The sequence below is a fragment of the Typopeltis vanoorti genome, chromosome 17 (genome assembly GCF_054136105.1).
Source record: "Typopeltis vanoorti isolate ZY-2024b chromosome 17, IOZ_Tvanoo_1.0, whole genome shotgun sequence".
In the NCBI taxonomy this organism is placed as follows: domain Eukaryota; kingdom Metazoa; phylum Arthropoda; class Arachnida; order Uropygi; family Thelyphonidae; genus Typopeltis; species Typopeltis vanoorti.
This window is the reverse complement of record NC_143565.1, coordinates 93,370,126-93,493,311: the sequence shown is the minus strand read 5'-3', so window position 1 is coordinate 93,493,311 and position 123,186 is coordinate 93,370,126. Positions and strand designations below refer to the sequence as shown.

At 35.8% G+C, this 123,186-nt stretch overlaps 1 protein-coding gene across 1 annotated transcript; it reads right to left on the bottom strand.

Annotated features, from left to right (window-relative positions):
• Positions 1 to 4,293: 4,293 nt before the first annotated feature.
• LOC150097646 (IDLSRF-like peptide) lies at positions 4,294 to 113,995 on the bottom strand. Its single transcript, XM_090407423.1, has 4 exons — positions 113,872 to 113,995; positions 13,139 to 13,279; positions 8,558 to 8,710; positions 4,294 to 4,638 (listed from the first exon to the last, which is right to left on the bottom strand). Exons 1-4 carry the CDS (start codon positions 113,993 to 113,995, stop codon positions 4,445 to 4,447), a joined length of 612 nt encoding a protein of 203 aa, XP_090263549.1. The 3' UTR covers positions 4,294 to 4,444.
• Between the last annotated feature and the right edge of the window lie 9,191 nt (positions 113,996 to 123,186).

Sequence of the window (123,186 nt, the reverse complement as noted above, 5' to 3'; positions counted from 1 at the left end):
TGGCGCGAATTTTGTATGTCAGGCCAACCTTAGGAACCTACTGCATATATATCAGAAAAAATTAGCTAATGCCTCTTATTCCCATACAGGGAATAGGGAAGGCCGTTTTAGCCCTATATAACTTTCGGAGACTGGGCAGTTCAATCGCCACTGGTAGCCCATCAGAGATAGGAGGCCGAAGTCAACCACTAATTTAAGTGGCATGCAGTGAAGAGATGGCTAACAAATGCTGCCATCTCGTAGTCTCTAACCTTAACACAATATTTTTAATGTCCAAAAAGTGTGGATTCTACGATTAATTCTTGAGTTTACATAACGAAAAACCCGAGTTTCATGGAGAAAAAACCGCTTGCTTAGAAAAAGCTCTTCTAATCGACACTCTTTCTTTGGGCAGCCTAGTGCTGAAAAGTGCAAACACCAATTCCACCGAGCTACACGGGCTTTATATATAAACACACGATACACCTAAAGCATATGCAATTCAAGTGATATCAGCAGTTATTTCAATGAAATATTTCAAATTTCGGAAATGTCGAAAATGTGCATTTTGGCGAAATCACAACCTCATTAAAGACAATTCCTGTATTTCCAACCACGCTTTTTAATATTATTAAAAACAATTCATTAAGGTGAAACTTCGCACCATACACCATTTTGGAGTATGGAGCAAAGACGAGTTGCCGCGAGTTATCAACAATTTTATCAATTCTTAATAAACATGACGAAGTGTAACTTCTTGAAGTTTGTTATCAAGTCAAAAATATTCCTGGAATATATTTAGAATATACGGTTATTTTTATTCTTCGAGAAAAACCGGGTTGTTCATACTACATACATGGAAATCGCCTGGAGAATACGCGCAATTAACAGACAAAACTTCTATTATGGTGGAGGATTGAGTAGTGGAGGAATAAATAGCATAGATGGTATGTTTTGTAGCATGGACATTCATGTAATAATAATAATAATAATAATAATAATAATAATATAATGTAACGCAGGAGCTATAAGTCGCCTGATAAGCCTTCTAAAGTAAATTACAATTCAGTCGAAAAAAAAGTTAGTTTCCTAATAAATAACATTCTAAGAATTTTTGTTTGTTTGTTTTTTCAAAGTAACTCCTAACCCCCCCCCCCCCTCTCTCTCTCTCCCTGCAATTTTCTTCAGGCTTAAATCTGAAAAGGTGGCAACTCAATTTGCCTCACTCTTAAGGACGTTATATTACTTATTTTTAAAATTATAACAATCTTTTCTATTACTAGTGTAAATGTCATTGATGAGAAGGAAAAAATGAAGACGAAACATATTGCTAGTAACTGATTTATTGGTTTTGTTAGAGTTCCATACATATACATACATGCATACATACATACATATATATATATATATATATATATATATGTATATAGACAAATTTTATTACAGAGTAGAACTGTAGCTGAACATAAACTTGATTCATGTGAACGCATAGTTTCTTTAGCCTAACTTAGACTATCAAATAGTTATTGCAAAGTCACCAAGACCATGTTTAACAATGACGCTCATTTGGATGCCTTACAAAATTTTGCTAAGCGATTTATGACCACACATGTAAATATACAATGCTACATTCTCTGCAGATAAAACATGCTATTTATCTGATATGTATTTAAAAAAAAGCCAGAGAGAATTCATTTAGAGGTCATTATACTGCTTTTAAAAAATTAATACTGCTTTTTTATTTTAAATAGGTTCTTTTCACTAACCTTTGATAAAAAGTGTTAAATGAAGTATTAATCTACAATGCAAAAAAAAAAAAGAAGGGGAGGAAGAGAAGGAGAATAGGAGACAAGGTTGCATAACGTACAAGTTGTGCGTTATTTTTTATGCCAAATATCAAAGATACTAATGAGAGATTAAAACAGTACTTCTATGCCAAGATTTAGTTTCTATTATAGCTCTAAATGATTAAAATATATATGATAATCAAAGAGACCTTCAGATATTTTTTACTATCATTTCATACGACTTTCTCCCCTGCATTTTCACCACAATAAATAATAATAATAATAATAATAATAATAATAATAATAATAATAATAATAATAATAATAATAATAATAATAATAAACATCCATTTGAAGAAGTAACAAAGTTAAATATTCATTTTTTTAGAAATGTTTAAATATATTTTATCGTACTGGTTAAATAGTTACATATCCTATTTAACTACGTTACGATTTCAATAAGTAATTTTATATATATTTTTATTTTATTATGAATATCTAATTTTATATATGCATAATACGTAAACATCGTATCTGTGCACTATTCTAAATAAATTTTGATTTTGTTCCAGTCGGAATCTGTACTTTTATTTATTTTTTAACACATAATATTTAGGCTATTAAATGCTACTTTGACTCTCCAATTACAAGTTTATGATTTCCGCTCGTATTCTCACAATTTTAACATTTACTACAAAATGTGTATAGTTATCGCTGTTCAGTTTATGGCAAACATTTCTGTTTAATGGTGTATTTTCGAACAGGAAAGCACGTATCAGTTTTTTAGCATCAGTCGGTTTTACTTTTACGAGCTCCAAGTGGAGATGCATATCTTCTAAATATAAATATAGATTTGAAGATATAGACGGAGAATCCAGAACTGTTGTCAATAATCAGAAAGCTAGTCATAAAGGTGTATTTATTATACACGAAATATTTATTGCCAAATTTCTCGGGACAGTAAATGGAGACGGTATAATTTCAGTTGATCACCTATGTTCAAAAGTTAAACGTTTGTTAATGACACAGTTTGTAGGGATAATCACCATTTGTTTCAAATTAATTTTAAGCAAAACGTTTTGTAGATGGTATATTTATATTGCTCATCAAGTAAGTCATTGTTTATAATAAGCTTCCTAAAAACAGGAAGCTTATTTAAATATATCACTTGCGTAAATAACAATTCAATGATTATATCACATCAGTTCCATGTTTTTGTAATGAGAACGAATATTAAAAAAAAAATAATAAAATAAAAATAAAAACCTGTTTAACTCTCATTCGCGCTCCATCATTCCGAAGAAATTCCAAATCAGATCACAAATCGTAAAAATAATTTTTATAATTCCAAAGAAAATACAATTAAAATTAATAAATGCAAAATAATTAACTTAAAATATTATAACTTTATGAATAATGTTTATTATAAATAATTCAACTAATTTACCACAGAAAACAAGTATCATAAAAACATAAATATATCATTATGAAACAAACATGTCAATTTACTCTGGAAGCTATTTTTGGTTGGCGTCTGACGTCACTGTATTCTTTTAATATGTCATTACGTAAATGATATGTTATTTCGTGAGTCGAATCAAATATTTCTAGCCGAAATAAATGGTCAACTAGTGTGTGTGTGTGTGATTTCAGAAATCGTTGCTAAGTTCTATATACTACTACAGCGTGTAAAGATTATACTGCTTTTAAGAACTAACCTTGAGAGATCTACAGGAAAACAATAATATTATAATGCACTACTATAACTAACTGACGTATATTTATGCAAACTGACGCTTCAAATCGAACATTCACATCTGTTGCAAAACGAACAAAAAGGAGAACTCGAGGAAAAATAGATTATATACACTTTGTCGCCGGCAACCAGCCAAAAAAACTACGACAGCACATTTCACTACATACATTTCTCTAAATGAGATAAATTCATTTTCTGTCTCCCTTGACAGTTTGCCAAAATAGTTCTCTCTTTTTTTTTTTTTTTTTTACCTATCTACACCACATGTCTCTACACAATAGGCGAAAATGCCGCTTTTGATTTTGTTTTTTTTTCTCTGGACTCAAGACATGTGCTAAGTTTGAATGTGATCAGGTGCTGTGAACATAATATCCCTATTCTATGGATGGCAAGTGAGTTGTAGAAGACAAAGATGTAGCCTTCTACATAATTTTCTCATTAGATATTGCTTTTCTCTTTCAAACATTTAGGGTTTCATTAGGAAATGAATACAGAGGACGTTAATCATTTTTGTTAAATATATATACATTGGCGAACTAGTTTGTGTGATGAACTATAGGGGGCATGCGACTTTCAGGTTTTTGATTTTCGGATAATCTCAAATATTATTTTATTTTTCAATAATTAAATAAATATGTTATATAAAGTATATTATACAACAATGCTAGATAAGCAAATTATATAAATTTTTAAACTGTTTAACACCAATAAAAAAAAAATTGAAATTACTTTTCTTTTTAAATTAAAAAAAAAAAATCTTTCGTAACAAAACGTAATAAATCAATACAGTAAGAAGCCAGTAATTTTCCCGAATGCATCATGCCCTATCGTTCTTAACAAGTACAAAAAGCCAGTAGTAGGTGTTTAGCAGGAAACTTATAAAAACAGCTGATATCTTAAAACTTCAGGTGAAGGAAGGAGATTAATCCATAAATCCGGTGGTTACCAATTTGTCCAAGAAGAATTTGACGTCTGCAAGCTCCGAATCCCGAATCCCGAGAGCTTTAAGATGAGCCAAGTCACCCGTCTCCACAGCCGTAAAAACATTTCGTAAGTGCTCAAGGTCGTTACGTATCAAATGAAGAGCTTTACCAAAGTCATCTAAAGTCTCGCTCTCTGAAAGAAATAAGAATAAGGGTGAGATTAGATTTAATGGGAATGGATGAGAGAGAGAGAGAGAGAGAGAGAGAGATTTGAAACAACCATTATTATTATTATTATTATTATTATTATTATTATTATTATTATTAAACACAATTCATTAATAGACATAAACATTTACGACTATTCTATAGTGTTTATGACAACAGGATATATGCATATTTGGGCCATTTCAGTACGTTGTCAAAGGTATTAAAACACTCCAGAAATATCTCATATAATGTAACAGGATGGAGTTCTAGGATGATGTATATATAAGGAGACCAGTAAGCGTGTTTAGATTGAAATAAACTGGCAGAACAGAGTTTAGCGACTTCGAACACGACAAGAAGTGTTTATACAGTATATTCATTAACAGTTGCTGTTGGTGTTAAAACTGAAAACAAATCTCAGTATATTCTATTTTCATCGGATTGGAGAATCTTGATCTGGCAGTTACCGGCAAACGCTAAGAACAAGACTTTATTGTCTCAAACTGTAAAGTGTGTGGAGTTTTTTTTTTTTTTTTTCATGGTGTAGGATAAGTCCACTAGCTTTTATCGATACTAACATTAACGAAAAGATCTCTCTTCATATTATCAAGTGTCTAATCAGCTCAGAATCCTGATTAGACACTTGGGAAATAAAGTGCAATTTGTAAGGGAAGAATCATCACCAGTGCTTCTTCCCATTATCGCTGGCAGATGAGATTATGTTGCGGTATGTTGCCAAACACTCAAGAAAAATCTCATAGAATGCAACACATTCATGCAAATTATGCAGGCTGGAGTTCTAGAAAGTATACAGGGTGGTTCAAAATTCCACGTACAAACTTTTGAGGGGAGGTAGAGAAGATCAAAATCAACCATATTCACACATAGGAAAGCATGACCACGCCACCGGAAGGAATTAATATATATATCGAAAAATATCTTTAAAATCTGTTTAAGTCAGACGTATCGAATAAAAGTTAGACTTCAGTTTTTTTTAAAAAAATCGTTATCGAAGAAAAGGTCAGTTTATATCAATAATTAATATTTTAATGTAAAATTAAAAATGTTATCTGAATTATTCAGTAATAATAATGAATCAATGAAATAAAACATGTTGCAAAATATAACATTATTTTCACATTTTGTTTTTACTATTTTTTGGCTCCTATGAATCCAATTAGCTTTTTTTTTTTTAATGCGAATCGCGAAGTAAAAATTGGTTGCCTTGGTATATTTTTTGTTTTTCACCCCCCCCCCCCCCATACACACAGGCAAAATCTTCCTTGAGAACACATGCAATTTATTTACAGACAAAAATACTGTTGTTGGTGATGTACGGTAGATGGCGTTGATGGTAATAGTACTGTTGTTGTTGTTGTTGGAAAATTAAGTAGTAGGGAAGACGGCTAAATGTATGTAACGGAGTAGAGTGTGCTCCCGCGATAAGTTTATTCCGATCTTTTAACCAGACTAGACGAAAAAGTTCGTGAGAAAAAAGACCAAGTTTGCAGAAGAAAAAAATCATCATCAGGACAATGCAACTGCCCACAAAGGTGTTTTGGCAATGGGAAAATTAAGGGATTTGCACTATGAAATGTTGGAACATAAACTTATTTCCCAGATTTGGCTCCCTCTGTCTTCTATCTCTTCTCAAAACTACAACTCTTCACTTGGAGGCAGGGGCGCGCCAGTAGTGTCCAGCGCCTGTGTTCAAAACTTAAGTTGGCGCCCCTATCTCCCCCTCCAATAAAAAATCACTTTAAAAAAACATTTTTTTAAAAAGTATTTCTCCTGTTTGGCGCCTTTACTCTCCTGACGCCTGTATGCGTCGCACACATTGCACATATGGCCGGCGCGCCCCTGCTTGGAAGTGTTACGTCGTAATAATAATAGTAAGAATAATAATGATAATAAAATTCAATATTGGGCTATATTTCTGCATCGACACCGATAATTATACAAAGAAATTGCTGTGTTTATATTTAATAAAATAATAATGAGGCAGTTGAAAGCGTAACTATCACTAGTTGTACTTATGCTGTTGCTTAGTTTTTTGCTGCCATTTTTTGTTGCTTGTTGTGTTCAACTTGCCCTTTATTTCTCCATGCGCTGTTAGTTTAAAACCTATTTGAAAGAAGCAAAAAGAAATGTTCTTCTTCAAAACATACAAGCATCATACATAGATAATAAGAGACAGATTTTTCTCTTTACTAGATACTGCGGTAACGGCTTACTATGTTGTTTGTTTGTTTAAGAGGCTCCACATCGCAAGCGCCAAACGCGGTGCAGCGATTGGCGTATACGTAGTGCGTATTATATAGGATAGCTAGTTTAGTTCTGATGAATTTTGGCAAGTATATTTTGATATAATTAAAATACTTATTTTAATTGTATTATTATGCTATTGAAGATTAAAAAAATCTTAATTTCATATAAAGCATTTCATATAAAGTATTAAACATTAGTATCACATTAGTTTCGTACATAGTTCGTCTGCCTGGAATCACTGTGAAATGTCTGCTTTTATTATTATTTTTTTTTTTTATTCTTTAGACTGCGCTTTGGTTTTCAGATATTTTTATAAATAGATACTTAATGTTGCTTTTATTATTCATTTTAGTATACTTTAAAAATTACTGATATCATTTATTTATTGTAGCAGGTAATTTTTATCATATTTCACTATTCAAATTTCATTAACTGATTTTTGTGAGGCTGTATTTTGTATCAAAACCCAATCGAACGAACATTTAGGGCTAGGTTTTGATTTTCAATGTCAATATGAAAAGATATCTCGCTCCCACAGATTAATATCGATTAGGAGAAAAAAATATTGTAGTCGTAGTTAGATCTGTTGACAGTTTGGGATGTATTCAAGAATCATTACGTATCACAGCAAGATAGATAAAGGATATTAAAAAGGAGAGTGCGCGCGCAAAAATATATGATTAAAACACTTATTTTTACTTGTGGAACTTTTTTATAGTGGAGAACTTAAAGATAGAAACGTTTTGCCGCTCTTATCCCCCATAAGGTAAGGTAAGACCATAAAGTGAGGAAAATATAGTCCTGCTTTAGATGTATACTGCTTATTTGTTAGTTTTATAGCCCAAATAAAACAAATAAACCTTGATTTTTTTTTAATCAAAATTAACACCATTAATGGAGCTAATGGTGTTAGTTCCGATATTATTTAAGTATTTTAAGACTACTAATTAAATTTATTTTCTCTAAGTGATTTGAATAGCATTAAACCATACTCTACCAAAAGAGTCTTGTTATTCTGTTGTCGCATGGAAGAGAGAAATGACTCCTTGTAGACATCTCCCAATTATTTCTAAGTGTTAAGAGTTAAACCAGTTCTTAATTAGATGAAAGATGTTACGAAAAACTTTTGAGTACTTAACACTAATGAAAGTATTTTTTCTCCTCTCTCCTTTACTCGAAGAGAGAAAAACTTTTTCCTGATTATTGGCAAGCTTGAAACATTCTCATCGAAAACGAATTGTTTTTTTTCCTCCATTTTTTTAGTGTTCAAGGAAAAGCAATCTATTTCAGTAATGAATCCGTCGATGCCACTACTTGCTGCAGTTGGAATGCCTGCTGGTTAATATTTGCATTAACTGATTAAAGAATGTTTTGGTGACAAGAATGGCCTCCGATTTTTTTTTTTTTTTTTTTTTTTTTTTTTGAAATTTGATCCGATGTTTGCTTTGACTTGTAAAAAGACACTGTGGAAAACAAAATTTCTAAAATTTCGAATTGCTCACGTGATCTGAATTGTGTATTTTCTGGTACTGGAATTGGAAAATTCTTTAACTTGGGAAATGATATTTAGATAAAGAAAAATAAAGAATAAATAAATGCAACAGATAGACAAAAAAAAAAAAAATAGCAGTTACCTGATAAAGCCACAGCTACTTTCTGGACACCTCCTAGAGGAGCCAAAGCATCTCTTGCCTTGGTACCAAACAGTTTTTCCAGGAAGTTTGGACCATGATTAGCTAGCAAAGTTCGCAGGAAATTGGCGGTTTCTTCTACGGGTGGGCGTTTTGCTACAAAAAATATAACAGATTTAAGAGAGAGGGAGTGTTAACTATCTAGCAATGCATAATTTCATTTGTTTCTTAGCAATATAAAATAACGACTGAAAAAAAAATATTATACTTAACTCCTTAGTCATATGTACAGGAAAACGTCTTAACTGTACAGGGATTCATAAAAAAAAGTGAGTAAAGTGAGCACGTGCTTGCTTCATTCATAGAAGCGTTTCATATCTCTTCTGCGTGTCCACTATATATGAGGGTGGTCTGAAACGTTCTCGACCATAGATGGCAATACTATCGGCACGATTTTATTTCTAAATTGGTATATCTGTCATAAGCATCCATGCGAAATTGCAAGTCATTCTATCAGTAGTTTGTTCTATACAGCTGTCTGAACAAAAGTGTTGTCTGTATCCCTTGAAATGGATAAAATTGAGTATTGTGCAGTTATAAAATTCTTTGTAAAAGAATGTTTAACGACAAAAGAAATTCATTTGAAGTTCATAAAAGTTTATGGGCACTCTTCTCCTTCGTTTTCGACAATTAAGAAATGGGCTGCCGAGTTTAAATGTGGCCATACCAGCCTTGAAGATGATTCACGTGAAGGACGTCCAAAAAGTGTAAACACCAGAAATCATTGAACAAGTGCACGATATGGTGTTGGTCAAAAACGCACTCGCATGAAAATCTCTGAACTAACTTGGAGCGTTTTAACAAGAATAAAACTCATTTTGTGCTTTGATTTATTACTATGGATGAGACTTGGACTCACCATTAAACACCAGAATCCAAACAGCAGTCAAAACAGAGGACAGAAGCCGGTTGTTCAGGGCCAAAAAAGACAAAGTCGGTTCCTTCAGCAGGAAAGAGTCATGGCATCGGTGTTTTGGGATGCTAAAGGCATTTTGTTTATTAATTATCTTGAAAATGGTAAAACAATAACCAGTGAATATTATTCCGATCTTCTAACCAGATTAGACGAAAAAATTTCAGAAAAGACCCGGTTTGCATAAGAAAAATATCATCTTTCATCAGTACAATGCACCTGCCCCCAAAAGTGTTTTGACAATGGGAAAATTAAGGGATCTGCACTATGAATTGTTGGAACATCCACCCTATTCCCCAGATTTGGCTCCCTTTGACTTCTGTCTCTTCTGAAAACTAAAACTCTTCCTCGCTGGTCAGCGTTTTTCTTCGAATCAAGAGGTGATTGCAGCTGTAGAGGGGTATTTTGCAGATCTTACTGAGAACCATTACGGGGACGGGATGATGGTGCTGGAGCATCGCCGAAATAAATGTATTAGTCTTAAGGGAGATTATGTTGAAAAATAAAAATAATTTGGAAATTATAAATTCGTTTTTTCATTGTTCGGCCGAGAACTTTTCAGACCACTCTCGTATTTTGCGGCCTTTTGGCCGAGTGGATAGCGTCTCCACTCTAGAAAGGCGCTGTTTACTCGGACGGCTTGTAGAGTGGACGCTGTATCCAACTACAAGTGGATTCGACTCCTACCCTGAATGGATGTTTATGAAAACTTCTAGGTGATAGATACTTTTAATCGATCGGCATTTAAACCGCCATCATTCTTAATGGAGACCTCAACAAACATGGAGATATATACTCGTATATATATCCTCCCTGAAAATGTTCAAGTTTCAGGGAGAAAAACCCTGTTACCTCCGTATGAGATCGGCTAACTCACCTTCAATTGAAAAAGCTCATTATAAACATTTCTCCCTTCACTACACGAACCTAACTGGTCTTTTCCAATATCGAAGGGCGCAATGTCCCTTCGTTCTTTCAACCGTGATATAGGTGAAATGATTAATATACACATACCGGTCACTGAATTATAAACTTTTATACAATACGTAAACATCACTTTCGCAACGTATATGCAAAATACTTGGTCACTTGCGTCACCACGCGTTCTAGGCGACTATTGAAGAATACTGTTGGTCAGTATTCTACAAAGGATCTTTCGTAGTTTCTTAAAGGGCTTATTGTGGGGGCCAGTCTGGCTGGAGCCACGATTTTCAAAACAGCAGAGTTGACTAATTTTTTAAAAGCGAAATATCCCGAATGTTTAATCAGTGGAAAAATAACTCACATTGCTTGTAAAAGAAGCGTGATTGTGGTCCTAAGACAGTCTGTTAGGAACGAGATCGCCGTTGTCTGAGAAGCTTGTACGGATGTATGAATGAATGCTGTTTCAGACCCGTATCTCACCCAGCTATGCGCAGTGAATTGAAGAGGATCGGTACTGGCAATCGCATGTCTTTACGAAAACCGCTGTATTAAATGAAAGTTTCTAATTCAGTGGTCGGTAGGCGTACAAACTCAGCAACATAGTAAGAAGACCTGTAATTCTATTCTAGCTGGTTTAATCGTTCCCTTCTCAAATGTTTACGCGATATCAGTAGTTCAACTAAGCTTTCAAATAATGCAGTCAAAGTTTAGATTGTAATCATTCAAAAAAAGAAAAATCAAAAAAGAAACATGGAAGACTGAATAATAATAATAATAATAATAATAATAATAATAATAATAATAATAATAAGTAATAATAACAATAATAAATCACTGTCAGAACTCTACCACTCTTGATGGAAATTGTCACTCACAGACACACATGTTTCATATTTAAATAGACATCGTAAATATATTCCTAAAACAGTGTGCTCTACACACTTAACATGATTATCTATATTCCTATTTTTTTTTTTTTTATGATTACTGAACGTTCTCCAGTAGATAGAGAACATTCCACGAATGTAGAACAAAATAGATGAGCTCAGATCGAGGCTTACGTAATGCATTGCATTATGAGAAAAATCTATATGACATAAGACTGGCCAGCTTTCCTTGGAACGGATGAATGATTGCTATCGAGGTATGTTGCTGCCACATAGGTGCAATAGCTGAATAAGAAATGCTTTCTTTCTTTATTTTTTTTTTAGAATAGATACTGTTAAAAGTTCCCAAAGTTTTGAAAGAAAAAATGCATGTGAAAGTGAGTAATGGACATCTTGAAAAAAAAATACAGTATAAAGAACATCTTTTAAAAAGGCTGTGGGGCGCCATCTATAGTGCTTTTATTAAGATAAAGTAACAAATAATTGAATATGATAATTAATCAAATAATTTAATTCGAAAGTGGCAAGTTTCTATTATCGTTTCACATAAGATTGAATTCATTATTGGAATTTTAAAGTACGAAAACATCTGAATTAAATTTTCCGGTGTTACAATTTAGCGTCAGTTTTTGAATCACTGCTGAAAGATTAACTGAATAATGGCAAAAGTGAAATAGTCCAATGATATGTTTGATATAATGAAACTAAAATTCATTATATACAGGGTGTTCGGGATAAATTTGACAGTTTCGTAAGGAAAAAGAAAATCTTCTTTGTATCTATTAAATTTAATGAATTGACAAAAAAACATTACAGGCAGAGTTAATTACAATACTATCAACAAGATTTACTCAAAATAACCACCATTAGCATCGATCACAGCTTCAATTCTGCTTCGGAACCTCGAACAAGCTGATGCTACAGTCTCCCTGGGAAGGGCCGCAAAAACTGTTTTAATTTTAATTTTATCCATTAACTGGGCTTTTGTATTACTGGAAGTGCGATTGGTGTCTTTTTCAACTGCGCCCCATACAAAATAATCCATGGGGTTAAGGTCTGGGGAGTTTGGAGGCCAAACATTTGGACTGGTGAAGTCGTAGAAATTTTCAGACAACCATTTTTGACTTTTCCCAGAGGTGTGGCAAGGGGCCGAATCCTGCTGCCATACATACGGCCTACCATTGGCTACCCTTGTTATCCAGGGCTTGACTACAGTTAGCAACTCCACGAACAAAGCCCGAATTCCAATGCCAGGGTTCTTCAACACCTGTTCCTGCAGATTTGCGAGAAATTCTGCTGTACGAACGCAATCAGATCGTCTGCTAGGGATCTTTCTTCTTGCTACATCCTCGTAGTCACCATTGCAAGTCTCTAGTTCATGCCTGATTGTTTTTACTGTATTCAGGGAGCATTGGGCAGCAGTCGTAATATCCTTATTTTGATGGCGGGCACGAATCATCATGATACAAGTTATTCTCTTCCATGATTCAGGTGGGTTCCAGCTATCCATCCTTTCTGACATCTTGTATATGAATGAAGAAGGGTCCAAACTTTTAAATGAAGAGAAGTGTGTGTTAATACATGTAACTTACGGAAAAATATAATTAATTATAAATATGTCAAATTTATCCCGAACACCCTGTATATATCGATGAATATATCAATATTCATCTTTTAACCTAGTATAAAACAATAACGAATCGATTGTTAATTATATCAAGTTGAAAATTTTTTAATTTCTGAGAACAAAGTGTGCTATAGAATCGAGAGTTGTTTGTTTGTTGTAGACAACATACTCACCTGCAGTACAGAGACGGGGATCTTCGTCATAACCATCTTTACAGTCTTCAGCACCATCACAGAGGTACTGGATGGAGATACATGTGGTAGAATCTCCAGGACAACGGAATGGTTGCGTTGGGTGGCATCTGTCAGCATCCACTAGAGTAAAAAAAAAAAAAAAAAATCAGTGAGAATGTTAATAGGCATCTAATCAGTTTAAGAAGTTTGAACTGAAGGAAAAAAAAATCAGCTAACGCCTATTTGTTCCCATATAGGGAGCAGGCGGGGCCATTTACCCTATCTAACTTGAAGGAAGAAATGATAAAGAGAAGTCGGAATTCCTTTTTAAGAAGGTATATGAATTTAGAATGTGCTAAATCGACTTGAAACAAGCACTCAACACTACTGTATACAAGCCAAATAGTATTATTTAGCTTTTCAACTGAAAGTAAGTTACCAGACTCATACGTAGGTGGAGGATTTGGATTTTCCCTCCCGGAAATGGTTTTTCGAGGAAAATCGGTCAGAAGAACACATGTAATTTATTTAGGAAGTACATTACGACCAATAGTATTATATTGGTGTTATAAGATAGTGCCCTATCAACCCGCATGGGCCTCACGGCTGTTGTGTCATCATATTATAAATAAATAACCGCATATCCTCTTTCTCAATAAACATCTTTAACCTCTGATAAACATCTGATAACCTAATAATAAGTAGCACGTTTATCTGATGATCGTCCGTGAATATATTATTTAAATTTATATTTTCATGGTAATCGTGTATTCAGTGGAGTCCAAAGATTCATCGCCAGGAGGTCCATTTTTATCTCAATATCTCTCATTCGTCTCTTTCAAATCTTTCACCGTCAGTGTCCGTGCATCACTTCCTCAGCCAATATATGGCTCTCATTTCATCAACCGATATGTCTCCATTACTCTTTCTCGCCTATTTTGAAACCACAGCAGTCCACACTTCCTTTAATCTACCATCGTTCAACATTCTCTACTCCCAATATCATCTTAGTTATGAACTTTTTGCGCTCATTCTATTATTTCAATATCTCCCTAAAACTCAGGCTACCAGACCTGCATACAACGATGCAGATATAATTGGATCAAGACCTTGTAAAGAACAAAACACAAAAATCCTTAATCCACTACCTATCTTTTATTAGATCAAAACCAAAACGTCAACCTCCTATTCAATATCACACATATTATATAGGATATGATTGTATTACACATAAATAAAATATATTTACCTTAAATAAGTAATTTTTATTTATTTTTATATAAAACTATTGCAGAATCATTTCATTATGATTATGGACATTATAATTAATATAGAATGAGACATTTAATTAATACACTGTTAAACATATATATGTATTTTTATTCTATTAAATCAACATTTGTATAGCTTTATATCAAAGGCCGATTAGTCCTATGGAAATGACGTTTGCATCCATAGTGCTAGGCTTCCCGAAGAAAGACTGTTCGACAACTAGAGGAACTTTTTCTTAGCTTTTCTTTTTTCGATCGGCTCCCGAGTTAGTCGATCTGTGGGATTGGTAAGCACGTTTTTTGTCCCCAAAACTCGGTTTCTCATGAACTCAAGAAAATTGACCTCAGGACTCACGCTCTTCAATGTATAATATATAAAGAGTTAGGGTTGAGACCACGAGATGGCGGCAGTTGTCTGCCGTACTCTCCTCCCCAAGTGCTAATTAAAGGAATGAATAGTCTTGTGTCAGCTATTCTGGGATTTGCTAAGGGGTGGTGGCTAGCTGCTAACTAGTCTTCGAAAATTAATTAAGGCTAAATTGGCTTTGCCCACACTCTTTGGGGAATAAAAGGCGTTAACGGAATCGGATTTACTAGATTTAGATCGATATGGATTAATGATTCTTGTACTTTTCAAGCCAGGTTTCAAGACGTATGCAAATTAGACAATGTGTATGTTTGTTGCGAGCGTATGCGTGTGTGTGTGTGTAGGAGGAGGGCTATCACGAGGAGAAGGCACAGACTCCTGAAGTATCCTGGCTCATTTCCTTGAACTGATATCCACATGTTAGTGTGGAAGTAGCTCTTGCAGTATGGTTAATATCATGCCTTTTATTTTTAAGCTTTAGCCAGAGGAAACTCCATCACCTAGTAACTGGAGTCCCTCATCTAGTAACTCCATCAACGGCCTTTCCTGCTTTTGACAGGCATTCTATAACTCGATAAAACTTATGAAGATCTTTTAGGACAAAGTATTGAGATTTTGTTGCATTCTTCTGGTTTTTGGTGTTTTCATAAGTGCTTCAGCGTTTCTTTATTTTTCAAGTATCATAACTTTATGCATGGAGAAAGTTTATCAGTCCTACTTTCTGTCACGGAGCTTACGACATTTGCATGTTGTAATTAGGTGTTTGTTATCGCATGATGTGCAGATTTCTGATTTCGCGAACTGCTTGTTGTAATCACCCGGTACTCTATCTACACTTACCTTATATCGAATTTTGCGAAGCTTCTGTGAACAGGGAGGTGTAAGAAGAGATAGTCATTTATTTCTTGGCCTAATAAATCATATTTTCAGTCTTTGGTTATACCGTTTATTTTCTATAAACCAAATGGAGTTTATTAACCCCAAATAAAATTTTTTTAGTTACTGTCTTTCTTAGCGAGTATTTTATCTTAAATATAAACGATACCACATAAAGAGCATTTCTATAAAGAATAAAGCAGCGGTAATATCTGAGAATTGTGAATTTATTTTATTTTATTTTATTTTTTCCAAAATGCACTTCGATCAGTTGCTAAAAACTTGAGCTACATCATCGTAACAAAATCAGAAGAACGACACTGCTTGGTTTAGAAAGATCTGAATTCGAATAGAAAAACAAGCAGTTGCTAAAAACTTTATTCGAACTAGAAGAAAAAAAATCTAGCAAAAAGTTAAACTGACACAATTTTTAAATAATATTTCACTATGACCAAAAGATGGCGCCATAGTGAAACATTACTGTATGTTTCACTTCAAGCTACTTAAAATTCATAGGAAATATGCATGAGTAGTTCTTTTTGTGCTCGTAAATCTTGGAATAACGGAAGTACAGTTAAGCGTCGCACCGTTCTTTACATGAAAATATACCACCCCTTTCCCCTTCCTAACAAATCGTTCTTAAATAATGAACTCATACGTATTTGATTTCCATGAAACTGAACTCATTTGCATTACAATTTTTCGATAACTACGGGCAATGGGAGATTTGTGAGCGTCTCCAAATTTCACATAAATCACGTAAATAGCCATTTCAAGCAATTGTGAAACGTTTTTGTTTAAATAGATGTAATTACTATATGAATGAATTTTAATAAGTACAAAACTATATTTTTATCAATATTTAAGCTCTCAAATTTTATTGAACCTCAAATTTGCAAGTTAAATCCACTGCCACTCCCTTATTGAGTGAACAGTATTGTATAGTGTAAAATGGTGGGCGGTAGATGGCGTTGATGGAGATGATTCGTAGTAGTGGTTCGGTGTAGTGGTTGAGACAGTTGTAGGTGTCCTCCCGCGATGAGTCTTCGGACTCCTTGGAGGTGTCAGGAATAATAATAATAATAATAATAATAATAATAATAATAATAATAATAATAATAATAATAATAATAATAATAATAATAAACTGCTATGACGTAGTTTAGGCTACGTGCTCTCTTCTGACGCTGTTAAACTGGGATTTTCCAGACAATCGTATTACCTTTAAGCCTAAACTATAGAGAGTACTTAGTGAGCAATATTTTCTGAGAGCAATATTTTGGGAAAGACTGAAGGAACTAAAGTCGTTTGCCAGCACATCAGCGAAATGAGAACCTTGAAGTGTACCGCTTCGAGAGAGAGAGAGAGAGAAAGAAAAGTAGCATTGTTTACACAAAAGTTCGTCTCAAATGGCACATGCGTTTGCTTCTTTCTGTTTTTATGAAAGAATCTCACACTAAACACAGTTTTCAATTTTATTATTGCTTAGGTTTTCTTTGCATGGTATTTTGGTATTATTTGCTATGACGTAGTTCATATGACGTAAGTCCATTGCTTTGATTTTTAATTCTTTTTTTTTTCCATCATCATCATTTTCGTAAAGTAAAAAAACTTTTTCTTTAAAAAGTTATTTTTTATTAAATAAAAAAAAAATTACTTTGTCCCGTCTGCCCGTTGGCAAAATCGCCAAGGTCGAGTGGAAAAACGTATTTGTCGACTCGTGGAGAATGGCATTAACTTCACAAAATACTCAAATTCATATTTCTACTAAGGTGTATTTGTAACTAAACCCAAAATAAGTTCAAAGATGGTTTTGTGTTGTGGTATGGAAAATGGGCATCCAGGAGAAAAACCAGTTCATACCTACAGATGAGCCCGATCGATTGACTCGATTCTAACGGTGCTGTCTTATAGTGTTTTTATTCTTTTTAATGTCCTTTTTTTATTTTTAGTTCGTTTAAATTCATAGTTTGCGCAATTCATCTTTTTAATATTGAATTTTTTGTTATTCGTTCAAGTCTTCAACACTTATCAAGTCTTTTACCATCTTTACCTTCAAAAAATTATTCACACAGGTATTTCAAATTAATATCCTTTAATTTAAAATTTCATTTCATTTAATCTTTTTTAGACTAGTTGTTATAAAAGAGACTGCTCCATGGCCAAAACAGTTTAGCTTTGGTTATCTAACTGGAATAGTGTGTAGTTAGTTACCAGTTACCACGGGGGAGGGGGACAGGAATTAAAGTCGTTAAAGACGACTTTATGCAATACAAACTTGGTGAGTTATGGGTGATTCTTTTTTTTTTTTTTTTTTAAATATGCTTCTGGACCATTTCGAATTGTAAACCATGAGATTTATATTACTATTTAATAAATTTTAAATATTAATTTTGTTTTTTAGATAATTTCCAAGGAAGTGATACGGTTTTCTGATATTAACAGTGGAATATTCAACTGTTGTAGTTGCCAAAATTGCTAATTTTTTTGTTAATAATTACAATTTATTTTTTATTTGATAATGCTGGGTTTTATATAAACCTAGGTGATTACCTAATGTAATTGCTGGTAAACAGCTATTTACTGTCCAGCTTCAAACTTATCTAACCAACTTTTAATCCCCTTTCATCCCATCTGCATCCGTTTCATCGACTTCGGAATGTTTTCTTCCAAAGACTACAACTTCCAGCTTCGCAAGAAAAACATGAACAGTGTTTTTTCTCTTTAACAACTTGGAGGCATAGATATAATGCTAGCTTAATTATCGAACTAAAAAAACTGTGAAAGTAATAAGCATTTAATAGAATAAAACATCATTAAAAAGAGATGCAAACGGATTAGATGGCTGTTTGCTTAGCAATAAGGCCGCTAAGTCTATGAAGTATCTGTTAAGTACATCTAGTATAGGGACGGTTTGTCTGTTTTAAAGTAGACAATTAGACTTCGAGATGAATTCCCCTCAGCTGATTCTTAGAAATATTTATATATTTCTAGCGTCTTAGATTTATTTTCCTATTTTTATTTTAATTCTTTTTTTTAAAAAAAAATTAATCTTGCCTTAGTTTTCTTCCGCTGGGGGAAAGGGGGGGGGGTGCAGTGAGATAATGAAAAACATCCTAAATTCCTGATCATAATAACGGTATTTGGTAATAAACTAAACAACCATCAGTAGGTGTGCCCCGGATGTAAGCTTGCAGTAATGGAGTCACTGAGTCACGTGATTCTTCACGAATCAGATCACGCAGCTCTTAATAATATTCACTTTATAACTTCATTTAAATATTTCACATACTGTGGCTGACTGTTGCATAAAAATCATGACCTACTTGGACTGTTCTAAGCTTGAATTAATATTCAGTTTAAAAATTAAAAAAAAAAAAATCAACGAAATGTTTCGACAATATCGTGATAAACGATGGTTTTCATGGGCATTGTTTTGCCGTTTGAAAATTTACAATCCTTGCTCGCGTTTATTATTCATGAATTTTCGATGCATTTTTCTGTATTTTTAAACCATATTTATGGTGGCTTGCGCAGCCAGAAAGAATTATATTTGGCTGGCTATTGCAACGCGACCTTTACAGAGAACCTTATAGAGACACGACGTCAAGAGAGTCTCGCATTTTCCAGACTCCCCAAAGAGGATGGAGGAGTCGGGAAACTGTGATATGCTGTAACAGCAAAATGAAAAGCTTTTTGTAGAAATTGAATTTTTCATAATAGAGATGCACCATCTTAATATAATCTACAAATCTTAAAAAATATTAAAAAGAAATTACACAAGAATTACAGGTACAAAATAAATTTACTGGTCATTTTAAAGGGGAATGATATTATTCATTGTGTGCATTTTCAGGCAGCCCTGGTCTAAATTTTTTTGTGACATCAAAAGACAATTTAGGGTAAGAAGACTGAAACAATGATCTTTCAAAAAGCTTTGAAAAGTCGTTGTTTTGCCTGTGATCAAAATGTGAAAACTATTTTCCACTACGCATCATAAAAGCTTGTTCACTCCCGGACCAATAGGTAGAGAAATGATGGATTGTAAGTTCTGTATAACATTGTGTTATTCTACATGCGATTGTTAATAAATACTTACGATAATTGATGACTTATTCCCAAGGGAGTAAGTAGACCTCTTTTACTTCTTACTTACTTTTGGAAATCGATAGGCAGACGCTCTTCACCCTCTATCTTCACCGATAGTTGAGTTCATGGCTTCTGTAGATTTCAAAGACTTCGGGCTGAGAATACGACAAATAAGTGCAACGTCTCGTGTTCCTAAACCTTAGCGGGTATTATTGTTTGAAAGAGAAATGTCTGAAGAGTAGATTTTTCTGAAAAATTGTTCTAGTAACTGGGTTTTGCGGCAGCTTTTCAGAGTCGAGTGGTTAAAAACTCCACTAACCGGAAGACAAAAAAAAAAAAAAAAAAAAAAAAAAAAAAAAAAAAAAAAACGATTTCAACGTCAATTATTGAAAACAAAAAAACTTGGAAAACGCTCCTCTTTTTTGGCGACTAGTATTGAACCTGTGAGAGGCTTTCTTCTGATCGTCTAGAACTGGGCTGTCCAAAGCACTGGATGCGGCCCGCGGTGCGATTTTGTGAAGCTCGCCTGTGGGTTTTGATTTTCAAGAGCAAAAAAATAAAATAGCAACTCGAATCGAATGCGTATTTGATGTTTTAATTCTTTCACTAATCGATAATCTCCATATGAGTAATTTTATTTGGTGTTTTTACATCACGAACATACCCACGTGTTTTTCAAATAGAAGATGTGTCAAAGAAGCGTTCTTACACTGTTTGGTTGCAACGCGCGTGCTCCAGGTATTCACGGGGAACGTGAGCGCGCGATTAGTGTTCAATTAGTGTTGTTCGTTTGTTCAGATATCGAGGTTGTGTCGCTGCTGCTCACTGAATTACTAGATACGCAATGGATGCGGCCCTCGGATTACCTAAGCTTGGACAGCCCTGGTCTAGAACGTTCCACACACACACACACACACACACACACACACGTGTGTGTGTGTGTGTGTAAAGCGAATTATATCGCTTTACCTTTTATAAGCTATATAAAACAATAAACAAATAATCGATAATCTCGATTATTTATTTATCGATTAGTTCGTTTTCTTTTTCTTTGTTTTCTTTATTCTTCATATGTTTGTTTGTTTGTTTGTTTGAGATGGATGTGTCATTATAAGTACGTTTCGATCTGTCTGTAGCACATTTTCTTTACACTACTTCTAAACTTCTATATTCAGAAACTTCTTTTTCTAAAATATTATAAACATTAAAAAAATGTCACTTGTTTCTCGTCTCTGATAAGCCATTGTTTTTCTTTTGAATTATATTAAAACTGTTTGTTCGATTGTATTTCTGAAAGCTTTTAAAATAAAATCTCATCTGTTATCATCTTGATATGCACAGTTTAAATTACTAACAACTTCACGATTACGTTCTACAATAATCGATTAGTGTTTATGCATTATGTATGGTTCGTTGATCTCTTTGGACAGCGTACAATTCTGGTTATTCCTAACAAGGAATCCATCTTGAAATACAGGGATCTGAATTCCATCATGTAAGGGAGAAAGCCGCTATAGAAAATGAATTCATCTCACACAAAGACGAACTGGAAATCAGATTTTCTCCTACAAACAAACGAAAAAATGGACAAACACAAAAGGGGGCTAATAAAAATCGAAATAAAATTCCTTAGCTCATTCAGTGCTAATGAACTATGGGTTTGCAACATTACATCAATTATATATTTATAAAACTCTACAAAAACCGTACTTTAGTATAGTTTTTGTGCACATAAAATTTTTAACAGGATTCCACCGAGTTATTAACACCGCAAACAAAACTTCCCATTGCGTTTTCTAACGTTGAATCATTTGTAAGGCAACTTTGAGTCGCTAATGGTCTTCGCAGTCATTTAGCATTCAAGGAGACGGAGGTGTGTGTGTGTGCCTGACTTAATTCCTTTCCTTTTCCTCGGGGGGGGGATAAAGAGGGAGGAAATCTTAATGGCTGCTGTGAAGTAAATACTTTTGTGTCATTTGTCTTGCTTAATCTTTGCTTGTGACCAGATGTTGTGACTTAAATGTTAATGAGCAAGGGTTTTCCCCGGTCGCCCTTACTAAGAAGTTCCTATAGATTTGTGGACATGGTTATACATATTATGTTTCGAGCCACGCTCCTTAAGAAGATCAAGATCTTGAGCCTGGAAGGAATTCTAATAGACTTTTAATGTAAATTGTGAAAAACTGGAATATTGCCCTTTTAATTTTATTTCTTTTCTTTTCTTTTTCTTTTTTCAGAAAACAAAATGGTAATAATTCCGATATAATACAAGACTATGGTTATTATTCTGAGGGTTACACAATGTAAGTGAAATAATAATAATAATAATAATAATAATAATAATAATAATAATAATAATAATAATAATAATAAATATAGAATATAGAATAGAAATAATAGAATAATAATAAAAAAATAGAATAATATACCGAATTGAGCAAACGGTCGATTATTATAGAACTGCTCTATGTATGGAACGAGACACACTTTTATCCAATAATGTGTTTTTAATTTATTTATTCGGTAGCAGAAAGTTTTACACATTACTGAATGGACATTTGATTAGAGGTACCGCAATCAATTCAGAATTACACTTGGAGACATTGCAAAATAATAATAATAATAATAATAATAATAATAATAATAATAATAATAATAATAATAATAATAATAACGCATCCGTAGATTTCGTCCCAACAGAAACGAAAAAGGTCCTCTTTCATAAACGATCTCAAGCTAGTTTAGCGATCTGCTCCGTCCCTCTCATAAGATGGATGCATTCCGAGTAGCGGAAACAAGCTGTTCGTATAGAGCTCTGATCGGAGTAAAAAACTCTCACTCAGCGATGCAAAAGTGTCTAGAGAGCAATGGAAGCTACAGAGAAGGATCTGTGGTTTTTCCCTTAGACGCCATTGTTAAAAATTTTTTTTTCTAAAAAAAAATGTATTTATATTAAAGGAGACGAACGCAAAAGCACCCCTTCATGAAGATTATTTTTTGCCAGATTGTAATCAGGGATGAAGTAAAATCCCAGTTTCCGAAAAGAATGATAACCTTCCCACCTCAGTGTGGAACCAGCTAACTCCGTTTCATCTGGAAAAGTTCTTATAGAAAATCTTTTCTTTATGTCTCTAGCTCAGCTGGTAACGACTCACATTTTCCCAACCAAAGATCGTCGTTACCACCTGAGCTAAAGGATGCTTGGGTGTTAATGTATCTTTCAGAATCATGCGACTTTGTTACAATATTATCAAACATCCTAAATTAATGGTAAATACTATTGCAGCCATTTAAACAGCAAGCGAAATAGGCAATAACCCAAGTTCAACTAGTAAAGAGAACAGAGAAATTGCATTCTACTGAACCTGAAGTTGGATATCAATAATATTTCCCAATACCGGAGTAGGTATTGGGAAACAAACAGCAATTCCCATCATTGACGACCCTTTTCATTTTCAGAGAACTTTACGGTTGGTTCTTGAAATTGATTGTGTGTGCTTCCCTCAACCTACCGGTTGGTGGGTTAGTAATGCTACTTTACTAGGGAATTATTATAGATCAAGGTGGTTTCCCGTTGCCTTCCTTGTCCAGTACTATCCTATGTCTGTTCGTAGGATCGGTTTGTTTGTTGTAAGGGTCGAAAAACCCGAGTTTCTGGAAGGAAAAAACCCTCAAAGACTGGCTAACTCACCTTTGATCGAAAATCCTTGATTAAGGTTTTTGGCCTCATAGACATCGGAGATTGATTAGTTTAGTAAAAAAAAAAAAAAAATGTTTTTCTTTTTGTTGTTGTTGTCAGTTGAAAATATATAATAAAATGGACTTTAATGAAAAGGTCATTATAATCAAACTATTTCAATGTTGTATCTTGTAAGACGATGGCATATATTTGTTTCACTCATATTGACAACAATTTTATTTCAGATGCGTGCAAAAAGTGCGGTTTCGAGTGGAATATTTTGTTTTCTGTGTGCTTCATATTATTAAAGATTTAAAATAACTTTCCTTATAATTTTTTAAATCTTTTTTTTTTTAGATTTATGATGTACTCTTAATATTTGTTATCGCGGTAGATAATTGTATACATGTTCGTAGATGAGTTCAAATGTTCCTTAGAGATGACGTCTTCTAGGAATATTCCACTTTCGCCTCGCAAACAGAAAACACGTATGGTAATAATGATCTGAAAGTGTCATAAAAAACATACATTTCGTGACTTGGTCTGCCCACGCGAACACGTCATGGCTTTAGCATATGCATTTGTGTGAGTCCATGGTTTTTGAGACTTGAGAAGAGCAACACACAATTTATTGATATAATAAAGGCATTCTTCAACGTCTACTAAATCCAGCCATTCGCTACTGTATATTCCTAGCCTGATAACTTAGTAATCAGTTCAGTGAACAACACTGAACACTGTTGCATAGCAACGACATTTGTTAGCAAAACAGTTGTATGCTTTCCTTTGCAAGCCAACTTGTCGTCGAATTTGTATAACTTTCACATAGTAATCCTAAACAAGAAATGTTTAAAACCCATTAACACATTAGTAGCTTAAAGATGAAGCAGAGAATGAATTTATTGAGAAAATAAACATTATCGAATTTAGACCGCCGAAACTCGACAATTTTTGAATAAACATCACAATGAACAATTTTTATCAAAATAAATTCATTCCGAAGGACACACTTGTTATGTACCATTATAAGATCATTGTAAACACGCTTTAAACAAATATTTAGATACCGAAAGCTAAGTTATGATTACTTATAACCTATCAGAATTGGATTATTACAAATCGCTCAATTTAGTGCTATTCAGTTGTGTCAAGAACTCCTTAGAAAGGTAAAGAAAATTTCTTTATGTTCGGCATTCTTATTTGCAGTCCAGAAAAGGAAGGGGGAAAATAAAGTGAGATGGTTTGTTCAATTCGATCTTAGCAATGGCTTCCTGTAGCTTCTGTGAAAAAAAAAAAAAAAAAAAAAATTCTGTGAAAAAAATTACAATTCTAATTAGGTAATAAATTAAGAACGAAAATGCAATATTCATGTCATTATCATAGAACCATTATTGTGTTCCTTGTGAATTGCAACGTGCGTTTGTTTTTGTTTTTCAGGAAGTTAAAAGTAATTTATCCATACCCTATAATACAAACATCTCATTAGCAACAAAATTTTGTTTTGTTTCTGTCTTGTTTGTTCAGTAATCACAGATATCCACGGTGCATATTTTTAAATCTTAATATAATGATTTGAATTTTGCTTATAAATATGAAGCACAAATTTCTTTTAAAAAATTTCTTAAAATTTCTTTTAAAATATTTTTTAAAAAAGATTTTAATGTAAATGACGCAGATAATGAAAAATTATTCGAATTTTAGCTGCTTGTGGATATTTGAAAATATAGTCTATTTCTGTTCACGTGATTTTTTTTAACTTAAGTTTTTGTGAATCTGCCAGCAGAAATTAACATCCTCCTCCTTTTTATTTTATTATTTTCCCCAACATTATTCTTTTATTTATGGCGAATTAATTCAGTCCACGTTCTGCTTAGCCAAAAAGCAGTTATCTAAACAAAATAACTTTGTGCTTTAATCACAAAATTTAGTTCCATATTACCTGAAAGGATTAGAGCGTGCCTGACAATTGGTAAAGTTAGCGTGACTGCAAAGAACCTATAGCAGCAGTGCTTCTTGATAATATTTGTGGCTGCAAGATGGCTTTGAGTAAAGTTGTTTATCATTTCCTTTTTCAGATTTTAATGAACTTTACAATGGTCATGTAAATGCCATTTATTTATTCTTAGATGAATATAGTTTTTATGTTTGTAGAAACGCATATTATTTTCTTGTTCCAGAAGATTTTGCTTTTCTACCTCCAACAACAACAACAAGGTTAATTTTAAACTCCATAGCTTTATAATAAACAACAGACAGGAAAGAAATACAATTCTTTTGATAACGCTATTGTTGACTGCCACCTAGCGAACAAAATGAACCACTAGCAATATTGAAAACTAATGAAAATTAACCGCTACCTGATGGACAAAATGCGCAACTAGTAATATTGAAAACTATTCATATAATGTACATATAATGGTGTGTATATACAGGGGCCATAATTAAACTTCCCCTATTCAGAGCTAATGTTATTTGACCAGAATATCACTAAATTTGGTAGAAAGACTAATCAAGACATGGGAAGAACAATTACGTGAAAAAGAAGGGAAAAAATCGAAAAGTCGCGGATAGGAGGAATATGCTCTGTACAATGTAAAAAAAAAAAAAAACGTTAAAATGGACAGACAAAGGAATAACAAAGATAAATTGAAATGAAATACTGTATTACTTATTACCTTTATATGTTGCAATCATAGCACAGCAATAAAACGTTTAATATCAATGTAATTTAGCGCAGGAATTATTATAGTATTATAGCTAATGGAGCATGAGTGTTGTCATAAACCTGTTGCATAACTCGAGCACATTGATTCAGCCATGCGAAAGAGGAACTGGTTCAATGTGGACATCGTTCTCGTGGACCAGAAATTTCATCCTGTACACACCATTTTCAACAGCCGAACGTAAATCTGAAAGAATGTTCATCACAGTCCATGATACGTTGTCCTTTACGATGCTTAGTTCGAGACACAGTTACGGTAGTCGTTAGCCCACAACCAAAAATCGGACGGAGTAATATCAGGGGAGCGAGGTGGCCATGCAACTGGAAAGAAGCAACGAATCATTCTTTCTTCTGCGAAGTTGATGCTGTAGAAGCTGCTGTACTGGTCGTACAATGTGGGAAGGTGCGGCATCTTGCATAAAAATGATCTCGTCCAGACATCGTCGTTGCTGAAGTTGAAGAATGAGAAACTGTTCAGCATATCGCAATATTTCCGTGCGGTATTAAACAAGTTACTAGCCTTGTGAAGCCACACTAAACGGTAATTTTCGGTGAAAGTAATGGGAATTCTTGGAGTCCGCATTCAACATGTCGGCAGACGAATGGAGGTTTTTACGTATTATCCTTTGACTCCCTGCGCGTCCATCTCAATATGGTATCACATTGTTGACTTGGGATGGCTCAATTCCTCAACAATTTGCCGAACAGATAGACTTGCAATATGGCCTTCTATTACAATGCCTCGTTCAAACTCCGTCAGTTCTCTTCTCGCAGCCATTTTACCCGGACACAGTTGCACTGACTTGGGATCATCATATTTCTCCAATTTACGCCCACCACAAACACGTGATTCGTAACATGGCATGATGCACATGGGGGGGGGGGGGTTCGTTGATTTCTTTTCAAGCAGTGTATAATAATGAAAACTTTGCTGGTATATGTGTATATAGATATATAGACACATTATATATATATATTTAGACACATTCAAATGAATAAAACTAGAATAGGGTAAACCCGAAACAACTTCTAGCTATTTATTAACAACACTACTCATTTCGGCCTAATAACTTGGAACTTTCTCAGTTGGGAATAAAATATCAAGGGATAAATTTACAGACAATAAGATATATTAGCAGGGCTACATCAAATATGTTATTATGTAGAATTTCGATTATTCAAATTAGTTGTCAGCAAGTCCATTGTTTTTCAATCTAGTGTACTCGATAATGCTATTTGGTGGAACATGGTTAGAAGACATGCAGGTAGATTAATGTTCAGGTTTATATTCAAGTATGGGAGCTCTAATAACATTCTCCGTGAACTCCTATATTTTTTCTCGGTCCCTCTTATAATAACGGAGTAAGATTTCCTAATCTTTAAGTAGAATGTGATGTCATTCTTCTGAAGCATCGTATGGATTAGCTGAAGATAACAGACGATGGCAGAGCTACCGCCGTAGATCTCTTCTCTGGTATTATTTATCTTTATTGTATTCTAATATTGTGTTGTTAAATAGATTTCTCTGTCTGTCTGTAATATGTATTTTGCAATTGCATAGGTTTAACGGATCGAAGTAATGATTGCATTCTGATGAAAGGAGTAAGAATTTTGACTAATTGTACAGGGAGGACTAATATAATGAAGAGAAATAAAATTTTAACTTCTCATTACCAGGAATGCGTCGCGTTCATTGACTGTCCAACGTCAATGTCCAATGGGACTGTACTATTCAACGTACAGTCCACAAACTGTACGTTGAATAGTCATTCTTGGATCAATGAAGGTCTTCCAATTTGTTCGAAAGAACGTCGCAAACTGGAGAGATATTTATTGAGAATTAAAATCTGCAATATTGCAGAGTAACATCTCTGCTTGTTTCTAGTTCCTTTTCAAATTATTCCTGGTTAGTTGATCTTTGGGACATGTAAATATGATTTTTTTCTTCCGAAGAATCTCAGTTTTTTAATCCTGTAACTCAGAAAATTCAACTGTAAAACACATACAATATATGAATGTAATAATACCAGTGAGGAGTAAGCACACGATATAGTTTTTTCTGCGTCTCACTATTTATTCTTCTAGCACGTGGCAAAATGCACTCAACGACTATGATGGAGAAAGGCATAGTTCACTATGCCTTTCTCCATCCCGAGAGCCTGTGTATCTCATTAAAAGTGGCGCTTGCACTTTACAGCGCTTGACCGCACTATGAAAGGCGTTCGAATCTGTTTGCCGACTAGAGGAACTTTTTCTAAGCCTTTTCTCGACTGGTTCCAGAGTTAGTCGATCTCTGGCACGGACTAGCGGGTTTTTCCTCCCGAAAACTCGGGTTTTTTGTCCCGTAAACTGAAGAAAATCGGCCATCGAACTCACACTATTTTCAGACATTAAAAATATTGTGTTAGGGTTAGGGACAACCAGATGGCGACACTTACTAGCCGCCTTCTTCACTGCGTGCCGATTAATTAGTGATAGCCTTGGGCCAGCTATCTCTGATTGGCTACTAGTGGAGATTGAACTGCCCACTCAGTCTCCAAAAGTTAGATAGGGATAAAAAACGGCCTCGCCTACTCCTATACGGGAACAAAAAGGCGTTAGCTGATAGCTGAAACAAACTCCAAAATTCCTAGAAGATCGTAGCATTCAAAATTTATGTATGAATTGTTACTAAATAATTCCCAATGGGCAATGAATATCCATGGATAACTTAAGAAATTTATAAAGAACAGAAGCAATGAGAAGCAACTGAAATTAATATTTATTATATTTTATCATTTTCCCTTCTTTATATCTTTGGTTAAATCTCCCTAAGTGACTTGGAACCATCGGATCAAAAAACAGCACACAAGCGGTAACATCGTATAATATTTTCATAATTCGATTAAATCTTGCGCCAGCCCTAATATTCCCTTAACTTTGTATTTCTTATTTATAACTCCATGTGGTTATAAGTACTAGTAGAAAATTACTGTACTGTCTTCTTGTCGTAATCAATATCTACGGCTCACTCATTTTTACACTCCAATAGCGAAAACATGTATTCGTATAATGTCCTTTGGACTCTCACCAGGGCTGTTGTTGGTCCCTCAAGTCATTTCGCGGTTGTTAAAACCACCCATTAGACTCATCTGTCCCGTAATATAGTGTATCCTGTGTCACGAAGAAGTCTTTTAGCAGGAAAAAATATATTATACTAAAAAAAAATACTGATTGCTTTGGAACCAGCAAAATTGTCTTGTTTCCACAAACGTAGCATAGACAGAAAAAGAAAATAACACTTTTCTTATTCTTTAGAAGAAGAAAAGTGTTATTTTCTTATTATTTTTTTATTCTTTAGAATAAGAAAAGTGTTTTTATTAGCATTAATGGTACGGGAAATATCTTAGAAATAATTCTAAATGAAAATATTCACTTGCAGAGATATCAATGAATAATACTGGGACTTTGAAGAGATATTGTTTTCAAAACAAATATCAAATAAACAAATGAAGTGCATCCTAGTTACAAGATATCATATATATATATATATACAGGGTGGTCTGAGAGTATCTGATACCCCTGGGCAAAAAATATTTAGGCGCCCATATACATTGTCTCGATATATATATTTTGTCATACTCACACAAGCACACGTACAAGTCTGGCGCCCCGAAGTCTTAACGCCCTTAAGCGATTGTCTAGGTTTGCCTAATGATAAAACCACCCCTGTATATATATTCATTTACTATCATGATAAGAGTAAAATAAATTCGATTAGTTGAAAGGTTTGTTTTAAAATGAATTTTTAGATCTTATAAAAGTTTCAGTCTTACTGCCCACGGGGGTTATGATTTTTTTTCTTCTTTTTTTTGTGACATTTGGCAAAAAAATGAGAATAACCTTCAAATTTCCTTTACTGGAACATCTATCTAGCAAATATAAAAAAGAGATTTCAAAATATTTTTAATATGAATACTACCTGCGAACGCATGTACCCTGTACTAGATTAGTATTAGTACCGTTACTGCGCTAAGGGTTACACAATTTGGAAACGTTGCCCTACAAATCGAACATGTAACATTTTATTCAAGCCATTTAAGGTATCTAATAAGCGAGAAAAGTGATCAATCACCTCAAGATACGAACATTCACAACCTTTTGGTTGCCAAGCGTAGACTCTTCACTGGGTCGCGTAGGCTGGCTATTAAACATGAATTTAATAAATATATTATGACCTTCATTTATCCTGGGTGAGTATCTAATCTTCTAGTATCGTATCTGTTATCTTGAATGATAGCTCATTTATCCTCGAATGGTAGCTGATTCTAATAGTCGAAAGTTTCTTAATGGAATTAGTCTACGGGATGTGAAAACTGGATACTTTTAAAAAAGTATTATAAGATTTCCAGATTTACTGTCTCATATCATTGGATAAGTCTACTGACTAATTTCAGACTTGAGGATTTTATGAAAAGGTCAATATAGCAGTGCATCAAGAGAAGAGTTTCAAAGTATTGACCGTTGATATTTTAAGCGATCGGTGGTAGAAGAGTGCACTTCAGGATTTAATACCAATCTTACTCGACTATTCCAGAGTAACCTTTTCCTCCTTAAAATTATAATAAAGAAATAAATTTAACCAATTTTTAAAGATATTTCTCTGGAGGAAAAATACAGACCTCTGTGCTTTGATGTTTAGTTTAGAAGTGGGTATTTTCTGATTGCCTAACGCTTCCGCCCGGGCACCATTTTCCACTTTATGAGAAAGAAAAGTGCCCTTCTTTCTCATCATTCTCCATTACCACCAATGATTGTAGCCTGTTTGTAAAGGCTTTAATACAAAGACGCTATGTTTAGTACTGCAGAAAATTACTATTAAGGATCTCTGTAGCACATTCAGTAGCGAAGACGTTCTTTGCTTGGAAATGATTTAGATTCAAATCCCATCTAGTATATGACATTAAAAAACGCTCAGAGAACGCACGATTAAAAGATATAATATATGTTAATTGTGTGTGTGTGTGTGTGTGTGTGTGTGTGTGTGTGTGTGTGTGTGTGTGTGTGTGTGTGTGTGTGTGTGTGTGTGTGTGTGTGTGTGTGTGTGTGTGTGTGTGTGTGTGTGTGTGTGTGTGTGTGTGTGTGTGTGTGTGTGAGAGAGAGAGAGAGAGAAATGTTTCTGCACTGTCGTAACATAGGTTTGGAAGAAACCAATTAACAGATGTCCCAATGAATTAAAAGAAGATGAGTTCTCTACGGTCAAGCACCGTAGAGAAGAAGTTCTCTACGGCGCTTGACCGCACGATGAAAGGCGTTCGAATCTAGTCGCCGACTAGAGGAACATTTGCTAAGCCTTTCCTCGACCCGATCCCGAGTTAGTCGATCTCTGGCAGCGGCAAGCAGATTTCGTACTGAAAAACCCGGAAACTCGGGTTTTTCGTACTGTCACCTCAAGAAAATCGGCCGTCGAACCCACACTGTTTTCAGACATTAAAAATATTGTGTTAGGGTTAAGGACCGCGAGATTGCCGCACTTGCTAGACATCTTCACCGCGTACCGATTAATTAGTGATAGCCTTGGACCAGTTATCTCTGATTGGTACCAGTGGAGATTGAACTGTCCACTCACTCTCCAAAAGTTAGACAAGGTTAAAACGTCCTCGAGGTATAATATCTACACCTATAGGGAAACACAAAGGCGTTAGCTAATGATATTATATCTCGCTATGGACAAATCACAATTTATTTTTACTATTTTTGTTGATTATTACAAAATATTTTTTTTGTTTCAATTTCATTATGAATGTGATTAGTAAGGAGCCTTTGGCAGTTATAAACTATTCTAAAAACATAATTGAAATAAAAGCGTTTTGAACTAAATGATTCAATCTTATTATCTTCCTTGCTATCTGAAGTATTTGTTAACATTCATTATACCAAGGTCACAAATGCAATTAGAGGAATTGATCAACCGACTGTGGAATTTAAATGATGGTATAACAACAGAGACGCCTTAGGTTATTTATCATTCTTGAAGTAAAATCGACCTTAGATAAATAATTTCAATTAAGTAGTGCACTCTAATATTCAATCATCATCCATTAAATTGTCAAGTTTCATTTAGACGTAATGAGTAATCACTGGACGAATATCAAATAAATTGAATTCTCCAGAGGTTTACAGTTAGAGTTGAAATTATTCCGATTCAAATTTCCATTCTTTTGTCGTCGTCTTCTGTTCAGAAATCATGGGATATTTAGTGTACACAACTGATTTATCTGCTTAAAAGGACTATTCTTACATATAATGACGAAAAATACACAATCCTTCCCAAAGTCATGGGAATCGGACAGATGTAAACGAAACCTATCTTCATTGACAGAAACTAATATGTTACCTGCGTTATTAATGTTGTGATCACACATATTGGACTGGAAGACTAAAAAGTCAGATCTATAAAATTTTCGGAATTTAGGGTACGTATAATTTTCAAAAACATCGACATAAGAGTTACCAGTCTTGATTACGTGCGTTATGGCCAGTGGATCTAATCAATACCACGAAAAGCAACAGCACATCTTTACATATCGCCTCGAAACTTCAGCGCTGTAACAAATACACTCAGGTTTATATCATTCTCCAGGTATGATCGATACTCATATGGGACTGTCACACTGCAAGACTGTTGCAGCATAACTCGTAGCTCCAAAAGATCGAGTTCCATTACTCCATGATCCAGCCTCTGTGGGCATTGAACCTGTGCCAGTCAACGATGTGCATTTAATCGTTGTTTATTAATAAATGTTGGTAAGTTGCAACTCTTTTAGTGAAAATTCAGCTTATGATATTGCTCGGGAATGTTGCTTTTCCTCCTCTCCAAACACAGATTCTCTAGTATTTGACAGATGACGTAAACACCCTTTTAAAAAAAGCATCGGTTTCTGTCAATCAGTATTTTAAGTCGCATCTTCGGATCAATGTCAGATTCCACTTTTTTTAACACTTGGTCAACTATGAACTTGGGAATATTGAGCAACAGCAGAGACATTTTCTGTCTACTTGTGACATTTCACACTGTCTTTGTTATGCGTCAAAGATCGATAAAATTTTCAAATATCCGCTGATCTTCTTTGGTACGCTACAAAATCTTTGTGGTGCATAATCATATCGTTTTTCTACAATTGGAGTGTCGACTGGAATTCCATTCATATTTGAGAAAACTGAAGTTTCAAGAATGCTGTAGACATGAGATAGAAATAGAAACGCACCAAAGTCGTGTGTAGAGAAACATCCAAGCATCAGTGAGATGCTTTTCTTTATTGAACTGCAATTTTGTTAACCCCTTTACGATATGATCCCTTAACCTGATATTGATCTTGGCTTAAAAATTGTCCTAGATCTGTCTCTATGGCAACAAATTCCATGATTTTTTATGGAAACAAGAAACAGCGTCGCTCTCTATATATAATTCATACAGATACGTTTTACAACCTAACGTCAAGAATAACAATAATGAAAAATAACAGTGTCAAGATTTCATTCTATGGCAACAAAATCCATAGTTCTTATTGAAACATACAGCAGTGTCACCATCTATATATAATGAATATAGAAGTTTTTCTGCCTGATTTGGTGAATAATAAGCATGAAAATAAAGTCTCAAAAGACAGTGCTATTTTTTTTTAGTCTCGTGTAGTCAACGGCACCTGCGCCCCCAACCAAAAGATTCACAGTCGCAATCTGAAGAAATGGAGAGGTTCAAAGGCTCTTGAGATTTATTACTGTTCTTCCATTCCGTTATCCGTCAGCGCTAGTGTCACCTGTGGCTCTTCTTTATTACATCTCTCGTCTTTAGAGGACATAAGAACCCCTGCTGGTCAAGAAACGCACTGAACTTGATAATCATTGCAGAACGGTGGTGTACTCGAACGAAGAGAGATTACCGCAGACAATGACAAAGATGTGAAAAACAGCAAAGCTGACAGAAAGAAAGAGAAGAGATGGGACGAAGACGCGCTTTACAGTACAATGGATAGGATAAAACTGTCGGAAAGTAATACGACGGAAACAGCGGTAGAATATTGTCGTGTCACCGTAAATAGAGGGTAAAGAATGTTCAATATTTCATAATAGTGCAAAAATGATACTACCGACAGGAATTTCGCGTTTATGCGATTTCATAAGAATGCTTAGATAAACAAAAGAAAGACAAACAAAGAAAACAAAAGACATGATAAGATATCCTCTCAGAGATTTATCATCATTTAGTGAAGAAATAGGGAGATGATTATGAACAAGGTAGTTTCCCGTTGCCTTCTTTGCCATAGTACGTTTTATGACTGTAGCTGTGTGTGTGTGTGTGTGTTCACGGGACCGGTTTTGTATTCACCTTTTGTGGAGACCAGATAAAGGTTCCTCACGTCACTGACAGGAATTGAACCCAGGTCTTTCCGACCAAAGGGCTTCGTCTGTACTGACTGAGCTGCGGAGGCTCCAGAATTATCATAAAGGACCAAAATAAAGTTAACAAAACTACATACCAAGCATCTGCAGCTCAATCGATAAACGGGTATGCTTTGGGTTGGAAGGACATTGGTTCAAATCTTTCCTTGGATGCAAATAACCTTATATTGAACCTTAGTGAATGCAATTTATCATATATATTATATTATGATCGACTAACTTATCATATTATGATGTGTTAGTCGATAATATAAGGTGTTAGGAGTTATATCCTGGAAAATTGGGTTTGTCATTCCGCAAGATAGACAAACTGCCACAGAATGGAAGATAAGATATAATGTATTGCATACAGTAAAAATGTACGCCAGAGAAGTGAAGAAACAAGAATAGGTAAAGAAGCAAAAACTACACAGATAGCCTGTGTAACTCAATGGAAGTGACATGTGCGTCTCCAACGCTAGGCTGCTCGAGAGAGAACTTTCTAAATTCGATTCTAGACACCGACTAGAGACATTTTCTAAGCCTTTCTTTGGCGGGTTCCCAAGTTAGTCGATCTCTGGCACGAGCAAGCAAGCTTTTCTTTTAAAACTGGGGTTTTTCATCCAGGAAACTCAAGATATCTACCGTAAAACCCACACGTTTTCAGACAATAACATATCATGTTAGGATAGGGAAAGACGAGAAGGCGACACTTGTCAGCCGCCACTCTTCACCGGATGCTTAGTATAATTAGTGATAGTCTTGGACCTGCTATTTCTGATTGGCTACTGGTGAAGATTGAACCGCCCACTTGGTCTCCAAATGTTAGGGCTAAAACTGCCTCGCCTACTCTCAATAAGAGAATAAAAGGCATTACGAGATTTTTTTTATTGAAAATGACACAGGGAGAGGTTGTACCAAAAAGTTCCATGGAAGCAAGGGAATTGTAGAATAATGCTTAGTATACGAAATTCTATAACGAAAAGATGATGTGTGTGTGTGTGTGCATGTGCGCGCATGCGCGCTCGCGTTCTAAGACACTTTCTGTAAAAGTTATTGTCCATTCGATTTAATTTTTTTACCCATTTTTGTTTATATTTATTCATGAATAATTTATTGATTTTATATTCAGAGATTGTAAAATTTCTTCATTTTCCCACTACTTTTGTGTGGAATTCCATTTTTGCAGTTTGAATTAGTGTTTTGTTATCTTACACGGTCCAGTTTCACTTCCTTAAAAATAAAAGGGATTTAGATAAGGTCATTATATAGTCTGATTTTATTATGTTTTGGTAGCAGGAATGACTTAAATATATTATTTATTATGCCATTTACTTTAACAAAATTTGATATTTTAATGTCCATATATTTTTCATTCTACGTATCTGAAAGTATTTACAGCAAACCAAAAATAAATAAATAAAATCAGCTGACGCCTTTTTATTCCTGTATAGACTTATTCCTTTTGAAGACTGAGTGTACAGTTCAATCTCCACTGGTACCCAATCAGAGTTAGCTGGCCCAAGGCTATCACTAATTAAATGTCACACAGTGAAGAGAGACGGCTCAACAAGTGCCGGTTCTACTAACGCTAACACAATATTATTATTATTATTATTATTATTATTATTTCGGGCGACTCCAGGAGTCCTTAGACTCATCGAGGGATATATTTAATGTCTGAAATAATGTGGGTTCTACGGTCGTTTTTCTTGAGTTTACCGGACGAAAAACCCGAGTTTCCGGGAGAAAAAACCCGCTTGCCAGTGTCAGAGATCGACTAACTCGGGAACCAGTCGAAAAAAGGCTTAGAAAAATTTCCTCTAGTCGCCGACTACATTCGACAGCAAGTCTTCTTTCTTGTGGTCAAGCGCTTTGGTGTGCAAATGCCACATCCACTGAGCTGCATAGGCCTGAAAGTATTTACTTGGTCTAATATTTTATTATCTATCAATATTTTACTTCTTGCTGGGTGTTTTCTCCTTTGAAATCCATTATTTATATTTTTGTTTACATTTTAGATATTCTCATATAATACTATTTTGAGAATCCATTTAACAATTTTATTGATCTTTGTAAATCGTCTGATGCAGCCAATAAAATTTAGTCATTTACAAATAATATCTATTTCTCTATTCAATATAAAGCAGATATTTGCATCATTTATGATTTGCGATTTAATCGGCTCATAATGCTTATACTACTTATTTATTTTTAATAGTTATGAAATGTATTGTATATGGGTCATCACTTGAAGCGACACCTAGCGTCACTCAACTGTGATAAATCATTAACAAGATTTTATGTTTTGCTAATACATTCGTGGTTTCTTGTAGTTCATTTCCACACATCTTATTTAGATTGGCCCGCCATCTAGTGAGAAGTTCTGTTTCGGTTTTTTTTTTTTAAATAATAATAACAATAAATGTTGAAATTCGAAGTATGGTTTAAGTGAATGAAATGAAATGAAAAAGACAGAAAAATCATTTGAAATACTGTGATAATCAAAAATAAAGTTCTGTTAAAATATTCATCATTAAAATTAGCTGCAGTTTATTAATTCAAGCATACTTCTTTCGTTTTGATGATGATGGTGACGAGACCCACTTTTGACTCTCTAAATGCCTGCAATTAGTATATAACCAATGAATACACAAAATTAAATTGGGAACTTTAAAACTAACGAGAAACTCTCTTGTGTAATGAACGTAAGCAATTTTTTCCCCTTATGTTCTACATTATTTATCATCTACTCTTCTGCCCCTTTTTCTTTTTCTGGTATTTTTGTTTTTCTATTTTTCTGCTTCATAAGACTTAATTAAAATTTCAAGTGTAGAATTACATCCATTATTTATAGCCTTTAGTTTTCCACGAAGAAAGCAGTTTTATTATGGAAATTAGTTCGAGGCTTTGGTTAACAACAGGAACATTCAAAGGGACGGGATAGGAACTAGAAAAAAGAGAGAGAGAGATAGATAGATTAAGTTGTAGAATAAACATTGCAGGATTGTTATGTACGCAACTTATCCAATTTTTTATTTTTATGATTCTCCTTTACAGTCCCTCTATATGAATGCCTATTATACCCAACTTCCAAGATGGCTAGCATCTAATGAACTAATTACATTCATCGTTCATCTTGCCATCGTAAACCACGATTTTAATGGAAGATACATGACAGAAGTTTGCATCGTTCCAAACGATACCATCTGTACTTGGGTGTCATAATAAGAATAAATGTAGTTCGGAACAATTTATAACTCTCCTAGGCAGTCACTTAAACAAATATCAGCTAGTAATTTATGGGTTCTTATTTTGCTTTTCCATTCTTCGAATGTAATAATAGTCTAGGAGAAATTTCTCATCATATTTCCAGCTGGCTATTGGATTTCGTATAAATTACTTTGTCCCATTTGTTTTCGTTTTCTCAGTTTTGGAATCATTCTCAGTCCAATACATTTCTAAATTTGCTTTTTAAATATGAAAACATAAGGAATGAATATAATTCATCTATGTGTATTGTGCTGGCCAGCAATAATGAAACGTAAATTGAGTGAAGAAGAATCGACTCATCATTGCAATGCTATAAATGCTAGTTCTACATATTTTTGTTTAGCCCATCGGACATTTTAATGCAGTTCAATTTAATATTGAAGAGAATACTTTACTCATACGTAAAAAAAATGCATATTTAATATGTCAAAGAAATGCATCCACAGGAAATATCAGCACATTTTTTTTGTTTTCTCAGAAATCGGTAAAGCGCCACCTACCGACAGAATGTTGAATTTTAAGTCACCAGTGTAGATGGAACGTTTCTTTGTTGCCCATATAATATTTATTTATAGTTAGTTTGATACTGTTTATAAGACATGTTCCAACATGTCAAATGATTTCATACAAACACACACACAAAAAATGTTCTTTGTAAAGAAAGGATAAATCTACTACAATTTAAGAGGGGAAAATCACTTCACTTGACTGACCACTAGATGTCGCTCGTCCATTTTCTCCCCTTCTGGAACTGGAAAGCACTCTCTCTCTCTCTCTCTCTCTCTGGGGAATTACGTAAAATGGATGATGCAAGTAAAGTACAGCCGAGGCACAATCTTTTGCTATTAGTGTCATGTCTTGGCTTAACACGAAACACCTCTGCAACGCAAACACCAATCTTAACTTTGTCCCCAGAGGTATTTTCATCTAGCGCGAACCACAAATGTAGACTTAAGTCGTGACAATTTCGATTATTAGTTACTATCGGTCTTGCTTTGGGATATTTTAATTCGCGTTTGCGTTTTTCTTTCTTTTTTATATTTCTTCTACGTAATTTAAAACTCCAAAGAAATGAATTTATTTCTTTATTCATTTATTTTGTATGCTCATTGCATACAACATAAATGTATAATAATCATAATAAAAACCGATACTTGATGCAATTCTAAGCGTTAGGCAATCACAAAACAAATTTTAATTTGTAAACAGTTCCAGGTGCCGAAGTAAACAGAAATGTAATTTTTATCATCTGTATACTAAATGAAATTAACTTGCGAGTAGACGAACAAAAATTTTCTCATTGGTGAGCTTCATTTTGTAATCGACAGAATATTGATATGCATTAAAAAGTAATAGGTGGCAGCACAGTTCCCCTGGTGTTGTGACCTAAAAATTCATTCGGTGAATGGAAAACATCGCTACTCTAAAAGAGGCTTCTAGAATGATGAGAAACAACAGCTGCACGTAGCTATTGATCAAATGGAGTTTAATATTTTACCAAAGTGCGAAGTTCTTTAAATTTCGACCTGGCAAATAACAGCTTTATCTTAATGGAGTAAAACAGGCAATCGGGGATCATTTGTGATACACGAAAACTTTTTTGTTGTTTAATATTTTGTTGTAAATCCTTAATTCCTTACTGAATTTGATTGCGTTTTATTAGCAGTTGCTTCTGTGTGATAGTTACTCGTGAAATGCGCTCAGCCTTTACTACTAATAAATAATTTGGTAGAAGGAAATTTCCTGTTGAAGTTTATCGATTAATCGAAGAGGAAAATAAAATATCAGCATACGGTAAACATATGAATTATACATGGATCAAAAGTTTCCTTTTGTTAAGGAAAACTGATGGTTTGTTTAAGGTGTGATAGAACACATAGCAGATAAAATCGTAGAACGAGTAACACAGTTTAGTTATTTTGGTTGTATAATGGTATATCAAAAAGATAAAGATATAGATTAAAAAAAAAACAGAAAATCTATTAAACAATTAAAAGGACACCCAAAAAAAATAACACGAGAAATCCATCTTAAACTTTATAAAGTAATGTTCACTCCCACTGTGTTATGTGGTTTTGAAATATAGGCTGCCAAAAATAAAGATCGAGGTAGAATACAGGCAGCAACAGCAATGAGATTTTAAAGAAGAATTAAAGGTACACAAAATTAGACCAAAATTAGTACACAAAAAGAGAATACGTAGAACATTTACGAAGGCTTTTCAGCTCATGGTGAGATTGATGCTCTTACACGGAAGTGACAGGGCTTTTTCTACTTAGAAACTGATTTTTCATTAAAAACAGAAAACTGGTCAGAAGAACACTCGCAATTAGCAGACGCCTCATAACCTTAGTTGTTTCAGATGCAATTGAAAAAAACAAATCAAAACTATTATTTTGCTGTCTCATCCTTAGCAATAAAAAAAGAATAAACAGCCATCTAGCAAATATCTTCTAGATAGCCTGCTATTCAAGTGTCAGATCCACATTCTGATACTTTAATAAAAAAGTGCATTGGGCTGACACTGATCATTCATAAGAAGAATCAAATATGTCCCCTTCTGCAACAGATGGATAGTTCTCATATCTGTCAAGTCTTCATCCGAAACTACTGCATGCAAACTTGACACATTCCACTTAATATCAGATGTCGACATGCCTATCAAGTAATAAAATTTTATAATAATATGCATTTAAGATTCTTTTTTTTTTTGTATCACTGAACTTTTTTAATAAATTTTATGACACCTACAGTTATTCAACAAATGACCAATTAAATATTCTATGGCGAAATCATTTATTTATTGGTTCATTTGGAGTCAATGGAGGCAATTTTGGATGTGATAGCCTTCTTTAGTAGTTGCTAGGTCAATGTAGCGGTTTGTCTATTTTGTAAGATAAAAAACCCGAGTTTTACAGAGGCAAAATCCAGTTACCTTGAGTCATCTTGAGCTGAAAAAATACAGCTTCTTCGCATTCTAAATTGATTGAAACCAAGATTTTTTCGCCGACTGGCAATGTGTGTACATACTCACAACTAAAGAGATCAATGAGATTCTTGTGAACTAAATATATTGAAATAAGAATTAGAATAAAATAAATTATTTATAATAATAAATAATGTCTTTATTGGTCACCTGATTTTAATACGCATTTGATTTGTGTAAAGTCATTTGAGGCGGACTGATCATCTGTGGCTGTTTGTGATGAAGGTGGAGTCTAGCATTCCGAAAAAAATGTGGATGACCCTGAATGATGCTCTATTAAAAAAATAAAAAATAAAAAAAAAATCAGCTAACGCCTTTTTTTTTTTTTTTTTTTTTTTTTTTTTTTTTTTATTCCCGTATACGGGAGTAGGCGAGGCCATTTAGCCCTATCTAACTTTTGGAGACTGAGTGGGCAGTTCAATCTCCACTGGTACCCAATCAGAGACAGATGGCCCAAGGCTATCACTAATTAAGCGGTACGCAGTGAAGAGAGACGGCTCAAATGTGCCGCCATCTCGTGGTCCCTAACCCTAACACAATATATTTTTTAATGTCTGAAAAAATAATGTGGGTTCTACGGTCGGTTTTCTTGAGTTTACAGGACGAAAAACCCGAGTTTTCGGGAGGAAAAACCCGCTAGCCCGTGCCAGAAATCGACTAACTCGGGAACCGGTCGAAAAAAGGCTTAGAAAAATTTCCTCTAGTCGCCGACTAGACTCGAAACAAAGCCTTCCTTCGTGCGGCCAAGCGCGGTGGTGTGCAAACGCCACATCCACTGAGCTCTATTATGGAAAACAAATTTACGAAACATTCGAAGTGGCTGCAGTTATACCGCATCGTTATCCAAATTAGTGATACATCGAAGAAGAATGGTAGTTATCGGTGTGGATAACTCCGTTTCTTTTCCGACAAGTGGGTTCCAATCCCCCCCCCCCCCAGCAGACAAGGATGTTTGTGAATCTTTTACATGGGAGATGAATTTTATTGCCTGATGCGATACTGTTATCCCGATTACTGGAAGCTTGCTTGAAAGCAAAAAGTTCTCTGATTGGTCAGGGCTATCGTATCTAACCCATAACTCTACGAAGAATCAGCCAACCAATATGTATATACCCCAGTAAGGAGATTCATAGTTTTAAAAAGGTTCTAATGTATAATGCTGGATGGCAATGCTTTATCTAAAGCAGACTGTTTTAGCTTTCCAAATTCGATGTTCTGAAAATAACAATGTTGAAGATGATAAAGCTGTAGATGAAGAATCCAATCCAATTTTTGAAACAATCAATCGCGCTGCACAATTTTTTTTTAATCGCGCGGAATTTCAAATAATCTAGCTAACTTACTGAAGCAGATCATCCCAGTAACTGTTTGAAAGAGATCATGGAGTTGAGTTGTTTTTGTCAGTTCAGTTCTCATGTTTGGAGAACTTCGTGATTCCTATGGAGCAGGGGCGTTTAATATTCAATCATAATCGAATAAATCAGGATCAAAAGTTTCAGCAAAATAAATTTCAGGAAGTTCCCTGGCTATCAGAATGTTCTGATGTAAGTTCAATAGAACAATTTGTAGTCAAATCTGAAGTAAGAATAATGACAACATTTTGAAGCTGGAACATTTACAGGTTTCAACTTCTTGCTATCATGAAGTGGTATCGAAAGTATTCCAAGAAGGATTATTATTATTAACACGAATCTGCACAAAAACATTCAGAGGCTCACAGCATTGGTTTCCATGGCAGGATCTCAATATGTAAGCCATACATTACTCGAACCAACATCCAGTGTCGTCTTTAGCGGTGTAAAGAGCGTGGACAGTAGGACGTAGAAGCTTGGAAAGCTGTAGTACTGAGTGACGAATCACCCACACCATCTACCGAACAGATGGATGGATGTGGATGTGGTGGATTCCCGTTGAACGTCGTCTGCCAGAGTGTGTAACCCCAACTAAGAAATTCAGAGATGGCTGTGTGATGGTACAGTTCTGTTTTCCCTAGTTTGGCTTCAGACGTCTGTTTGTAGTGTTACGAATATTGAACCAGATAGGTATCTGAACATTCTGGAGAATACAATGCTTCCTACTTTGGGGCGTTTCTAGAATTGGCTATTATCTCTTTCAGAAGGACAATGTAAAGTGTCACCAGGCTGCTGCTGTAACTGCGTGGTTTGTGGAAGTGAACGTCACCATACTTGACTGGCCTGAACAGAGCCCTGATCTCAACCCTGTTGAGCATCTGTAGAATGAATTGGAGCGTCAGATGAGGTCAAAGGAACGCCGCTCCTATAACAGTCCAAGACCTCATCACATGCACAGGAAGAATGGTCCAAAATGCCCATTGATCGCTATCACTTGTGGAAAGAATTCCCCTTAGGACTGATACTCTCCCTGCAGCAAAAAGAGTCCAACATCTTATTAAGGTGAATATCATGGCTGTTTGTTCCTCACACTATAGTGTCGGTTGACTTCTTTCCAAGCAGTATATTAATCCATTGTTCTTATCTGCTATCATTCTACAAATCCAATTCAGGACTAAATCTGCTGTCTGTTGTGTAGATAAGTACTGAAATATTCAAAACTTCTCTTGATAGGGTTTTTATTTATTTATTTGTTTCTCTTTAAGTTTCGATACTGGTATCTCTCTTCTACTGTGTTTACTTCTTGTCTATTCTCTTATATTCTAAAAATAGGGTTCTATTATGCCCACAGTACTTTCACATGCCTTCTTTGTGTGTGTGTGTGTGTGTGTGTGTGTGTGTGTGTGTGTGTGTGTGTGTGTGTGTGTGTGTGTGTGTGTGTGTGTGTGTGTGTGTGTGTGTGTGTGTGTGTGTGTGTGTGTGTGTGGTGCGTCGAAAATAATGAATCGGTTTAAAAGCTGACGGAGCAAGAAATAGAACATGCAAGACCCAAGCCGAGTGCTGATGGGGCGGAGTTTTTGTGCCATTAAGCTAGAAATGAATGACCCAGAGTGGTGTAGATGTTGAGGTGTTGCTAAGCTACCGTAAATAGTTATGGGCTGAACATGTCTTCCATGACAGACAGCATGATTTATGATTACTACGGCAAATGTTATACTTTTCATTGCTATTTTGGTCTGACACTCTTTCCTAGTAACGTATGCGATTTTAATCCTTTACACAGCATGATGTCTAATAAACGAGAAACTAGAAACACATAATGAACTTCTTTATGAAACGTGGTTTATTACAAATCTCACAGCAACGTGTTTTTGGAGCTGTTTTCCCACGTATCTTTTTGAGAATAGAATTAGTGTCGTTTAATATGACAATTGGCTTTAGAAAAAAAAAATACATCTGCATTATTAAAAGTCCTTATTGTTCCAAAATTAATTTTATATTTTGTTGATTTTTTTTAAACAGTACGTGAATTAAATAAGTAATCATTAGTTGGAGTTTATTATTAGGTCGACGCAGCCTTTTATGGTAATATTTAGTCTAGTCTGCTTGTCATTACGTCGAGCCTGTATGACGTTAATAAGCATACTGTTTGTATGTAAAAGTGACTTGTCAACCTCGCTATTCGATATTCAACCAATAGTGCACTTAATATGCAATAGGTGTCACTAACTGTCTTGGTGTAGTCAGTAGCTCTAACTTCGAAAAGCCAATCAGGAGTTTTCAATTTCTTTAATGACGTCACTGTGCTGTTTCGGCATATTTTATAAAAAATATGCACTTTTCTTTCTTTTTTTTTTGCTGTACGTTATAGACTTATGATCAAGTTAAGGTAAACAAAAGTCTATTTTACTGAATGTTCAACTTACCGACATGTTTGTTTCACGACTTTCAAGTTAAACATTTTTGTTTTATTATTATTTTTATTTTTAAGGCGTAATAATGTCGTCACTACAGGGTTATTGCTAATTTTTTAAAAATTATTATTTTTAAAAAATTAACCGGCAGGTTATCAAACTGATCGGAACAGGCAAACCAGCGCGCGCGCACACACACACACATACACAATGTAATATACATTGTGTATGCGTGTGTGCTGAATTATCCAGGAACTGAATTATCTCCTGATAGGGTTGTTATTGGAAGAAAAACACGCACAAAAACACTTTAACAGACACACTTCCCTAGTCTCATAGCCTCAGATGTTTCCGTTGGAATTTAAGCGAAACCAAATAAAGTTCATGTTTATTATTATTATTATTGTTGTTGTTGTTGACTGGCTCACCAAAAACTCCATCCACCTAAATTCAGATAAGACAAAATTAATTATATTCAGAAATCCACTGACTCAACCAGTCGATAATATATATATAACCATCCAATATAAAAAAAAAAAAAACACAAAATTGTAAAACCATTACATTCACTCAGGTTGAAACAATACGATACCTTGGAATTTACTTCGATGCAGATATGAACTGGAATAGCCACATAAACCATCTACACAACAAACTCCGAACAATAAGTGGCAAACTATACAGGTTAAAAGACATAGTTCCCATACGCCTAAAAATACTAATATACAAAGCACTATGCCAAAATATACTAAGATACGCTATACCAACGTATGCTTTCTGTGCACCCTACAAATTAAATAGATTAATGTCGCTACAGTACAAAATGATAAAACTGATCTTTTGGGAACAAAGAGAAAATAGCGACCTTATATACATTGCAATGTCAGAACACAAAATACTGACAGCAAAACATTTATGTCACTATGCAGCTTTGCTAAAACATTATTTCGATGCCAACTACAGGACAGTCAGAAATACATACCGTATAACAAGACCTCAGACTACTAATTATATCACATATAAATACAATAATCACTACGGAAAGGCCACGCGAAACTTCTACATCCCAGACATGATAAACAAATTACCTTTTGAATACAGAAACCTTACAAACTACAATAGCCTGAAAAAAGCTCTAAGGACATACTATGAACAAGAAACACGCATCCAAAATGCCATGCAAACACTTAATGAAACACAATATGTTCGTTCAGGCTTCCAGTTCAGCGACGCATCAATACATTCCAAGTTATTTTGTGTGTGTGTGTGTGTGTGTGTGTGTGTGTGTGTGTGTGTGTGTGTGTGTGTGTGTGTGTGTGTGTGTGTGTGTGTGTGTGTGTGTGTGTGTGTGTGTGTGAATTTCTCAATCATAGATTTCGTAGCTTCCCAACACAGCAAATAAATAAATAAATAAATAATAACTAACGGGTGTCATCCTCAGATAAACTTACATATAAGCTTCGAGGATGAAAGCAGAGAAATTAGTTCTCATCCAAGATGTATCACATGTAAACCAAAGTATGTAATGTATGTATTATATGTAATACAAATGTATGTAATGAAAGTATCATATGTAAACAAATGTGAGTAATGTATGTAATAACTGTAACAAAAGTATGCAATATAGAGTGACTATCTCCATTGATATTGTATATGCAGAGTATAAAATTGCAAAGAAACATCTGTAATAATCATTATTATGAATATTATAATAATATATGTTGTAAACAGTTCTTGTTATTATTATTATTTTAAAAAAAACTTTATGTACGAGAAAGTATTTGTTATGCATAATTGTGTTCATATAATGTATGTAATTTATCTGAGAAATAATAAAAAAAAAATCATTACTGATGCAGTTAATTTTCTCTTCGCTATCACAAAAACAGTGATTCTTTGAAGACTATTATTTTTTTCAAGCTACTGATTGAAACTTCATTCTTATTTACCACTTTTGCTTGTCTCGTTTTAAATATAATCATCATTATAATAATAATTGTAAACATCGTATTGTCTAATTAGTGCTAGAGTAGAATCGCTCAGACAGATCACAGAGCGCTCCCACGAAAAAATAAATAAAAAGAAGACACTAAAATTTATACAAAAATGTAGGATTTGCATATATCAGATAAAGATTTGTAAAAGATAATCAAATAACGTGATTTAGAAACCAATGAATGCTTTGGGAATAGAAATAAAAAGCTACAGTAATACCAACAGTAGTCTTGTGCACAACCTCAGCGACTTCAACAAATACAGGGTGTTCGGGATAAATTTGACAGTTTCGTAAGGAAAAAGAAAATCTTCTTTGTATCTATTAAATTTAATGAATTGACAAAAAAACATTACAGGCAGAGTTAATTACAATACTATCAACAAGATTTACTCAAAATAACCACCATTAGCATCGATCACAGCTTCAATTCTGCTTCGGAACCTCGAACAAGCTGATGCTACAGTCTCCCTGGGAAGGGCCGCAAAAACTGTTTTAATTTTATCCATTAACTGGGCTTTTGTATTACTGGAAGTGCGATTGGTGTCTTTTTCAACTGCGCCCCATACAAAATAATCCATGGGGTTAAGGTCTGGGGAGTTTGGAGGCCAAACATTTGGACTGGTGAAGTCGTAGAAATTTTCAGACAACCATTTTTGACTTTTCCCAGAGGTGTGGCAAGGGGCCGAATCCTGCTGCCATACATACGGCCTACCATTGGCTACCCTTGTTATCCAGGGCTTGACTACAGTTAGCAACTCCACGAACAAAGCCCGAATTCCAATGCCAGGGTTCTTCAACACCTGTTCCTGCAGATTTGCGAGGAATTCTGCTGTACGAACGCAATCAGATCGTCTGCTAGGGATCTTTCTTCTTGCTACATCCTCGTAGTCACCATTGCAAGTCTCTAGTTCATGCCTGATTGTTTTTACTGTATTCAGGGAGCATTGGGCAGCAGTCGTAATATCCTTATTTTGATGGCGGGCACGAATCATCATGATACAAGTTATTCTCTTCCATGATTCAGGTGGGTTCCAGCTATCCATCCTTTCTGACATCTTGTATATGAATGAAGAAGGGTCCAAACTTTTAAATGAAGAGAAGTGTGTGTTAATACATGTAACTTACGGAAAAATATAATTAATTATAAATATATCAAATTTATCCCGAACACCCTGTACATGCATGCATAATTTAGGCCTAGAATTAGCTTTCAAAAGGACACAATACATTGACTTCACAATTTTAGCTACTTCTGCAGTAAATTCAGAACACCACCACCTACTCTGTTCTTAGGTTCTTGGGTAGGACTTAAATTGAAGAAAAAATACCGATCAAACAGGTGAAATTTGAATTTTGTCTGTAAAACCTTTTCGTTATATTTATCATGGTGATAATCATCATCATCAAACGAAGAAGAAGAAGAAGAAGAAGATGATGATGATGAAAGTTTCGTCTAACTAATATAATTACCGTTTAGAAATCAATGTAAACTGTGAATCATCACAAGAGAGTCAAATTACAAACAAAAAACTTAAATTATAGAAACACTAAACTAAATAATTGTCACCATCCCACCACAAGGAAAACTGTGTTATTGGGATGGTGACTCGATTTTTATAATGATATCCACTCTGTAATTGTGTTCATTCATGATACTACGATTACCTTTATTATTTACACCACCTGTCCAAAAAGAAACCGAACTTTTCGAAAAGAAAAGAAACTAGTGGCTCCACCTGTTGTCTAGTGTTATGTCAACTGTTTATGACATTTGTTTATGTCATTAGAAGCCGAGTTATAGTGCAAAGAGTGACAGTGTATTTTGACGAACGGTCGGAAAATGAGTTTCAAACAGAGAGCTGTGATTGACTTTTGTTATAAATGTTTTACCGAAACGCATCAAACCGCATACTGTGATGAATGCTTATCCCGTACTGAAGTTTACGAGTGGTTTAAGCGATTTCAAAGTGGTCCTGAGACGCTTGAGAACGACGAAAAGCCGGGCCATCCAAAAACTGGACTGACCGAAGTTAACATCCAAAAAGTGCGATTTCGATCACGGACGATTTCGAGTTTTCATCAAAGAAAACTCGAAATCGTCCGTGAGATTGATTGAAGACGAATTGAGGATTCCAAAATCAACTGCGCACAACATTTTGACCGAGAGTTTGGGCCTTCGTAAATTGAATTCGCGATTTGTTCCCCACAAGTTGACCGACGACCAAAAACTGTATCGAATTGAACACTGCAAGGACCTCATTAAAACGCTCGTAAGGACTCCAACTCTTCTTTGCAACGATCGTTGCTGGTGACGAAACGTGGTGTTTTGAGTATGAGCCCGAAACAAAGTGCCAGAGTGCTGAGTGGAGACCACCAGAAGAGGGGCATCCGAATAAAAGTCGCTTGGAGAAGTCAAAAGTAAAGACAATGCTGATTTGTTTCTACGATTCCAAGGGCGTTATCCAAAAAGAATTCGTTCCGCGTGGCTAAACGGTCAATGGTGAGTTTTATCTCGAAGTTTTGAAGCGATTGATAGCGAGAATTTCGCGTAAAGCATGGATATCGTGACGACCGACCGTTCGTCAAAACACACTGTCACTCTTGGCACTATAACTCGACTTCTAATGAAACAAATGTCATAAACAGTTGACACAACACTAATGAAGGTTGCCGCTTTCGACAACAAAAAGATACAGCAGGTGGCGCCACTAGTTTCTTCTATTTCCGAAAAATTCGGTTTCTTTTTTTGACAGAGGGTGTAGAACGCACATCCCTTCTTTGTGTTGTTACTGCCCACATTTCTTTTCACTTCTCATACTTAGGGCTAACTTTATGCGTAACACCTGGTATCCCCCTCATTCAAACAGTTATCTCCTATCCCAGAGGTGCAATACACAAGGCAATTGCCAATTTAAAATTCGCCTCTGCTTTCAGGAGTCCGATGAGTTGCTTCCTTTGTGTGTTAACCACAGCGCCATTTTTAACTCTTTTTTTTTGTGCCTTACTGTGATAGCTTTATAATTGTACCGGTGAGTACTCGATTAAAGCTTCCCCACTGGGCTTTGGTGATTGACAAAGAAACTGGATTTATAGACAAGATATCAAGCCGTCTTTCCAATGAAATTTCCAACTTCGTAGACCGGAAAATTGTAAGCACTCTGCTTTTAATTGGATGAGAGTGCGCAGACGTGATTCTTCGAACATCTAGAATTCTTCCGATAGATAAAGAGAAAGTGGAATATCCGTATACTACAATTAGACACGCATTTTTAATATAATTTCATTGAACACGATATTCTCTTAAATTTTCCAGAAAACTCTAAGCGTGTTGAATTGCCGAGTTAAAAAAAAAAACATTCAAATAAACCAGTAGATATAAGTACATTTTTAAAAATATTCCATTCTGTTCTCCATAATAGATGTTTGTTAAGTATTGATTTATGATCAAGAACGGAAAATGTTAGACATGGTCAACAGAGGGCGCCAATAGAATTTTCCCAGACGTCCCAAACAAAGGTGTGCAAATTCTGTTATTTAGCATCTTTCATTTAGAAAATTGACTTTTGCTAGTGTTCTAAGCGTAAATTCTTCATACAATACGATGATTGCCTTTGTTAGAATAAAGTCAGATGAATAGATTCCGCACTTTGAATCTATACTTGTTGAATATAACTGCAAAGTTTTCTTCCAAAATATTCCGTGAAAAACATTTCTTTCTTCTAAAAGAGAATTGAGCATCTGAGGACTTTTTAGGCGTCTATTTCTGTATATGCGCTTTAGCTTCGATGCTCCAGGGAATTTTATACTGCTAGGAAAGATTTCAAAGTCGAAAAAGAACTCCTGCATTTCCAGATCCATCTCCTTAATGTTTTTTAACCCTAGAGGCAGCCAGGACACTACTTTTTCTTACATTTCAAGCTTTTTTTCTGAAACTTTCTTAGTTGTCTGATTATAACGTCAAAAAAAAATAGGGGAATAACTGCAAAACTGTTTTATTAAAGTAAGTAATAAATTTTAAAAGCCAATTTATTACTGTATTTTTTTTTTGTCTAAACTTCATTCGCGTCCTGAATTTAGACTTCATTAAATTGAGTCTAATTAAAAGATTAAAAGAAGTCTAGGAGGAAATAGATCGGTCCAATATAAACACGATTTAATTTTATAAAACCTCGAAATATTTTTCTATAGAAAATAAAATCCATTACAGCGGAACACAGGAAAGCACTCGTGTTTAACATCCTTTGAAAATATAGAACTTCGAGTTAATTCCAGCGATACAGTGTTAGTTTAGACGGCCAATTTGCTTACCACTAACATAAGCATTTTATCGCTGTTCCGAGCACTTCAAAGAGCTTAGGTGAAGAACATCGGGAATTGATGAGGTGGTTATTTAGAAAACTGCATATGAAACAGCGTCTAATAAAGAAATAGGCCTACGGCAATGTTTGTACTTTCAGCGAAAGACTTTAAGCTTTGACTAAAGACTTCATCTTAATTTTCATTGCTTGTAAACTAGAGAAATTGCTGGTTCGGATGAATAATTTTAACCTTATCTCGTTTCCTTTTGCTCTTACCTTCTTATAAATGCATCATTTCGAAGAGAATGTAAAAAAAAATCGTTATAAGTGTATAAATTTAAAGAACGTTATTTCTTTTATTATTAAAAGTTTAATTAATTTAACACTTAAAATTCCGAGGTCTTTATGTTGAATTACTCTGTCAAATATTTAAACCGAAATAACAGGACCGAATTCGACTCCTAAAGATTCTTGTAATAAAAGTATTCATGACTCGCATGGATTAGGTCAATGCACCTTATCACTTAATACTTCATCGAGCAAAGTTTCTGCATATTTTCTGCATATTTTATTTTATTTAAAAATAAAATAAAATATTTTTTCGTACCCAAATTTCATTACTATGGCTTCTGTCGGTTAAAAAATAATTAAAAAAAATAGTTATATATTTATTTTTAGGTTTAACTAAATCAACATTTTACATTTATTTATAATGTAAAGTGTTGATTTAGTTAAACCTACAAACACATTAATGTTCGCATAATTATATTTTTAAAACAAAAAATCCCTGGAAATCATAAGAATACAAAAATGCTATCCTTACGAATTCGTGACCAGCAAGTGAACCAGACATTCTCCAGTCAATTTTATGGGAAAAACATTTAAAAATTCTTTATTGCGTATCAATACATCAATGCCTTCTAAACGTAAAAAAGGATTTGCTGTGATAGTCTTACCAACATTTTGTTTTTATTTTATCTTCTTTAAGGCTCTTTGAACAGCTAAATGTGAAAACCAGTATAAATAACTCCGGGTCTTATTTTTAATGGCCCGCACCACAGTATTGTGCTTGCTTGGCACGATCCTTATAGTGTGTTCAATCTTACTGTCAAAGATGTGCTACCAAAGAGCTCGTTATTCAAGAATCGCTACTGATAAATGTCAAGAATGAAGTTAGACGGAGAAGTCTTAAAGGAGGGTACTTTATCAGTATGCGGGTGAAAAAAAACAAACTTGATCCATGCAGACAAAGAACACGAAACACACACACATACGAGAGAGAGAGAGAGAGAGAGAGAGAGAGAGAGAGAGAGAGAGAGAGAGAGAGAGATGGGAGCACGAATCCCACAAGTCTCGCAATGAGCAGAAAAGAAAGAAAAAATAAATCTTGTGTGCTGTTAATGTTCTTCCTGCGTGCCTTTTTATGGTTGTTATAGAAGCAACGGCCGTGCAAAACACAAGGTCTTAGTGTCCCCGGATATTTCCAAGATAAACGACTTTAACACTTAGTCTTGCAAGACCTTTCATAATCTAACTCTGAATGACCATTTCGAAGAACTATTATGTCATCGAAATGGTGTTAGCACGCAAACATTCTGCCATTTCAGAAATTTTTATTTACTTTTTTTATCGCATTTCTGTCTGAAAATTCGATGAGACAAGATCAGGGACGTTGGAGAATTTAGACGTAAAAGGTTCTCATAGGAGCAGTTTTTATTTAATAAATAGGCATAAAACCATCACAAATATTACTAAGAATATTTGAAAGAACAAAATTGACTCTCTCGATGATACATCTTGTTCATCTCCTGAACACGTGTCCGGATTTCCATTGCTACGCTATTTTTTTTATTCATACTTGAACTGGTAGAGTATAATAATACGTTGTTTCTAAGTGGTTCATTGTGTTTGAATTGCATTGCATTTTTTTCCTTTTTTATGCAGCGGAGAGGGTGCAAAGAAGGGTGTTCAAAATGATATCTGGACTCTGGAATATAGATTATATATATAAGGATAAGGAAAGATTGAGAACGTTTGGCTATTCTTATCCCCGCATTAATCCGATGTTCGCAGTGCGAAAATTGAGATGTTAATGATTAATTAATCACGAGTCATTGTAATTGAATAACATAAATTGAGATGTTAATGATTAATTAATCACGAGTCATTGTAATTGAATAACATAAATAATTAAAAGGTGTTTAAATTCTTTTTTAATTTTATAAAAAAATTTTAAATAATTTTAAAATTAAAAGAAAAATTATAACTAAATAAAAGTTACATTATTATTTATAAAAGAATTTTAAATAAATCAAAGAAATATCTAACTGTGATATTCTAATATAGTTTTATTTTCCCCCTTGTATTGGACTCTATATAGCTAGACATGTGCTTCTTCAAAATATTTTTATGGCGTCCTCTGGTGCATCTTATCGGGAATTAAAAATGCGTTTCCATGGTTTCAAAATTCATCTCGTCTAGAATTTCTACAGTACCTTTCTCTCTTTTCAAGAATTTTAGAAATACGGTTATTTAAAAAATATCAGAGAATTTTTTGAGTATCCTGTATATATATGTGTGTGTGTGTGTGCTTTGACAACCCCCCCCCCTAGAACAATGCAGGGATAACGCTGAAATAATCTGGGAAAAAACTAACACCGTAAAAAAGATTAGATCTGATACATAAAGATACACAGGACTTAAGAGGGTTAGGGAGATGAATGCATAAATGGAAGTGAATAAACAATTCTAAGATATCTGTGGACCTTACCTTGGAAATGGAAATAAAACGCCTGAAAGAACAAAATCTCTTGAACTTTGTTGAATGTTTATTCTCTTTCTTTATCGGTTTATTCGAGATCTACTTAATCCCACGACTTCGGAGAAATCTTTTGCATTACCCTCTTAGACGACAATGCTTTTTTTTTAGATAAAAGACAATGCGATTGTGTTTGTCGTATAGGTTTGCTTTGATCAACACATTTATGCAGCATGAATGCATAAACAACTTAGGCTAGTATGGAAGGGAAAAAAAGAGAAAGTACTTTGAATGTCTTCTTTGGTATAAGAAAATTGTCTTATCTCTTAGAGTAACAGTCATTTATTTGGACAAGTAAAGTACGTAGGACTTCGAGACAAATGGTACGACGTGTCTACCAGTAGAACGATGTAAGAGGAAAAAATTGAAAAAAAAAAAGCATTTAAATAATTGAAAGAGACTCCTGGACAAAAATCTGGAAAGTTCTGATAAACATCTAGAACAAAAATAATATTAAAGCCACCGATATAAGGTGCATGCTACATTAATATATCGTTTGTTTTCATAACACAAACATGTTGCAATTAACAATGGGCAGCTGGTTCTACGTGCATTTTGTAAAATGCAGAAGTATCTGTTAGATTTATTTTGTTTTTCGTTCTCTATGCATATTACATAATCCGCGAGGTTAGCCTAGTGGTTATGCGCTTCGCAACCATAGGCCTGGGGAAGGAGTGTCCTATATTCGATTCCCGTCGATGAACTAAACAAACAAAAAAAAAAACGAATGATTTCGTTCTAATGCAATCAAAATAATATTTGTGTTTATCTTTTCACTTGTGTTTAAAACATTTCCATCCGCTGTTATGTTAGCATGATGAGAGCTTACATTTTGAACACAAAAGAGATCTTACGTTCTCACAAACTCACAAACACTTGTAAGTGTTGGGGGAACGAATTCGTTGCATGAAAGCCTACCATTTGCGTGCATCTATCGCAGGGAATTATATAAAGTTAGTGAGAGATGCTGGCGATGTGTGCCGTCTTAACTCCATCATTAGCAGACCACTTCGGAGTGTTACACTAAACGCGTGGGTTGTTAGCAGAAAGTACCGCTTTGCGTGTAGTCCTTCCATGAACTACCAAACCAACACATCTACAAATAAAAGAAAGAAAAAAAAAACACTGGTGATATTTTTCTCTTGCACGTTTTCTGGACAGTGGGGCACCTTGGCTCAACAATCACACTGCGAATCACCAAATCACCTTCCTCTGAAAGCATGGAATATTTTCTTTCCAAAACTTTAATGGTGTTCGTGCCCTTTTCTGTCGAAGGAGGCAGATGCTGGTCCGTGCAATGAAATTAATAGAACTCATTCTCGACCATGTTACGATGGAAACGGAAGGTATTGATTGTTGGAGACGAGATCGTAGAGGTTGGACGCGTGGGTCGATGCTGATCACGGAAGAAAAGGCCTAAAATGAGAGAGAGAGAGAGAGAGAGAGAGAGAAGGATGACGTGGGGGTAGAAACCAACACACACACTGATCAAATCCCTACCCCTTCCCTCCAAACTGAGCCGATATCGTGTTAATCCCCCTTTTTAAAAACAAAAAAAATAGTTACACACTCGGTAACTCTCCTTTAGAGATCAAACATGCCAATTAAAACAAAAAAAAAATCAGACCTCTTCCCACCTGTGATGAACTGGTGCGAAGAAATCTGAAAGTGTAAGGCAAATGGATCAAACTCTATGCTTTTACATTGTAGGCGATTCTATCATTTAATATGCAGCAGGATTGTTATTGAGGGGGGGGGGATATTAAATATTACGACGAGGGTTTAGTTGCCACTTATTATATCTATAGAATTGCTTATATTCTCTGACTAGTTTTATTTACTTTGTGGAAGTAAAATCCCAGATTCTGATACAATACTCCTCCTAACTTTAAGACCCAAAACCTTGTCTTTAGACAACGAATAATACGAATTGGCTGATCCTATTTCGAAATTACCCACTTGCGTTGACGAATGAAATAACTGGACATTCGCGAAGTATAAACGTATTGAAAGAACAAAAATAATAATAATAATAATAATAATCTGTAGTATTTAGAGCCACCTACAACCCAGTATTTGTAGATGGCTCTAAATAGGTGCCTCTAACCATGATTTCGGGATGAGTTGGTTAGCCTTATATCTAAATATATATTCTTGCATGCAAATTTGCGGGCCAAAAACCGAATTTCTGGAAGGAAACACTTTCACCTCAGTATGAGATGTTTCATTTCCTTACAATAGCTATCAAAAAGTTCATAGACTAATCGAAAGAAGAAACAAATGATAGCTCTACTTTCTGAAACTTGCAGGGAATACGTTTTTTCTAAGATTAATCTTCGACCATGATATTAATAACGAAAACCTTTCAATTAGATCTAAGAGTAACTGATTTTTCCAACTGAAATGAACAAATCCAGTACCATCCCATTATCTTGACAGTAAAATCATTTATATCGCTGAATATTATAATATTAATAAACGGACCAATAAGAAGAAATGTCATAATTACCTAAGTTGTTATAAAAAGTTAGGTTTTCAGTTTTTAATTAATTAATCTTTGATTTTCTTTCTTCTTTATAGAGTTTAGAACACCGAAAGGAATTCACATTAATGTAACGTAATTTTTTTCGATCTAAACCACACAGTGAGACATAAAAAAAAATTGTACACTTGTAGTAACATGGGAGAGCCAAGAATCTTTTTGGTTTGTTTTTATTAATATTAAAAGTTTTTTATATTTTTATTTATTTTTTAATATAATTCATAAACTTTGCCTTTGTAACTAATACAAAACATTTAAACCCTTTTAATTCCTATAATAAGATGAGTTATATTGATACACCTTACAATAAAATTCATTTTATAAAATTATATTTTATGATCTAAGTTTATGATCAGAGTTGGATTCATTCAATCCAATACCCCTTGGAGGGTAATGAATGGCAATGCTATAGCCAATGAAGTTCTACCTGAGGCTCGGCTATTGCTGTTACCCTCCTGTCATGATCAGAGCTTTAATTGCTCAATAACACCTTATTCCTACACTGTCCTCTACAGATAACGGGGAAGATGAAAAGCATTTTTGCTTCGCCCCTTTAAGCCAGTCCTTATAAGGACTATGATCAGAGTTGGATCTGGCACCAAGGCCTCCTCTATAAACTTATCATCGCTAACTTTCCACTAAACATGATACACCTGATCAAATCATACCTCTCCAACAGGAGGATGCAAGTCAAAATCAATGAAACAGTCTCAACCCAACGAAAAATCCTCGCTAGAGTTCCTCAAGAATCACTGCTAGCCCCGATCCTGTTTAACATTTATATGGCAGACATCCCTCAAAATCCTCTTACATCCACCATCGGCCTTTATGCAGACAACACGGCTATTCTAGCCAGATCTCGCCAACCACATCTCGTTACCAAAAAACTACAAGACACCATCTTGAATCTAGAAAGATGGTTTACAGACTGGCGACTACAATTAAACCCCAGAAAAGCACAACGATACTCTTCACAAGAGACGAGCATCCCCAAAGGAGACATCACCCTGTTCAACTCTAAAATTCCCTGGAAAATTGAAGCAAAATACCTCGGAATACTTCTCGATAAGCGATTATCCTTCAAGCCACATAAACAGCACATGCACCAAAGCTTCAAAAGTTATCGCCCAGCTATACTCCTTGATCAACAGACACAGCAAACTAAGCTCAAGAAATAAAATACTACTGTACAAGACAGTGATCCGTCCCACAGTCATATACGCCTCCCCAGCCTGGAGCCATAACTGCAAGACAAACATCCTCAAGCTACAAAGACTACAGAACAAATGCCTGCGAATGATTCTGGACGCCCCGTGGTTCATAAGGAACGCCCAGATCCACCGGGACATAAATATCCCCTACATCTCTCCATTACTACGCTCCCTAGCAGAAAAATTCTTTATGAAGACATCTACGCATCCAAACCAACTAATACAGCAAGCCGGAAACTATGACGGTAATGACCACTAGAAACATAAAAGACCGAAAGCCATCCTAACACTCAACGACGTATAACCACCTCTACCCACTCATGGCGAGCTAAAATAGCTCACAAATCTCTCCCATCACTGCTCCCGAAACAGACAACAGGGAATATGAAAAAGCGTCAAGCTTCACCTTCTACGCCATATATGTCCTGCGTCCTATGATCTAAGTTGCTCTTTATACGATTGGGTGGAATCGACCGTGATATGCGGTGATCAATACCCTTGGAGAGTAATGGATGGCAATGCTGTAGCCAATGAAGTTCTAACTGAGGCTCGGCTATTGCTGTTACCCTCCTGCCATGATCAGAGCTTTAATAGCTCAATAACACCTTATCCCTACACTGTCCTCTACAGATAACGGGGAAGATGAAAAGCATTCTTGCTTCGCCCCTTTAAGCCAGTCCTTTTAAGGACTTAAGGCTCTTTATAAGCCAGTTCTTATAAGGACTATATAAGGATGCTGTTTATATGAATAAATATATCTCTTGAAATTCTATGATTTAACGTAGGTTAGGTTAATTCTAATGTATGTTGTTCATATAATATAATATAATACATTGCTTATAGTAATATATAACATAACGCTTATTCTGATGTATTATATATACATCCGTTTACTACTAATAATTAAACTGAATACTTCGAGGGCCAGATTCGGCTGGCGCAGAGTCTTTTTTTTTTTTCTTTGTAAACTAAGGTGAGTTTTTATTAATATACAGGGTGTTTCTATAAGAATGTCCCGATTTGAAAATTGTATATCTCTGCAATCACGAACCACAAATGAATGCGACTTCTAGAATCTCTTCATACTTGGTAATTTATTTTATAACTGTACCAGATTTTCATTATTAAATCTAATTATTTGAAATCGGGTCATTTGTTTTGAAACATCCTGTATATTATATATCATTTAGAAACTCCGCTCTATAGATCAGATATTAAACTTTTTCAAGTCACTTCAGCCCACCAATACGTATGGTGGAGTTGTCACATAGGATGATGAAATTCATTTGCTACCTAAGGACAAATCACGAACATCCATGCCCGTGGAGGGATTCCAACCCGCAGTCCATTGGTTGGAGAGTCGATAGGGTAACTACCCAGCCAATCAGGCTGGCAAATTCTGAATTAAGATCGAATGGTTTGGTCAATAGATATGTTATTTATTTGCATATTAATTTTAAAACTTTATATTTAAATTCATTGTAAACTTTTCAAACCGTGCTCGTGTATTTTTAAGTCTTTAGGGAGTTTCTCTCTCTCTCTCTCTCTCTCTCTCTCTCTCTCAATTGTTTCGGTTTATTAGTCTACATAAGTTAGATAACTTGAAGTACCACAAGGAAACACCTTTTTACTTGGAACATCTCCAGTGGAATGAAGAACCTTCAGTAATCATTATTGAATCTCACTTTAAATCCAGAAGGGTGGTCGCTGGATTAAAACTCGTCTTCCAATAACGTTGTTAGCCTCAGCTGCGAAGAATGATCATGTAGTTTACTTAGCAGTGAACTCTATCTCTCCCTTAGCGATGATCTTGGACAATTGAATGGCTCACTGAATTTACTACGGCTCTCTCGAGATTCTAAAGATCCTAAAATGATAATGTAATAAGTGAGGAGAAGCTCGATTGTTAATTAGATTCTGGAAGAAATCTACTCCCAAATAAACAGCGAAGTTGCGTTGAATAATATTGAAATATCTTACATAATGTGACACGCCTTTGAAGTCCTTTAATTTCTGATATTAGAATTTTATATGAGAAATTTAGACACATACCACTTACAAAAAATAGTAGCTTAGATATTCGGTACTAACGCCATCTGGTAGCCTCATATTCAGTTATATTTATACATGAAGAAAACATTCAGATAAAATTATTAATTTTTTTTTTCATCTATAACAGTGTAATTGAGTATTAGGCTACCAGATGGCGTTAATAGCGAATATCTAAGCTGCTAGTTTTTTTTTTTTTTTTACTTTTTGTAAGTGGTAATCTCTCTCTGCGTCTAATTTTCTGATAATGTGCCCTTAGGTGTCTGCGAAACTAACTTCATTCTGTCAAGATCACGTCTCTCACTCTTTCTCCCATGGGAATTGGAATGCACGTGCCTATATTTTTTCCCGTCTATTTTAATAATGTGCCCTTGGGACAGATTTAATTACTGTTCGCGGTTACCAGAGTTTAAGTTACTACAGAAACGACGTTGTTAATTATAAAGCTAATGATCTCTTTTCTTTCAGGCAGACGATTGCACAAGTTTGTAATGATTATTTAAATTAAGTGCATTTTTTTAATCTACTTGCATCGGTTATCTTCTATTTTGATTTGTGTTCTTTAGTGTATTTCTAGTCAAAATCACAGTCCTCCCAGTAGATCTGCCGAACATGTAGAGTTGAGTAGTTGCTTTAGTTCTATGGCTTTTCTTTTGGAAATTGTTAACTGATCCTCAAAACATTCATTTTTTCTTTAATTTAAATGTTGTTTATAAAGAAAAATAAACGTCATGCGCTATTCTCGGCATTGACTTTTTCACAGAAATATAGTAGCAATTTTTGTCCCAGACGGAAAAAACAAAATTAAGAATAATCAAGTATTACATAATATTTTGTTTGAAATATGACGTTATATTAAATTATATATAAAATAATTAAATATTTCTTAGAATAATTACGTTAAAATAAGTATTTTTATATTTATCTTAATACACCATATTATTATCTACTTGTATGTCATATAGTATAAGCTTTGCAAACAATCAGTAAGGTCACAGTGGCTTGACAATTCTGATTGCCAATCGGACGAGATTTTGATAGTCAAGTTATAAAATAAAATGTGATTCAAGGAATTTTGACTAGCAAATTTACTAGTAGTAAATAGTTTTACTACTATAATCAATCGGTTTATATTTATATATTTATATTTATATATATATATTTAAATATTTAAAGAGGTCCAAAGAATCAGCTAAGTAGGTAAGTCAATAAATTTCAAAACAAGGGCGAGATACGCTAGGCCTACTGCCATTAGTATCGCCATTGTTTTCACTGCTTCATTTACTGCATTAGAAACTGTCTATTATTATTATTGTGGAAAGGGAAAGTCATGTCCTGCTCTACAGAATAAGGCTTGGGTCTAACCATGGATGCACCGTACGAAGAACTTAATTTTAAACAGCTTCTGGCAATATTTAAACACGTAGGAAATCTGCTTCACACAAAATGGCCAGGAAAGGTTGTAGTTCATGAAATAAAAGAAGTTGATACAGATGACTCACTCTTAGAACTTCTTCAAGACAGCGCTAGCGAAATAGCAACAACTGCTGAGGATAATCCCCTTACTGACCACACTGATTATCAGAAGGTTCGCGCTCGCAAAAAACGCAAAACTGCAGCCTCTGAACCACCAAATGTGGATGAAATGGAAGAAGATGGCTCTGTTCCGGACTCTACTACCTCCACAAGGGGAAAGATACCCCCAATTAGTTTGCGTGAAAAGAATAAATGGATGTCCTTAAGGACTACGATGTACAACTTACAGATCTCATATAGCCAAGCAAAAAATGTCACAGACGGTATTAAAATCCAACCCAGGACAGTGATGGATTATCGACGGTTAACCTCTGGTATTGAATACCAGAGGTATTCAATACCACACCTTTTCACTGGGATCGGGAAAAAACCTCAAGGTAGTGATTAGAGGTGTATCTGAAGATGTTTCCACAGAAGAAATCACTGCAGATCTACACCAGCAAGATTTACCACCCGTAAAGGTCAGCAGAATGACCAGGAGAGACAGGACGCCGATGTCACTGGTGTTAGTAAAGATCAGTCAAACCTACAAGCACATATATGATCTGACGTCCATCTGTGGACTGAAAATCACTATAGAACCATTAAGGAAAAGGGCTTCAACAGGGCAATGCCATAGATGTCAGAAGTTTGGTCACTCCCAGAAAATGTGCAAGGTTGAATTTAAATGCTTAAAATGTGGGGTCAGCCACCCAACAAATACATGCTCTAAGCCAAAATCCACCCCGGCTAAATGTGCCAACTGTGGCGGTCCTCACACTGCTAACTACAGAGGATGCGCGCACAATCCAAGAAATAGAAACTCAAAAGAAGGAACATACTCTTCCTCTCTTAGCACACCTATGTCAGAGACTACTTCACAGCCTCCGAAAGATCAACATAAAGGGTCAGAATCCCATCTGCTGAAGTCAGAGGCCTCCAAAAGAACAACTCAGAAACAACAGTCTAGGTCATATGCGGATGTAACTCGCCCTAAACAGACATCCCTGAAACAGCCAACATCACATCGAAATCTGACAACTATCATTACCTCTTCTTTGGCAAATATGCTGTTGGATTTTAGCAGATCCAACCCTTCACAAAGTTCCACTAACAGATTTCTAAAGGACACACGAGTCATTATTTCAGCGCTCACTAATGAACAGTAACAAATTAAAACTGGAATCTCTAGAGATCATTGCGTGGAACGCGAACGGCCTGAGGAGTAAGATTTTAAAACTTCAAAATTTCATCCAAAGACATCAGCCAGACGTCCTTTTACTAAATGAGACGCACCTAAGACCTTCAGACAACCCCAAAATTTGTGGATACCAACTGTACAGAGTGATAGACTTTCCCACAGAGGAGGAGGCACGGCAATTTTCATTAAAAATTTCATCTCTCATCACTCCATAAACATCCCTCCTACCACCAACCTCGAGATCATCGACATTGAGATTCTCACGAGTTCTGTCTGCAAACTAAAAATCTTCGCAACATATCATCCTTCACATAAATCACTACTGTTCTCGGATTTGAACGCCTTATTCGATTCCGGTGAGCCTATCATTGTGGCAGGTGATTTAAATGCCAAGCATTCAACCTGAAATAGCCGTTCCACCCACAAAAATGGCCAGATACTACATAACTATGCTGGTTTCAACAACCTTCTTGTAATAGGTCCCGCTGATCCCACCCATCATAACACTTATGGTCGGGCTGATGTGTTGGACATAGTCATATTGCAGCATATCAGACTCCAATACAATTTAATGACGATTAATGATCTGTAATCAGACCATAACCCAATATGATTAAAATTGGGAAACCTTGAAAAATTATCCCCCCCTCACTCATTCATTCCTTGGGAAAGGCGCTCCAAGGTATTTCCAAAATATATTGGTCCTGTTCCCATCATTAAATCAAAAGAGGAAATTGAAACAGCTGTTAAAAATTTAACAGAACAGATTAAAGCAGCCTGTGCAGCAGTTACTATCCCTGCAACTGCCCGCAAGTCCAACCACTTGCCAGAAGATATTATGAATCTGATTAGAGAAAAAAATAAGGCAAGAAAAAGATACCACAACATCCGCAAGACCAACGGATCTTTAACAGGTTCAACTCTGCAATGAGAAATGCCCTTGCAGTCCATAGAATTCAACTCTGGGAAGAAAAACTAACCTCCATCTCTACTGATAACCACTCCATATGGAATCTCATCCGAAAGATTAAAAACAGAAATAAACCTCTTCCCCCCCCTCCTAACAGATTCAGGTCTCATCCACACGGATGCTGATAAAGCTGAAGCAATAGCAAATCATCTTGAAAAACAATGTAAACTTGCATACGATCACCTCGATTTTAACCATATATACAAGATCCACCGTAATGTCAGATATTCACTCAATTCTGCTCATACATATTCCACTCAAATTGCACCCACCTCACCTGTTGAAATATATGCTATTATTAAGAAGTTCAAGAACAAAAAGGATCCTGGATCCGATGATATCTCTCACAAAATAATAAAGCTTCTACCACGTAGAGCTATTGTCCATCTGAAAAATATAATTAACTCCATCCTTCACTACAAACATTTCCCTTCCTACTGAAAACTGGGACATAATACCGATCCATAAACCTGGAAAAGATCCCAGAATGCCTCAAAATTACAGACCAATCACCCTCATCTCTAATCTCGGCAAAATAAGCCGAGAAGGTAATTCTTACCAGACTTCAAGATTCAGTATTCCGATTAAATATCCTGCCTGAGGAGCAGTTTGGCTTCCGACAGTCGCATAGCACCACGTAGCAAATACACAGATTGGTGGAACACATCATCACGGGTTTTAACTGATGTCAATGCACTGGGGCTGTTTTCCTTGACATAGCCAGTGCATTTGACAAGGTTTGGCATTATGGTTTGCTATACAAACTGATATCATCTGGTGTACCAATCGGACTCGTTCATCTTATAAAGGCATACCTCTACGATAGGCGCATGCTAGTCAGGATGTGTGGGGTAATCTCGACACAAAAACGCATCTTGGCTGGAGTTCCACAAGGATCCTTACTAGCACCAATCCTATTCTCCTTATACTTGTATGATATACCACACAACCCATTATCTTCAATTAAAGCCCTATACGCTGACGATATAGCGATATTAACCATATCTTTAAAGCCTCGCCTAGCCATCAAGAAACTGCAAGGAAACCTACTGTTAATCGAACAATATTTTTCCAAATGTCTACTCCAAGTGCATCCCCTGAAGTGCGTAGCCATCCTATTCTCCAGGTCACTTCTTCCTAAAGAAGATATTCTCATTTTCAACACTAAAATTCCGTGAAAAATGAGATCAAATATATTGGTGTCATACTGGACAGAAAACTGACTTTCAGCTCCCATATCAAGACTCTTTGTGCAAACACAAACTCCATAGCCCAGCTCTAACCGCTAATTAACAGAAACAGTAAGCTGAGCACCAGAATCAAACTTCTCATATACAAACCGATGGTTCGTCCAATACTCACCTATGCTTCACCGGCCTGGAGTCATACCTCAAATTCTAATATTCTCAAATTACAACGTATCCAGAATAAATGCCTCAGAATGATCCTGGGCGCCCCGTGGTTCATCCGACCTGTCCAGCTGCATCGGGATACAGATATCACCTATATTTACACTTTCATGGAGACTATAGCAATCAAATTCTTCTCAAAAGCATCTGTGCACCCTAACAAACTGATCCAACTGGCTGCAGATTATGACGCAATGGATTATTTCAAACATAAAAGACCTAAAGCCATCCTTAACTTCAACACTGAGGACTAATCTCCAAGCCCACCCAGGGCGAGCAATTGGCCCATAAACTTTCTCCACTCACAGTTTCTCTCAAGATAGCCGGGAATATGAAAAGCTTTTGCTTCACCCCCTATGTCAGTAAAGTTAATATTTAATAATCAGTAAGGTCAAACAAGAACTGACTTTTTGGAGATTAAAAAAAGGGGGCTCTGTTTAAAAGTTAATTATTGATTAATGATAAGAATGGCTATCTTTAAAGTCATGGAATCAAATGAACAGAAGCACGATTCCCAAATATACATTCTCTCCTTGTAAAAAACAAGCTACGAATAGTCATTTTAAAAGAAGGCATAAATTACTAATAAAATGAACAAACTAAGTTATTTTTAATTTTTAACATTAATGTTTTATAGGTGCTTTATATTTATGGTGCCATTCTGAGTACATCGTTGAAGCACATAACAATTTCGATGAAGATGTAACGAATTCGCATGCAAGTGTTCATGCGCATGAGCAAAAGATGATATTCTCACTCTGTTCTTCTGAAATTCACTTTGCATATAGTATATGTTAGGGGATATATAGCTGTTTGTTTGTTGCGCCCGATTGAAGACTTTAGTTAACTTTTGTCAGCATTGCAAATTCATGATAAAAACTAATTAACTTGTTATGTTAATTATGGATAACTGTTTTCTTATTTCTTCATTTCTTATCATGTCTATTCTTTTTTTTTAAATAAGTTATAAGCATCACAAATAACAGATAGTTTAAAGACAATGTTCGATGCTATGTATAATTTGATGGTAAAAGGATACAATAAATAAATAATAGCAAACTATCGTACAACATTGTAAGAAGCGCCAACTACATAGGTAGCGAACGACCTTCGGAGTCTTAATGGAAAAGATAAATCATCCACCTTACAACTGCTTTTCTCATTAAATTAAGACAGAAAAGAAGGATCAGTGTCAAGAAAACAGTTTCCCCCTCTAACCTGTTTGGGAGCGAGAAATTCGTCTTCTTTTTTTAGCGAACTACTTGGATTGAAATATTGTGCTTAGACGAGCAAGTTCTAAACCCTGGGGATAGTTTATACCCCCCCCCTCCTCTCTTGTTCTTTATGAACGTTTTTACTCATATAATAAATCGAGATTGGGTAATAAAAGATATTTTTCTATTTGCATTCGAATTTAATTTGTCAGAGATTCGTTTTACGATATAAATGCATTCGACAAATCCCATTATAATTGAAAGAGGCTGTGTATGGTTTAAAGTGAAATCCCTAAAAGAAAACTTCGGCTTTCTCGTTTATGTGTTAATGCGTACAGTGTGAGAATGTCGCACCGTTTACAATTCGATCAGAAAGACTTACAGGTGATACACAAAAAAAATGGAAACATGGGCTATCGGGTCGCATTACCGGTAGTTGCAATGCACCATCTACGATGCACCAAACCCAGATGCTGTTGATATGTAAATATACTCTCGACATTCTTAGGAACGTGTGTATAAAGACAAACGGAGGCCTGCCCTCGTTTATTGCTTTTAATGTGTTAACATGTTAGAATAGAATCCAGAGAGGACCTCAGTGACTTTGAAAGGGACATGATTGTTGGAGCTAGGATGGCAGGTGTATCTGTGACCAGAACAGCTGAAATTGCACATGCTAGCGAGAAACAGTTTCCAAGGTTAATTCAGCATGGTAGTGGACAAGACAAACATCATCAGCGAAATGCAATAGTGGACGAAAGCCCTTACTATAAGAGAGAGAAACGTTCGCGTTAGTGCGCTGTATCACGAAGAATAGGCGGGCTACTGCTGAATAGTTGTATGAAAAATTCAACACCGCTTGTGAGAAACCCATTTCACCAAAACCTCTGCACCGGGAACTACACAGAGTTGGATATCATGGTCGGCTTGTGTAAGACAAGCCGACTGTGTTTGTTTAAGATCTTGCCTTTGATCACTCCTGTCAACGTACGTCGTGTGCAATGGTGAAAAGATCCCAGGCAGTGGAGGGATGTCATATGGTCCGATGCATCCACGTTCACACTTTTTGCTGCAAACGAACGAATACGTTTGTGGTGTCAATCGAAGGAAGCTTACCAGCGAGATTGCTTGTTTCCACCTGTGGTTTTTTGTGGTTCTGTAATGGTCTGGGGGCGCATTCTCAACGCCATATTAACCCGAAACGTGTCACTGTTTCCATTTTTTTATCCATCACCTGTAGATTCTATCTCATTTGGACTTGGAGGGAGGATGAAACTTGATAACTATTGTTCAATTCAAAGAGCATCCAGAAGGTAAGAGGGTTTCCTTTTCGGAAACTTGGTTTTTGTATTCTTCAAAATAGACAAACCAGCTGTAGAACGCACAAATAACAGACTTAATATATGATGACTTCGTAGCCCTAACTGTTTTTGGTTCATGCTTTTGGCTGACAAGCCGCTTAGTGGTTCATCTTTTAAAAGAACTTTCAACACGAGTGTAAGTAATATAGGTCAAAAGTAAGCCACTGTTCATTTGTGTGTGTGTGTGTGTGTGTGTGTGTGTGTGTGTGTGTGTGTGTGTGTGTGTGTGTGTGTGTGTGTGTGTGTGTGTGTGTGTGTGTGTGTGTTTTATAGCATCTAACACTAAAGAATCCATGAGGACATTGTACAGACATAAAGAAGGACATCTCCGTCATATGTAGCACTTAACAAAGCAACGATGGACAAAATCCATGGTTTAATTACGTCAGATGGAAGATAGACAAAACTAGGTGCATTGCTAGTGTTGTAGGCATTTCAGACGCCATGGAACCCCCCCCCCCCAAAACAAAAGCTGTTTTGTTTCATCCGAACAAAGCATACTCTCACAAGTCACTGATTGCGATAGCTACTGCTCTTGATTATGACGTTGTGGTCCAATATCCACCCTGTTTATCCGATTTTGCTTCATTAGTCGATTAAATTTTCCCTACAGCCCTCCCTCTCTTAGACGGTGCTTATTATTCTTTGCATATCATGGGTTCTGTGGAAGATATTTTTTTAACACACAGGATGCCAGTTTCTTTACTGGTATGATAAAAGCATTGCGCCATCGATGGAAAAAGTGCTTCTGCCTACAGGATTATGCTGAAAAATAACGGTAATCATTCGATTCAGTGCAATTCTTTATACTTAAGCTACTAATTTGTCATTCTCCTAGCGTAGCTGACAGGCATATTGAGCTTAAGATTTAAATTATTCTTAGATATCACAAAAACAAGTAAATAAATCAATGGCTTTATCAAAAGTTAGAAAACAGGTCTTGTTAGCCGATGGAATCAAACAAGCTCTACTATATTATACTTTTTAAGACATTAGAAAACATTTTTGAGTCGAGCTATTTTTGTATTAATTCAATCAAGAAGCGTATTATTTATGAATTAGGTTTGGAGATGAAAGATGTACAGTGTTATCCAGTGGCTGCTTATGTTCTTCCACGGAAAGGGAGAAATGGTAGTGGCCAGTTTGATGTAGTAAACGCCGATGAAAATTTCTATAAAGAAGGCAAAACGCAGAAAGAGATGAGAATGTGACTGGAGGGTCACTTTCAATAAATACATATACTAGACTTGTTGAAGGCCATGCGTGTAATATGTTATATATATATTATGTAATATACTCTAAATGAGAGTACCAACTTCGGAGTACTCCATCATTTATAAAAAGAAAAAAAATTGGATGACATGAGAGGAATTTATTCATCATAACACGCAATGAATGACCAAAAAGGAAGCTGGCAATGCATGCACGAAGGGTTTAAAGGGAAACCAGAAGACAATAGCTTGTTGAGAAGGCCTTAGTGAAAACTAAGGTCAAATTCTTTGGAAATATCATCCACATGGATTTCTCTAAATCTGAATTGGGAGAATGAAAAAAGGCAGTAAATAAAAGATATAAATGGCTTCGGTATATCCAACAGAAAATTACAAAAAAATCTGATTTAACAAAAGCGCATGTTCCTCCCTTTTTACTGAAGGCATGATGCAAGATATAACTGAGGTGGACTACCGTGATGAAAAGTTACGATAATCACCATGAAGGAATTGAGGTAGAACCACGTGACTTACACATTCTTCATATTCCCCACGAGTACACTTGTTACAACGCTACTGTATCATTTGCAATCCTCGGAGGAAAAAAAGTCTTTGCCTTGTTGCACAAATTAGTCATTTTTGTTCTAGCTGTTTATCAGAACTTTTCATCCCCCCCCCTGAGTAGTCGTAGAGGATGCCAATTGGAGTTCGGTTAAGGGACAAGGATTGCATGTTGATGCCTGTAAATGTAGATCATTAATATTTGTATGGAATATTAGTGAAATGGATTTTAAAGTGCTGTTTAATCGATGAAATTTTAGTATTAATTTTGTTCAATTTGGTGCAATTTGTTTGTTGTATTTTCCCTTTTTTTTTTTTCTTGTGGGAGATTTTTTATATCCTCAGTTGAACTAGTATTTGTTGGGTTTTATTTCATGGCTGAAATCGTATAAGTACAAGAAACAAGAGGAGATGAGTATGCAATAGAGATGAGCGACCTTTGCACATAACTCTGACAAAGGGTGAGTGTGCTCAGATTCCAATCCAAGCTTAGCTTCGACAACAGTATAGTACGCCCACAGACACGAGATCCTTCGACACTTCGACTGTCGAAGGATCTCGTGTACGCAGTAACGTATGTCCTTACTGTTGATATACGCAGTAACGTATGTCCTTACTGCGCATGTCAACAGAAGGAGAATCCATTCCGATAATAGGGTAATCAATCCATATTATGGGATGAGTTGTTTATTATTACACGTCGGAAATTAACTTTTCTTTTATGATCATAGCACTTTTTAAAGTGCTAACTATTTTGCTTGTATAACAGTTGGTATAACGCCTTATTTCTTTCTACTCTTCAACAGGAATTGACTCTTCTTGGCAGTCTGCCAACGAGAGCTCTCGCTTATGTGGTCAGACTATATCTCTGCACATTGCTATACTCGGACTCTCTCCAGGTACTCATCGGAAAAGCTTCCAGACTTCTTACTGTCGGGTTTGGTCCAGTGTATTGTGTAGCAGTTAGCCTCCGAAAACCGATTTACTGCTGTATCTCTCTCTCTCTCCCGAGTTCGACCTCAAATCTTTCCAATCGAATTATTGTTCGATTGAGAATAAATATATTATTCTCATCTCTTTATTTCCTGAAAATATTACAGACACAAAGAATTCAGTTCTCTCCTGTATGTTTTCACTTCTAAACACCGTCACCGACGACTAGCGCCCTCTATCATTCTCTGAAGTAATCCTACAATTAGAATATGTTGAAAACTTTTGTAATCTGTTTACCTAACGTATGTCCTTACTAGAGAAATCTTTCTACATTCAGGAAGGCCGTTACTGAATAATTGCATGATATTCAGATTACTGGAGAGGAATTATGAATCGAATTCTATGTATTTAAGGTGCAAGTAAGTTTGATTAATGTTCAGATTCCGAGTGGTGCAGGTAGTCTATTTAGTCACCTTGTTAATTCTGCTGACATCAGAGGTGAAAAGCTCTCATAATTACTTGCGTGTCAAAGTACGCGACGACAGCTTTGAATGCTATTCCTTGAATAATGAGCGCATACTTACTAAGAGGATACAGCCCTTGATAGTTACTACCTTTAGAAATTACTATAATAGTTTAATAAACTTTTCCAATGTTTATGTAGTAGATGGAAATTTAGACAAGTACGTCCTGTTAATGCTAATATGGATTAAGAAACTTATTGAATTATTTAAGTAGTGCAATCTCAATATGCTTATCTAAGAAGAAATTCCCTAATCACTCTTAGCATCTTGTAATTGCCTTGACAACCAACGATGTGCATACTGTTCCATAGAAATATCATATGTTCCATTGTATACTTAGTTGCATTTTTTAAAAATAGTAAAGTTTATAATATATTTTTTATTCTGTAATATAGTATAAAATTTCGAAATAATTTGAAATTTTATTAAAAATATTTAGAATTTCTTGAGAATATGAGAGTACACCTTTTAAATTTTTAAATATTTTTATTAGTTAACATGCCATTTTTCAATTTCTTTGAGTGCCATTGTTCTAAAGCCGTTTCGTTTCAAGTAATCGAACAATTTATCACGCGGTATTGCGTAATAGCTGCGTGCTTTCCGTAGCTATTATTACTTTCAAATAATACCTCGTGAAGTCAAAAAGTGGTTATGATCGATTTATGGAAAGGGGATTAAGTTTAATGAATTTTGGGTAAAATATATAAGAATTTTCTTTTCTTTTTTTTTTCGGTCTAAGTGGATTAAGATGGCGGCTCGCGTGTTAGTGTTTTGTGTCATGTATTATTGATGGTGAATTGTGAATTTGACTGATAAGTTTTTAGAGATTTATGCTTATTCATTAGAAATATCAGTTATTTGCTTGCTACCATAAACAGGTATTTTATTTTCCATACTGGTTTATCCAGGTAAGTCAACTGACTTCACAAAAGCGATACGCTAGGCCTACTACCATTAGTATCGCCATTGTTGTTATATTTTAACATCTCATTGCTGGTTGACACGCCTATGCTTGATATTGCTGGCAGTCCTTTGCAGCTGCGGGATATTTTACAAAAATTTCTGCTGGCAGGTCTTCAGACCTGCGGGATATTTTATTAACGCACATACGCAGTTAAATCGATATGAGCGTACCTGACCTAGACGTATTCACTGATTTGCTCGATAAAGAGCCAGCTCTTGAACTCATTGATAAACTCCAAAAGAAGTTCAAGCTGACATGGCCTACTAGCATGATTGACCCTGACACTATTATCGAGTCACTCGATAAAAAACTAGCACTCAGTTTTATTAAAAAGCTCCTCAAAAAGTTTGAACGGGATTGGCCGGGTTACTTAAATTTGTATTCCTCACCTGAAGTCGATGTTGAGGAAAATGAAGACTCCCCTCAAATGGAGGAAAAACTCGATCTAGTTGTCTCTACCTCTAATCCTTCTGATCAAGAAGAAACCCACGCACGTAAGAAGAGAAAAATTCTTGCTGCTGAGTCAACAAATGTTGTTGGTATGGACGAGGATGTTCCCATTTCAGATCCCTCTGTTTCCCCCAATGAAAAGGTGCCACCGATTATCCTAAGGGAAAAGCAGAGATGGACATCACTCAGAACCATCATGGCTAATTCACAGATTCGTTACACGTCTGCTAAAAATGCAGACGAGGGAATACGAATCTAGCCCACCACGGTGGCTGACTATAGAAATCTTACAAAGGAACTGGACACTAGAGGAACCCAATATCACACATTTTCACTTGCTTCCGAAAAAAATCTGAAAGTAGTCTTACGAGGAGTCTCCGAGGATATTGACACAGATGAAATAGTTACTGACCTTAACCTACAGGAACTACCCCCCATAAAGGTCACTAGAATGTTTAGATCAAATAAGACACCTATGCCTTTAGTTTTAGTAGAAATTCATAACATTTACAAAGACATTTATAATTTAAAATCAATCTGTGGACTCAAAATCACCCCAGAACCATTGAGAAAGAAATCATCTTCTGGGAAGTGCCACCGATGCCAAAAATTTGGCCATGCCCAGAAGCTATGCAAAGCTCAGTTCAAATGCCTAAAATGTGGGGAGAATCACCCCACAAACACCTGCGCCAAGCCAAAATCCACCCCGGCTAAGTGCGCGAATTGTGGGGGTCCTCACCCTGCTAATTATAGAGGGTGTATACATCACCCCAAAAACAGATGGAATGATCCAAGTCATCAATCTACCTCGTCATCTAGTGCGAGAGTTCCTGAAGCTCAGGCTACTCAGTTCTCCAAGAGTGAAAACATGACAACAGGTGCTCGCCCATCATTAACTGAGCCCCTTAAGAAAACGGATCTTCAACATCAAGTAAGAACATATGCTGATGTGGCCCGCTCCAAACAGATAGTACAAACCCAGAACCAGAATAATCCACACTCAAATCTATCAGCTGTTATCACCTCTTCTCTTGCAAACATGCCGCAGGATTTCAGCAACTCAAATCCATCCTTAAGTGTCACAAAAAGATTCCTACAGCAAACCCAATCCATATTATCTGCACTCTCTGATGCATAGAAAAAAAATCGGCCCAAACTCTCTTAGGATTATCGGTTGGAATGCCAACGGTATAAAAAACAAACTGTTAGAAATCCAGGAATTTAATAATAGATACAACCCAGATATACTGCTAATTAATGAAACTCACCTGAGGCCTGCTGACACCCTGAAAATCAGAGGGTATCAGATTTACAGAAACGACAGGCTTGGGTATAGAGGTGGAGGTACAGCCACCCTTATCAAAAACTATATCAATCATCACTCAATAACCAACCCTACTACCACCAACCTCGAAATCACAGGAATCAATGTTCTCACAAACTCAATTGGAAACCTCAAACTTTTTTCTGCATACAACCCTCCATTAAAGACATTATTGACCTCCGATCTGGATGCCATCCTTGGAGTAAAAGTACCGGTCATCATTGCTGGAGACCACAATGCAAAGCATCCTGTTTGGAACAGTAAATCTACTAACAAAAATGGTCGCATCCTTTCTAGCTACACAGGATTAAACCATGCTGTTGTGGCTGGACCTACCGAACCAACTCATCTCAGTACATCTGGCACTGCTGATATCCTGGATATAGCCATCCTGCAAGACATTAAACTACAGTACAGCCTTAAATCACTAAACGAGCTGTCGTCGGATCACAACCCAATTCTACTGCAATTGGGAGAACAAGAATGCCTGTCTCCTCCTTCTCATTCAGGCATATCGTGGGAGAGATTGTCTAAAGCACTTCGGGATCAAATAGGACCCGTCCCTCACATATGCACACCAGAAGATGTGGAATCTGCAGTGACTAGCCTCACCCAACAGATTAAGTCCGCTATAATGTTGCAACCTTCCAGAAACCTGTTCCCAAGCCTGTTCGTTTGCCTGAGGACATTATGGACCTGATCAGAGAGAAGAGCAGAGCTAGGAAGAGATTTCATAACACTCGCGCACCTCAGGATAAGACAGTGCTTAACAGATTGAATGGAGCAGTAAGAGATGCACTTAAAACACAGAAACGAGTTGCCGTGGTGTGGCACTACCAAGTGGTCACTTACGCTTGGATACGCTGACAGTTCGTCGGCATGAAACGTTACAGATCGTAGTTTTCGATCTTAGTTTCGCTTACTGGCTGATAAACAATAAGGGATTTTATCCCCTTAACACATAGAAACGAAGTTTGGGATAAAAGTTAGCCTCTATCTCACCTATTGATCACTCTATCTGGGGCCTACTGAGAAACATCCAAAATAAAAACAGATCCCTCCCCCCTATAATCTCAAACCAGGGCCTAGTCCACACAGATGCAGATAAGGCAGAAGCCATACTTAAAAATCTTGAGGATCAGTGCAAACCTTCTTATAACAACATTGATTTCAATCATCTGTACAAAATCCACAGACAGGTTAGGCATGCACTAAATCTCCCGGATACCAGTGCTGATCATATTGCACCCGCATCACCTGTTGAATTATATGATATTATTAAAAAACTTAAGAACAATAAAGCTCTTGGACCAGACAGCATCTCAAACAGGGTGATCAAGCTGCTGCCTCGGAAAGCTATAGTGCATCTGACCAGTATAATAAATGCAATCTTAAGACTTCATTATTTTCCTTCCAGCTGGAAAATGGCTGATGTGATTCCTATACATAAGACAGGCAAAGACCCACACTTACCGCAGAATTATCGTCCAATCAGTCTCATCTCCAATCTGGGTAAGGTTGCAGAGAAGGTCATCCTCTCACGACTCCAAACCTCAGTAAATGACCTAAACATCCTCCCTAAAGAACAGTTTGGTTTTCGACAACACCATAGTACTACCCAGCAAATCCACAGAATTGTGGAATATATCACCACCAGCTACAACTGGCGCCAGTGCACAGGAACTGTTTTCCTAGACCTATCTAAAGCATTTGACAAAATCTGGCATTTTGGACTCCTGCACAAACTTATCTCAGCCGGTATCTCACTAAAAATGGTTCATCTAATCCGTTCATATCTTCAGAATAGATCAATGCAAGTTAAAATTAACGGTTCTACATCGTCCCAGCGCCATATCTTTGCTGGAGTGCCGCAGGGATCTCTACTGGCTCCATTGCTGTTTTCTGTATACATGTCAGACATCCCACACAATCCGATGACTTCCATTTTAGCACTGTATGCGGACGATACGGCAATACTAACCAGATCTCTCAGACCCCACTACGTTACCAGAAAGCTTCAAGAAAATCTTCTAAAGCTGGAGGGTTGGTTCTCCAAGTGGAGATTGGAAGGCAACCCCCTGAAAAGCTCAGCGGTTCTTTTCTCAAAAAGGCCAATGTCTCCTGCAGGAGATGTGTTACTATTCAATACTAAAATTCCCTGGCAGAAAGAAACAAATTACCTGGGTGTGATTCTCGACAAAAAGCTATCTTTCAACCAACATATCAAGTCTGCATGTGCAAAAGCATCTAAAGCCATAGCCCAGATCTACCCGCTAATTAATAGAAATAGCAAACTCAGCAACAGAATCAAATTGCAGCTATACCAGATGACGATTCGTCCTATAATCACCTATGCCTCTCCGGCCTGGAGCCACACCTCTAATACTAACATTATTAAGATACAGCGAGTGCAGAACAAGTGCTTGAGAATGATTTTGAACGCCCCGTGGTATGTTAGAAACAGCCAACTTCACAGAGACACAAATATTCCCTATATTCTCTCTTATCTACAATCCTTAGCTTCCAATTTTTTCTAAAGACGTCCACACATCCCAACGATTTGGTTCAACAAGCTGCAGCATACGAGCCAACGGACATATTTAAATATAGAAGACCAAAAACTATATTAGCCTCCTATAGCGATACATAATCTCCATGCCCATTCAGGGCGAGCAAACTGCTCGTAAATTTTACCCTCATTGTAACCACGACAGATAGCGGGGAATATGAAAAGCATTTTGCTTCACCCTTAAAGAATAAATGTCAATTGTCAATTCTTCGAGTGATTATTTTGTATATATACATTTCTATCTTTTTCCATCCTTCGTTCTTCATTATCTGGCATAATCTTTCGCCTTTTGTATTTGTATAGTGGGAGGAGAGTTTTTGCTCTCTTAAGGTTTCTTCCGAGTCTAGCTCTGTGCGTATCAGCTTGATAGGCTAAGAGCAACTTGTAGTATCTGTTCTTAACCGTTAATATCGGTACGAGTCCAATCGGGGTTCACGATATTTAAACGGAAATTTACAGATCTTTCTAAACCCCGGACCGGGGAAATATTAAACACTTGGTAGTGGTGGGAATAGCCTAGCCGCCCCTCACCAGCTATGGCTTTGCCGCGTACGCGGACACTCGGAATAGAAGTTGAAGCTGACCTATAACCTCGATGTTTGGCCAAAGCCCTCATCCAAAGCGTCGGTGCTGATTAGATTTTCGGGTTTACTCCGTTCGGTGGTGGCCGTTTTCAAGTTGTCGTTCGAAATGTACAAACGAGAGATAAACTACTCGGAGGATTTGAATGTAATGGTAAAACAATAGTCCCATTTCTGGTAGGAAGCATCACCAAAGTACTTAGAATACTCAGATTCCCTTTGGAATATATATCGAAACTGATATAAAAAATTATTCACGAAATATTCGGGAAATGGGGCGTTGTACATAACATAATGTAGAAGTCCTAAATGATGCACACAACCCGGAATGGAAGTCGGGCGAGGTCATTATCTCCCTGGAGATAAAAACACCCGTTCCCAACTTTGTTATCAGATCTGCCAGAGTAATGATTAACTACCCTGGCGTAAAAAAACAGTGTTTCAGATGTGGTGCCCTCACTCGCCTTGGGGCAGACTGTCCTAGAGTTAAGTGCAAAAACTGCCTCAAAGCAGGCCACAATCAAGAAAAATGTGAGGTAGCTTGCCTGAAATGTGGGGTCATTGACCACAAAGTGGACACATGCCCATCAAGAACTCTGGCAGAGAGGATGGGAGGTGCAATCACACCTGCAACTGCACCAAGCAATGGAAATGGCACAGCACAGGAAGCCTCTCCACCTTTAAAGATGGAGAGGCTTCCTGTGCTGTGCCATTTCCATTGCTGATGCTACAGAAAGCCACCCCTCCACCTCTAAGACAACCAAGAAAAACCGCAAGGGAAAAAAATTTTCCACAACAGAAACGAGCAGTAAAAACCACACAGAAGAAACAGTCGAAGAAAGAGAAGCCACAAATACTAACATAGATATAGCCAAGGAAGAAGAAAAGAGGAGGCAGATACCAACACTTCCAAGCGGCCATTAAGCCCACAAGAAGAAGAGTTGATAACACCAAAAACAGCTAAAGTATCTGAGACCGCCCACCCAGAAGTCCCTCATGCAAAAGCAGGGGAGACTCTAAGCCAACTTATTAGATGTAACCCTGGGGTGGCGGATAAATTCAAAGAAGCGATGGCAAAATTAGGAGAACCTGAACTCCTCCTTACAGGGAAGCACGGACCTGATGTTGTCAGTGCAAAATGGGGGTGACCTTTTCGTGGATGACATCAACAAAATCAGCCCTGATCAAGTAGAGGTAGCTAGGGATTTAGATGAGGAGGCAGTTTCGGCGTTTTTTTATAGCTCTCTGCAAACTGGACATGGTCAAGGGAAGTGAAGTGGCCAAGAGAATATTAACAGCCCACAACAAAAGAAAGACACAGTAACTACCTTGTGGGTCTTCTGTACTCATCTTCACTGGTTTTTAGATCCCACAGGTGGGGGAGAACCCGAGCGGCGAAGGCTTACAGCGAGGCGGTGCAGTTCCTTGTGAGCTGCATCACTCTGGCCAGATCCTTCCTTCACCTCTAAATTTAGTTTTCCATTCCTTTGGCTTTCTCGATACTTATGTTATACTTTCTGTTCGTTACATGTTTTCCTTTTCAGGATTTTTTCTTTTTCTAAAGTGAAAAATCAACGACCGTTTTAGAATCGCCCCTGGGGGGCAAACCGCTAAAACAGGTCAACTGAGGCCTCTTTTACCTACTCTACCAAAATGCACTCTATCTTTATTTCCTCTCCTACTATCTGCTGACTCTCAGCCTATCTTACTCTATCTCAGTCGTATTATTTCAGTCGTGGTTACATTGATCTCTCTGTGTGTGTGTGTGTGTGTGTATATATTGTATATACTGTATATATATATATATATATATAGCAAAGCCAGTCCTTTCAATCGTGATTGTGTCATGGTAGATCTTAAATAGGTTTTTAAAAGGCGCAAGTGGAAAATGATCTTTCACTGATACATGTTACCGGAAGTATTGCAAATATTTTAATAAGTTATAGATTTTGGATGTATCATTTTGTCACACTTCGAAACCGCTTCAATGGCATTTTTGCATGAAACGGTTTTTCAAATTTTTTATAACACAACTTCAGCTCGGGCAAACGAGGTAGAGCTCGGTCCGCCCGAGCATTACTTCGCTCGCCTTGTGTTCACAACTGCCGGGATTCCCGAGAGCTATAGGATATTCCAACTGATGTGACCGCTAATTCGTAAGTGGTATAGAAATAGAAGACACAACATGAATAAAAAAAAATAAATTTTTAATTAGGAAAAGATTTTTGGAAATTTTTCTAGTGTATTTTCTTTTTCTTTGGGGAAGGGGGGGTCAAGGGCCACTTGGTCCCCCCATCTCTGGGTGCGCCACTGCTTCCCATGTGAGGATCATCACCATTATCCTTTATTGGTGCGTGAATACGAAATTACATACAGAAATATAGCAAAACTCATGGAGTTAGTCTATTAGATGAAAGCGAGCCAGGTTGCTCTGTTTTGTACCAAATGGCAAATGTCAGATGGATCATGAACCTCATTTTCAAAAAGAAGTCTGCTTATGTATTGCGAAAATTGTTTCCTTGGTCTTCCTCTTTCTCTGCGTCCATTAGTTGGCCTAGAGAGCAAGAACACTGAACGTAGGTGAAAGTGGATGTCTAAGTTGGAGTCCCACCACATCAGTTTGTCTTTTTTGGAGTTGTTTCTTTCAGGGGAAGGGGTGTCTTTATTGGCTTTCTTCAAGAATGACAGTATCAGGAATGCGAGTTTTCCATGTATATCCCAATATTGATCGAAGGCATGTTATCCTTAAACTATTGATGATATTAACTATGGAGTAGTTCCATGTCTGGTCACCAAATGTAAATATGGCTCGACTGGTGGTTTTCTACAGACGAAGTTTGGTATTTGTAGTGATTAGATTGGATTCCCAGATATTAGTTACACTTTCATGGAACCGAAAAGCGTTGTGCTTTCTTTTCATTAGGTCAATTAGAGTATCGATATCGAAACCAACGTACTGAAAATCATTTACTTCTTCAAGAATGTAGTCATTTAGCCTAATATTTCCTTCTCTGAGGATAAACAACGTAATAAATAATTATATTCAAAATTTAATCGAAATTGGTTGAACAAGAAGACCTTCAGAGGTGTCTGCTGAGGAAGCGCCAAATCATAACCATATCTTCTTTTTAGAATATCTACACTGAATACACTAAATTTTCATTGTATCTGGACTAATATGAAGCTTCGTCACTCATAGATGTGTCTATAAGTGAGAAAGAAAAGTGCTGCAGCTTATAATTATTGTTATCATTATTCCTTTTTTTTTTTCACAAAATCGATACACAGTCAAACAAGATATTTTTCAAACAATTTGACTGACGATACAGAGAAATTCAGATTCTGGCCAAGAATCTAAGAATAGTCTGTCAGGTAGCATCGTAAAATATGGACAGTTCCAAGTAATGCTGTTTTTTGTAGGTCATATGGGGTCACTTCTTTGATGGTTAATTGCTGTAAATAGTTAGACAGCTTCTTTGAAGTTGCACCGATAATAATTGGGATGACTTTGGTGTGTTTAAGCCATAGTCGGCCAACTTCGATTGCCAGATCTCGATATTTAGTAATTTTTCCAGTTCTTTGTTGTTATCACTGGGTGCTGCGATGTCGATAATCCATGGCTGTCGATGTTCGATAATTGTGATGTCAGGTCTATTGTGTTCCAAATGCCGATCAGTTTGCATTCGAAAGTCTCAGAGAATTTTTGCTGTTTCGTTTTCCAATACTGTCTCTATTTTATGCTGCCACCAGTTATCAGAAATAGGAGAGCCACATTTTTTGCATACATGAAAATGAATTATTTTGGCCACTTTATGAAGGTGGTATTTATAGTCAGTTTGAGCTATTTTGCGGCAGGCACTGATTAGATGTTCTACAGCCTCATCTTTCTGATCGCATTTGCTGTTATTATTGATGTTCAAAATTTTTGCTTTGATGGCATTAGTTTGTAATGCCCGTCCTTAAGCGGCTTGAATAAAGAAATTGCCCTGCAAGGGTTTATTTTTCCAGCGCACAAACCACATTCTTTTTTGTAATCGGATTTATTTCCTGTTGCTTTTCTTTATGTATAATATATACTTATAATATACATCGCAAGTTACAATAATACATGCATTTCTTTTCTTTTCCTTCTCCTTATGATTATTTTACCTTTAATTTTAATTCGGAACAATATTTCATGTTTCAATGAAATATTGTTCAAATCAGGTCACAAATAAGTCCACTTCTTTGTCCCCTTCTCAGAAGTTTTTGTTATATTCTTAATTTCCTGTTTATTTTATTCCTTCTTACTTTCATTATTTTCTCTCTCCTCTGTCTTCCTGTAGCCCCTTTCCTTCCTCATCAGTTTGCTAGTAGACTCTTCAACTTTCCGCTAGCAAATTGGTGTGATGAGGATGGAGATCATTTTGGGGAATGACCTCTTTCGCAACGTCCATTCTTCGTAATTCTGAAATGTAGTCATTACTATCATCCCAAAGCATATTCATCTTCGACACTTCGCCATTCACTCTATCCAGCATTGACGCTCAGACGCTTTTACCGCCTGCCTTCTCTGAAATAGTGTTTTGGTGATGGCTGATGACCTGGCCGCGTGAGGACGTAAAAGTGCGATTTGTTTGCTGTTGCCTGTTAATGGACACCAAAGAGATCTCTGTGTGTGTGTGCCGCATTTTATTGCCGGTTCATTCTCAGAAATGACCTTTGGGAGTTGTTGTTTTGGAATCACCAGGGACGACACAAAAGGTAGCTTAATGGTCAGTATGGTACATGGAAGAGAGCTAATCGCCGGTCGTTATTTTGCCACGTGGGATCTTTTTTAACCTTATGGTTCTGTGGAGGAAGCTTCAGTTTTATGCCACTCACGAGATTCATGTTAATTATTGTCATCCTTATTAATACATTTTTTTATTTTGTTTTCTTTCAAGTCTTATGTTTAAAATATTACAATACAAAGTTTATGATCACATATGTCAACCAGTCTGACGTTTTTTCAAGGTATTGTTATATTGAAATAGTTTAATCTGACCCAAGATCGGGATTCAGCGTTAAAATCTATTGTTCAACGTCCAAATATGTTTTCTTATTTATATTTGCTGAAAAATAAAATAAAAAAGTTACGCAACAAAAGAATTACGTCATTTTAAAATATGTATCACCCCCTATGAAGAGCCATAAACTTATATATCACAATTATTGCTGTAGATAGGTTGAGGATTACATAACCTGGGGAAATAACCTTACTCTAGAGACCAAACATAACGCAACCTTTTTCAGCCATTTCTAGCCTCTAACAAGGAAGTTGATAATCTCATATCGACGATGAAATTCGTTTTCCATCTACAGGACCTTCTCAGCTATCCGTCCCCATTTAGGATTCGAAAGCTCGCGATGGATAAGTTATCTACATGGCCAATGAACCATAATTTGCGCAAAGTGGATCGGTATAATTTTCAGATTGAATGTATTATATCATACAGAGTCCGTCAAAAATGTATACACACTTCAGCAAAAGAAAAACCCGTATACAAATTGTAATACTAAATTTATACAGACATCAAAGGATGAATACAACTGTACCTTTGACTTCTACAATTACACGAGGTGCTCAAAGTGGTTATCATTAGTATGCAGACACTTATTAAGGCGAATTACTGCTTGGGCAACATTGGCCGAAGTGTCAAGTGGGATTGCTGAGCATGCCGTTTCAATTTCTTTCCGAAGTGCCACCAGTGTAGCTGGTTTTCTACGATACACTACATCCTTTAGAGTTTCCCCATAGGTAGAAGGCCAAGGGTGTTAAATCAGGAGAACGTGGAGGGAACTCAATAGCATCTCTTCGTCTGATCCATTGTCCTGGCAAGCCCTCATCGAAGTAAGCTCTCACGTCTCGGTGGTAGTGGGGTGGTGCGCCATCATGTTGGAAGAGAAATTGATCATTCGCATAAAGTTCTTGAATGACTGGTAAAATGGATGTGCGTAGCATGTCTAGGTAGAATAGACCCAATGGTTAAATTTAGTCCGGGTCCAGCCCCGGAACATTTTTCTGTTTTGTGACTTTTCTCCCTTTACGGTAATCATGCTTACATTATTGTGTTATTATTCAACAATTGTTTACAGTTTTAAATGTGTGTATATAAAGTCAATATCGACAGTCGCCTTATTACGAACGAGTGATGAAAGGGACGGGGAGGTTTTTAGCTTCCTGTAATGCGTTATCTTACAGCGATTGAAGCAAATTATTGCAAAGTAGTTTAGCGGAATTGTGACAGATTTGCAGCGATATGTTGTCTTTTCTGGTTGGCAATACTGTCAGCAACCAACAACAGCAGATTAGCAGTTGTTTATCAGAGTTCGTGATTGTGAGAAGCCAAAAGAAAATCGTGTAATATTTTTGTGTTTATGTAGGCCTCCATTTCAATATGGATAAGTACATTGGTAGCTTCTTTAAACGGAAAAATAGCTCGGATGACAGTGATAATACAAAACGAGTTTGTAATGACAGTTTGTGTGTAGTTTCTGAAGAGAAAGAGGTCTGTAACGAATCAGTTGCAATGCGATAATATTAATACGTTGAACGAAAGGAGAGATTTGCCGACTTGCTAGACACTCGACCAGTGGATAGCATTCAAAGGTAAATACGATGAGTTATTTTGTAAGGACGGAGGTTTGGGGGTGTATAACATGTGCAGAGGTACAGACTCTAGGCGCAAGTTCTTCACAAAGTTATTGAGGTAACTTTTTATTAACACACTATCATATTACAATGGTAACCATTCAGCGTTTGCCAACATTTGATGATAGAAACATCGTACAAAGAATTGTAGTAATATGTTTTACTTTTGTTAAAAGCTGTCATAAAACATTTAGAAGTTTGAATTTTTTTTCTGTTTTAATCCCTGCAGGATGTTAGAAACATTGATTTTTAGAAAATAAATCATTAAGGTCGCGGTCAGGATACGAAGCCTTCGCGGGCCGTATCCGGCCCGTGGGCCGCCGGTTTGCGATCCCTGGTGTAAACAATGCCAACAAAAGCAACTCAGAAAGAAAATTTACGAACATAAGATACCAAATCTCACAAAAGTGCAGAAGCAATTATAAGAAGTAAAAGTGAGAATTCATTGAGACACATTGTAGACGAACAGAGCTCTTTAGCTCACGAAATCACGTGCCTTGTGTTTCACATTGCGTATCACATCGCAAAGCATAATCATCATTTTATAGATCACCCAAAATTAATTGATCAATGGACAACAAGAACTCATTTATGAAGTGTCTTGAAAAGCACGGTCTGAAAAAAAAGAAATCCTGCAGGATATTCTAATTGGATTATGTGCGGAAGGGGCCTCAGTTGTGCTAGGGAAACGAGCAGGTTTGGCAACATTGATGAAGATTTAACAACAATTTTAACATGGCACTGTATAAACCATCGCTTAGAACTTGCTGTGCACGATTCAGTGAAAGACGTTACGACAACAAATCATTTTGTGGTGTTTCTTGATAAGGTATATTCAACTTTTAGTATGTCTCCAAAGAACTTACGTGAACTAAGAAAATCTGCAGTCTCACCAAAGTGGGAAAGATGTCAACTCGTTGGGTTGCATCAAGGTTTCGGGCTGGGAATTCTATTTGGAGTAACTATGCATCATTGCACAGTTTCTTTACACACGTAGTTCACGATGGAAATCGAGATAGTGAAGAACGAACAATATTTCAAGGGCTAGCTGGTAAAGTTGAAGAAACTTACTTCATAAGCAATTTAGGAATAACGATTGATGCGTTATCTGAGCTTTCTAGCCTCTCAGAACCTTTGCAAAAACAAACTGTGACGTTACCTAGAACAAACCAACTCCTGCACAGAAGTATTTAAAGGTCACAAAGAGAGAGAGAGAGAGAGAGAGAGAGAGAGAGAGAGAGAGAGAGAGAGAGAGAGAGGAGGTATCTGCTGGAAGGAAGTTCAGAAAGCTATAGAAGCAAATCAATTCAAAAGGAGTTCCCTTGAAAGTATTTGGGGGTAGGAAGAACACAATGGAAATAAATAAAGGACACGTTTATGAGAGCATAATCACAAATTTGCCAAGTCGGTACATGACAGATAAGGACACAAAGTACTCAGAAATAACGAAAGTAGTTTCACCTGAGTATTGGCCTGACGATATTGCCGTGGACTATGGTGAACAAGAATTGAAAGATCTGTGTGATTCGTTTTCTCTGTGTTATCGTGAGGTCATTCAGTCTTATAGCACAGTGGATTTTAAGCACAGTGGAGGTAAGCATGTGTCAGACGCCATGAAGGAACTCCTGAAGTGTGTTGAAACAGTACCAGTGAGTACTGCAGAGTGCAAGCGGGAGTTTCAGCATTATGAACAATATTGTGACATCAACAACAAATGCCCTCATGGTTGAAAATGTCTCATCTTTACTGACGGTAAATAGTTGTGGTCCACCAATTTCCCAGTGGGATCCTCTTCCATATGTTAAACGCTGGATGTCCCAAGGAAGAAACGTTGCCCTTGCTTATTGTAAAAAGAGACTTGATGCAGAGACAGACAAATCCAAGGAAGCCTTGTGGAAACTATTGTAGACCTCCTGCAACTGTTAACTAAGAGTAAGCCCCGGTAATTTTGGGCACTTTCCTGTACATTTCACTAGTTATATTTCAAATTTAATTTACTGATATGATTAAACGCATATGTTTGTCTATCTTAAATTAAATTATCTTTTAATATGTTAAAACTATTATATTAATTTGTATTTGTACTTAATGTTTCTTGTGGTGTGGAAGAGAAGGCCTGATGGTTTTAATTCCACCAGAATAAATAAATAAATAAAATTTTTTAAAAAATGTTGCGACACTATAGCAATAGCCTCACATGTATGATACCTACTTCAGGGGCCCCGGAGCTTATTCGTTTAGAATTTAACCACTGACTTGACCAGTAACAGAACCTTCGAAGAAGAATGGTAATGGTCTTGCATTCCTCGAACGACAATCGTGCCTCGGCCATTTTGTTTGATTGTCCTACCGGTCACGTGTTGATGCTAGTATTCATACGAGTAACGACATCTTTTGAGAGAACATTGCTACCGTAATTCGACCCAACTTCGAAAAAAGCCCATAGATGACATCTGAACTTCAAAACCTAACCTAATCATTTCCAAGAGGGTAAAAACCATCGTCTGTTGCACATCCCATCCTACCCATGGGGGCAAAATTTAAAACTTCAAAAAATCAAATATATCCAAAACGGTAAGACTGTTTAATTATAATTACAGCATTTACAGCCCAAATATTACGAAATGTAAAAATTGAATATATCATTAAATATGTATAAAAATAAATGGTGTGTGATCATATTCTATTCATAGTCTGAATTTAAAATTTTCATTTCGCTAATTTAATAAAACGAACATGATGTTTTTTATAAAGTACTCTATATTCTCTGATTTTATATATAAATCATTTATATTTGTAATAGAAATATAAAAAGCACATACTATATTCTATAATTTTTGTAGCGTCATTTTATGTACAAAATAGTCTATAGTTATATTTGATGCAAACTCTAGATTTCAGAGTAGTAGAAATGGATCTGGTTTGGTATTATACAACAAATTAGATTTTTATCTGAGCCACACAATGAATCATAAATAAAGGTTAATAAAAATATTAATGTTAGCAATATTTATATTAATAATCACGAACCTACGCGGTTTATTTATTTTATTTAGCCTATGCGTAAAATAATACAAGAAATTAATAAGCAGAACTCTATACAGATTGATAGTTCAGTAAACTATAACACTATTTGAGAGTAAGTGCAAGTTCCTGAGGTCTCCAGGTAAAGATTGTGTGGGAAATACGTATACACATGATTGGCAGGCAGGATGCCTAAATTTACATGCCTCACTTATGTAAAGTTTATGCGTTAATTGTTGACAAAAATATTCGTACGTGTCACAGAAGAATAAAATTACTGAGACTGTCAGTATTCGAAATTGATAATTCAAATGACTACAAGATATAAGACATAGTTTGATAGAAGGTGCTTCTTGTGGATGCATTTTAGTATAATTAAATTGCAGCTGTACTTGCTTCGTATTATCGCATAGCTTTAAGTCAATGGAGAGTTTGGTACTTGAAGAATTTGCAATTTTCAATTAATTCAGTGGTGATAAGAGAGAAAAAGATAGATAGATAGATAAAGAGAGATATGAAAAGGGATGAAGTATCACGTATCAAACTTTCTTCAGTGGGACACGCCTACTACTCAAAATTAGTTGATGCTTCAATAAAAACTGAGAGATTACAAAGTAACTTATTATTCATACAAAATGTATGAATAATTCATTCCCATGCACATAAATGGGAAATTATATTCATTTGATTAATATGCTTAGTTCAGATTCAACTATGACAATCTATTCACAGAAAATGCAAAGAATTTATGGTCAATCAACGTAGAAACAGGTGAGAACCAGATTAACTCAAGTTTGGTTGGTTAGTTGAGTGATTGGCTTTTCTTTTTGCAGGTAACTGGCATGGATTCAAGTCCCACTGTAGCATTAATGTGGATGTCTTTAGGTGGTAAATGAATTTCATCGTCTAGAATAAAACCACCTTGCTTATTGGAGGACTGAAATGACTTGAAAAGTTAGTGTACCATACGTTTCTACCCTCTATTTTTAGCTACGAAAAAATATCTGATTTGAACCTCCGTAGCGTAGTCAGTATAGACGAAGACCTTGGGTCGGAAAGACCTGGGTTCGATTCCCGTCAGTGACGTGAGGAATCTTTATGTGATCTCTTTCGACGAAAGGTTAGTAAGCCAGTCTCATAGGGAGGTTAGGGGATTTTTCGTTCCTCAGAAGAGGCAAACGGGCCCCTTGAACAGACGCTTCTACAGACATAGGACACCTCCAGGAAGTAACCAGTCTATTCCGTAGGATTTCGATTCGAATACCTACACACGGCAAAATGTGTAGATCTACGCGTGAGCGTAAATTAGGACAGGATAGGATTCGATTTGCTTTTACATTTTATGAAAGGATTATTATAGACGACTCCAAACGGCATTGTAAAGCCGTTTGGTTAGCATACATGGTAAGATAAGATGCGAGGGATTATTATATTCATATAATAGAAATATGGTGCATGTATTATCAAAAATACTCATTTCATAACATTATTTACTGAAGATATATATAAATAATCCATCAAACTGAACCCAATGTTGTTATGGAAACATAACGCCCCCCCCCCCCTTAAACACACACACCATATATTGTTATATAGGGACCTAACTGTACTTTGTATTCCACACAGTCTGTCTTTTAGTGTAAGATTTAAGGCTGTAAATGTCTTTGATAATCAAAGGAATATTTACAGCCTTCCCTATCCAAAAAAAAGTTTCGGATAAGGAAAAAACATCAAGAAGCGAATACATGCTTATTAATCGGGATTTACAAGCCATGACAAGTAAACTCATCATCCCAACGAAGAAAGCCTCGTCTTGGCATCTTTCCTCGCTTCTCTGACAATATTGGGACCCTGCATATTAGGACGATATTTCCAGTTGGTTCCACAAATATTGTGCTATAAAAGTAGACATCTCCTACACATAAAGAAAGGATCAAATGCTCTACGCGGTAGCTAACCTTTATCACCACTATCTAGTACCTTCCTTCCTGGAAGCGTCAACAAGGATGTCGCTTTGTTTCAACTCTAGAACAGGATCTCCAGTTTTTTCGCTCCCTTCTTCTTCTTGCATCCAGCACAACATTCCTCGTTTATTCTGGGGTATATTAGTAAAGCAGTTCCGCAGCCTAGTTACTAGTTACAGTAAATATTTCTAACTAACTCTTGCGGATCATATGTGGATGGGGCTCTGAGTAAAGAGATATGCAAGGGAATGTGCATTCCATGCTTATGACTAGCGGACTGGATGTTTTCTCTGTGCACAGGCAAGTGTTTGCTACCCGTTCGCACACCATCTTCTTTGATTAACTCTTATTCAAAACGAACCATGTCGAGTATGACAAATTACATCATCACTGCAGATAAAAAAAATCCCATAAAATCAAAGCATAATAAACACGAATAATCAAACTGAAATAGCAGTAATCCGATCAAAAAAATCAAAGTACAACAAAAGTCCTTAAAAAACACTCCACTGATACTCTTGGCTTAAAAAAATATAAACATCACCACTACTTACGGATATCCACACCAATTTGTAACTAAACTACTGCCCATAATTCAAAATGCTTCCGTTTTCAAGTATTAGAAACCAAAGTGGAAAAAAATGCAGAAGTATTTGTTGTTAATAATGGCAACGCAAATATCCTGGTAAAGGAAGGAGAGTTCGATTATGAAAATGTTAAAAGCCTTAGCTTTTGTTAAAGCAATTCTCCTTTCAAGTATACTTTGAATGTTTACTCTCCTTCCGGTAACTCAGGTGCCATCCTGGCATTATTCTTCTCTTCCAACCCCTAAAGGACAAAAAAGGCAAATCACTTCCCACTACACAAAGAATAATTTTTCAGTTATGGTCCACCAAAAAGTTTTGGCCATTCTGATCTAAACATTTAATTAATCAAAGACATATATTCGTATAACTGAATGGTGAGTAACAGAACAATGTACGTTGGTAACCGTGCCATCTTATAGTCTGCACTGTTACCAACGTGCGTTGTTGTTATTTGTGGAGTTGTTATTTGGAAACGATCAAGAAAAAGCATCTCTCTCTCTCTCTCGTATGTGAAATTCAGATATCAAAACACAGTTCACATGAAAGAGGGAAAATGTTCACATATTCGCGAAGCGATGCCGTTCGGAATCCATCATAGAAACGAAAAACATGGAAAACATTCAACCGATATGAGATATTTTAGACGGTAAAGAAAATACCACTGACAGACCTGAAATGGCCCTAATGGAAGATAGCACAGTAGGCGACTTAGAGAGAGATAGCGGAGGCGACGACATATGAAAGCTACTGAAATAAAAAAATAAAAAAAAAGTAGCGGCCTGACATCGAAAGGAATAAAGCGAGATTAGGCTAATAATGATACTACACAGGGATGTAAATAAAGAGCCTCATCCATCATTCGCATGTACAGCAGACCACACCGAATAAAAAGATCACTTACACGAGGGGAAACGCTGTAGCAAGCTACTTAATTGGTCATCTAATTAACCCCACGCTGAGTGGTGTGCACACGTCTTCTAACTCCAATCGTGGCCAATGCATGCGCCATGCATGCAAATGAACGCCCTAGTTGCATTGCAACTGTGATTGTTCTTTCCATCTTTTTCCCTTTATTCCTATGCGGAACAGTGTACGACTCTGTTGAGTCAGTGCAGGCGATCTGTCCATTAGTTACGAGGCCGCGTGACCTTCCACTGTGCATGAGTCATTAGAAGAAAAGTAATTTTATCTTGTTTGTGTGCTCTAAAGAAAGATTAGCCTTTTAGGGCGCCTTCGGACTCAATTAGTGTATTTATTTTATACCGTTGGTACCAGGTGCATCTTCATCAGTGACGTCATCAGCCATTGTTCTGTTTATAGTCGTTCGTTAAGGCTTCTCCTTAACAGTCATCCATAAAGACTCTTTGTTGAGTCTTAATCTTTCTTCTAAGGACATGAATGGTTTGGGTTATGCTTTTTTTTTTTTTGCCTTCCTTTATCGGAATGTAGACTATCTAACGCTAATTAGTCTACAAAATCATGATAGATCATTTTCGTTTGGTACAAAAAATGAATTGTTTGTTTTCCTTACTCCAAACCAAGTATATCACTGGAAGACAGAATGGCCAATCACCATTCTTTTAATTCCCTTGAACTGGCTGTTTAATTTTTATCAACAGTCTGTTAAGTAGTCATATAAAAATCTTTAAAGATTACCAGATCTGAGATTTTATAGAAGCTATCTTTTCTTGAATTTCCAATTTTAAACTTCGCTTTATCTAGTTTATTTAAAATTCAAAAGCGATTCCGTCTCTCTTTCTCTCGGTCACCCCCTCCCCCCGGACATTACATCAGTGTTATCTTCGATGTGATTCGATGAATATGTTCAAACGTGACTATGTGCTGAACAATAAAAAAAAAGAAATCTCAAAGCTGTTGGCACGTGCTTGTAATAAAAGCTCCACAAGGAAATGCATTTTTTTTTTAGAAAATACAGTAGAGAATATTAACGGAGACTTTATACGATGTGTATATATTCATGAGTATGTTAACGTAGCATGCCTTCATTCAAAAGGGTATTTTCAACCTAAGAAAGGACTTCAAATAAAAAAAAAAACTTTATTCAAATGCTATAAAGTTGTCGAGAGCATAAAAAATTCACCATCCATATATGATCTATCTAGGTCTTGTTCAGGTTTAATCCCTGAAATTGCAAAGTTTATGGAGCCGTGTGTGTGTGCGTGTGCGCGCTCGCTTTCTATTCTGATCATTGCTTGCTTCGTATGCTCTTTCAGATGTATCGGATTTTTCCACGTTGCTTTAAAATAAACTCTTAGAACGATGAGAAAAAGACAGACGTTCCACTTCGGTCAACTGCTTCCCTCTTCGTGTTTTATAGATTTACAAATTCAGCAATAAAATACTAGTCTAGATTTTTTTTTTTCATGTTCCACTTTAAACATGAAAGCGCTGATACTTCAACCACAGTATAAAAGGGGAAGTAAGTTGTCTACGTAACTGACTAGAAGTTGATTTACTGACTCAGTAGCTTAAGAATGGTTTCAGTTTAATATCCATTCCATCAGATGCGTATGCATACTTTGATCAACGACTCGGCTTGAATTAAGTCAAATCGGCTATTTCTAAAATCATAATGATATATTTGCAATATATTCGAAACCTTTTACCGGACCGGGAATAAAAATGAATTGTCTCATGCATTAAGTGGCATCGAATTCTTACGAGAATTGTGAAACTAAGAATTAAATGAGTTAACAGCTGCAGTGGCGCACCCAGAGGGGGGGGAAGGGGCGCGGGCACCCCCAAAGAAAAGGAAAAAACATTAGAAAAATTTCCAAAAATCTTTTCCTAATTAAAATTGATTTTTTTTATTTACATTGTGTGCTACTTATGAATTAGCGATCACTGCAGATGCTCAGTTATGCGATGTGTAGTGTGTATTCGCAAAACGCCTACTCAACTCGCCCTCCCCCCAAAGGTTAAATCCTGAGCGCTCGGCTCCCTCCAAGATTAAATCCTGAGTGCGCCACTGAACAGCTGATATTCTCCGTTCGCCAAGCTCTTCAAGCGTTGAAGTCACTCTTGCTTCTTTGATGGCGTCTCTGAATACTTCCAGAACATACCAATAGGGACAAATGGGTGTATGTACTTTGAAACAAATCAACTTAAAATTAAATAACGAACTTATGAGTCTATTAAAGAAAATTTGATGGCAGCGTGTACTGAAGAAGACAAATAAATTACAGGACGAATGGCAAACACATCTAAACATTTGTTAATAAAATATAAAAATATTTTTCATCGGGTATCTTGCATCTTTAGAAGAACATGTAGATACTTTATTATCAGGAGTTCAAGATTACATACATTATATTCCAAAGCCTTCAGGATTCATAGCTTTAGTACCAACTTCAATTACGTTAATTTTCATCTACAAACTACAGCTATCTTTCCTAACAGAAAAGTCAATTTTCAGTTTCTTTGGTTATTCCTCAGTTTACTTTATCTAATTACATCCTCTTTAAGTCTCAAACATTGTATTTATGTATATGTTAGCTCTGAAATACATGTCAGAACTCTTTCTATCCCCCCCTCCTATTCTATCAGATTCATCTGTTTTCTCTATGGCTCTGATAATACCACGCCATTCGGAACTTTTCTATTCCCTCTCCTCAAACGTTGATTTTTTCCAATTCAATTTTTTCAATAGTGAAGTCATCTTCCTCGGAGATTTTAATGCACACAACTGCAGCTGGTTGCTCTCTTTTTTCCCCCCGGCTGCACACAGATCAAACAGGTAGAGCTGCTGAGCTAGTTGCTATCACCTATAACCTTACGCAAGTTATTCACATGCCTATCAAAACACCAATCCGCTCTCCAAACACTGATCTCTTTCTCCCTATTGGCATTCTTAAGTATACTGTAGACATTGTTTATCCTTTAGTAATCAGATCATAATCTAGTGTTAATTCCTTCTCTCATAGAGCAACACTCACACAGTTCCTCTCATCCAAGTGTTGGCTGGTTTCAATTCCTTATTTGGATCATTGTTTTCGATTTTCTTATTAAAATGCGATGAAGCTAACTTTCCCAATTCACTTTAAATCCCATACCTAAGGCCTCAATTTTATGTGACAAAGCAGTACAAGGAAAAATCGAAAATATTGCAGTCTTTGCTGTCTTTATGTTCCTTTTCTGTTTACACCTAAGTCCGAAATAGCTGCGAGCAAACCATCAACACGTCTAAATTCGATTTTGAAAGAGCTAAAGCAAGAAACTTGCATCATGCTTTTTGGTTCTTGCCATAACTGTTATCAAAGCTACTTCCTCCTCTTTTACACTCAGCTGGTTATATTGTGTCATTTTCCATACAATATCCTAGATTCTTACTTTTTCTTTAAATTTTTCCCTGATTAGAATCTTAATAAATGTTTTCCTACTATTCCACTCGATGTACCTTTTGATTAGTTTTATTTGGGGTTAGGGCCGAATAAAATAAGGCTATGAGACTAGCATATTTATATTTTATTAATTATTATTATTATTATTGCGTGACACCTGCAAGAAGTCTTAAAACTCATCTCTGGGGGGCTTTCCGCTAAAACATCACTCCGTCTCCCCCCTATTACTTAATTCTTCACCTACACACAACGACAGTACTGCCATCAACGCCATCTACCGCGCATCATCACTATTATCATCATCATCATTATAGATAAAGCAATTTATTTACAGATTTTTTTTACTTATTTTAGTAATATATTATAATTTACAAAAAAATACGATAATTTTAATTTATATATCCGTCATGGCAGTAAAACTGTTTAAATTTCTTGAATAACTGTTGCAAGTATTAGAAGAATATAGTCTTATGATAATTATTTCTGTACCATTTTGTGACCTTCCATTAGTACTTTCGGAAGTTTAAAATAAATTTTTGTATTCTTATTATATTCAATATGAATCATTGCGGTAGCACTATACTATTTATTTCACGCAGAAAAGGTGAGATAACAAAGCTTACGAGAATACAATCATCGGCATCCACGATTTGTCTTATCTACTTAAGTCAAGGTGCAACTCTGGGATGTCGATGATTGTATTCTCGTAAGCTCTCAGGTCAACTTACGAAACTTTCATAGTTTCTACAAACATTCGACTTTGAAATAATGTTGGATCTAATATAAACTTTGCCGATGCAATTATAAATTGTTTATTTGTGGGATTTTCCATTTACTATCTTCCGACCGGGATTGACCGCGGATAACTGAAACCGCGGATAAGGCGAGGAACTACGGTTTTAGTTTTATGTTTATTGAAAAAACACTATTTTTTGATTTGCCACGTATGACGCTCGAAGAAAAATAATATTAAAAACAATAATAATTATATAATTTGATTTTTTGAAATTATCTTAAAATTAAATATAAAACAAATTATAAACTATAATATACTACTTAAAAATTTGCGTTTAAATTTTAATAATTTTTAAATTAATATTTAATTTAAAATATAACGATAAACCTATTTTTTATTTGTCTTATATTAATATAATAAATTTTGCATCAATATATTAATATATTAATATGTTAATATATAATAAATTTTGTATCAATCAATAAATTTTGGGTCAATTATCGACCGAAAAGATTGGTTTGTTCATGATCAGCTCAGCCCAAACAAGCTGTACTGGAAAATGTTTGACAGCTCTGACTGGGAAAAACCCGATCTGGGCACAAACGAAGAGGTACTGTTCACCAATTCACCAACATAAAAAATAGCTGGGGGTAACCATTTCACAGGGACTTAGCAAAATCAGCCTACAACCCGCGACCATGCAACCCCCTTCTGCGACGTCTGCGGTGCGATAGAAACCGTAGGGCACCTCTTCTTTCACTGCCCGCCAGCACAGCGTGTTTGGCACAGACTGGCTTAGGTGCTTGCGATCCCAGCGCTCACATTCGCCGAAGTAGTCCTGCTACAGTTTCCTCCCCCAGTAACCAAAAACAAGAAACACCTGATTTTCCTAATAAATGTGATTAAGCACCACACTTGGAAAATCAGGAAAAAACACCTTAACGAGGAGGAGGATCGCATCTATCTCTGTGTTAAGAACTGTCTCTCAGCCTACCTCCGCCGCTTCCTGGAGCAGGAAAGGTACTTACGGGGAGAAGAGCGGTTCCTGAGGAGATGGTGCGATCCACCAACCATCTGCCAGATCATACAGGGGGGAATCCGGTTGTGTCTGCACCTATAACACCTTCAAGTTGTAGGTGTTGACGCTATCTCGATCTTCCTTCCTGATCAGCGTTTACCCCATAGGTACACAGGTATGTCTAGTCTTTTTGCAGTTGAAAGTTTTTCTGTCCCCAGGTTGGGGTTGACCTGAACAAACCCGGACTGCGAAGGCCAACATCGAGGTGGTCCCAAGCCCTTTTCAGGGCGGGGTCTTCCGGGCCAGGTCATCTCCCTTCTTTTCCTGGTTATACTGTTCTGGGTTTGCTCGGCAAACTCATTCCTCTATAGAATTGTCTTCCACATAGTCTTTAGATTTATTTACACTTGTTAAATTTGCTTAGTCTCTCCTTTTTTTTCCTTTTCAGGATTTTTCCTTTTTTAAAAGTGAAAAATCAACGACCGTTTTAGAAGCACCCCTGGGGGGGTCAAGCTAAAACAGGTCAGCTGAGGCCTCTTTCATCTACTCTACTACTATGCACTCTATCTTTATTTTCCTCTCCTACTGTCTGCTGAACCTCAGCCTATCTTACTCCACAGGCCAATGATGAGATACGTTGAACTCAAATTAATTAATATTATTATTAGCCTAGAGGGAAGGTTTCCACTTCCCTCTAAATGCAGCGTAAGGCAAATTTATAGGTTTAAAGTTTACCCTTCCAAAGTCGGGCTTTTTAGCCCGCGACAGAAATGATGACGGGTAACACCGTGTACACTTTAAAGTGATCGGTACTCGACTGATTTGTTCTTAACCGTTGATATCGGTACGAGTCCCATCGGGGCTCACGATATTTAACCGGAAATGTACAGATCCTCCTAAACTCCGGACCGAGGCAATAATAAATAAACAATTGGTGGTGGGAATAGTTAGGCTCCCCCTAGCCAGCTATGGCCAATATTTTGCCGCACACGCGGCCTCTCGGCATCGAAACTGACGCCGATCTACGACCCCGACCTTTGGTTAAAGCCCTTATTGACTACGTCGGTGTGGACCAGATTTTTGGATTCACTCCTTTCGGTGGCGGCAGATACCAAGTTGTAGTAAGGAGCGCCGAGACTAGAGACAAATTGCTCAAAGGCTTATTAATTATTCCGTTCATGGTGAGGAGCATTATCAAGCTGCTCAAAATCTCCAGATTCCCCTTGGAGTATATATATATATACATACAATGTGACGAAAAAGTCATCCACGAAGTGTTCGGAAAATGGGGTGTTGTACGAAACATACAAGTCTTAAACGATGCAGACAACCCACAATGGAAGTCGGGCGAAGTAAACATCACTCGAGATGAAAACAGCAGTTCCAAACTTCGTCAGCATCGGATCCGCTAGGGTAATGGTAAACTACCCTGACGTATAGAAGCAATGCTTCCGATATGGATCCTTCGACCATCTAGGAGCAAACTGCCCAAAACTGGCATGCAAAAACTGCCTAACAAGTCATTCACTGGACAAATGTCTCATGGCTTGCCTCAAATGCGGGTCCAAGGACCACAAAGTTAACACCTGCCCATCAAGAACGCATGCTGAAAGGATGGGAGGTGCTATTATACCAGTCACAGTCACCTCAGTAGAGAAGCCTACAGCTACTACAGAACAAGAGTCAGGAAACCCGGTTTTTCCAACGAAGCATACGGCAAAATAACGGCCGCAAAAGAGAAGGCAGCCGCCACAGAAACCATAGCCTCCACATCCAAGAAAGAGAAGAAGCGAGAAATCTATGCAGAAGAAACAGCCAATAAACAAGCACCTGATGAAATGGAGGCAAACAGCGCCACCCTCCAAACGACCACTCAGTCCACAGGAAAAGGAGATGAAAAAAAATAAAACTAGCAGAAACAGAAGAATTAGAGACTCCTCATGCAAAAGCAGGGGAGACTCTAAAGCATCTAGTTAAAAGGTATCCCTGGGGTGGCAGAAAAATTTCAAGATGCAATGGTGAGAATAGGGGAACCTGAGCTTCTCCTCACAGGGAAATATGGTCCCAACGTAGTTAGTGCAAAATGGGGTGACCTATTTGTTGAAGACATCAGCAAAATCACCCCTGAGCAAGTACAGGTAGCCATGGACATAGATGAAGAGGCGGCATCAGCGTTCTTCATAGCTCTCTCTAAATTAGACGTGGCCAAGGGAAGTGAGGTGGCTAAAAGAATAATGACTGCCCATAAAAAGCGACAGTCACAATAACCATCCCATGGTTTCCCGTCCACAGCTATACTGTTCTCTAGTTCCCACAGGTGGGGGAGGGCCTGAGAACCTGAGCGGCGAAGGCCTACAGCGAGGCGGTGCAGCTCCTTGAGAGCTACATCACTTAGGCCAGACCCTTCCCCCCCCACCTTTCTTTTTTTGGTTTCCAGTTCTTTCTATAGTTTTGTTCTCTCTGTACTTCATGTTTTTGTTTTTTTCCATGTTTCCTTTTTAGGATTTTTCCTTTTTTTTCTAAAGTGAAAAATCAACGATCGTTTTAGAAACGCCCCTGGGGGGCAAACAGCTAAAACAGGTCAACTGAGGCCTCTTTCACTTACTCTACCACTATGCACTCTATCTTTATTTCCTCTCCTACTATCTGCTGACTCTCAGCCTATCTTACTCTACAGGCTGATGATGAAGATTTGTTGAACTCACAAATTATTAATTATTACTCCCGGATTTCGGGTGTGGCTGTGAGAGAGTGTTGTATGCTAGGTTTACAATAAACGGCAAACTTTCGTTGAGTATTTCACATAAATTTATTGATGTAAAATGCTTATATACATACATATATACACACACACATACGTACATACATACATATATACATATACACATATACATATACATATATATACATACATACACACATACTCATTTATTTTCAAGAATAGTTTAAATTTGTTGATGTTATAATGTCTTGTATATTTACGCTTACGATTTAAAAAAAAATCTCTCTATCAAGAAAACGATTATTCATGTAAAATGCTTACATTCATTTATCTTCAAGAATAGTTTAAATTTTGTTGGTGTTATAATGCCTTGTATGTTTACAATTTTAAAAAAATCTCCTATCAAGTAAACGACAAATGCTACCGATTTTGCCTTTTATATGTTTTCTGTATACACCTTGACATTTATCATAAGCTATGATCACAACCCGGATAGTAAATATTATCTCCATAGCTACAAAGCCTATTAGCAGATTTGTATGTTGCTATTAAAACACTTCACAGTTGAATCAATATAATATTGAGTTAACACAACTCAACCAATCAAAAATACATCGAGAATTTTCAGTTTGTAGGTGTAGATGCTTTTGTGAAAATTGACGTTTGAACAATCTAGCAAGGCCAATTAAGTTAATGCATAGATTTGGTTTAGGCGCCTGCTAGCGGCAGTAAACAGAACTTCTAATAGATACGTCTGTCTCCGTGTGCACCGACTATCGTTTCATTTCTTCAACTGGATGATTCGAATCGATTACTTCTTGACTAAAAACTTGTTAAAATTAAGAACCAATTCAATTCTTACCTGCTAACAATAACAGGTGAGAATTGAATTGGAAATTTCTATTTGCAATAATTCTTGCATGCATAGAAGCGAATACAGGATGCGCAGAAGGGCTAAAAGTTGGCACGCAATTTTCATACTGAAACACTCTCGAATCAGACCATCCAATATCTTAAATAGAGGAGTTAATTGCTTTATATACATGAAATTAGATGTCTAGTTTTATTACTTGAAATTGAAATAAAAAGTTTAATTAAATTAAAATAAAATATAATTAAAAATAAAAACGAAACAATATAAAATTATTACACGATGAAAAATAAATATAAATAGACCATCCAGAAACAAACTAATAAATAAATAATGAGAAAAAAAATAAAGCCATTTTTATAGTGACAGACACCATTTTGATACCATCTGCAGATTACAGAATGATGTTCTGTGGCGCCCTCTACCTTTTAGGTTAAAATAGAACTGCAATTATGGTTTCCGACGATGGACGTTATCTTCATTGCGACACATTTCGATCTCATCTAAGTGCACGCTCCCTGGATTCATATTTTAAGATGTCGCGTACATCTGTTTGTGGCAAAAAAAAAAAAAGGTTCACTTACTTCAATGGATCTGACAAATATCGCGAGAGGTAATTGGAGTCCTGTTTATATACTCACTGACACGTATTTCATCATCCTTCCTCTGATGCGATCTTTTATGTCAGTAGTAATAAGAGTATCACACTGCACTCAGACTAAAACAAGTTCGTCTCCAGCAGGGCAAGTACTTATTCTAATTGGACTTCGGTTCTCCAGGCATTCTGATCTTTATCTTTTTTTCTTTCTCTCGTTCTTTTCTTGTTAGTGTGGAAACAATTAGGATCAGAATTTGATCTGTGATGAGCAAAAACACCGGATAACAAGCAAAAGAGAAGTTACTGTGAGAGAGAGAGAGAGACTTTGTGCTCGCAGGAGTATTCATCACATCAGCGTTGAGACCAAAATTAGTTTTAATAAAGAAAGGAACAAGGGATGCATACAACTTTGCTTTGAATTGCGACCGATTCAAAATATCTAGCACAAATAATATATGAGTGTTGCTAGGGCAACTCAACATGAATTAAAAAGGCATTTCTTCATGGATACCGCCATAGAAGAAGTAACAGAATGTTATACAGCAAGGTATATCATGTGTCCATGTATAATATAGTCTTAGTCTTCAGGATCATGTTCGAATCGCCACCAGTTCTAGTACGACCGCGAGACCTTCTTAAACTTCATTGTTAGAATGGCATTGGTGATAGGCAACTTTCTCAGAAAATTCTTCAAATTTACACATAGTCTTCAAACTATGTTATCATTTACTACAATCTTGTTTCATGTTTCCAGAATTCAACAACGATGACAATTCACTTTAAGACATATTGTGGCAGTAAATGAACGAAGATTTAAAAACATTAATCCTTAATGATGTCTGGCTTCGTTGGTATACGTAATTATCTGCAGGAACTCAACTATGAAAATCAGGTTTCTGCACTTCAATGAATAGTAGCCATGGACATCCACGCTTCGATATCTCATTTTACAGGTTCGGCTTCGAAGTGTAAATAACGTCTTAATAATCCATTCTATTCGCCAGTTGTAAAGCTTTTGTAGCAGTTGGTTTCGATCTTAGGTCGGAAAGACCTGGGTTCGAATCCAGTCAATGATGCGAGAAATGGTTATCAGGGCTTTTCAATCAAAGAGTGAGTTAGTCGGTCTCATACGAGGTGGGTATTTTTTTTTTTTTTCCCAGGAAACTCGAGTTTTCTGTCCCTCAAAATGAACATACATATTTACAGACATAGAACACTAGTGAACAACGAAGGAAAAAGGAAACCACCTATAATAATTTCCTACTAAAAGTAACATTACTATCCCAGAGCAACCATTGAGTTGAGGGACACACACAATCTCCAGTTAATCTAATATAACTGTTTTCGTGTATCTTCCCAGGTGTTCAGTATTTTCATATCTACTATCATTGACTCTTGTAGGTTAGCAACTCGTTTGGTGCAGCCAACAACAACAGATTACTGCTGACGTATGTCCTTGACGTAATCAAGGGTCTGAAACGTCATAAGTTTACCGCAAAGTAATAGATGTTATAAGTGATAGATGAATAATAAATGAAAAAAAACTAATAGATGCTATTACCACAAACTAATAGATACTTTGGAAATGTAAAGGATTTAAAAGAGTTGTTTGAAATGATATAACAGGGAAGGACAACTTTGTGCAGAAGCGTCTGTGACAAAAGTTGAAACCAATACATGACGTGGTTATGTGTATGGCCTTGGGAATGAGTTCTGCAGTTATTACTTCTTTCTTGCTCGCTTGGTCTTTGATGATATGCTAACATTAGTATTTATTTATCACATGAAAGCGCTAACAGAACTAAAACTATTTTCTAAAAATAGACACTCAAGAGATCGCGCTAATTATGTTTGAAAGATTCTCTCTCACAATATTCATCTTGGTGGAAGTTTTCATTTGTATATAACAAGTAAGAGCGAAGATTCGCCTGGTATAGTTACACTTTTTTATCTTTCAAACTCAACATTTCAAAACATCACAGATTTAGGCCTTTGCTTTATTATTTTTTTTTCTATAGACTAATAGACGATCGTTATTGGAGATCTTATAATCTATAATGTTTTAGGTTGTCTTTTAAAAAATTTTTTCTTCCGTTGAATTTCCATTCCATTTATTTTGAGACTTCGGAATTCAATAGGTAATGGAAGATATGCAAAAAAGGTTTGGTCATTCTTTGAAAAGAAGAAAAATAGATGGAGAGAAACAGATAGATAGATAGAGAGAGAGAGAGAAATTCTCTTTCGACCCTGAATGCTAATATGGAGATATAATTATGCATGAAGCGCTATCTTTTTTACTTTTACCTCAGGGAAAAACAGAGAGACAAAAATAAGTAAAAGCGATGCATGTCATTATTATGCTAGCTACGAGTACACTTTTTTTTAGTTTGGATCTTAACTATGAGACGAATCGGAAAGATCATTATATAGTGTCACGAACTACCCACTTCTGTTTTACTGTTAATAAAGTAAATAAAGTCAGGATGCTGGAAAGTCTGTACTCATCCTCATTTTAGATGCAAATTGTTGGAACACATGCAGGACTACAGAGACGCAAATGTGATCTATGCGATCACCTTAACTTGGAAGACTGCTTTTGTTAAAGGAGGGAGAATAATAATAAAACAAGAATGTATTGTGGCTCCATATATGGAAAAGAAGGTCAAAGTAAATGCTAAAAGGTCAAATTAATAAAAAGGGAAACGTAGTAGATAGACGTTCCTACCCCCAGTTAAGCCATAAGTTTCATATGGATTTAACAATGATTACAAGTCCAAAGTCCGTATATTGCAAGAATTTCAAGAATTATTATTGTTATTATTCAATTCATAATATTTCAAAATGTCGGGTAAATTGCTGGAAAAAAAACATTAAAATTCTGTTTATTTTAAAACATGAACATGATTTGTTTTTTTTTTCTTTTCTTTGATAACACAGGTTAAGAAAGAAAAGACTGAAGTTTACGACACAATATATGTCATAAACACCTAAAGGATATAGTTTTACATCAAGAATTAATTAATACTATATGCATTTTATTTTCATCACTTGTAGCTAAATGCTGCGGCGATCTTTAAAATACTCTGCATGCGAGGATTTATTCATATAATTGAAGCAAACTGATCCTTTTTAAAAATCTATATATATAATTAAATTGCGTTTAACTTGCATTAATTATACTGACATTTACTACTAAACTATATTCGTATAGCACAAAAATTAAACTACGTTTTTGATTTGACTTGTACGTTTGATCAAAATAAAATATTTTTTTTTAAATTTGATTTGACTTATTTTTATTATAACCCTTCTTTAACTCTGACAAAATATTTCATTATTTGTCCATTTTAAATCTTAGCAAAGTAAATACTCACAAGATAAAACGTGTTGTTCAACTTTACACAACTATCGTTTGGTTATGTAATCAAACAGCGAAAGCGCCCTCTCATGTTGAAGGCTGTGAAAAATGTGAGAAATTCAGTAAAAATCCAGTTGCTTTCTCGTGGCTATGAATAATACGACAAATTTAAAAATCTGATTTTGACCAATTCATACAGTGTTTTTTATGTAATAGGTTAATATTTTTCTGGTGGATTTTTTAAGAATACTGTCATCACATTCTGTCAAGTATAAAATGGAATTATTTAATCGAATATAATTCTTGGATGTACTTTCTCTTTATATATTAGTAACAAACGTTTTTTATATGAAGATTGTCTACACTGAGAACAACGTAATCGTAAATTAGATTGTTTCCGATCATTTCCATCGCTGGTCGAGAAATAAGTACTCATACAAACAAGTTGTTAGTGGACAGCCGCAGGTGCATGCAAATTATTCTATTGGAAGGCGTCAGTATGTCTCGGAAAAGAACATACTGGAAGTTCACCTTCAATTAAAACTAGACATCATCTGGGAGGTCTGCTAATTAAGAAGTGTACCACTAGAACGCAGAGAACCGTCCACTGATGAGGCAATAACAGCGACAAAGGGTAGTGACATGCACGAAGAATGGATAAACGAAGCCTGCGACAAGTGTTCCCAATCTATACGTTTTCTGGGAAAGCGATTCATGCTACGACACGCAATCTCATATCGTACTGAATTTTAAATATTGACTCACTCACTCCTTATCGCTTATACTATCTCTCACTTATTTTCATTTTCTTTAATACAAGTTAAAACAAGATTTCTTACTATGTGGTTATTAGAAGGTTCAAGAAAATATTGATTTTGCAGTCAAGCTTAGAATCTGAAAATAATACAGTTAATAAATGACGTATCCCCGTGATTTAGTTCAAACATGTTTGTGCCTGCCGAGCAACAATAAAAAAAATCTAAAGTCACATCTCCATTTATTGATAGGAGCAGCTTATTTCGGTTCCTATCCAAGTACTGAGTTAGTCAGTCTCAGGTTGTAGTAACTAGCTTTAGGCTACTAGTAAATGCCAGGGGTCAAAAATAACACAAAAAAATCCCTAAATGCAAACTGTTGAGAGAGAGAGAGAGAGAGAGAGAGAGAGAGAGAGAGAGAGAGAGAGCTTTGATCACAGTTGAGCGCTTTATATTTGTCCGAGGTGTCAATGTGTGGGCATTAGGAGGTGTCACGTAATATTATTATTATCACTATTCAATTCATCAGTTCATTCAGAGATCGATTTTTTATGCTTTGCAGAAACCAACAAAGAAGAAGAAACGAATTTTTTTGAAAGCTAAAAACTTCACCACATCCGTCTGAGAACAGTTAAAACACTGGTTAACTAGATAACTCAGTGGTTAAAAACAACTTTTAAATACCTAAAAACGTTTTTGATTGGAAACTCTGTCCCAACCATAAGACAAACATAATTCTTATTGTGGCTGTTGTTGTTACAAATTTCGACTAAAGCAATTAAAGAATTAGAGACACAAATGTATTATTAGTGCTTCAGGCCAGTATCACAGTTATGCAGGAAGGAAAACCTCAAAACAACTGTACAACTGACCAACTTACTGTGGCACTTGGCATCAGAGAACAGAGAGAGAACTCTATGGTAGTTGGCAATATGAAGAAAAATTTGGAGATTATTCCAAAGCTTCGCCTAGTTCCCAGCCCGTATTATGACTAAAACAATCACTGGGTAAGATAAAATCGAATCACAGGCTGCAAGGAAAAAGACTTTTAGTCACATTTATTCGAACACCTTGTTTCTCCACATACACACACATTGTTATTTCCCCTTTCGATCGATCAGTTGTTATAGCTACAAGTGGACACAACAACCGGGTATATGTGCGTACCTGTAGAAACACTATATCTACTAATAGTTAGTCAAATATCACAAGCATGCGTTAGTACACTGGGGGGAAGGGGGGTTGTAACAGGAAGAGGCGGGGTGCTAGAAAATGGCACACAGGAAAAGGCGTCCTTTGGATCGAAGATCTGGCAGACACGTCTGTACCAACTGACTCTTGGAAAGAGAAGGGGGAGGGGGGAAAGAGTTATGTGTGCCGCTGATGTACTTTGGTGGGTGGGTAGTAACCAGTACGAAGCTCATCCACTTGCACGCAAAGGAACAACACAATAACGACACCATGGTGCTCCAACTCTGTCCATATCAATACATTTAGTTTGGTCGCCATGGCATTAAAATACTCCAGCAAATTCACTCTTGAAACGTTTGTTTATCGTTTATAATGTCGTATTCTACAGATCTGTCACCATTGCACAGATTCATTTCGGTTTTGAAATATAAACAAATGAACCGCATTGCGCTATCACTTTTAGCACTTGGAAACATTGACGCCAGACATAATCATGGCCGATGTACAGTGATTCACAATGTATACGAGATTTGCGCATGTCATTTACAAAATCTAATTTAGAGACACGGTAAAGCCAACAGGTATGCTTGTATACAAGTGGTTAATGTGTAAATTAATATTACTAACATGATTTCATATGTATGCGACCGAGCTTTGAATTTAATTATAGCATTGCGTGTAGAGATTCAACAAGGTGTTGTGTTGTATTAAGAGTACTACTGACGAATTAACTTGTGAACAGAAAAACAGAGCCCTTGGGTTTGATCAAATTCTGGGTAGTTGGTTTCTTAGGAAACTTTTAAGTTGAACATAAAAAAAGAATCTAGAAATTTTTATTGCATTTGATGGTTTCTGATTTTAGTGTGGATGTAGCACTTGTAGACAATCACATTATGAATTCCTGGTGATGTGTTATAAAAAAAAGCCAGGCTACCTAGCGCGATGCACAGTAATATCTAAAACAGTCTATGTATTACAGTTTGAAGCAACAGATATCTAGTCTATACTTCAATGAAATAAATCCCGATGAATTAAAGAATAAATTATCATCTTTTAAATACGTCATGCATGTACCCCTTTAAAGATGAATAATAAAGTATAAAACATTCTAGTAAAATCATAAATTAATATTTGAAGAAATGCTCTAACGAACAGAATAAATTCTCTTTCGGGAAAGATAAAGCTAAAAGAGTACTGCAGTACTCTTTTAATACTCTTTTGCAGTAGCAGTACTCTTTTAGCCTTACCTTTCTGGAAATCGATACTCAGTCCATCTCCACGTTTCATCATGTAATATGTGCATGCTCGCTGACAGAAGGCGATGTTGCTAATCCCAAGTAATATTTATCTCTATGTACTCGTGTGTTCTACGGTCGATTGTGCTGACGTGTAGCATTAAAATCTGAGTTTATTCAAGGAAAAATGACTTACCTTGTAGTTTCCCCCTCTCCGACGTTGCAATATCTGCTTTTCTGTTGGAAAAAGCTTGGTTCGAATCCGGACTAGGATGTAAAATACTTTTATAAGGACTTTGACGTTACCCGAGTTTTTCCTCTCGTAAACTCGTTTTTTTTTTCATTCCAAAAAGCCTAGAGAAAGTGTCAGTTGACAATACATTGTCCCTATAGCTTAGTTGCTCCGGCTAACAGACCAAATCAAACTTACCTTAAGCCAAAGATCGACTCAAAAAAAAAAAAAAAAAAAAAAAAAGGTTACACTTTCTTTAATCGATGACTGATCTATAAGTCTTTCTTCGGAAGACGACTTAAGAAAAAGGACAACATTTGAAATTAAATAAAATATTTTAAAAATGCCTAACATATTAAAACGTTTCACGCACATGGATATAAATTACTTGAAACATTTTATATTTATAGTTTGTAAAATTACTTCTAAAAATGTTGATTTGTATCTGGGACTTGCAAAATCACAGTTTTCAAAGATGTTAACTGCAAAAGTTTTAACACTCCATATTTTGCTGTACCTTTACCCATACCATTACTATTATGTCTTTCCCCTTGTCCTCTTCTGTATTAAATGTTTAGAAGAGTACAGGGGAAAGACAAATACAAATGCATGATCGCTTTATATGATTTTCTTTGAAGACAGTACTTTTGCTTTTATGAAATAATTCAAAACATGAAACTGACGGAACTTGCTTTAAAACAAGTGTCTATTGAACATGCAAACATTCTACTATCTTTTGGAAGGATGATTCTTTCAATTTGTGAATATTTTATTGGGTAATAAGATTTTCGGATTATTTGGAAGCCATCACTTATTACACAAAAGTTTCATTAGCAAATTTGTGACCGAAAGACACTCCTTTACCAATTTTGATGGGTACAGAGTATGGTTATTTGTGACTTTAGCATGGTTATGTAATGTGAAGTTGCTTGAAAATAAAAAAAGAACCAAAAATTATGCTCTTCTATTATTCTAAGGAGTACAAACGTATTGCAGGCTACAGAATCTCAGTCTTTTATGGACAAAATTATGAACTGTACTACTGAGTACACTAAGTTGCAAAAATTATCTGGACACTTGTCGTAGCACAGAAAAGGCACGAGTTCATGATGACTGCAGGTTTGTACAATGCTGTACATTTTGAAATATTATATTATAGTTAGGATGACACTATCATCATTAGTGGTTCTAACAGGCACGAGACAGGCTAACTCATCCCGCTTGAAAAGTTATGTAATGGTTCTTTGTATCCTAGATGGGATCCGAACCCAGGTCTTTGCAATCAAAGGGCTTCGTCTGTACAGACTGGACTAAAGGCTCTCTAAATGACATCAACCATCCCAAATTCTAACACAGTCCCGCATTTCGATAAATAGTCCCCGTTTATAAGATTACGGCGTTTTTCATACAAATGTAATTCGCACGTTGAATCAAAATCATTTCAAAGACGAATAGTGTTCCCACCGACAGTTTTAATTAATTTTATATATATATATATATATATATATATATATATATATGGGAATAAATTTTTAACTTGGGTATATTGTATATTAGGATAACCAAGCAATTTTATATATGCTTGGTTATTTTAGCACCTAATCCCAAGTATGCAAACAATTAAGTTTGCGCCTGAAACAAAGTTCAAGTCTAAAGATGGTACAACACCAGGGCAACTCATTGTAAAGGTGGGTAAAGCTTTGATCTCTATTCTTAGTATTTTCCCATAATGTAAAGCACATCTCACTAGAAGATGTATACTGCAATGCATTATGGGTGGGGTCACTACCCAGACCGGTTTCAACCTTTTTTGAGGTCTCCTCAGTGAGTAGCTAGACCCTAAATACCAAGGTTTTAGTAATACAAAGCCTTATCAACTTTACCTATATAAGTTGCAACAAGGTGTATTAAGTTTTAATAAAAATCTCTGGAGGAGATATTGATGGGAATAAATTTTTAACTTGGGTATATTGTATATTAGGATAACCAAGCAATTTTATATATGCTTGGTTATTTTAGCACCTAATCATTACCACCCATAATGCATTGCAGTATACATCTTCTAGTGAGATGTGCTTTACATTATGGGAAAATACTAAGAATAGAGATCAAAGCTTTACCCACCTTTACAATGAGTTGCCCTGGTGTTGTACCATCTTTAGACTTGAACTTTGTTTCAGGCGCAAACTTAATTGTTTGCATACTTGGGATTAGGTGCTAAAATAACCAAGCATATATAAAATTGCTTGGTTATCCTAATATATATATATATATATATATATATATATATATATATATATATATATATTAGTTAGTAGAACAGTTAATCGACGATTGAATGTTGAAATATAAGAAAAAGAATTTCTTGCCAAGTGGCTCCACCAACTTAAATTCTTGGAATAACGAATGGCTCATTGAACAATTTGAATACAGTAAAATGCGTCTCGTATTTTGAACTATAGAGAAAGCAGTTCGATGAGCTGAAGCATTTCGAATGGGTTACATTAAATATTGCGATTCACTGGAAAAATGTAGAGAAGTTAATTTTTGCATGAAACTATTTCAACGAAAGAGTTGTCAGACAACGAATTTAATGGAAGAAATTTCATATTCAAAAAGATCAGTTGAAAATATTGAGGAACTGAGCGAGAACAAAATGGTAATTGACAAAATGGGTTGAATGTTTTATTTTTATTTATTTATTATGATTTTTTTTTCGTTGTCAGGAAAGCTTTATGTCTCGGATTGGTGTTGAGTAAAAATGCTCACCCTTTTACGAGGACAAGCATCTTTAATTCACCCTGTTTCAAGTTCTCTAGCAAACCCTCATTTCAGAACGCCAAGCAATAATTTCAATACTATTTTTTGTTTTAATTTTTACCTGTGAGTAAACTCGTTTTAAATTTATCTATTAGTAATCTCTACCAAACAAATAGGACTATCTTTAATACGGTAGAGTTTTTCTTCCACCAGAGGTCAGGCCATGCCAGTAGTGTTAAACAATTGACCAAATTAGCGACTTAAGCATAGGCTGACCATACGTACCATTTTGAACGGGACAGTACCGTTTTTTATCATATTTCCCCGCCGTCCCGTCGTTTTAATAAAAATGTCAATTTTTTTTCCCTTTTTTAATAAAAACTATAAATATAATTTATTATTGGTCACTCAAATTATTATTCATAACCTATAATCGTATATCAATATCATGGATACTAGTAATTTGTATAACCATGGAGTCAAATTGTTCGATACTAAATATCGAATCTGCAGTATTTATTGAGAGAAAATAATAAAAAAATACACGTCCAGAGAGATATTTTCTTTCCTCCATAAAACTGGCGAGGAGAAAGGGTCTTGGGTGACTTAGAAATCAGGCCGAGAAGATACACACTGAAATCTGCTTTTCAAGCGGCTATACCTGATAGCATAGCGGAAAAGGGCTCAGATTTCCCGAGACAGAAGATGGTGCCTATCTTTTTTTTTTTTTTTTTTTGCTAAAAACCAGCAATGCATTGAAGAGACATACAATCTCCAATGTAAATAAAATCTACAGAATCCGAGTACAAGAATTTAACCAAAGCTTCATTGGATAATCTCGCATCATCCCAGCAAACACAATTTCAGTGGGATCTACCAAATTCGCACTAGAGCCACCAAAACCCGATGCCGACATTCAGTGGAGAATGTGACAAAAAAAAAGTCCCTTCCCACTCCTACCATACTGCACAAATTCAACTGGGATTTTTCAGATAACTGCCTCTTGTGCTACCTTAGAATGCCCCGTTAATAGTAACTTTATCCGTTCGTCTAAGGAACTTGTAATCCACTTTTGAATTAAGACAACCTGTCGTTAGGGAAATGGCAGCCCAAATCTGTGGGTGCCTTAATTCAGAAGAGGAATATCTCAATCTTGTACACGCACAGTCAAAAAACCTTTCGATCTGCAACTATCTCTTCATCGCTGTGAAAGCAGTGATATACAGTTTCTGTCTCCTACACACAAGACCAGATAATTCAACTATTTTACTGAGAGAAGCAGATGACCACCTCCTTGCAGTCTTTAAACAAAAGGTAAGAAGTCGTATCCTACACGAGCATCATCATCATCACCACAGGCAGAACAACAGATTGTTTCCACCAAGAATGGAATCAACGAAATCAGCTCCTGGCTAAGCAGGGCAATCGCATTACAGTCCACTTTTCAACTTAGAAGTAATATCATTGTCCTTCACAAATAAGAGGGGCGTAATTTGCATGTAATGTATAATATCGTTTCAAATAATTGTTATTCTCATGCAACATTGCTATATTTCAGCAATCATTTCTGCCTGACCGCAGCGTAGATCAATACCGGTTAATCCTTACACTTACTATTTTATTTGATTTTTCTTCATTAACTAAGTTAATTAACTAGTGGCGCCGCCTGTTGTATCTTTTTTGTTGTCGAAAGCGGCAACCTTCATTAGTGTTGTGTCAACTGTTTATGGCATTTGTTTCGTTAGAAGCCGAGTTATAGTGCCAAGAGTGACAGTGTGTGTTTTGACGAACGGTGGGAAAATGAGTTTCAAACAGAGAGCTGCGATTGACTTTTGTGTTAAACTTGGTAAACGTTTTACCGAAACGCATCAAATGCTTCAAAAAGCATACGGGGATGGATGCTTATCCCATACTCAAGTTTAAGAATGGTTTAAGCGATTTCAATGTGGTCGTGAGACGCTTGAAAACGACGAAAAGCCGAGCTGTCCAAAAACTGGACTAAGCGAAGTTAACATCCAAAAAGTGCGCGATTTCATCAAAGAAATTCCGAAATCGTCCATGAGATTGATTGAAGATGAATTGGGGATTCCAAAAGCAACTCTGCACAACATTTTGACCGAGAGTTTGGGCCTTCGTAAATTGAATTCACGATTTTTCCCCACAAGTTGACCGACGACCAAAAAATGTATCGAATTGAACACTGTAAGGATCATTAAAATTGCTCGTAAGGACTCAGATTTCCTTGAAACGATCGTTACTGGTGACGAAACGTAGTGTTTTGAGTATGAGCCCGAAACAAAGCGCCAGAGTGCTGAGTGGAGACCACCAGAAGAGGGGCATCCGAATAAAAGTCGCTTGGAGAAGTCAAAAGTAAAGGCAATGCTGATTTGTTTCTACAATTCCAAGGGTATTATCCAAAAAGAATTCCTTCCGCCTGGCCAAACGGTCAATGGCGAGTTTTATCTCGAAGTTTTGAAACGATTGATGGCGAGAATTCGTCGTGTACGGCATGAATATCGTGACGACCGACTGCTCGTCAAAACACACTGTCACTCTTGGCACTATAACTCGGCTTCTAATGAAACAAATGTCATAAACAGTTAACAACACTAATGAAGGTTGCCGCTTTCGACAACAAAAAGATACAACAGGTGGCGCCATTAGTTTCTGCTATTTTCGAAAAGTTCGGTTTCTTTTTGGACAGAGGGTGTAATTGTATAAATATGCCAAAGTGTGCTGTAATTTGGAAGAAAATTTTTTTCTATCAAAATTTGGGGGCACATCTCTGGCTCTCTCGAGATTGAGAAATACTATCCTACAGCAACGGTTCTTAAATCTTAGCAGTTCAAGGACAATATTTTCATTCAGAAACTTTATTATTTAAATGATATTTTAAATAAAAAAAGTGTGCAGCACGTCGCGTGTAAACATCTTTCGAGGAGATGGATGAAACAGGAATCATTCGTTGGTCATACATAGAGGTGTGTGTGTGCGCGCGCACCGCGATTTCGGCCAGAGTACTTTCTCCCCCCCCCTCTCTTTGAGATAATTCATTAAACTCAAGGAACTATACACGCTTGTACAAATATTTACGCTTTGCCATTTGATTCTAACGGCTCTTCCCTAACCTTTTCGATAAACAAGCGGTGGCTTTTACCAATGGAGATAGCTTCCGGGAAAAAAAAAAAAAAACCCTAAGGTAGGAACTGATTTTGGTACACTGCTTTCTCTTAGGCAATCAGACGGACTCTGTCGATCTTTCTATCGCTTTGGACCACCGAATAAGCACCAGGCTGGCAAGATATTTGTAACCGATAGCGATGTGCAACATGCTGGTTAATGGAACTTGGCACTCAGTTACTTCACGCCAGAATAGATTCTTTAGTGTCACGGTATCTTTATTCGGAAAAGTCGTCAGTGAAGAATCTGTACCAAAGTAATGTTTGTTTACCAAAGTCGACTGCCAACATGCTATGATAAAGTCCTTCGTATAAAAGTGTAGGTTGCCTTGATTATTTTTATTTTTTAAAATACCTCGCACATTTCTATAAAGATAGATTTCAGAATGCTTAAAGAAACTTCGTATAAAAAAGTGGATAAAAATAAACACATTTTGATAAACATCGATGTTCTGTAAAACAACTTTGTTATTTTTATGCATTTTTTTTATATGTTTGGGTGACTATTTATATCTACTGACATTTTTACTTTGTGTGATGATGTTTTTGAAACAAGAACAGCAAATTAAATGCATAAATACGAGCAATGTATATAAAAAAATAAGTAAATTATATAGATTAATTTTTAATATTTTTTTTTTATTTTGGCATGTTGTACCATCATTTTTTATTTTATTGTAGATAGGAAGTTAGTAATGATGTAATTTTTTCATGTAGTACTGTCATATCCTGTACACCCCTTGAGGGTACATGGCAGGAATTTGATGATGATGATGAATTTTTAATAAAAACTTCATATAGAAAATATAAAAATATCTTAATAGATGTATTGAAAATGTAAATAAATTTACATATTGAATTTTGAACATCAAAGCTTCGTTTTCCTTTTCATCCAAAAATCTAGGCCAAAGTTTCTTCCATAACTTTATATTGCATTTTCGCAAGCTTCTTCCCGAGAGAATGAAGTCAAGAACAAAACAGCAAGGATGTTTACAAGCTTCAGTGGATCACCCATAGAAGCGATGACTTGTTTTTCAGAAACAAGGAGAAAGTTATCACGCAACCAATCAATAATTGAAATTTAATACATTTTATAAAGACTTCGTCATGGTTACTTTTAATTAAATTATTTAAATAAATTGTTGGTGTATTTATATACCTTAATATTATACAACTATAACAAAAGATAATGTTATAAATCAATAAAAAACAATTAATTGTTTTTTATTTAATAATATTTCTATGAAACATTTAAGAATATTTAAAATATTAACTACTTAATTAAAATTTAATCAAAATGTAGTTTTTCATGACATATCAAATATATTTTGAAAATAAATTTGCAAGTAAATAATAAAAACGAAAATCACAACATAATCTCGCACACAAAACTTTATCAATTTCAGTAGCGTAAAGAATATATATTAAAAATTCGTAAATAAGCAAGCATTTTATTTTTGTTGTTTTATAAAAGTGAAACTAACTATATATTCCCTTTTTTGTACTGGATTATAATAAATTTATTACTTTTGAATATTAGCGCTAATTTTAAGGAAAATTACCTTAAATGGAAAAAAAAGGAGTTCTATACCTTGTTCTATTTAGAAGATTGATATCTTAATATCACGATTTTCATCTTGTTAAACATGCAAATACCATACGATTCCAAATGTTGTACTGTTCGGTATCAATTTCGAAATTTTGGTTCTCTTATTTAATAAAAGAAATGAGCTTTAAATGCACTTCGAATTTACAATAAAAAACCTTATTGAAAGGAACGGATAATTAATATCTATGTGTAAACAATGCTTGCCTACTTTAATTCTCCAAAGTGAGATCGTGTCGATTTGTGAACACATAAAATTTCGAAAGCGACTGAGAGCCAACAAAAAATAGGAATTTCAGAAGTATGAGTTGCCTTAGTATTATAAAACAACTCATGCCTACTTAAAAGACACGAACTCTGCCCATGCCTGCGATTTCGATTCTCATCGGAGACCATATAGAAACAGACACCATATCAACAAGTTATATATAAGATAAGCCGAAATTTGAAACGTTTTTATGTCACTTTTTTGTCTCTTCATTGTTCTGAAACGTCCAACGATGTGCCTTCATGAGACAAAGATATAGATACAAAAAAGGAATTTATCGAGCTATGAAAAATATTACGGAAAGAGATAGATGGGAAGACCAGAGAGAAAGAACATAAATGCTTCTTTCGATTTCTTGCATTAAGGTGCGGTTATAGAATGTCACAGGACAATGGTTCTCCGCCCCCCCCCCCCTTGTGAAGATCGAAACAAGAAGGTACTCACCTTCTCTCTTGACATTGGCCGCATTTCTTTGTAACACGTGAGCGAAGTCGATCAAGTAGGCGCCTCGCGCTAGACCTACAAGAACCAAGACGATGACGTTGACGTGGGACGCCCTGTACATCATGGAGCGAACAGGTGTGCGTAATCCTCCTCACGGTCGGTCTTTTCTGGAGGGGAGATGTGTGCGGGAAGGCCAGCGGACTACCTTCGCGTTCGAAGTTCGGAGTATCGGCTGTTCGGAGACGTCGGGAGGTGAGGTTGTGTTATCGCAACCAGGCTTATGGGGACTGCTTCAGACACGCACAGTTCCTTAAATCTTCTGCCTTTCAAAGGGAACACCTGAAATATTGATGACACGCGCAAACGCAAAGACCACGTCATCTAACGCCAGCCAATGGAAAATCTTCTTGGGAAGACTATGGGGAATGCAAACGAACCACACACGTAGCAGCACAGTAGACTTCTCCGTTGTGTCATACTGTTCAGAAACACGTGCATCTATCGTCACCCTGTACCCTCTTTTTTCTTCAATTATTTTCCGTTTTATTCTCTTTATCTTTCTTTCTTACTTTGGATGTATTTCTATTTTTCATCTTTCCAGACATTTTTCTTTGTCTTCACCCGTTTTTCATCTCTGTCACATTTTCTTCTTTCATTTATTGATCTCTCTCTCTCTCTCTCCCTCTCCCTCTCTGTCTCAATACATTCATCTCATTCTATCTTCCTTTTCTTATTAATTATGATTGTCTGCTACAACTAAGTGCAGTTTATTTTCATAAAACTAAGAAATGCTGTGCTGAGGCCGTTAATCTTGTGTTCGTAGTCTCTTATGTCAATGACTGTGTTTCCTATCTAGTTTTTCTGCCTTGCAAGAAGATAAAAAAATCAAGCTTTCGAGATTAAAAAAAACAACAACTTCCATCTCTATATGACACCGGTTAACATTTCATTTAAATTGCAATGCTTTCCCCCATTCAAATTTCTAAATGTCAACGTAGTAATGCCATTGGCAACACCATATTATCATGCAGACCCTAAATAGGCTACAAAACCTGAGGTGAACAGTTTTTAAAATAAAATTCACATCATTGTGTGCATGCCATGCTGTTACTATCTGGTAAAAGTAAGAATCGTTGAGGAACCAGGTAATGTAAGAGATCACATGCCCCCATTGACACTGCGATAAGAGAAAGAAAGTGAGAGAGAGAGAGAGAGAGAGAATATCCACGAATTGTTTAGATGTTGCTAGTAAAATCCCAGTCGGACCAGCGACACAGAATTAGATCAGCTATCTGTGAATTTATTTAGTAGATACATTCTCTGGCATTTTAAACGAAATATTGTAGTGTTGTGTGTGTGTGTGTGTGTGTGTGTGTGTGTGTGTGTGTGTGTGTGTGTGTGTGTGTGTGTGTGTGTGTGTGTGTGTGTGTGTGTGTGTGTGTGTGTGTGTGTGTGTGTGTGTGTGTGTGTGTGTACAGCATATATATACACACACTACAATAGTAAAATAAAATATTCAAAGAATGTTTCTTTCTATCTTGTAGACTGCATCCCAGTTCCTTTGCAATATGCATTACTACATTCTATACATTTGGGTACGAGAACAGACTGAACATTCGAAGAGGGAGATATTTTTGTATGATGCCAGAACCTTAAACATTAGACACAACACAATAGAAATATGAATTATTTACAAATCTCTCTTTATTGATCTCAAAATACTATAACTAACTTAATCAACGCTTTGGAAAACTAGTTTATTTAGAAACCTAAGTTGCAAAGCAGCGTATTCTGCTTTTCTTTATAGTGCCGAGGAATAAGTTAGAGCTTGCACAGATGCTACTTCATTACCAGATTCGTTTCAGCGGTAGCAACTGACTTATTTGATTTTCATACTTTAAATAGCTGTTCTACGAAATCTCTGTTCATATTTTGTTAGTGTAAACTTCATGGGAATTCTATGCAGACTACTTTTAATCGTTTTAGATCAGAATTTAACTTTTGAAGAACTGAATTATTATATTTTAATCGAAAATTATTCACGATAACAATGTAACTATTTTACTAGTAAACATTAAAATTTTAATAAACCTGGAAACAATTTTACACAAGAAAATTCATTTTGAAAACATAATTTACAGTATTTTTCGTATTCATTTGTTTTGCAGTTCAACTGTAGACGCAATTGCTTTGTTTCGTCTGCTAAATTATTACGTAGAGCGCCACCTATCTGGTCATAACAGATGGTGCTATACGTAAAAATTTGTAAGTATAATTAAATTATTAATCTAAACACAGGGAAAAGGATATGGTGCAAAGTTCTGTTTTAAACGCTTAATTAATATGCTGCTGATATATAATTATAAAGATTTCCATGGCAACAAACGCGTGAAGGTTATTCCTTTTAAGCAAATTAACTGCTATCAGTAGACAGACTAACGATTTTGCTTTCGAATAAAACAAACTTGAAAAACAAAATAAACGGTGATACAAGAGGACACTTAAAATCCATTACTAAAGACATAGCGATACAGAAATGTAAGAATGTAGTTAAACTATTTTCCTTGTTCAATTTCGTCTTAATAGGACTCCAGAAAGCAACTACAACTGCTCAAGAGAATTGTAGTGTTACGAGAGTCACCTTGAACTGGCGCTAGTACTTTATCTTACACTTGGACAACGTTAAGATTCGACTTGAAAACATTTTAAGCCTTTGTAAAGGATTATTTCTCCTTAAATGTACATTTGACCTTACATATAAGCCAAAAATTAAAAAAAAAAAATAAAACAGTTTGTTTAGGGTTGATTATTATGCTAACAGATGTTAAACAGAACCCTGTAAATTCTTGGATAAATAAATAAATAAATCCAATAAATAATTAAGGTTTTTATGATAAATATGTAAAACTTAATAAAAAAAGAATTGCAAACTTTAAAATATCTTTAAATAATTATAAAAAATATTAGTATATCACAAATTAACTAAAAAATTTATTAAATATTAATACAGTATATTTTTTGAAAATATTATGACTATGAAATTTGGTATTAGATCAATAATCAATCGACTGTGAGATGAGATGTGGTGATTGATTCATTCAATCGAATACACTTGGATGGCAATGCTGTACCAATGAAGTTTAACTGAGGTTTGGCTATTGCTGTTACCCCTTTGCGTGATGAGATTCGAGAGTTTTTGAGTTCGCTCTCTTAAGGGAGCAATTTGAGTCTCCGGGGAAAGTGTTCTCCGGCATGGCCCGCTGAGGGGCTTTGTCGGTGAATGCTTTTCTTCGGAATAAAATATGAGCGGTGTGGGTGGAAGGCGCTGAGATGGGCAGTCTTTCGCCCACGATTGAGTGGCCTAGGGATCGTCCGAATTTTTAGAGACGGCTTTACCTTTAAATATAGCAATAATGTGATATAAAATATAATTATCTTTATTTTTTGTTTAACTATTAAAATCGTCTCACTTTGATTTCAATGGTATTTTAATAGGAAAATTAAGCAAAACAAAATCATGTTTTTTGCTTATCAGTTATTATGATAATAAATGACATCTTCATGTAAGAATTCTATTTTGAAATGCATCTCATGATTGAAATCATTGCCCTACTTTTTTAAGGTATGCATTATCAACGCATAGGTTTCATTATATGCAAATATTAGATTATATTATCCAGCGGGATCAAAATTGAAATGTGGGTTAATGTTTAGTGAAAATTCCGTGTCGTGTAAATTCATTTTTTTTTTCTGTATGACAGAATGAATAAAGTCTTATTAAAAAATTGATTTTGATAAAGTACTTTCCAGTGTATTTAATTAAGTAAAAAAGGCAACTCGTTTTTTTTTTTTTTATCAGAGAGAAATTTCGATTAATAACACTCCTTTGAACAGCCATGAAAAACAAAGTCAACAGATCCCAAAGTGCATGCATTTTAACTGTTATCAAAGTTATTCGATCAAGAACAAATGCGTGTGTACACAAGAAAGTGGATTTTGCAATGGAAATGATCAAACACGATTTTTCTGTAATTTTCGAGTGAAACTACCATTACGAGAAGTCAATCCATTAACAAAACAAAATGGCAAATCAGAAAGACGTTTTAGCCGACATGATAACGTGTCCTTTTAGCTGTCAAGATAAATGAAATCGATCGTGGTTTACACTCGAGTGCCCGGATGAACAACTGAGGTGAATTGGTGGTTTGTTGGGAACAGACTATCTAATCAGCTGGGTAAATGTTTGCCCCGATAGAAAGATTTATTCTCTCTCTCTCTCTCTCTCTCTCTCTCTCTCTCTCTCTCTCTCTCTCTCTCTCTGTTTCTCAAGAAAGGCCCAACCAAAATGAAAGAAGACACACACACACACATACACAGCGAAGTCGTGACAAGAGGCATTAGTTCAAGCCGATGCACCTGCACCTACTCCCGAGCGGTGACCTCCGAACACTATTGATGAATGCGATCACTGCGAAGGAAGACCCGACAGAACACAGGTTAATAAAAGACTGGCGATCTCTGCCTAACAAGATGTTTCGTGATGCCAAAACCATCACGTGGCCGCTTGCTCCACCTAAAGGAAATGAAATATACTTAGAGAGAGAGACAGAAAGAGAGAGGTGAGTTTCATTGACTGATTAAATAGAGGCGGACGCTGAGGTTTGTATAGGGATATATAAAAAAAATTGATCTCCCTTTAAATCTTTTTTTTTTTTTTGTAATCATTCGTGGATTGAACATAGGAGCTATTTGAAATCTTGTTGCTATTATAGCTTCTTATCTAGTTCTTCAAACAAGATCTATCTCTGTGGCTCGTGCCCTACACATTTGGGGGGGGGTAGTCAGGGAGATTCTTACTCAGGGGCGACTCGTAAATACCAAAATTTTGATATTTTATCCAAACACGTATCCACTGTACTTACAGTATGTATATTTCGAAAGTTGCAGCACCCCTACGATTTCAAGCCACGAGCTGCCACTGATATTTCATCTATGAACTTGTTCGGATCCTAATAAATCCAGTCTCGTACTGAATCATTCTGAATTAATAGCATTCCCAATAATCGATAGAGTTACGCACAGCGATTTAAAGCGCTTCAACCAAAGTCTGTTTCCTATAAAGAAAATCATTTATAATCATTGGGCGAACACAAGTCCCTTATTATATTGGAAGACGAATAAAAGCTAACCTTGAATGAGCTAATAATGTTTGGGCACTGATCACCTTGGTAACTATGTCTGTGAATCGGGAATGGACATGTCATAAACGGAGAGTTGGAAGGTACCAACCGTTATGAAAATAACTGATAGACAAGAAAATGATGAAATAGAAACTCTTGTATGCCAACATTTGAGTCTCGGTAATGATGTAACGTTGAAGAAGATTGTATTTTCTTGCTGATAACACATATACATTCTACAACTCTTCAGCTTTTCCCATAGAAAGAGAGAGAGAGAGAATGTCTCAAGTACAGCATACAGTTTATTCTACACTCATTAATTTGAAATACCAAATTTAGCTAATGTTAAACCCGTTTACTAGTTTTTGTTTTCAAAATCTCTGTATATTTCTCGATATACAGTGTAATAAAATAGATCTTTTGGTTCGTGTTGACTAAGATGGAAATGGACATGTTTCTATGGTAACAAGGGAAAACAGGAAACGGAAATACTTCTAGTCTTTCAGATTAAATTTGGTATTCGTTGTTTTAAAATCATACAAATGCCAAATACATTTATTATAAGAAATTCAATGACGCACAACACATTTCATAGTAGAGCCATGATGGTCTTGTACACGGATAAGTAACCCATTGCTAAGTCATATGCGGCTCTTCAAGGATATAACAGGAAGCTGTTTTTTTTATCGTTAATAATCATATATTGAATAAGTGCTATCGTAACTCATTTGGATTCAAAGGAATCCAAATGAGTTACCGGATCCGAACCCAGTTCGAATCCGAATCTGGGTTCGGATCCCGTTCGGGATGTATTAGGACTTTACAATTCAAAGAGAGTTTGCATGTCTTATACAAAATCAGCAGAGGTTTTCCTTTAGGAAATTCGGGTTCTTCATTCCCCAAATTTCTAAATTCATCAAGAAGTACCTAAGATTATGAAATCGATGTTTTTTTTGTTTTTTTTTTTTTGTGTGTGTGTGTGTGTGTGTGTCTATTAATTACACAGAAAGCAAGTTCTGCAGTCTATTTATCAGTTTTATGGAAGTTAAAAAGAAAAAAGTCCTGCTATCTCCATAATCATGCTGATTTATTCACCTTTTGTCAGCAAACTCTTATGAAGGTTTCTGATGTATTTGGTGAACGACAAACCAATGAAATGAATCCTGTCATCCTTCCATCGAAGCCATGGAGTATTTTAATTCAGCAAAAAACAGTTAAATAATAATTTGTTGTTAAATAACAACAAATACAGCATCGGTAATGAACTTACACAGATGCGTTCTACATCGACCGGCCCTACGCACAAAAACAGTCTGCATTCTACCAGGCAGTTGTCATTTGTTACAACATCCTCCTGGTACACGAAGAATTATAATAAACCAGATAATCTTGGAAACTGCTCTAGAGATCAAATATGGAACTTGTTCAAGCCTTCAATAAGCGGGTGTTAGTCTCACCCGTGGCGATAAAATTAATTTCCTACCTAACGACATTACAAAATAGGAAAGTTTTTGAATACACTGTATTATTAATGAACAAAAACAGAATATGAACAAAATTCATATTGTAATACCGAATCGAGTTTGGAAAACCCAAAATCAGTTTCTTCAGTTTAGTTTTGGATTGTCTCGAGTTCAATTTTAGTTAGTTGCTTTGTATTCTAGAAATACCAAATGTTATACATCATATCTAGATTTCTCAGCTCTTACCAGTTTCCTGAGTTTGTTTAGTTACAATTTGCCCTTTTAGCTGACCGATTGTCTTAAATTACACAATTCTTGTAACCCCCTCTTCCACTGACAAACTATTTTAGGACACAGGACTACTACTGCTGGTTGTATGATATGTCATGTTAAGATAATTCTTAGTACACTCTAGACACCATTGTGTGCGAAAATCCTACCCCGAGTGGCTCTATCCGTAGGTAATAATGTGCCTGAACCTACGTAGGTCCGTAGGTTCAGGCACATCTAGTGCCGACTATTATAATACAAAAGTCAGCCGAGATCGCACTATTGACCCAATATAGTGAATTGTGAATACGCAAATTAACCCTGAGTGTCTGCTTACCTGCTTTATATAGCCTAACAGATATCTGATGCTGTTTTTAGCGGTGAATAATGAGAAAATACCTAATTAACCAAATCAGTATGTATATTCAAAAAAAATCTCCATAATCCTATTTTAAGTCTTCTTTGGATGTAAACATAATGCACAGCTAAGTTTTTTAAAGGAGGGGAAATCGAGAGAGAGATATCGATCCTGTTTTAGTAGTCCAATTGGATAATGGAGCTTCCGCTGTTTATAGCGGTGACACTAAATCGACTGAACAGCTAGGGTACGTATTCCCCAAATGAAGCCATTCATCTGGTTGGCTTCCTTCCTAGTCTTGGCACACACTCCAGTAGGGGCCATAACAACGGAGAAACAAACCACTGGAGTGTGTAACTTATTATCATTCGATGCGTAGCCATTAATTTCTCCATCATCTTTGTACTTCTCCTAGGTCCCTTTTGTTTCTCTAGCCTTTCCGACTCTCGCTCTTTCGTTCTATCTTGACGTGTCTGCTTGTTTCGCACGTTCCGGTGCAGTACCGTATACGAATGATGTAGATGAGACCATTAAGATGATAGAGAGAGAGAGAGAGAGAGAGAGAGAGAGAGAGAGAGAGAGAGAGAGAGAGAGAGAGAGAGAGAGAGAGAGAGAGATAAAATACCAGTTGTGGACCAAGCAGAATATTTTATTCAGAATCTCATAACAACTCAGTGTGTTTATGTGATAGAAACCACGTTAAAATAACAGACACTGAAAAAATCATATTTATGGAGCTGATCAAGCAGCGAAGTGTGGTTTTAAATAAGAATGCAGTTATTCGTCGATGGTAAAGTAAATATTAGTTTCAGTAGTTCAAAAATGAAGTCAGTGTTTTCGTACTCTAGCCATGTTTATGAAACTTCTCAGTTATGTTTTTAAAGAAGAGTTTTTTATGTCATCTTTCTAGTTTTTTTTTTCTTCTTGCAGGTAGGATTTCGATCCAATTTGGAATTCTATTCTTCAGGAAAAATAGAATACCAAATTCTAAACTTCCAAAAAAATAAACTTACAAAAAAGTCAGTTTATTTTTTGTACAAATGTATATTTCTAGATACGCATATTTGGCAAGTAACCTAACACCCTCTAGCGGCGAGGCACAGAAATTGTTTTTAATTTTTTAACGACTAAATTCAATCTACATTTCACCATATATCTAGATACGCATATTTGGCAAGTAACCTAACACCCTCTAGCGGCGAGAAACAGAAATTGTTTTTAATTTTTTAATTTTCTGAATTCAATGTATATTTCACCATTTAATTAGATTTGGAAGTAAAACTGATTTTTTTTTTATTTTTCAATTGATTGCATATTGATAACGTAATGACAAGAAAAGTATTCTTGGATATAAAATTACAAAGCTGAAAGAATTCCAGAATTAATTTCTTCCGTAATTTAAACAAAGCCTTATCTGTGACTGAAACCAATTTGCAATTATTTTTTAATCCCTGTGTGCTCGAAAACTCCCACTCGTATCTACAACAAAAGAATAACGAAATGGAGAGTAATTCCTTTACGTTTAAAAAATGTTTCAAGGAAGTTCTGATTAAGGTACCGAAGTCCTTATAACAGTATTAAGAAGCCTGTTCTTTTCTTGAAAAGACTAATTTATAACTTAGTGATTCTTGAGGAAGGATTTGGCTTCATCTAATATTTCTTGAAAGTTTCTTTAGCACTGAAACCATGGGAATCGTGGATTAATAAAAAAAAAAAAACTTTCTCATTTTCCTTGGAGCCAAACGAAATTAGATTTTATGGGTGTTTAGCGAAGTGGAAGACTAATTTTAAGACTTCTTTTAATTTTTTTTTTAGCTGGCTAGATATCAAGTAAGATGGTGTTGGGATTATTTTTAAACCTTAATCTCAATTATGTTAATTAAAATAATATGTGAATTATATTCATTGAGTGTTATAAATTAATTTATTAAATACAAATGAAAGAATGAAGAAATAAAAAATAAAGTTTATTCTTAGAATCTGCTAAAAATGTGATATTATCAGGTTGTTCGAATGTTATACGATTTAGATAATTTATTTTAAT

Excerpts from the sequence above, each read along its gene's own strand:
- LOC150097646 (XM_090407423.1), bottom strand. The coding sequence starts at position 113,995 with ATGATGTACAGGGCGTCCCACGTCAACGTCATCGTCTTGGTTCTTGTA. Across the intron at positions 13,280-113,871 it reads GGCCAATGTCAAGAGAGAAG|TGGATGCTGACAGATGCCAC; the intron begins GTGAGTACCTTC and ends TTTTTACTCTAG. Across the intron at positions 4,639-8,557 it reads AGTAGCTGTGGCTTTATCAG|AGAGCGAGACTTTAGATGAC; the intron begins GTAACTGCTATT and ends TATTTCTTTCAG.